The sequence below is a fragment of the Hypomesus transpacificus genome, chromosome 14 (assembly GCF_021917145.1).
Source record: "Hypomesus transpacificus isolate Combined female chromosome 14, fHypTra1, whole genome shotgun sequence".
In the NCBI taxonomy this organism is placed as follows: domain Eukaryota; kingdom Metazoa; phylum Chordata; class Actinopteri; order Osmeriformes; family Osmeridae; genus Hypomesus; species Hypomesus transpacificus.
In genome coordinates this window covers 9,366,962-9,510,057 of record NC_061073.1, presented here as the reverse complement: position 1 = coordinate 9,510,057, position 143,096 = coordinate 9,366,962, and the positions used below count along the sequence as shown (strand labels likewise).

The following is a 143,096-nucleotide window of genomic DNA, read 5'->3' as shown; positions in this document are numbered from 1 at the left end:
CCAGTACAGTCAGAAGACTATGGAAGATAAGTCCCTGGCCATATACTGTAATCCTTCTACTATGGTCCCATCAACACTTCCTGCTTCATGTTGTCTCTTCTAGTTGTCAGAAATGTTTGCAAACACATTCTCAAAAGCATGATTGTATTCAGACAATTTTTGGTTTGCTTACTTTATTACATCTTCTTCTGTCTTCAACAGAGTTAGATGTGTCCTTAATGTGCAGGAAGACAGATTCAGTCTGTGTGGACTCCTGGACGCCCTCTCTAAGACCTGGTTTATGAGCCATGTCAACAAGACAGAACACCGAGCAAAGAGATGAAGCAGGACATGTCCTCCCTGACGCTCAGAGAGATGAAGCAGGACATGTCCTCCCTGGTGCTCAGAGAGATGAAGCAGGACATGTCCTCCCTGACGCTCAGAGAGATGAAGCAGGACATGTCCTCCCTGGTGCTCAGAGAGATGAAGCAGGACATGTCCTCCCTGACGCTCAGAGAGATGAAGCAGGACATGTCCTCCCTGACGCTCAGAGAGATGAAGCAGGACATGTCCTCCCTGGTGCTCAGAGAGATGAAGCAGGACATGTCCTCCCTGACGCTCAGAGAGATGAAGCAGGACATGTCCTCCCTGACGCTCAGAGAGATGAAGCAGGACATGTCCTCCCTGACGCTCAGAGAGATGAAGCAGGACATGTCCTCCCTGACGCTCTAATCCACGTAGCATGAGCAGCATCGCACTGATTACCACAGAAACATAATGGAAACGGATAAATGATCTCCATTGATTGGTGGGCGTTCAGCCCTGTTGGAGAGAATACAACCCAATCAGAGGCGGCATTTCAATAACATATTCATAAAGGTGGGCCGGCGGAGGGTCTGGATGGTTTTAACTGATCGCTTGGGACCAGCCCCTTTCCCTCCCCTCTGATAGGCTACTGAATATATAACAAAGGAGACAAGCAATTGCTCTGCTGGTGAAAGGTCATAAATATGATGAGAGGCGTGCGTGTGTTCAGTTATGGGAAGTTATTCCCGCAGAGCAGGTATAGTAGTGGCTGTCATGACTCTTGCTAGTGCAGTAGGCCTACTATAAAAACACCTGTTTGTAAACTCGCATTAGGAGCATTGCATTAAACCAAAGAATGCAAGAGTCGTGACAGCCACTACTATACCTGTTCTGGTTTAGGCTATTGCCTATATATCAGGGACAACGTTTACATGCATACAACATTCCAGTTTTTGCCAATATTCTGAAAAATACAATATTCCTACTCATCTGTTGACATGCAAATGAATATTACGCTAATAATCCCGTTTCCATCCAGCCGTGCACTGACCGAAAACTGTTGTAAAACCCAAAATTGAGACGCAGTTTCTCAACGCGCCATAGCTAGCCTCGGCTAGCTACATGTGCAAAGAATGCTATAATAATATCTGCATATCCCACATGTCTGAATCTGAAAATGCCACATGCTACTATATACATTTACATGCACACTATTCCACAATGATCCTGATGATATATCCCAAATTGTATACTGTCATTAAAAATGCTTTTTCCAATGTAACATTTTCCAATTAAGAAAACAGGCCAACATGCCTCTATGCATTGTGATGCATTTAAAGATTTGATGATGTCATAATGAGCCATGTAAGACTTGAGTGAAATATTATGTTGATTCTGTTCATTCTCACGATGATGCCATCGAGATGATGTCATCTATTTTACAGTTTATATTAACTTTGGGAAACGTTGCTTTTTCTCCCACCTTCGGAAGCGACTTTTCTCAAAGGAAAAGATGTTCACAAGAACTGGTTCCCTGTTCGGAGACGTTTGTGCTCAACTGGACAGAACGTCTGAGCTACGGTCCAAGGAAAGACATTTACATGTATTCATTTAGCAGACACCTTTATCCAAAGCTACTAACAAGAAAGAGCTTTACAAAAAGTGCATAGGTCAACGATCATAAACAATGAGATAGCCCCAAAAACATTGCGGGCAGCCAAAACATGAAGCATACATTGTGAAAAGCAAATAAGTGCCAATGGGTAGAACCAGAAGAGCATGTAGTTAAACAAATTACAACTAAACAACAGGATCCTCAAGAGTGCCAGAGTGTACCTGGAGAAAAGCAAGCAACAATAATATAATTAACAGCAAGTACAAGTAGTTAAATCAGTTACAACTAACCAACACGTGCAGCATGTCCCTCTATAAGTGTCATTGTGTTCCTAGAGGAAATAAACTAACATCTGATCCAACAAATCAGTACCATGTCAGCATTCCCTGTACAGCCTTGAACACTGCATTTACAACCATGGTCCATTTTCAATATAATTGAAAAACGTTTTTCCTATGGAAGTACACAGAGCAGCGCAGCTAAACTAGTGTTTACGAGAACCCTGAGATTGGGGCGTGACAGATGTACAGACCAGAGCCAAATAGCAGCAGATTAAAATTGTAAGATTTGCATAGGAAAGAGGTGTCCATGGACTTTGAGGTTCACTGTATGTCCATTTTACCCACCGAACTGTTGTTTTTCACTTATGAAAAGGTAAACTTGGTTGTGCAGTCAATGACCCCTTTAATATTTTTATATAAACCTTATCACCTTTGGTTGCAGTTTTCACACCTTCTGTGTGGCTTATGGACACAAGTAACAAGCTGTATCTCTCTCTGGCCTTCCAGGTTCTGTCTGACCTCCTGGTTGGCATCGAAACAACCTCCAATCTCCAGAGAGGTGAGTCCAGAGGATTGTCTAACGACAAAGAGATTGCTGCCTCAACAGACCGAGTCTTTAACGCGAGACACAACGTGAAATGGGTCTGCAGGCTGGCGTGGTGAAACTGCTTGGTCAGCTGGCAGTTCTAACTGCCCAATAAACGTATCTTTAAAGTCCAAAAATCTTTACCTCTCTCTCTTTACCTCTCTCTCTCTTTACCTCTCTCTCTTCTTTACCTCTATCTATCTCTCTTTACATCTCTCTCGTCTTTACCTCTATCTATCTGTCTTCACCTCTCTCTCCCTTTACCTCTCTCTATCTCTTTTTACCTCTCTCTCTCTAACCCTCGTGTCCTCTTTCTCTTTAACTATCTTTTTCTGTCCATCACTCTCTGACTTCTCTTTCTCTCTCAGTTCAGAGAGACCGTGCATCTGGCAAGCATCTGGGGTCATTCTGCCCTCAGGGATGTAAGTGTCGCCCCTCCCCCTACACACACACACACACACACACTTACACACTCACACACACGCGCAAACACACACTCCCCAGCAGGAATGTTGTGAGTGAATCTGTGGAGTTATTTTCTCTCTCTCTTCTGTGAGCATGAGCAGCTGTCCATCAGGAACACCTCTGAGGGGAGGGGTGAAAGGTCACGCAGGGCGCTGGCGTTCTTCAACACTTCAAGGCTATCAGGAAGCAGGTGTGACGCCTGTTTCCCAGGGTCAGGCAGGGGACAGGGCCCCCAGCTCCCAGTGAAGACCCACAGTCAGCCTCCAGGAGGGCACAGGGCCCCTCTGTGTGACATGTGTATGGTGGTGTCCTTTGCTGTGGCTACTGCAGACCTGGTGTGTTGTCTGCATGGTCCAATGGCTGGGCACAGTTGTGCATGACCCACTATTTTGCAGTATTTTCCTTTTTTTCTGTGGATTACCCTTGGATTAGACAGGGACATACATTTACATTTTATTACAGTAACTGAGCAGACACTTTTATCCACAGCTACATCATGTGGCAGCATTTTTCTGTACAACAGAAACATATAATTTCATCATGTCTACTTCCAACAGTCATTTTATAGTTAGAGTAAAAACAGTCAGTATTTTCCAGACACAATACAAAATAACAACATCTCAGATAACAGGCATAGAGCAACAGTAATAGTGTCTCCACAACGCAACCATAACATCTCAACCACAGTACAATATTTCATTATAAAGTGCAGCAAAAATACCTTTGTATCTTATGTGAGTACAAATACTTTCATGAATGCAGTGTGTTACAGAGGTACACCAGGACAGCTGCTGTGCTTAGATCTGCTGTGCTGAGATCTGCTCTGCTGAGATCTGCTCTGCTGAGATCTGCTTTGCTGAGATCTGCTGTGCTGAGATCTGCTCTGCTGAGATCTGCTCTGCTGAGATCTGCTCTGCTGAGATCTGGTCTGCTGAGATCTGCTCTGTTGACAGCTGCTGTGCTGACATCTGCTCTGCTGAGATCTGCTCTGCTGAGATCTGCTCAGCTGACAGCTGCTGTGCTGAGATTTGCTCTGCTGACAGCTGCTGTGCTGAGATCTGCTCTGCTGAGATCTGCTCTGCTGAGATCTGCTGTGCTGAGATCTGCTCTGCTGAGATCTGCTCTGCTGAGATCTGCTCTGCTGACAGCTGCTGTGCTGAGATCTGCTCATGGAGCCGTCAGGATGAGCGGAGAGGAGACGAGAGTCCTGAGAGAAGGTCAGACGGACGCCAGGGTGGAGAGTGTACTTCTGCCTTCAACACTGTTTGATTTCCTGTTTGCTCCAGAGGCTGATGATGAGGTGTGGAGCTGTGTCCTGACGCTGCTGGGAGACAGAGAGACCTACAGGGCTGGTCCTACCAGCCTGGTCAGAGAGATCTACAAGGCTGGTCCCACCAGCCTGGTCAGAGAGATCTACAAGGCTGGTCCCACCAGCCTGGTCAGAGAGATCTACAAGGCTGGTCCCACCAGGCTGGTCAGAGAGACCTACAGGGCTCGTCCCACCAGCCTGGTTAGAGAGACCTACAGGGCTGGTCCCACCAGCCTGGTCAGAGACACCTACAGGGCTGTGTCTGTCTCCAAGAAACAAAGCCATAAGGGCTCAATGTTGTTGTTGATTGTAGAATACCAGCAGAGCCTCATGTCCAGGTGAATCCTTCCCCATCAGGACGTCCGTGTCCCAGCAGCAGAGTAGGAGCTGGCTTGTCTCCTGGATCCGCCCCTGAGGAGCCAGAAGTAGCAGTTGTTCTGCAGTGGAACGGGGCAACTCGAGAGCTTCCGCTGGGCTGACATCACTTGTGTGTGTGTGTTTGCTAGCCTACATAAAATTGTTTGTGTCTGTGTGTGTATATATGTGAGTGTGAGTTGTGTGTGTGCTTGTGTAAGTGTGTGTGTGTGGTGTGTGAGTGTGTGTGCAGCTGGAGTCAGGCTGGGGGTGAGCAGAGGGGACATTTACACCCTCAGATCCGTGATGTGATGGGACAGACATCAAACACAGCTATCGCCTGGGACCCACATCATCCACTTCCTGCTCCTGCCAGAGAGAGAGAGAGAGAGGGAGAGGCAGAGGGAGAGAGAGAGAGAGAGAGAGAGAGAGAGAGAGAGAGAGAGAGAGAGAGAGAGAGAGAGAGAGAGAGAGAGAGAGAGAGAGCAGGAGGATAGAGAGCAGGAGGGAGAGAGAGGGAAAGAGAGGGATTTTACATCTAAAATTTTCTGACAGGTATTGTGTTTCTGTAGTGTAAGCATTCTTATAAATAGACATGAAGAGCACATCCAGCATGATGTATTTACAATCACGTGTATGTTCACCTGCAGATGTGTGTGTGTGTTCACCAGTAGATGTTTGTGTTTGTTCACCAGTAAATGTGTGTGTGTGTGTTACATGCATGTCTGTGACCTGCTCTGAGCGGCTGTGAGGTGGGAAGCGGCTGCAGCAGAGGTATCTTGATGAAAGCAGGAGAGCACATCTCCCCTGTTAACAACTCCCCCACCTACACCCCCAACCACCCAACAGCACCACACAGCACCACACAACAACACCACACAACACCACACAGCACTACAGAGCTGCACAACACGGCCATGAACACAGCAGGGGGAGGAGGGGGAGGAAGGAATGTGAGAGACACATCGTGAGTGAGCTGAGTAAATTGGAAGGAGAGAGGGAGAGAAGATGTGAGAGGATGGAAGAGAGAGAGGGTAAGTGGTGAGTCTGTGTCTGTGTTGAGGCTGCTTCACTGGTTGTTTCACTGGCTGATTTACTGGCTGTTACACTGGCTGTTTCACTGGCTGATTCACTGGCTGTTTCAATGGCTGTTTCACTGGCTGATTCACTGGCTGTTTCACTGGCTGATTCACTGGCTGTTTCACTGGCTGATTCACTGGCTGTTACACTGGCTGTTTCACTGGCTGATTCACTGGCTGTTTCACTGGCTGTTACACTGGCTGTTTCACTGGCTGATTCACTGGCTGATTCACTGGCTGTTACACTGGCTGTTTCACTGGCTGATTCACTGGCTGTTTCACTGGCTGTTTCACTGGCTGATTCACTGGCTGTTACACTGGCTGTTTCACTGGCTGATTCACTGGCTGTTACACTGGCTGTTTCACTGGCTGATTCACTGGCTGTTTCACTGGCTGATTCACTGGCTGTTACACTGGCTGTTTCACTGGCTGATTCACTGGCTGTTTCACTGGCTGTTTCACTGGCTGTTTCATTGGCTGCTTCACTGGCTGCTTGCAGCTCCAGTGTCACGGCCACAGCCGTGCCCCCCTATTGTTTTTGGTTTTGCCCTGCCCTAGTGTTTCCCTGTCATTGTCGTCACCTGTCTCGTTCAGTTGTCGTTAGTTTCATTGTGTTCACCTGTATCTTGTTTGTTTCTGTGTATTTAGGTTCCTGCTTTGTGTCCAGTCTTTGTCTTAGCATTACCCTTTGTCCCTGCGTGTACCCTGTCTGTGTCCTGTTTTGAGAATTAAACCTGTGTTCCTCGCTATGCCTCGGTACTCCCCTGCATTTGGGTCCAACCCCACCTCACGTCGTGACAGAATGCTAAGACCAAGATGGGACCCAGCAGAGAGTTCACCCAACCCTTTCCTAGGGACCCGCCTGGCTTTTGGTGGACCCCGAAGCCTGCAGCTCAAGGCCCACCCCAAGTCCTGGTTCCAGCCCCAGCCGGAACCCCGACTCCAGCCTCGGTCCTGCCCTGGGCCCCTGCCTCGATCCTGCCCTGTGCCCCTGCCTCATCCTGAGGTTGTGCCGCCCTGCGCCCGGACGAAGAAGGTTGCGCCGCCCAGCACCCAGACCACCAAGGCTGTTCCTGCCAGGGAGAGTCGGCCGCCTGCCGCCAGAACCCAGCCCCGTTCCTGCCCTGTACCCCAGCCTCGTTCCTGCCCTGTGCCCCAGCCTCGTTCCTGCCCTGTGCCCCAGCCTCGTTCCTTCCCTGTGCCCCAGCCTCGTTCCTTCCCTGTGCCCCAGCCTCGTTCCTGCCCTGTGCCCCAGCCTCGTTCCTGTCCTGTAGCCCAGCCTCGTTCCTGCCCTGTGCCCCAGCCTCGTTCCTGCCCAGTACCCCAGCCTCGTTCCTGCCCAGTACCCCAGCCTCGTTCCTGCCCTGTACCCCAGCCTCGTTCCTGCCCGGTGCCCCAGCCTCGTTCCTGCCCGGTGCCCCAGCCTCGTTCCTGCCCTGTGCCCCAGCCTCGTTCCTGCCCGGTGCCCCAGCCTCGTTCCTGCCCTGTGCCCCAGCCTCGTTCCTGCCCTGAGCCCCTGCCTCGCCCCGAGGTTGTGCCGCCCAGTGCCAGGCCATCCGAGGACTCCTGGCCGCCCCCTCCTCCGCCCGAGGACTTCTGGCCTCCTCCTCCGCCCGAGGACTTCTGGCTGCTGCCTGCCCCGGTGCCCGCGCTCCCATGCGCCCCGGTGCCCGCGCTCCCATGCGCCCCCTCGTCCGCGCTCCCAGGCGCCTCCTCGTCCACGCTCCCAGGTGCCCCCGTGCCCGTGCTCCGGCGTCTGGGCCGCCCCCCGGACCTGCCTCTACACTCTGCCCTGCCTCCGGGTCGCCCCCCGGACCTGCCTCTACACTCTGCCCTGCCTCCGGGTCGCCCCCCGGATCTGCCCCGACCCTCTGCCCTGCCTCCGGGCCGCCCCCCGCACCTGCCCCGACCCTCTGCCCTGCCTCCAGGTCGTCCCCCGGACCTGCCCTGACCCCCTGCCCTGCCTTGTGGGTCGTCGGGTGACGTCCCTTGAGAGGGGGGTACTGTCAAGGCCACAGCCTTGCCCCCCTATTGTTTTTGGTTTTGCCCTGCCCTAGTGTTTCCCTGTCATTGTCGTCACCTGTCTCGTTCAGTTGTCGTTAGTTTCATTGTGTTCACCTGTGTCTTGTTTGTTTCTGTGTATTTAGGTTCCTGCTTTGTGTCCAGTCTTTGTCTCAGCATTACCCTTTGTCCCTGCGTGTACCCTGTCTGTTTCCCGTTTTGAGAATTAAACCTGTGTTCCTCGGTACTCCCCTGCATTTGGGTCCAACCCCACCTCACGTCGTGACATCCAGACCCGTCTGATGACTGACCCCACGCTCCAGCCAAGATTAGCAGTTTGTCTATTGTGTTCCATGCCAGTGATTTTGAATGTGTGTGTGCCTGGCTGGCTGGCTGGCTAGGTAACATGCCACGGTTATTGAGGGTGGCTACTATGAGAGGCATGCAGGACTAAAATGGCCGTCAGGCCAGGGAGTAGTGCCTAATGCCTGCTGACGACTGTTGCTGTCACGTGTGTGTGTTACGTGTGTTACATGTGTATGTGTGTGTTACGTGTGTGTGTGTGTATGTGTGACCAGGTGCGTGAAAGGACCTGGTTCAACAGTCACACAGACTGTCAAGCAGCATCAGCAGACATCTGACAGTTCTCACTTGCAACGTCCGTGAGACGAAAGATGAAAAGATTGTTGTCCACGAGATGCATGTGCCCACCTTCAAGAAAAGGCTCAAGACGCACTTGTTCCGGGAGTACAGCGGTACTTAGGAATGATTGGCTGGACCTGATGTTTCCTCCAGGATCACAATGACTTTTATTGAGAGAAGTGTTGCTCTTGTTGGTTAGTTGTAACTGACTTCAAACTACTGTACTTGCTGTGTAATATATTTTTGCTGCTGGTTTTTTCCACAAGGACACCCTTGCACTTTTTTGAGGTTCATGTTGTTAAATTGTTTAATGGTAACTTGTTCAACTACATCCTCTTATGGTTCTTCTCTTTGGGACTTATTTAGTTTTCACAGTGTATGCTTCATGTTTTGGCTTCCCGCAATGTTTGGGGCTATCTCGTTATGATCAGTGACCTATGCACTTTTGTAAAGCTCTCTTTTGGAAGTCACTTTAGATAAAAGTGTCTGCTAAATGTATAAATGTAAATGTGCCCAACATTGTCAGAATTCATTCAAGATTTGTTTCTTCTTAGATACCACTGAATGGAAATATTGAGTATGTTCCAACATGCTGCTCCAACCTAAAACAAGCTCTGACCAAACAGAGCTTAATGGGTCGTAGCCTGATCCTAAACCCCCTCCCTTAGGGCCCTCCCTTAGGCAAACACTGTGGTGTTGACTGACAGTTCACACGCTTTCCAGACACTAGGCTCTCACACACACACACTCACACACACACACATTCCACTTTTCTTTGCTCCCTTTCTCACACACCTCACAACTTCTGTCAGCCACTCAGGCGAAACCACCTCAGCTCCAGCCAATCAGAGAGGAGGTGTCTCCCCAGTATGCCATTGCCGACGTCACCACACACACACTCACATACACAAGTTTCACCAACATGGAATAGAGCATCCAAACAGTTGCACGCAGAGTGGTGCAGTAATCATTCATTTCCAAGCAGGAATTTCCTTTGCTAGTTTTCACCAACACCCCAAATCATTACCGTTGTACGTGTGAAGGTTTGACACTTTCCTTATGGTAATGGCTGTGTCGTTGCAGGTCTTTAAGGCAGGCGATTCTTAGGAGGTTCTAAAGCGGTTCTAAGGCAGTTCTAAAGGGAGTTATCTGTTTGTTTAGTGTTCTGGCAGAACAAGACTTTGGCCAAATCCCAATATTCCCCCTTACCCCTTCCCCTTACCCCTTCCCCTTAGTTTTGCGCGTTCCCGTGAGAGCTAGTGGTGTCCCAATACTCTTTTTGAGCTAGAGGTAAGGCTAAGATTAAGGGGTATACACCCCTTAAAACCAAGTAAGATCGTGAGCTTACTTGAAACCTAGGGCTATGCGAATACTGCGCGACCGGCAACAATGGCGGCCAAATCATCCAGAGAGTCCGATAAATGTAATATTTTCTGCATAATTAATTGATTAAAAAAATTATGGCAGTCTTGTTTTGTGGTATACACAGTCCTGTACATTTATATTTGCAACCATTTTCCTAATTGAAACGTTTCTAAAAATCGCTAGTTTGGTACGCTAATGTCACAATGCTGATTTGCACAACAATCCCACACTTCTCTGACTAGCATGTCAACAGTTTTAAGTAAACTCCATTGGCAGCGAATTTCATTTGATATCAGTGCATAACACTACTTGCTTTGGAGATATCGATACGTGCTAGATGACGTACCTGTAACCAAGTGGCGTCCCATTTCTTAGGGATATGTAGCCCTTACCCCTCAGTTTCGAAGGCCAAGGGCTAGGGGTAAATTAAGGGGAAGGGGTAAGTGGAAGGGGTAAGGGGGAGTATTGAGATTCGGCCAAAAAGTGTGACTCAGGCAGCAGGATCCCTCTCCCTGCCTGAGTCACTGAGCCGTCTGAGTCACTGAGTCACTGAGCCGTCTGAGTCACCGAGTCACTGAGCCGTCTGAGTCACTGAATCACCGAGTCACTGAGCCGTCTGAGTCACTGAGTCACTGAGCCACTGAGCCGTCTAAGTCACTGAGTCGTCTTAGGCGTCTGTGTCACTGAGCCGTCTCATTTAGCCATACTGACAAACCCTCCGCTCCACAGACAACCAGTTAGTGGATAAGACACAAGATGGGGGGAGTGCACGCACACACACACACACGGTACTTAAGTACCTACACATTACTGTTCATAGAAAGACAGAACTACACACACACTCTCTGTGTTGAGGAGCAGTCAGGCTCGTGTGTGCACTGGTTCAGGGAGCATAATCTCCTAGACACATCTTGAATTGATTTGGCCCAGCGGAGTCGGAACAGCAGCAAAGCCTTTCATTAAATCTTTTATTTCTCATCGTGGCCGGAGGTAGACGCCACGCCTGATGGCGTGTGTGGGTGTGCATGTGTGTGTGCGTGTGTGTGCGTGCGTGCGTGTGTGACCTGACCATCTTCTTGGCTGCCATCAACCCCTCTCTGCTAATTCGACCTCCAGCCATGCTGAGGTCAACGTCCATTCAGACTCTCTATCGGTCCCTCTCCTCCACCTCCACCCTGCACATTACATTACATTACATTTACATTTAGTCATTTAGCAGACGCTCTTATCCAGAGCGACTTACAGTAAATACAGGGACATTCCCCCCCGAAGCAAGTAGGGTGAAGTGCCTTGCCCAAGGACACAACGTCATTTGGCACGGCGGGGAATCGATCCGGCAACCTTCTGATTACTAGCCCGACTCCCTCACCACTCAGCCATCTGACTCCCTACACAGGCCAGCTGGTGCATGTAAGCCCCACAGGCATGTAACAGCTCTGATATGCAGTGACTCCTCCCTTCCTGTGAATGGCTCCTGGTGAAGGTGACAGTGTTGGGTGGTGTGGTGTTACACTGTACGCAAGCTGCTGTACCCCTCTCAGGGAATGACCTGCTCACACCACATACTGAGGTAGAGGCACAATGGGAATCTCTCTCCCTCCCTCCCTCCCTCCCTCCCTCCCTCACTCTCCTTCTCTCTTTTTCACACACACACACATGGTTCACTGGGATCTGCTGATCAAAAGGGCTATAGCTCTCCTCACTCTATTATCCTGCCACAAGGAGAGCTGCCAACTGCAGCCAGCCAAGATTGATGGTGCCCCGGCCCCCCTCCCTGTAACACATGGACTCAATCCTCCACGAGAGGCCTCCCTGGGACCCCCACCCCCTCTGAGCCACCCCACCCTTTGGCCCCCCTCTGGGCCATCCCGCCCCCCATATCCAGGACACTGCAGGATGGGGCTGGTGGAGAACGAGGATGTGATTGAAATGTTTTGGTGAAGAAGTGAACGTCAGCCAGAGACAGGTTAGGTTCCTCTAGTTGGAAACAAGATGGAAGCTGAAATGAGATACGCATGGGAAGGACCTCCCAATCACCCCTCCTCTCCCCCCTCCCCACGCCTCTTCCCCCTCCCCACCCCTCCCCCACGCCTCTACCCCCTCCTCCATACCAAGAGGCTTAAGAGCAACAAAACCATAAAGCAAGCCACTCATTCTGCCTCCCAGCAGTCCCCGCCCCTCACACCAACCACTTGTGTGATAAGCACAGAAATAAACAACACAATTCACAACAACATAAAACACACGTTTACACTGGATTTTACAGTTTTCTACTTGTTGACTACTCACCAGTGAGTCCATCCACCTAGGGAACAGTTGAATAAACAATTAATGAGAAACAAAGATCCATTTTAAACAGTTGAAAGAGACCCAGCCAGGGGTGGAGCAGAGCGCTCCTCTCTGGGGAGGATGTGGCTGTGACACAAGAGATGATCCTGTCTGTCATTTACCTGCCAACAACTACTACCCATACATGGTACATGATACCTAAGTCAACATTAGAGTTAGCCAACAGCCTAGTGGGATATGTCACGCAAAGTGTTTGAGTGTTTGAGTGTTTGAGTGTTTGAGTGTTTGAGTGTTTGTAGTTTGTTGTTATTGAAGGCTGTGGGACAGTTCAGCTCACAGTAAACACCCTTCTGTGTTGTGTGTCACCCTGTATGTATATTACTGTTCAACAGAAAAAACATCTTCAAATGTCAACACAAAAGCCAACCACAAGGAGTAAATGTGAGTGTTGGTTTAATGATTTCTGGCTGAGCAAGGAGAAGTGGAGCCAGAGGGGAGGAGGGGAGGGGGGAGGGGAGGAGAGACCGCTTTCCCCGGAGATACGTCCAGGAAGACGAGCATCCAGGAAGACGAACCCCATGGATGTTTTCACAGAAACGCTAGAGGCTTGAATACTATTCTGATCAAACATCAGAGCTGGTAGAGGGAGCTATCATTGTGTGTGTGTGTGTGTGTGTGTGTGTGTGTGTGTGTGTGTGTGTGTGTGTGTGTGTGTGTGTGTGTGTGTGTGTGTGTGTGTGTGTGTGTGTGTGTGTGTGTGAATCAGACACTGGGCTGTGCCACTCCACAGATTTCACTTTTAAAGTAAAATGCTACATTTAAAAAGTCTGTGAAGGGATGTACATTGGGTTAGAAAACCCTCCCTCACACACATCCCTCCCCTGAGGTCTAGAGACCCCCTCTTCTCTTCTCCCCTCCCATCAGCGTCCCTCCTCTCCTTTGCTTGCTTGCCCATCCCCCACACTGTGCCTCATGCTGGAAAATAAGAAGGAGGGAGAAACCAAAAGAGGCCTCTTTTCCTTTTTCAAGACAGTGTCGCTTTCCAGGGCGCATATGGTGATGTCAACCATACCAGCCATTTCACACGAAGTGTCCTATACACAGGGATTGGGGTTGAGTGGGAGAGAAGAGGAAAATAATAATCCCAAAAGAGCCTCCCATGACGTGGGCAGTAAAGTCCTGGAAATGAAGCTCAGGAAGAGAAGCAGAAGCTGGGGCATTCTTCACATTTTCAGTATTTTTTTCTTCAGTTTTTACGTGTGTGTAACTTATATCACTGCAACCACATGGAAACACTGGAGCTGTTTGATGTGTTAATATCTGATTATTCAAAGAATAAGCCTCCCTCTCTCTCTCTCTCTCTCTCTCTCTCTCTCTCTCTCTCTCTCTCTCTCTCTCCTCTTCTCGTCTCCATGGTATTTTCCTCGGAGACCGTGGATAGCCAGTGATGTGCTCCATTCTGAGGCTGTATGAATATGTGGCACATTGTCAGGATTCCTATTTCTCTTTCGCTCCTGTGTCCATGTCAGATTGATATATCTGTCTCTGAATAGTTTTCCCCATTCCACATGCTGCTGTCAGAATTGTGAGTGAAAAATAGGACAAGCTCAGGTCTTTGACTGGAAAACACATTGGGTTGAGCTCAGGACTCTGTCTCTGGAGTGATACCTTAGATCAAAAACACAAGTTGGAGACTGACAGACCAAAACACATGTGTGGAGGACTTAACCTTTCTGAGATTTTACGAGAGTGAAACAAAAACAAAATGGCCTCCTCAGAATTCCCCTTACAACCTAATTTTTAGAGAGAGAGAGACAAAAACGATTGCATGAAAGAAGACATAATGTGCTCTTTGAGATTCACTAGCACCCAGTAGAGGTGGTCTAGGTTGAACACATCATGGTTGAGACAACCTCATGACAACGTGGAAGTTCAGATCTCATGGGACCAGCAACAGAACCCTGAATTAGCTTTATTTAACTAAGACAATATATGAAGGATCATAAAACCAAGTTATCACACAATTCATTCATTTAATGTCTTTAATCTAGTGAAATTATACATTGTAACAACCAACAATGTAGATGTAAATCCACTTAGAGGCCAAATGACAATGTCATTAACTGAATTGAACCGGAAACCTTCTGATTAATGGCCCGATTCCCTAACCGCTCAGCCATCTGACCCCTCGGAACTACCATTCCTCCTTCTCTTTCTCTTTTTCTCTCAGTCTGTCTCTCTCTACCTCTACCTCTCTCTCTCTCCCTTTGTGTGTTGGTACACATGTTCAGACATGTTAGTTTTGCATGGGCCTCTGCTGTGTGAAGATGAGAGATAGAACCATTAGCCACCTGGACTGCTGACATACCTGAACACCCTGCCGACAGCCCTCAGAGAGCTGACTAAACAACTCTGAGGGCCCTATCTTGCACCCAGCGCAATTGACTTAGTCAACGACGCAAGTGTCATTCCTAGTTTGCACTCGACGCAAAGCCGACTTTTCCCTCCACAGACGCACTCGAAATGACTTTGCGCTCCCGTGGGCGGTTCAGCGAAAAGGAGGCGTGTTCTGACGCAAACGTTCCCTGGTGCTATCTTGCAGTTTCCGAAAAACAATTCCGCTACTGACCAGGAAAAACGTGGTCTAAAGTAAATGGCGCGTTATTCAGATGCTATTTAAAGGGCGCAAGCTTGGTCTGTGCCCACTGCTGGCGAGGCCAGGGTCTTCTATCTGCGAAGCTACATTACATTGTTTTGATTTATGGCGTGTTATATTTCTTCAATGATTATAAAAAGATTTTCATAAGAAATGTCTATGTATGTGAACTTGATTTGTAACAACTGTGGCAATTTCCTCCCATGACTGTTTAACCAAAGCTAATTTGGTTAGGTTTCTTCTCCCATGCCCATCAGAATCAGAATTCGGTTTATTCGCCATGTAGCCTACAAAAATACGCAATTTACTGTGGCAGGAAGGTGCAAACAATAAACATATTCGGGTATAAATTAAGTACCAAATTACAATAGTTAAACTAATTCTAAGAACTAAACAATTTAAAATATAACAATTAAAAAAATTAAGTATATATAAATATAAGAATAATTATTTGAATGAGCAGCATGAGTGGGCAACTTAGTGCAATGAGAAAACTGCTCTTTCTTTCCCATACAATGTCACTTCTCTATCTTTTACGGCCCTGACGAAAATGACGGTCTCCTCGGCTGTGAACCGCTGTGCGCCTGGCAAATCCGCCGTTATAATAGCAATCCGCCATGGAACAAGCGCTGCTCTTAAAGGGAATGCGAGATGATGCTCTGATTGGTTTATTGCACGTTACGTCCAAACCACACCCATTAGTAATGTAGCTACTTCAGACCAACCCTTTTTAGATTTGCGCCAGGCGCAAAGTCATTTATCCCGCCGGCAAAATAACAACCAAGCTGAAGTCCCGCCCACAAAGTTACTTGCGCTTTGCGTTTTGATACTTGAGTTTCAAGTCGACAAAATAGGGGGTTGAGTGTGTGTGCACGTGCGAATGTGCATTCTAAGACATACATGAAGAATGTGTTTACTACAGAGGCTCTGAGCGTCCTCTGAGAGAGGCGCTCGTCACGCCGCTCAGCCCTCAGGTGACAATCCTGGCATTGCCATTGGTCATATGGGCAGGATGTGTAAACATGCCACAGGAAGCAGGAGACAGTGCAGCCGCCTGCAGGCACCAGGAACACTTCCACTTAGACCTCCCTCCTGAGCTGGACACACTGGCCCTCATGTACGAGCATTTGCAGACGTAGCGTCATCAGCGCCATGGCCAACCTGCAGACAGCGCACGCTGTGATACTTCAGCTGACATCGTATTTACCAACCCTGCAGTTCATCGGGTAAACAGCGCCTTTCTCCGCCCACTGTACTGTACATTGCGAGCATTTAAATGTGCAATTGAATGGGCCTCCCTCTCTCCTTCTATCATGGATCAGCCACCAAAGTCAAAACAGTGAAAATGAAGATTTAGTGATAACAAAGTTGTTGTGCTTTTTAATGAGGTAATAGTTAATTGAAATAATATACAAGGCTGGAATTCAACACGGACACAAAAACTGTAATATTGCATGGCTGCTTAATTTGTACTGCCTAATGATTTTGTGTTCACTCAACTGAAAAAGTGTGATCCTTGTGGTAAAAATCCTTTCAGCTTGTGTCCTTGGCCTATCTCTTTATCTTGCTCAGATTACTGCTGCCATTTAACCAGGAGGCATATGTGAGGAACCCCGCATCCTGGTTTACGCCTGCTTTTAAGAGGCGCAGAATTTTCACCGCAAAATGAGTTGCGCTTTCACAGGAGGTTTTTGTACATACTGCGGAATACATAATTAGGCGCACTTTACGCATCCCCTCCCATCTCTTTATGGGAAACTCTCACTTTCTCCTTGACCCTCCCGTGAAGGCATATGCATGACACGGAAAAGCTCAATTTGCCATTTTCAGTTCTCACGACAGGCAGTCATTTTACTTCAATGCGGCATGTTTGTACATACCTCGCCATGCTTTAACGTGCACGTTACGATTCAAATACACCTAAAATGGGCGTAAAAGCGTTAGTACATGAGGCCCTGTGTGTCTCCAGCTCCACCACCTCCACTACATGAGGCCCACAGTTTCTCCGGGGCCCAAGCACTCCTCTGTGAGGGGAGATCCCATGGTCAAGTGAATTAATCAATTTTGTGTATTGCCTGTAGTGGTGGTGTACTCACTCCACCACATCCCCTCAGTCCTGTTCTCTCTCCTGCCCCAGGACTGAAACATACCACCTCACCACCCCACCACCCCCCTCCACCTAATTCCCCCTCACCCCAAATCTTCCCGCGCTTTCTCTCCTCAGACACTTGGGCGTGCTGTGTAGAAGTCGGAGCGGGTGATCTAATCGCTTAAGTGGGTTCCCTGCAGGTTCCTGTGGATGTTTATTACAGTGGGATTACTCAAAGTATGATGAATGAGGTGCAAGGTAGAGAGCTGGCCCCTGGCTGCTCTCCTCTCTCTTCACTGCCTGAATGACCTGAATGCAGCCCAGAGGGACTGTGCATCATGGTGTCAGGGTGGTGGTGTGTGCAGGGCAGGTGTAGCTGTGTGCAGGGGGTGTGTAGCAGTGTTGGGTTGTTGCTGAACTGCTTGTGGATTACGTAAAAGTAAAAAAAAAAAAATCCAGTAATAAATTATATTAAAGAGCTTGTGTTTGTAGGTGTTAATATGGTCATGCCAGTATGCAGATGTGTATGGTAGTGTGTTTCCTCCTGCATGGTGTCCTCCTGCATGGTGTCCTCCTGCATGGTGGTGTCCTCCTGCATGGTGGTGTCCTCCTGCATGGTGGTGTCCTCCTGCATGGTGTCCTCCTGCATGGTGGTGTCCTCCTGCATGGTGGTGTCCTCCTGCATGGTGTCCTCCTGCATGGTGTTCTCCTGCATGGTGTTCTCCTGCATGGTGGTTTCCTCCTGCATGGTGGTGTCCTCCTGCATGGTGGTGTCCTCCTGCATGGTGTTCTCCTGCATGGTGGTGTCCTCCTGCATGGTGTCCTCCTGCATGGTGGTGTCCTCCTGCATGGTGGTGTCCTCCTGCATGGTGGTGTCCTCCTGCATGGTGTTCTCCTGCATGGTGGTGTCCTCCTGCATGGTGTCCTCCTGCATGGTGTCCTCCTGCATGGTGTCCTCCTGCATGGTGGTGTCCTCCTGCATGGTGTCCTCCTGCATGGTGGTGTCCTCCTGCATGGTGGTGTCCTCCTGCATGGTGTCCTCCTGCATGGTGTCCTCCTGCATGGTGGTGTCCTCCTGCATGGTGGTGTCCTCCTGCATGGTGTCCTCCTGCATGGTGTCCTCCTGCATGGTGGTGTCCTCCTGCATGGTGTCCTCCTGCATGGTGTCCTCCTGCATGGTGTCCTCCTGCATGGTGGTGTCCTCCTGCATGGTGTCCTCCTGCATGGTGTCCTCCTGCATGGTGGTGTCCTCCTGCATGGTGGTGTCCTCCTGCATGGTGGTGTCCTCCTGCATGGTGTCCTCCTGCATGGTGGTGTCCTCCTGCATGGTGTCCTCCTGCATGGTGGTGTCCTCCTGCATGGTGGTGTCCTCCTGCATGGTGTCCTCCTGCATGGTGTCCTCCTGCATGGTGGTGTCCTACTGCATGGTGTCCTCCTGCATGGTGGTGTCCTCCTGCATGGTGTCCTCCTGCATGGTGTCCTCCTGCATGGTGGTGTCCTCCTGCATGGTGTCCTCCTGCATGGTGTCCTCCTGCATGGTGGTGTCCTCCTGCATGGTGTCCTCCTGCATGGTGGTGTCCTCCTGCATGGTGTCCTCCTGCATGGCGGTGTATATAAGATAGAGGAACAGCTGGCTCAGTGAATCGCTGCTCCTGTATGGAGCCTCAGTGGAGCCCTGCTCCTGTATAGAGCTTGCTGTTTACCATGATATTGCAGCGCAGACGCCACAGAGGCCGGGGAGCAGGACGAACCTGTCTCCTTCATCCCTCCTCATCACTCTAACAGCTCATTAGAACCACTGATTAATTAGCCTAGCGAGCACCAGCCAGACCAGACAGAGGAATCAAATGAAAATGTTAATTCTGCTTCACTCACAATGAGAGCGCAAGGCTTTGATTCACAATAGAATATGAAAGAAGAAGAAAAAAAGATGCACACATTGATTTTCTGTGTTTCACATGGCTCCCGCTTCAGCTACACACACACACACACGCAAACACACACACACACACACGCAAACACACACAGACGCACATGCAAACACAGACACAGACACACACACAGGTGTGTCTGGTGTCTTTTCTTTAAACGTGTGATTTATCTGATCCTGTTCCCCCTCAAGGCACAATGTGACACGTTTGTGCATCGTCACTGGCTTGAATGAAGCTCATACATCTGTCATCCATAATGAGTGCTTTACTACATTAAGCAGGGAAAATGTATGTTTCTACTGACACAGCCTGTTCATTTAGGCTGCAGCCCTTTGTGGCTGACAGATAGCACAGTTTAGGCTGCAGCCCTGTGTGGCTGACAGATAGCACAGTTTAGGCTGCAGCCCTGTGTGGCTGACAGATAGCCCAATTTAGGCTGCAGCCCTGTGTGGCACTTTGAACTGCTTGCCTGGAAGAGCAAATCAACAGTGATCCATGATCCCTCAGTGCTATATGCTGTTTGGCACTGGAAGGGAGATAGACATTTACACACACACAGAGAGAGAGAGAGAGAGAGAGAGAGAGAGAGAGAGAGAGAGAGAGAGAGAGAGAGGGAGAGGGGGATAGGGGGAGGGGGAGAGAGGGAGAGGGAGAGAGAGGGAGAAAAGGAGGGAGGAAGAGATGAACAGCAAGAACGAGAGACTAAAACCAATCCTGCCTGCTTCAAAATGGAAGCCGTGTTCTGAGTGGATGAAAGCAGGAGCCGGCGTGAGAACACGAAGGCTGAGAAGATGGAGTGCTGGCCCTGACTGCCCGCCCTCGCTGTGTGAAAATGATCCCATTAATTCAGTTTCCCCTGGCCTCCCTGCACCTCGGAGAGAAAGAGAAGGAAGAGGGAGGGGGGTAGGGAGGGAGGGAAAGACAGGGAGGGAGGAGAGAGAGAGAGAGAGAGAGAGAGAGAGAGAGAGAGAGAGAGAGAGAGAGAGAGAGAGAGAGAGAGAGAGAGAGAGGCAGAGCACCGCTGAGATGATTCCCTCTGTCACGTCAAAGGCAACATTATCATATCCTTGTTGCCTGGGTAACCAGCTTTGAATGCCTCTGTGCAAAGCTCGCCCCCCTCCCCTTCTTATCCTCCATCCATCTCTCTATCCCCCCTCTCCCCCTCTCCTCCTCTCCCCCTCTCCTCCTCCCATCCCTCCATTCTCTTTTTCCCATCCCTCCCTCCTTCTGAGTAAACACAAGGGGTTATCTCTGTTTGCTGCGCGACAAACAGCATGACATGTTTTGCCTGTCAGAAGTGCTGGTTCTTCTCTTGCCAGTCCTCCTCTACTGCTGGCTGTTAACCACAGAGGAACAGCCCCATCATTATCCTGGAGGCCATCAGAGTCCCACTCATCAGGGGGCCTGCTGGCTCCACAGCACCAACATCTGCCCTCAGTTCAACTGCTCTCTCAAACATAGACACGAACGTTAGAACTTGGTTCCTGGCATCTTTCCAACCAGCTGAAGTTCTTCTGAGAGACCCATCCCACCTGAGAGACAAGCAATTCTCCAAACACACTGAATGTAATTTTGTGGAGGCTGCTGTTCATCTCAGTTTGAAGATCTGCACTCAAATGCTAGAATGCTAATTGAGGCCTAAAGCGGCACTAATTGTTTGTGACCAAAAACACCAGCAGCCAACTTACTCAGAAATGTCTTCATGTTTCTTGGTGGGAGGATTGTTTTTATTGTGAAGTTAAATCAAGCTGGGCTTGAACAGAAACGCTTGAGAGTTTCAGTCTGAGGCTGAAACTGATGAATGAATCACGTACAGCTTCCCCCAATTATAAACTGAGGTGTTATTCAGATATACTGATGTTCAGATATACTGTTATTGAGATATACTGATATTAAGATACTGTTATTCAGATATACCAATATTCAGATATACTGGTGTTCAGATATACTGATATTCAGATATACTGATATTCAGATATACTGATATTCAGGGTTGTTCAAATAGTAAGACAGGATGCCTCTGATGAGAAACATCCAAAAGTGTGAACCTGAAATCTGTGATTTTGTCAAATATCCTTCATCTTAAAGCAGGTATAGTAATACTAATAGTGTCAAATATCCTGCATCTTAAAGCAGGTTTAGTAATACTAATAGTGTCAAATATCCTGCATCTTAAAGCAGGTATAGTAATACTAATAGTGTCAAATATCCTGCATCTTAAAGCAGGTATAGTCATACTAATAGTGTCAAATATCCTGCATCTTAAAGCAGGTATAGTCATACTAATAGTGTCAAATATCCTGCATCTTAAAGCAGGTATAGTAATACTAATAGTGTCAAATATCCTGCATCTTAAAGCAGGTATAGTAATACTAATAATGTCAAATATCCTGCATCTTAAAGCAGGTATTCCTGCATCTTAAAGGAGGTATAGTAATACTAATAGTGTCAAAGTGAAGTGATCTGTGTCTCTTCTGGATTTCCTCATTCAAGCAAGAGAGGATGTAAAGAATCAAGAAATGTTTCATGGCTTTAATCCCAAATAACAGGGACCTGGAAACATAACTATTTCAATTGCAGAGTGAAAAACCGAGTTTAACAGAATGGCCTCCTGCCAACCCGTCCAAAATTCAGTTCCGTGTTTTCTCACTCGGCCGACGTCTTCCAGAGGCCCCCGTCCAGTTGGATTTTGCCCCTGAATTTGCAAGTGGCTCGTTCTGCTTGTTGGTTACATTGTATCGCACCCTCAGCATTGAGAGATACAAACAGCCATTAAGATATATTAGAGATTCAGCGGAATCGAGTCCAGGAATTATACTGTTGTGGAGACATGCGGAATATTGGACTTTTCTTCTTGGACTATTGAAGGATGTGATTTATATCCAACCAGGCTTGAAACTGAATCTCAATTTGCTATCGTAACCGGTATTTTTCAATTTTTGACGGGATCTCAACGTGTGGAGACTGCACTAGTCCACTGAATTGGTTTTCCCTTTCCAGTGCTGTTGGATTTCTTGGGAGCACGTTGATTGATTTGTCTGTCAAATTTACCACATTTTTGGGGTTACTGAAGTATTTTACCTTTCATCTCAGGATCTATGGAGTGTACATAGAATATTCGTTGGACTGGGGTTTTCAAACAGGGTAAGTTTATCATGTTAAGTTTACACGACCAGCTAGCTAGCAAAGCTTGTATTTTGCGACACTTTAGAAACGCGGGATTGCTAGCCTGCTCTTTGCTGTGTGCTCGCTAGCCTGTAGCTAGCCGCTGCTGCGGTGTTAGCAGTAGCATGCTAGATAACTGACTCGCTTTAAGCCCAAATGATGGGAACCTAGCCGGCTAGCTAACGCTAGCTAGCTTAACCTAGCCAGCTAAGTATCGTTTCCCTTTTGGATTGTCCTCGCTAGCTACTCATGTCTTGCCATGGAGAAGCCCCTTTGTCTGAAGATCTAGAATATATATTTATGTGCACTAACAACACATTAGATGTTGTGTCTTTCATTGTTAGCTCTGCAATGCTATTAGCTTTTTATTTACTTTAATTACAGTTAAATAGCAATCGTGTTGCACTGCAAGGTGTTCATTTATGTTGCTAGGTAGAGACATTTTTCAACATAGACTTCGACGAGGACGTAAGACTTGAGTCGAAAGTGTCCGTCAAACAGCGTTTATGAAGTGATCTAGCTTGTCTGCTGACAAGACGTTTGAGAACGGGAAATATTGTTCTTCTCTTTTCAATGACTGTCACACTATCTGATGGATATTACCAGTAGCTTATGCTTCCACTTTACTTCACGTAAACTGGCCTGGCTAGGCAGTAGTGTGGCAGCGTCTCTCCGTCGTTCATGATCAGGACATTTCTTGTTATTGTTGTACATCAAGGGGCATGGTTATAGTTCACGAGAGGCCTAATGATGCTCAAGGTTCAATAGCTAGCTAGTTGCAACTATTCAACTTTTTGACTGTCTGACACATTTGTAGAATGTTTCAATAATTCATGACGCAAGATGCACGTATGCAAGTAATAACAGATTTTCATGGATTATTAGATATTATTTTCCATTCTCAGTGGGCAGTTACCCCTTAACCCCCCTGAAAACAGTGTTCTGCAGTTTGAGCCTGTCTTCAGTATCGAGAAAGGCTGTGTTTGTATAAAACAGCATGGGGCAGAGCCTATTAAGAGCTATCTCAGGCAGTTGATTTTCTGACAGCTATAAAATCCTGCATATTACGGCTAATGTATAAGGATGAGCATGATGCTCATGCCAGGTTGCAAACCGAGGTGCTGTGTTTTGTATTGGCCAAGACAAAATGATGTAGTTCGGGGCCACTGCCTTCAAACTTCCGGCCAGAAGTCTGTACAGTGAATATCGCTGTGTACTCACACAGGTCTTCTAATGAGTGTTTTGATTGTAAGTCTCATATATCTCAGTTTAGACCTGTGATTTTATGAAACCACTCAGTCGCTGTGACACCAGTCTCCTGGTGGCCTCAGGTGATGCAAGCGTGAAGCCCTGTTGAGTCTGTGTGACATGCTGCCTCTTGGCAGAGTTCCAGGAAGCCCCTGGAAACAGGGTGCTTGTCAGAGGAACTAGGAAACTCAAATTGCCCAATCTCACTGCACATCTGCTTGCCCCCATTCAGCAGGAGAGACTGATAGAAGTGTCACTAGTGTTCTGGAGTGACAAGAGTTCAGGAGAGGCCTCCCTTTGTCTTTGTTATCTGAAAGCTGCCTGTCCTATCAGGGTTTAGTGACGGTCACAGGGAGCTCTTCTGCTGTAAAACCCAGTGATAAGCCCTCTGGTGTTCTTAACCAAAATCCTCTGTTCAAAAGAATAAGTCTAATTCCCTCAATAGTTGGCTCTGAATAAGGCAAAGATTGTTCTAGATATCGGCTCCCATGTGGGTTACCTGAGGTAGAAAAGTGTTCAGAAAATAGCACCCCAGGACTCCTGTATCTTTGAGCCATTAGTCACAGCAGATTGAATTTGGGATGAGGATGATAAATGGAACGGCAATAAAAAATGATTTCTGTTGTGTTGGCCTCAATGGCTTGGAAAGGTCCTTGTGGGCAAAGTGTTTTCACTGCCGAACCAAGGAAGGGTTGAGTGGGCTGTGCTCTGCCACTTGTTTTCTTTGACGTCGGAATTGAAATCAGTTTAAATATAATGGAGGTGAATGAGAAGCTTCACAAACACCTTGTCATGTCTTTTAAAGGAGGAAAACCCCTTTCATGACAACAGCATTAATGTTCTCAGCTCTGTGAGTGCAGCAGAACCCATGGTGGTCTTGGGGCCTGTGACTCTTGGTCTGACTCTTGGTCTGTATTTAGCCTGGATTGAAACTTGTTACTTCATTAGTCCGTCATTCAGTCTATTGTTTTTTGATTGTTTAAACAGAGAAACTGGCTAACTAACCCTAACCCTAACTGGCTGAACGACTAGTGTGTGTGTGCTCACATGACTTATGTGTGTGCTCACTCCACTTGTTGATTTTTTTGATGTAGAAGTTTTTAAATCAACCAGGTTATGTAACTTATAGTTTTATTTTTATTTTTTTAAACTTGTCTCATTCTGTGTTCTTCTGTCTGTGACTGTGTTTTTATGTTGCTGCCTGTCTTGGCCAGGTATCCCTTGAAAAATAGATTTTTAATCTCAATGGGACCTTTCCTGGTTAAATAAAGGTTAAATAAAAAATTGATCAGATGTTAGTTTATTTCCTCCAGGAACACAATGACACTTATTGAGGGACTTGTTGCCCACTTGTTGGTTAGTTGTAACTGATTTAACTACTTGTAGGAATATAATATTGTTGCTTGCTTTTCTCCACGTACAGTCTAGCACTTTTGAGGATCATGTTGTTTAATTGTAATTTGTTTAACTACATGCTCTCCTGGTTCTACCCATTGGCACTTATTTGTTTTTCACAATGTCTGCTTCATGTTTTGGCTACCCGCAATGTTTTTCGGGCTATCTCGCCGTTTATGATCATTGACCTATGCACTTTTTGTAAAGCTTTCTCTTGGAAGTCGCTTTGGATAAAAGCATTTGCTAAAAATGAATACATGTAAATGACTACTCTGTGTGTGCTCACATGAAATCTGCAAGAGTCAATTACAAGGTACACAGGAGGAATCAAGGACAAAAGTTAAATGTTCATATAATTATCATAATAATAAACAAGCTTTTTGGGTGTTGACATCATAATGCCTTATGAAGTCAACAGTAAGCTGTTCAGGTCTGTTCATAGACATCTGACATCTGTAATTGTGGACTGAGATGTTGAGAGGTCGAGCCTTGGTCTGCTATGGCTGTAGCTTCTACTCAGAACATACTGGAACTCCTGAACATGTGACAGATGTGAAGAGATCCAGGTTCCTTGCTGGTTGGGCTTCTTGACTGCCCTTAAAACCCAGGCTGCTGTAAAGGTCTACCCTGTGTCCACTGCTGGTAGCTTGAGCTCAGAGCTGGTGTGAGCTACTACAATGGTAACTACCTGTGTCGTAGCTTTAGCAAAATGTGTCTTGTCAACGAGCAGTAATTGGGTCAGATATGATCATGTTGCTAAAGAGTCGGGATGCCTCAGACTTCTGGCATGGCAGGAACAGGAGAAACATGGATTAGAACAAACAGGATCTCTGTATATCATTGATGTTAAAGAGCAGACCGCACCACTGATAGGATTCCTTCCCAGAAGATCAGTTGCGCTGGAATGATCCAGATAGGATGTGCTCCAGGGGACTGCTGTAGGATGTGCTCCAGGGGACTGCTGTAGGATGTGCTCCAGGGGACTGCTGTAGGATGTGCTCCAGGGGACTGCTGTAGGATGTGCTCCAGGGGACTGCTGTAGGATGTGCTCCAGGGGACTGCTGTAGGATGTGCTCCAGGGGACTGCTGTAGGATGTGCTCCAGGGGAATGCTGTAGGATGTGCTCCAGGGGACTGCTGTAGATTTATGAAAGGCTGGAAGCTGCAGTAGCCCACTGCTGTAGTGGAACACCCCTGACCTTAACCACAGTTAAACCACTGAACGCTCCATCCCTGTTCTCTGACCTGCAGCTCAGGGGCAGCTGCAGAACAGGGATCTGACTGCTCGTGTTTCTCAAGGCCTGGTCTTATCGGCTGACTGAATGGGAGCTTTTCTATGTCGTTGCTCAGTTCAGTGAAAAGCATCGACACCTCAGAAGCCTGGCCTCTAATGACTTCTCAGTTGCTACCACCAAGATAGTGGTGACACAAGTGAAAAGAGATTTCAGGATTTCAGAGTTAACAGCTTCTCTCATCTGTGCTGTTTAGTCAACACAACAGCCATGCTTGGATATTAGGGGTGGAACGGTACGTGTATTCGTACCGAACCGTACGGTACGGGCGTCACGGTTCGGCTCGTGAAATTGCACGGAGAATACACGGTATAAAAATTAATAAAATTCGCGTCCAAATTAATGAATGTAATGCGGAACTACTGTAAGATATTCGTGTTCTTTAGGGACAATCTGTAGCCCCGCCTTAGCTCTGAAACTGATTGGCGCCACCACCTGTGTAGCCGAGCTGTGCCTGAGTGAGTCAGAGATAGCTAGCAGCAGCAGCAGCAGCCCTAAAGACGTAGCCTATGCAACGCTAGTGCTAAATATGAATGTTCGTAGTGTAAGTATAGCGAAAAATAGCCTAAACTTTCCTAGACCTTTAGCTGCGGTACTAATGCTGAGGGCTCGCTGATATTGCTGTCTTACTAGAACGTGCATTTAGTCTGGCAGACGCTTTTATCCAGAGCGTAGTATCTATGAGTTGTTGCTAACGTGTGCTGATATTGTACACACCCAATAAATGACAAATTTCCAGGCCTCTCTAGTTTCTACTCTGCCACGACCTTCTGTAGCTTCTCAGCTAGGTGAGTGCTTGTGTGCTGCTCATACAGGGGCCGTGTCTGTAGAACTGACGCTTTCATTTCCCACTCAGTCAATAAAATGAGCAGTCACCGCGAGGTAGCTTTCGGTAGCACGAGAAGTTAGTGAAACGGAGGGTGCGGCTGACAACTCGCGCTCCATCAACGTCCGTGTTTTGTTGTATATGTAAGGGACCAGGGCCGGCGTTGCTGCTACTGTATCCCTGCCTGTGTTTGCGCTGTTGCTCAGCTAGTAGCCTATCGTGGTGTAGAAGGACTGATCGACAAGCGCATCATACATTTAGCTAAGACTTGCTTGTACAGTAGTTAGTCTGGAGCCCTGCTTCTGCATTTTTGTTTTGCTTTCCCCCCCATTGTACCAAACTCGTACCGAACCGTGATGTCTGAACCGCGGTACGAACCGAACCGTGACTTCAGTGTACCGTTACACCCATATTGGATATTAATGATTCCTTGGTAGAACATTGGCAACATGGCATTTACCAGAGTTGAGGTTTAGCCCACTTTATAAATACACTCTGTGAAATTTGGATCCCCAGGAGAACGAACCAGTACTGTCTCATGTTCCAGTTCTGCTGAGGTGAAACTGCAGGCCGTGCTTTCCTCAGCTCCGGTGTGAACAGGCCTGGTGTCAAGTCTGGTTTGGTCGTGGCTCTGCCCAGTCTGGTTTGGTCGTGGCTAGGGATGGGCATTCGATTAAATTGTCCTAATCGATCGTCGGTAGAATTAATAATCGATTTTCGATTAATCATTAAAAATGTTCTATTAAAATTGACTATTTATAGGCTATACTAAAATGCAGTGAAAATAGAAAAAACACAGCGTGTTTCCGCATTGAGATCTGTAGCTATTACACACTACGCAACAGAACACGCATTAGTTTTATCGATGAACAAAAAATGTCTAGGGCTGTCCCCACTTGGTCGACTAGTCAATTTTCTGGTCGATATGCTCTTGGTCGACTTAGATTGTTTTAGTCGAGCTGCCTTATGGCAGTGTGAGATATGATTCCCGCTTGTGTCATCATTGCTGAATTAACAAAATGTTCAACAAAAATTGTAGATTATACTATTTAAGACACATAAACCAACTCTAAAAATATATAATTTAAAAGAAAAGGTGTTACTGTTTTCCCTTTCGTTGATCTGCGCTTTGTTTTGGTTTGGTATTTTGCACACAACACGAGCACAATTGGCTGCAGAACTACAAACTCTGCCATAGCCACTTTGCCATTTTGACTAATAACACAGACAAAGACATCTGTGGTATGGCGGCATTTCATTAAAGTACATTTACAATGTACCGGGTGACTCGAAAAACTTTGAATGCATACTCTGCCAACAACGGTTTATTTTTCATAGTTCTACGTCGAAAATGATGTAGCGTACCACCTGCAAAACTGAAGTTGGTCTAGCCCTACTTCACTCATGCTAATGCGCTGGGTTGAAAAAGGAATATGCCTATTATAAGAATCACATCCAAATCGAATGACTATCTTCTCCGGCCAAGGCAAAATCTTTCTCTGTTGCAACGTTCCCCACTCAGCTTCTACGTAAGTTCGCATGCTGCAAGTTTTCAGGCAGTGATAAGCGCGCTCTGATGATTTGCATGTTAAACAAACAATATTTTCATTTGTCGTACATTGTAAGAGATACTAAATACCATCGGCATTCAGTTACAACAGGACTGGTGATACGAGTCTTATTATTAGTAGGCTATTAGCGGCTGAATCTGCAATGTCCAGCAGCCATTTAGTCAGATTGCAAAAATGTTTGTACGTGTTTTTAATATTTTTCTTCAAGCGTTTCAAAGTTCGATTAGTCGATTTTCAGATGTTTTAGTCGAGTTTTGGTCGACCAAAGAAAATCTTAGTCGGGGACAGCCCTAATAATGTCATCGACAAAATTCTTAATGATCGATAAGCGATCGTCAATTAATTATGCCCATCCCTAGTCGTGGCTCTGCCCAGTCTGGTTTGGTCGTGGATCTGCCCAGTCTGGTTTGGTCGTGGCTCTGCCCAGTCTGGTTTGGTCGTGGCTCTGCCCAGTCATTTGCCAAGTGGTCCTGAGCTCCTGAAGGAACTACATAATGATCTTATTTCTCCTCCTCGAGGGACCGGTGACGACCTGATTTAACCGGCCTCGGCCTCCTCTAGGGTCCTTGAAGGGCTTGCAGGGTCCTGCTGTAGAGATGCATCATGATCCAGCTTCTCTGGAGGGAAACACTAGCTCTGATACCAGGCTGGGGACTGTTGGGCCTGAATATGTGTTAGGTTTCTGTTTTTAGATGGAATCTGATAAGCTGTTCAGGAATGGCAACCTTACTGGAAATGCGATAACACTCACCAGGGACTTGTCAGCCCAGGTCGACCTGTCTGCTTGGTGCAAGCAGCCGACGACTCAGGAACGAAACTAGGATCTCCTCCACCCCCTCACATCTCTGGTTCAAGTCGTTAGAAGTGAGTTGCTTCTGCAGGCTGGCTGTGCTCTCCATCTCTCAGGGAGTTAAATAGGAAGTGTCTATCTGCTCCTGACCGCTCTCTGAACCTGTCTGTCTGACAGGAGCATGACGGCAGGCGATCAGACAGCGTCTGGGAGACTACACCAGATGAGTGGGGAGGATGTGCTGTTTCTTGTTAAGGCAGACCTGTGGCTACACCTGTCAGGTCTGCAGTGTTTCCTGGAATATTTCTGCCCAGTGGTCCCACCAGGGGACTGGTACAAGCCCTGGTACTGCTGCATAGTTCTTCCCACCTCTGGAGGAAAGTTTCTGAAGTGGTGTCAGTTGTGTGAGCTGGGCTGTCTTGGTCTGGAGGAGCTTCCCGTGGGAGGAATGGCCTCTCGGTTCTGATTGACAGAACTCTTAAGGAGGCCACACTAATCCAGGGCGCCTCCAGAGTGTTTGTGTGGAGAAAATGTGACGAAAAACCTTTTCTATCGGTGGAGGGATACGGAACTACTTAAGTGGGATTTTCTGATTTCACAGATCAACTCGGTAGCTAAATTATATAACTCACATTTCACCTACTTATTTCACCCAGAACATAAGAAGCACAAAAAACGATCTGCTTGGCATGAAATGCTTTGGACTGACCCATTTTAAAGGGATTCAGGAAAAAGCCTTTTTCTGGTTTTAGTTCTTTATGTCTAATTGTCTGAATGGACAATGAAACTGATTATATAAAAAAAATGATCCATAATCAATACTCAGGGAAACGATGTGTTCTAGTCTTCACAGGAGAAGAGATCATCAAGGGATCAACTGTTTACAACCTCCCTGTGATGAGAGAATACAGTCATCATCCTGGGCTGAGTACTATTTAACACTCCAAATGAAAGGTGCCAGCCGAAAAAAACTATGAATTTACAGTCCTGTATCCTCTTGATACGTCCTATTCATTACTAGATGTTATGACTGAGAACACGAGTAAGCATTAGAGCTTTTATAGTAAGAAAATATGAAGTTTTTTTCTGCAGAACACCCAGATGAGATTTCTACAGAGCGTACTGACATGCAGAAGGATCAATATGATTGAGTGCTATCTTGGATGTGAAGGGGCTTGTTTACGGTTTAATGCAGAGAGGAGCATGGAAGGCTATCGTTCTGGTAATGTCCCTAGCTAGGATGACTTGGGTCGATGAAACAGATTTATTTTGTGCTCAGCTAAATTGGTGAAGGATTGCTTAGCACTGGCTACAAGAAGTGATTAGTGCCCTGGGTTTCCATGGGGTACAAAATGTAAACGGGATTGTGGAAACCAGGGGCCTCATGTATAAAGGATTGCGCAGCTTTTTTTTTTACTTTCACTTAATTTAAGATTCCTATATGTTTAGTGTTTTGCACCTCCCTGCCACAATAAATTATGTGTTTGTACAACATACATGGCGAATAAACCAAATTCTGATTATTATAGGGCCATAAATGCTGTGGGTTCAGAGAACCGGACCATGGCAGAAATGAAGAAGAAATGGTCCGATGTAAAACTTTGAATGAAGAAACGAGTGGTGGCGCATCGTAACAGCATAGCAGCTATTGGGTTAGCGTGACATGCATTTCCTGAGTGATGTTGTAGTTTGTTTGACACCCTCAAGTTTAACAGAAGTTATTAAGTGGTGGCGGATTAAACAGAAGGCTACATAGCATTTCCCGTTTTGGGTTTTGGCATTTTGATGTGATCATCCACATTAATGATCAAACTTTTATTTTAATGTTTTTTGAATGGTCAACGTCATAAACGTAGTAGTGTAAACATTATTTTGTAATGTTTGGTAAGTTTCTACACTTTTCAGTTATAATTCGCCATGTTACAGAACCAGACAAGACTTGGCGGACGGTCCGCACATTCTCACGTCAAGTAAATCTTAATACATCACAAAGTGTGCGTGAAAACCAGCATACGCAAGCTTTTTGTGCGTACACAACGTTTCTACATGAGGCCCCAGATGTGTGTTAGAGCAGATGTGAGTGTGATGGATACACCACATGAGGCTGCTGTAGCAGAGCAAGCATTGGCATACAACCACAATCTGAAACTCATTCAAATAACTTCTGGTTATTTTAAATTACTACATGATCTTATCATGTTGGTTGGCAGTGTTAGTTAAGGTGGTAGGGTGGGGTTAAGGTGGTAGGGTGGGGTTAAGGTGGAAGGGTGGGGTGCTGCCGTCAGACGTCAGATGGGGGGGGCGGTAGTTTGTGCAATAGCTTAATGAGGGGAGACTGGCGTTTTGGAATGGAAGGGAGAAAACAGGACAGAGTAACATGGTGGATATCGCTATTATTTATTTTTTTCGTTTTTCTTTACAATGTAGTTAAGGCGGCAGGCGTGTGTTGCTTAGGCGGCCGCCTTAACTATAAAGTGCTGCGGGAAACCCTGAGAAAAAGTAGTAAAACATAAAAAGAATTTTCGGCCGAAGTTGTATTTAAGCCTGGTTGATTGCAACATGATAGTAGTGTGTAGTATGCTGTAGTGTCTGACATCTTGTTTTCTTGGCCCTCGAAAGGCTAGGCAACCTAACAGGAACAGGACGTCATCAGACAAGACTCACTATTGGATCCATCGTTAGCTTAATCCGTCTGAAACAGCACATTGTGACCGGTCTGCATCGTACATCTTCTATTAGGCCTGTGTCCTGGACTAAGGTTCAGATTTATATCAGAAATGAGTGCGTTTTACTGAGTGTGTTTTACTGAGTGTTTGCTTGACTGAACAGCAGCCCTACTCCAGGATAATCCTCGGTCGGCAGAAGGGAGGGCTGCCAGACAAACAACACAGTTCAGCCTGTCCCCTCGCCCAACTCCTGCTCCTCCTCCCTCCCCCCCATCTGCTCCTCCTCCGTCCCCCAGGGCTGGGAGCAGGCTGGTTCTGTGGACAGGCCCAGCACAGCCAGGCTTGGGTGGTCAGGGCTAATGTAGCAGGACATGCTAGCAGGCTGGCCTGGCTGTAGACAGCAGAGCTAACACCTTGGAGACAGTTGTTGTTTTGACTGGTGGGAGTTGTCATGACTCATGTCGGACCAAACAAAGCCCTGTAAAAACCAGCTGTCTGGCACTGTCTCACATCTGAGGTCGATGTTGTGGTTTGACATGGGTCGACCACTGAATACTGATTCAGATCAGATTCAATTGTGTTTAACCTACAAGTCTGAGCCAGCCTCTGCCCAGTGCAGGAGACCTAAATAAAACCTCTCAAGGTTCCAGTGGACTGTGTGTTCTATAAATGATGTATGGCCTGGTAGTTCTAGCTTCAGAAGCTGAACAGTGATGTCTCTACTCTCCTGGTTAGAGGACATAGGCTGCTTAGATTCTCCACAATGTATGACTAGAACTCTTATTTCATAACAGGCCATTTAGCCTGTTCATTGATAGAAACCGCTGTTATTCTGATGTTAATGAGACGCAGTTTGTCTTCTGTTGTGTGTGAGGTGTTTTTTCCTCCGAGCGTTGTGACAGAGAGCTGGGAGTTCAGCTCACTGCTAGGATTCGGCATCCTCGTCTTTCACCCGTTTTGCAACGTAAGCATACCAAGCATACCAAGCATACCAAGCATACCAAGCATACCAAGCATACCAAGCATACCAAGCATACCATGCTCCGTTACCTAGACCGTGCCACCAAGGATTTCCCCTAATCACTCTTCTGGGATTCTCTTGTGATTTACACCTGCTTAGGTTGACTCACAGACAGACTTAATGCACCTAGACAGCTGTCAGTTTAGAGCAGTAGGTTGATCAGCTTATCTGGTTGGCCCATGTGTTTTATAAGGCAGTCTTTATCCTCATATAATTAAGCACTGACTTGATGGGTGTAAACTTTTATTCGTGTCAAGGGCTTAAATGAAAGATTAGTGCTGGATATTTTTAGGATTTCTACCTCACCAGAATTGTTCCCGACATCTCAACTTTTTTACTTTTCAAAGTGAGGTTTTGGAAAATTATTTTCTGCTAAATAAATGTGCCAGTGAGAGACTGGCTGGACTGGCTCGTTCATAGAGGCAGCTCCCTGCAGGGGCCAGTTACAAACTCCTTCTGAACTGGGTCACGATGTGTGGAGGCAGGAGAGGCTGGAGCAGTGCACGCTGGGAGGACGTCAGCTTCCTGTTTGTGTTGTTGTGGATCACTCTCGGTCTACCCTTTCAGCAGTGATCGTCTCACTGATGCCTCCCTCATCTTCCAGTCTGCGGAAAGTCAATTTCGCAATTTGACATTTTACATGTTTTGCCACCCATTGAATGTTATTTGCAGCAAATTGGTCAGGCGAGGCAAATCAATCCGTGGGCTGGATTGCTTTTGCGAGGGTTGCGGTAGTGAAATTAGACTGCAGATGACATCCTAACGACCACCATCAGGTCTGACAGGGTTGCAGTCAGGAAGACAGTTTGACATAGGAGCTTCTATGGCCATCATTATCCAAGCTAGGTGTTACATCATGGAATATTCTTAGTTCAGTTTTTAATTCTCTCTGCTGGCACCTTTCATTTGGAGTGTTAAATAGTACTCAGCCCAGGATGATGACTGTATTCTCTCATCACAGGGAAGTTGTAAACAGTTGATCCCTTGATGATCTCTTCTCCTGTGAAGACTACAACACATCGTTTCCCTGAGTATTGATTATGGATCAGTTTTTTGTATAATCAGTTTCATAATCCATTCAGACTATTGGACGTAAAGTACTAAAACCGGAGAAAGGCTTTTTCCTTAATCCCTTTTTCTAAATTTGACAGGATTTCCTTTAGTTTAGCTGATCAAAGTGAATCTCTGGTGAATTAAATGGTACAATAAGCTCAGTCCTCTTAAGCAGGAAAGCAACACTTGCTGGCTTCTAAACATTCATCAGAGACATCAGTAATCACTTGAGTCTAATCAGAACATGCAGAGTGCTGGAATCGCCCCACAACAGCCTGGTCTCTGGACTCTGTTATGACCTCTCTGTGACCTCTCTGTCCGGCTCCTCCACCCACGGTAAGGTCAGCTTCCTTCCTGCTTCACCAGCTGGTGTGAGGAAGAAAGTCCTAGTTAGTGAAGGTGATTTATTGAATTACGGTCATTTGGAAATCAGTAGAGGCCTGTTCCTTTAGGACCGAGGCTGAGTTCATTTAAGGGTTTAATTGATCAATAATGTGTGCCAAGGAAACAGCCCTGTGATTTAGTGCCTGACTGCAGCGTGTTCTGCTGTGTTATGGACCTGTGATTTGAGAGGGACTGACTGCAGCCAGGAATACTGGTGTAGGAGAGGGACTGACTGCAGCCAGGAGTACTGGTGTAGGAGAGGACATTGTCCTTTGGACAAGTACATTTACATTTCACTTTTCCATGCACAAAAGTCACTTGTCTGGGTAAAGATTTTTGTGCCTTTGACCAACGAAGAGGAGCTGTAATATTATACAAATGATAAAAATGTTAATAACACCTCAATTGTTATTTGTTACATTAAACATTTACACAATTTCTGCAGAATGAAACACTTTCTGTTATGTACTGTATTGCAGCTTGTCCCAAGATCTCTACAGACTGTGCAGTTTATTTAATGCTCAACTCTTGAACGGGGGATTATCCCTTGAAAGACTGGAACTCTCTGAAGGTGTGGTGTGAAGTGTGTAATATCTGTTACTGGGCTGGGTCTCTAGTTGTGACAGGGGTTTATTACCTGTGGAGGGCTGGTGAACATTAACCTTAGCCCCAGTATAACTACTGTGTTGTTGGAAGGGCATTGAACTCCTCTTGCAACGTCCACTTGACCATGAAGATTTCATGCAGTTGGTTCATGTTCAGTTGTTTGTTGTGCAACAGTGGGTCCATCTGTTTTACATGTGCTCTCAACATCTTAATCAGATTTCTTGTTGAATCTGTAAATGATTTCAAATTCTCAGCACAGGCTTGGGATGGGACTCTGGGACTATGAGACAAGGGCTCATGTTGTTTATGTCTGACATCACACCATTTTGATTGTCGTGGTTCTCTTATAGAAATACTCTATTTTCTGTTCTCATCAAGGGATTTGGCCTGTTATGAAGAGTTTCACAACTAGGTTAAATACATTTTATTAAAGGAACAAAAAACTTAAATTGATTTACTTATCTAACAATGATCAAATATAGGCCCTTTGCATTCCTGGCATGTTTTACAGTCCTGTGTGGTAACTCTACATGATGGTCATGGGAGTTCTGCCTGTTTCACACCACTTTAGAAGCCAACAGTTAGAGACATGCCTAGCTCTTAAAGTTGTAGTTGAGTTATGACAAGTTGCAAGTCTCATATCTTAGACTTGCGGAATTCCAGTGACTGTTCACTCAACTCTCCAGCATTCAACTTGAAACATTCCTGGAAGCAGTTTTATGAAGCCTAATTAGAGCACTTGTCTGTGAATAGGATCTTTAATCCACTGCTTTTAAAACATGGGCTTATATTTTGAGCCTGAGTTACCTTTCAGTAGGAAAACCTTGAAAGAACAAGCTTTCACCTAACGAGCCAAAGTGCAGGCAAGCACAGAGCCACCCCAGGCTTCCCCTGAACAGTGGAATGGACTGCATTTAGATTTACATTTATGCATTTAGCAGACGCTTTTATCCAAAGCGACTTCCAAGAGAGAGCTTTACAAAAGAGCATAGGTCACTGATCATAACAACGAGGTAGTCCCAAACATCGCAATCAGCAATCAAGACCCGTAAGAGCATGCAGTTATACAAGTTACAAAATAAAACAACATGAACCACAAGAAGTGCAAGACTGTACCTGTAGAAGAACAATCAACTGTAAAATATTTCACAGCGAGTACAAGAGTTAACTTTGTTATAACTAACCTACAAGAGCAACAAGTCTCTCAAAAAGGGTCATTGTGATCCTGGAGGAAACTAACATCAGGTCCAGGCAAGCATTCCTAAGTGCCGTTGAACTCCCGGAACAAGTGCGTCTTGAGCCTTTTCTTGAAGGTGAGGAGACAGTCAGTGTCCCTGATGGAGGTGGGGAGCTGGTTCCATACCATTTGGGGGTTGTGTTGGGACCGGGCGGTCTTAAGCGGTGGGACCACCAGGCGGTTGTCTGAAGAAAACCGTAGCTGACGGGTGGGGGTGTAAGGTTGCAAGGTTGCAGGAGACACTTGATGTAGTTGGGTGCAGTTCCGTTCACTGCTCGGAAGGTCAGTAGCCAGTGGAGAGAGATGAGGAGGGGGGTAACATGGGAGCGTCTGGGTAGATTGTAGACCAGGCGGGCCGCTGCATTCTGAATCCTCTGAAGAGGGCGGGTTGTACATGCTGGGAGACCAGCGAGCAGCGAGTTGCAGTAGTCCAACTTGGAGAGGACCAGTACTTGGACTAGCGGCTGGGTGCATATGGGTTATATAGTGCTTTTCTACCTTAGTGGCACTAAAAGAGCTTTACAAAGTTTGCCTCTCATTCACCCATTCATACTCACTCATTCATAGTCAAACCGGTGGTGGTAAGCTACAACTGTAGCCACAGCTGCCCTGGGGCAGACTGACTGTAGCCACAGCTGCCATGGGGCAGACTGACTGTAGCCACAGCTGCCATGGGGCAGACTGACTGTAGCCACAGCTGCCCTGGGGCAGACTGACTGTAGCCACAGCTGCCATGGGGCAGACTGACAGAAGCGTGGCTGCCAATCAGCGCCTACGGCCCCTCCGACCACCACCAACATTCATTACCAACATTCATTCACACAATGCATGTCTTTATGATGGTGGGGGAAACCAGAGTACCTGAAGGAAACCCACGCAGGCATGTACATGAGAACATGTAAACTCCACAGAGAAAGGGAGCGACCGGGGTTCGAACCAGGGACCTTCTTGCTGTGAGGCGACAGTGCTAACAACTGAGCCACTGTGCTGATGGAAGGACTGTTCAGAGAGACTGTCCTGCTAGACTGTGTTGAACAGTGGAAGGACTGTTCAGAGAGACACTGTCCTGCTAGACTGTGTTGAACAGTGGAAGGACTGTTCAGAGAGACACTGTCCTGCTAGACTGTGTTGAACAGTGGAAGGACTGTTCAGAGAGACACTGTCCTGCTAGACTGTGTTGAACAGTGTTCATGGGAAATGTAGCTTATGCTTGTAAAAAGTCTGTTTGTAACACCTGCTTGCTGGATCACTGGCTAATCACATCCTAATCACATCCTAGACTACACTGGAACATTCAAAACATTTCACATGTGCCCACTTATCTAATGTTAATACAGGGACTGCAGAGTCAATACTGTCTCATGAACAGTTAAGTTGCTATAGTCGTGTGTGCTGATCACACGGATGACCGAAGGGAAATGTCTTTCAGGTTGGATGCAGCGACGTTTAAGTGGCCTGGGCTCAGCTGAGATCAGCGCTCTGGTGGAGTCTCCTGTAAATTCTCCATAGCTGCGCTTAACACTTCCGGGAAAATCAATCTGGCAACTTGTCAGGTTTGTGGAGGCAGGCTTGTCCGGGGGCCCAGAGCCCTGCTGCAGTGTGTAAACGACCTGGAAATGATCTGTGACATGGCGGCCGGGACTGCACGCTCCCTCTCTGAGAACCTATTACCCAGGGGGGCTCTCATTCTGCCTGCCAAATCGCTTTTTTCCCCTTTTTCTCTCCCAGACTCATCCACTGATCATGATGGAGTGAACTCCGATGTGTTCAGACTGCCCTGCTTTATATGCGCCATGGGAATCGAGATGAAAGCAGTAGGAAATGTTTTATTTCTTTCTCTGCTGCTTATCTGGCAGCACAAGGGGTGATATGAAAGTGTTTCTCTGTAGAGGTCTGCACAGTGTGTGGCTTAGACCTGAGTCCCTGCTGACCCAAACAGCACCAGTCTGCTGCGACCAGATAGAGCAGGGAGGGACTGGCTGGGTCTGAGGCTGGGTGCGTGGCTGGGTCTGAGGCTGGGTGCGTGGCTGGGTCTAAGGCTGGGTGCGTGGCTGGGTCTGAGGCTGGGTCTGAGGTAGGGGTGGGCGGTATACCGGTATGAACACGAATACCGGTATGGCGTTGTGCCATGATATGGATTAAGCCATATCATGGATATCACAATATATTATTAAATGTATTAAGTAAAGTGTTTCTGTTTGGTATAAAATATAAGTCAAGTGATACAGCCTAGTGGGCTAGTTCACAAATTAGTATATTTTACTAAAAAAACATTCAAGCATGGACGCTGCACGCATTGTGCCAGCCAATGAAAGTCAACAAACAAGCTAGTGCAACTCCAGAGGAAGCAAACATTCATCGGAGTAAATTGCTTTTGTTGGCAAGTGTAAGTGTAAGCAAGCGTTAATGATGTCCGAAAATAACGCCAGTGGGGTTGATTTGATGAAGAAGAATTGGTTAAAAAATAAGGGGGCTTCTTCTGTCGTTTGGAAATGGTTTGGTTTCAAGTTAGCCGACCTTGACCAACAAACAGTACTCTAAGTTGTGTTGTCAAATTTTTGCTAGCCAAAGATGGAAACACTAGCAATCTTTTTCACCACCTGAAAGCCATGCATGTGCGCAAATATGAACAATCTACCAGAATGCGTTTTTTTGTTAGAATTGTGAATAAAATGTTGTAGGCCAACAGAGTGGAGTATTCAGCCATGAACGTTAAAACTACAGCATAGCTAACCCAAACTAAGTACATAACATAAGCCATTGTAACACTAGTGCCCACCATGTCCAACATCCTGTACAGTAACGTGTATGACAGATTAAAAAACAGAAAAAGTGCATTCTTTGGATGTATTCAAAACTTCGCCGCGACCACAACGAACATTGATTTATTTTGTATGATGCCAGATGTTAGCGTCGGTGCTGCTCTTCTGGTATGGCTCACCTTGAATTCTTTAAACAAATCCGGATGACGATCTTTCAGTTGCTTAGCTAAATTGGAAGTATTACCTCCCTTGATCTGAAGAACAAGGTAGCATCTTCTGCATAGTGGCTTCTGCAGATTAATTATAGCGCCACGGTCATCTGCCTGAAACGCAAAGTAGGCTATTTCCAAACACGACTTTTTGTGCCTTTGTTGTAAACAAGTCGAGGTGGGGCGATTGCTGCGGCTGCAGTTGCCTTCTTGGTTTTCTGAATGTAAACGTCGACTGGAACACTCATGAATACTGCCCCCATCTGTTCCAGAAGAGGCCCAGCACCGATGCTAACATCTGGCATCGGCGCTCACGGTGCTTACGGTAATTCAAAAAAATGGGCATTGTCGGTGTTTTGTTATTTTAGCATCGAAAGGTATCGTAAGTATCGGTTCTCGTGACATCCCTACACACATACTCTTATCTCCCAAATAAACGTACCGGTACGTTTATTTTTTTTTGCCGAAAAATCCACCCGGCAAGTTCTTATTTTGGATGGTACGTTTATTTTTTTGGGGAAAATCGAGACATAATTGTAGAAAATTCCATGCATTTTTTTCGGAAGGGAAAAAGGGAATGTCACAAAGTTCAACATTTTATAGTTCGGTTAATCCTACAACAAAAGTTTTACACCAAAAAGGTCAAGCAGGGTATTTAAAGAGATATGGGAATTCCGCTTTCAGCCAGCTGGTCCGATGCGAAGACCAAACCTCATGGACAAGGACAACCTGTGGAAGTATACCAGACATTGTTAAGATACTCTGGAGTCTGTTTGAGGTTTTATATCCCAAAAATATTATAACATTTTTCAAAATGGTATGGTTTGTTTTCACCCGGTCCCTAACGCAATGCTCCAAAGTAGCGTCTTCCGAATGTGAGACGAATGTCGAATATGAAACTAACTTCACCTCGGTCAATTAACACACTGTTTCGATGTATTTAGTGTGAAATGCTCCCACACCTTGGATGACTTGGGTCGTACTGATTTCTCTGCCTCCGCTATGTGTTTCAGAACAACGTTACTCAACAATGTCTCTCCGTTGGTCTTTCCTCCACCTCTGCACTCAACTAAACTTTTTTTTTTTATACTCTTAAGTCTGTGACATATTGAGTGGCGTAATAATCGCGCGACACAACAAATCGATAATTAAATTAGCTGCCAACGCTTTTAATAATCGATTTTAATCGATTAGTTGTTGCAGCCCTAGAGTGGTTACCTGCATGGCTGGAGAATATCTATTATGGAGTGGGTATTTGCATGGCTGGAGGATATCCAGTGTTTCCCACACATAGACTAATTTGTGGCGGTGCGCCACACAATCAACACCGGCCGCCACATATTGCGTTTGGTAAAACATTTTTTTTTATCGCTATTTAGGTTAAAACACGCAGCGTATTCGTTCAGCTGCATTTCCTTTCCCCTACTCTCCATCCGTCTCTGTCACTCATGCATCTTTCTCACATATGCACACAGTCACAACGTCAGCACACGTTAGCAACAATGCATACATATGCCGTTCTACTAGTAAGACCGACAGCTATATCAGCGAGCCTTCAGCATTAGTGCCGTAGCTAAAAGTCGAGGAAAGTTGAGGCTACTTTTCGATAGGTACCTTACTCACATTTACATTTAGCAGACGCTCTTATCCAGAGTGACTTAAAGTACTCGAAGTTTCCCCTTCGTTCTTTTGGTGAGAAGTCTCAAGAGCTAGCTAGCTACTTACCCGGCGTCAAGTCCAGAGCCGACCAGTTAAATAGTTGTTTAGCACTAGCGTTGCTACATGCATAATGCAGAAATGATATGTTAGTTGTTGTTAATTTTGTGAAGGTGTGAATCATTTTGGATTAATATTTAATGTAACAAATTATTAACAAATTAACTGTGTAACGAATTATTAACGAAGGAATTATTACGACCTCCCCCCCGGTCTGACAACCCCCACCCCCTCCCCGCCACAATTAGATTTCTAATCTGTGGGAAACACTGATATCTCTTGTGGAGTGGTTATCTGCATGGCTGAAGGATATCCTCTATGGAGTGGTTATCTGGATGGCTTGAGGATATCTCTTATGGAGTGGTTATCTGCATGGCTGGAGGAAATCTTTTATGGAGTGGTTATCTACATGGCTGGAGGATATCCTTTATGGAGTGGTTATCTGCATGGCTGGAGGATATCCTTTATGGAGTGGTTATCTGCATGGCTGGAGGATATGTCTTATGGAGTGGTTATCTGCATGGCTGGAGGATATCTTTTATGGAGTGGTTATCTGCATGGCTGGAGGATATGTCTTATGGAGTGGTTATCTGCATGGCTGGAGGATATCTTTTATGGAGTGGTTATCTGCATGGCTGGAGGATATCTCTCTTTGCCCTAAAGGTGTCAATCACAGAGCCCATGCAGTGTCTGATCCCCAGGCTATGTTATCAAGACTAGGGACATTTTTGTCCATCTTCTATTGTACAGGCTTTGATCACGACTGGCATGATGCGAAATTGGGATCAAAATGGAATTTCTTATTCCGCGAGTCTGTTGCCATGGATACTCGTGTGGAAACAGTTCTCTTTTGGCCCGGCGTTATTGAAATGACAAATTACTGCTGGAATTCACTCCCTTTCCAGAGGGAAAAGCTTTGCAGCTTTCTTGTACATGAAATATTGATTCAGTGAGAGAGAGGTGTGAATGCTGAAGAATAGAGTGCTGTGGATGAATTGGGAAATCATTTACTAGAACATCACCTTTTCAAATTTCCCTACAGTCCGTCAGCTGCTCACGTGGGCATTCGGCGAAGCGAACACCACACTCCAGACCAGAGAAGGTTAATCCTTCATTAAAATGTTAAAAACAATATCCATGAACTAATTGTAGCGTAGGCAAAATGCCAGTTCCCCCTGGCAGGTTAACTGTGCTATTGTGAGCCAACCCCAGGACAGGATTTGATGAATGATGCTGATCCAAACATACACATAAGCGCATCAAAGCTTTTACCCTGGCATGGGCTGTGAACCCTCTTACTGTGCTCTTCCTGTTCAGTACAGGTAGTGTTACTGTTTTGTCTGATTCTTCTGAAGTGACTACCAGGGCAACACGGCCTCCCCAGACAGTACAGCTGCCCCCCCAGCCCTGGCCAGGCCACAGAGAGGTTCACCTGCAGCTGCTAGGTTGGCAGCTGGAGGTGGCAGCTCCAATGGGCTGAGGGTGAAACCTGGTGACTTACTAGCCTGGCAGGCGTCCTGGGGGCTGCATGGGAGCTGCCTGTCTCCCCTAATGAGAGCTGAAGAATGCCGGCGGGCGAAGCTACCTGTTTGGGTTCAGTGAGTGTTTGCTAGCAGGCTTGCTGGCAGCCTCAGTCAATAGCAGAGCAGTCAGAGCCGGAAGTCGGAGCACTGCCTGGATCACTCAGGGTGACATCATCTCCAAACACAAGTTGGATCACCCCTCTCTCGGGCCACAGGGCTGCTTCTGCCTTCTGAGGTCTCCACACGCTCTCTCAGGAGGAGGGGGAAAAGACCCAGAAGGGAAGATAAAAACAGCTGCAGTGCTTTCATCTAATGTAACACCTAATCTAACCAAGAGGAAGTGCTGCCCCCCCCCCCCCCCCCCCCCCCCCCCCCCCCCCCCCCCCCCCCCCCCCCCCAGGCCTCTTCACAGAGCTCTCTTTGATTCACACAGAGCCTGTCACTTTCTCTCTCTCAGCCAACAGGCTTTGAAACCCATTCTTTATTTGAGATCCTCAATTACTTTGCAGTGACGGGGGAATTAAAACTAAAAGACAGCGCAGCAGACAAGCAGAGAGACTCCCCTCAATGGGGTCAGAGTTCTGTGTGTAATCTCTTGTTTTCTCCTGCTGCTCATCATGTTGCCTGTTTTCTCGCTGGTTTCTGCAAGCACCAAAGAGAGGCTGTCAGAACTGCAGTAGGAATCGATCTGACCCCCCGTCTGTCATCTCCCTCCTTCGCTGCTTCATTTTCCTTCCACGTTTCTCATCAGATGGAGGCAACCGCTGTGAATGCCTGTGTTAATTAGGCCCTTCGTGTGGAGGGAGGGGCTGGGGGCCTGCCTGCCCAGGCTCTCTGCTGCCTCCCCTCCCTGTTCACTCCTACGGCTCACTGGCATGTGGCAGGGAAAGCTAAATTAGTTTAGAGACGTTATTTACAGAGCAGCAGCAGCCCAGCCAGCCACCAGGGTTTCTGTGACTGACTGATGTGGCGAGGCCAGGCTGTGCTCCAGCCCTGCTTGCTGCTGAGCCCTGCTCGCTGCAGAGCCCTGCTCTCTGCTGAGCCCTGCTAGCTGCTGAGCCCTGCTAGCTGCTGAGCCCTGCTCACTGCAGAGCCCTGCTCTCTGCTGAGCCCTGCTCGCTGCTAAGCCCTGCTCGCTGCTGAGCCCTGCTCTCTGCTGAGCCCTGCTCGCTGCTGAGCCCTGCTCACTGCTGAGCCCTGCTCTCTGCTGAGCGCTGCTCGCTGCTGAGCCCTGCTCACTGCTGAGCCCTGCTCTCTGCAGAGCCCTGCTCACTGCTGAGCCCTGCTCACTGCTGAGCCCTGCTCACTGCTGAGCGCTGCTCGCTGCTGAGCCCTGCTTGCTGCTGAGCCCTGCTCACTGCTGAGCGCTGCTCGCTGCTGAGCCCTGCTCACTGCTGAGCCCTGCTCACTGCTGAGCCCTGCTCACTGCTGAGCCCTGCTCTCTGCAGAGCCCTGCTCACTGCTGAGCCCTGCTATCTGCTGAGCCCTGCTATCTGCTGAGCCCAGCTTACTGCTGAGCCCTGCTAGCTGCTGAGCCCTGCTCGCAGCCAGGCACACAGCCCTCCTGGATTAAATAGATGCCAGGCTTTTGCTGCATCATGGTATTCTAGCGGGAATCTTTTTCCATAGAGGTACGGTGGATAAAAAGGAATGATCTGCCGGAATGGGATGTATTAAAAGGAAAATGTTTGATGTGGAGAGATCAGTGGAACGAAACGTGTGCCATATGCTTGTGAAAGCTCTTGAGCGTACCCCAATTACTGTTCACACAAGCACACACGAACACAGACTTTGTTGTAAAGTGAAGGTGGCATGCTCAGTGAGCAAAAACAGGCAACCTTCTCACCACGGCTGTTGTCAAAACTATCTCCAAGCGGCCTCCACATCAATGACAGTTGAGTGAGGCATTTTACTTTTGTGCCAAGGACAACATCTGTCTGTGAGATCTTTCATATCCTACTTTTTTTGGGGGGGTGGGAGGCTGAACCATGAGCAGAGTCTAGTTGCTAAGGTAACACTACACTGCTGTTATTTTCAATACTCGTCTCCATCCAAAGCCCTTTTCTAGTTGTGGAAATCCTATGTCAGATGAGTACTAAAGTACACAGGTATTTGTGTTGATTTGTGCTGATTGTTCCAGGGAGAGTTGAGGGGAACCCTGCAGATCTAATAAGGGCTAAAGAAAGTGTCAGTCACTCTTCTCCTGTAGTCATGCAGGGCTTCATGTCAGCTCTTTAGACTCTTCTCTTGTAGTCATGCAGGGCTTCATGTCAGCTCTTTAGACTCTTCTCCTGTAGTCATGCAGGGCTTCATGTCAGCTCTTTAGACTCTTCTCCTGTAGTCATGCAGGGCTTCATGTCAGCTCTTTAGACTCTTCTCCTGTAGTCATGCAGGGCTTCATGTCAGCTCTTTAGAAAACTAAAGCAGTGCCTGTGTATATGTACTTCTCGTGAGATCATTGGCTCTGTCAGGCCAAATAGTGTCCTAGGGCCAAATAGTGTCCTACCTGACATCACAATGCCATTCCGAAGCAAGGATGCGTTCGTCGCTATGCAAACCTTAAATTCCTGAGATAGTTACGCGTGCTAGCAGGAAACTGTCATGGTTGCTATACTGGTTACTAGGTAGGAAGTTTTGTATTTAGGCTTATTTAAACCAGTTTATTCTACTCTACAATTTAAAGTTTTCACTCCTTCGATAGCTAGTGCTAGCTAGTTGTTTTTCGTGGAAAAAAATACAGATTTAGCATAAATTTTTACAAACCGGGAAGGCAACACGTATAGTATTCTACCTGTGCGCGTTGCTGTCTAGGGAATGTTGAACGAGTAAAAACTTTAAATCTTAGAGTAGAATAAACTGGTTTAAATAAGCCTAAATACAAAACTTCCTACCTAGTAACCAGTATATCAACCATGACAGTTTACCTGCTAGCACGCGTAGATATCTCAGGAATTTAAGGTCGCCATAGCGACGGACGCGTCCTTGCTTCAGAACGGCATTGTGACGTCAGGTAGGACAGTATTTGGCCTGACGGCTCCATTGCCTGGTGCTGCTCGACGTGTTCATATTTATTTCTCACACGCTCGGTGCAAGACGCCCACCGCATCTCAACCAACATGCAGCAGCCGCTTCTGGAGGTGGTGGAGCTGCAGACGCACAGGGCCTCATGTACTAACGCTTTTGCGCCCACTTCAGGCATATTTGTTACGCAGCATGCACGTTAAATGCATGGCGAGGTATGTACAAACATGCCGCACTGAGGTAAAAGCGCAGACTGTCTGTCGCGGGAACTGAAAATGGCAAATTGTGCTTTTCCATGTCATGCATATGCATTTACGGGAGAGTCAAGGGGAAACTGGGAGTTTCCCATAAAGAGATGGGAGGGGATGCGTAAAGTGCGCCCAATTATGTATTCCGCAGTATGTACAAAAACCTCCTGTGAAAGCGCAACTCTATTTTGCGGTGAAAAATGATCCGCCTGTTAAAAGCAGGCGTAAAACAGGATGCGCATATGCCTCCTGGTTAAATGGCAGCAGTAACTTGAGCAAGACGAAGACATCATAGTAAAGATAATAATGCAACTGAGTTTTGCAAATATATGTGCAATTTTTTCCCCCCGAAAATTTTCAAAATATTGGTGGGGACAATTGTATCTTTCCCAAACTTTGGTCGTGACTAGTCCCTATGGGCCCTACGCAAACCTACGCTCTTCGCCTGTAAAGGTAACGTGTCTGATTTTCGTTACCAGTCAAAGCTTGAGCAGAGCGCCAGTGTCGTTGTTTTGTTAAAAGCCTGCGTCTAGAGTGACATTGAAATGTATGAAGTGGGCTTCGCCGCATTTCGCCCATCAACTGAACATTTATTGGTTTTATAAAATAATTATATCAAAAAATAATACAGATTTTATTTTGTGGGCGGTCTGGAAAATCTAGTGCGCGGGTCCTTCAACTGGTCTGGGCGGCCGCGCAGGCGCGCAGCTTAGAAGGAACATTGATATTGACTTATTCCAGGAAGCAAACCAAAATGTAGTGCATTGTGGGTTGAAAAAAGAATTTAAACTTGGCGGAGACAGCAGTGCCACTCATTAGCAGCGAAATTAGTTGAGGGAAAGCGTGGGGGAATGATGAAGTGAAGGCTCTTCAGCAAATATGGGTTGATGATCATATTGCAGAGATACTTGTGGAGACACATAAGAGTAGCGAGTTGTTTAAATTATTAAGTGATATACTGAAATAAAGCGTCATTATTGTTGGGATGTCCCTGACTAAGATTTTCTTTGGTCGACCAAGACTAGCACTTCTGAAAATTGACTAATCAAAATTTGAAACGTTTCTTTTTCTATAAATGTCACAATTAGGGCTGCAACTAACGATTATTTTAGTAATTGATTAATCTGTTGATTCTTTATTCGATTAATTGATTAATCGGATCAAAAAACAAAAAAGCATTAATTTCCAACCCTTTATTCAAAAACAGAACTGACAGTGAAAATTCACAGTGCAAAATATTTTCTGAATGTGCACAAACAGGCACACAATTTTGGAAAAGTTATTAGTATTAGCGTGGATTTAATGCTATTTTCAGAAATTAGCAATTTATTTCAGTTTTGTCTAAAACACTTTTGAAAATTGAAAGGTTGTGGAAGTAGGCCAGACTTTATTAGGATAATCTGGTGTATATGTGTGATTTTTTTGAGAGACAGAAGGACAGCAGGGAAAGAAAATGCAGCTGATCGAATATGCTGCGTGTTTTAAAAAGCAAAAAATAAATAAATAACGAAACACAATATGTGGCATCCGGTGTTGATTGTGTGGCGCACCGCCACAAATTTGTCTATGTGTTGGAAACACTGGTAGAAAGTTGGGTCATGAGGCTGCTTCTGGAAAGATGATGAAACAAACTGACATTTTGTAATCATGTTGTAATCATGTGCGGCGATCCCGCTGAAATCCTCAGACTACGGTTTGTTTAATTAAATCTGGAATTAGTGGCCGTTCACTAGAAAGGCAGTTCTCAGATTAGCTCTGGCGTTCTGTTTTAAGGCTTCAGAATAAACAGGGTCATTTAGAGTCTGAACTTCAGCTGGCCAGTTGTTAATGTGAAGGTGTCTGGCAGCTCATGTCTTTGTGTCCTCATAAATCTTTGTGCTTGTGGTTGTGTTTGGCGGGAACTGAAGCAGATCTGTTGGCCCGAGCTGTGTGACTAACTGAAGGATTAGACCAGACTACCGGAGTTATTCTCCCCTGTCTGACCATCTGGCTTCTCAGCCAATCAAGCTTCGCCAGGGCATTTCGCTGTCCAGCGAGCGCCTACAGAAGGGCTGAGTGGCGACACTCAGAAGCACACACACACACACCTCAGGCTCATCCAGCCCAGTCTTCAAACACTTCCTATCTTCATCCTGTTATTTGTGTCATGACATGTACACCACAATAAAAAAATATTTGGGGACCAAAGTATTATGTCAAATTTGTGTCTGTCTAGTTGATGGACCAGAAGGCCATGTCCTTGCTTTGTTTAAGCTCATATGTGAATCAGACGGGATCATGTGTCAAACAGCCTTACCCTCCTCATTGTTAGAAATGAATGGAATCATTGAATTGTAGTTTAGAGTTTAGCTTCTCACACATTGCCAAGGGTTTAATTAGCATGTGTGATAAGTCAATAATGCCATGACAGCCTGTTCTACAGCTTACACCCGAAACTGTGTCAGGTAGGGGAACCTACCCCCTCCTTTTCCACCTCTCTCTCTGTGTGCTGTCTGAAAGGCCTGTCATTGTGTACAGGGGCAGGGAGGTTGAAGAGAGGAGTGTGAAAGAGATGCTGCTTTTCTGACACACAAGTAGTTACCAACCCAGTGTTGTGGAAAGGCTTGAGAGGCGCCCTTGTGCCGATGACTTGATCATTTAGAAAGTTTCAAAAATTCCCACAAAATCACACAAGAACAGTTTTTTATTTTAGCAGCTCCTAAAAAACGAAATAAGGTAGTATGTTTATTCCATTCCATTCCATTTAGTCATTTAGCAGACACTCTTATTCTGAGCCACTTACAGTAAGTACAGGGACATTCCCCGAGACAAGTAGGGTGAAGTGCCTTGCCCAAGGACACATATTTTAAGTGTCAGTATTGTCAAAAGTGCATCATGGGAGGTAATTAGTTTTGTGGCACATGGTGCCTCTCTGCTCTCTCTGACCCTGGTTTCTAGACGAGTCTGTTCATCACACGTGGTGTGGCCACGTGGCTGGTCTGTTCTCCAACTGGACCCTAGTCATCACTACCGTATCAGACAGAAAAGAATGGGTTCCGTTAAATTACCATTAGCTACCATCACACTACATACAAGGCCCAAGGAAAATCTGTTTCAAGCTAACGATAACCCCATTTTCTCATGTTTAGCTCACATACCAGTTATGTTGCTATGCTAAACGCATCATCAGTGTGACCGTGGCAGCATTCTCTAACCATGTGTTGTCTGGTTTACAGGCCAAGATGTGGGTGAGCGGGCAGGGGGAGAGACAGCCCTGAGTGCGAGCGTGTCCTCTGAGGAGGCCAACCCCCGGGGCACAGCTGGGCCGCTGGCACTAAGATGTCCCTAAGCAGTGTCACTGCAGGAGGGAAAGGTGTGGACTCAAACGCAGTGGACACTTACGACAGTGGTGATGAGTGGGACATCGGTGTTGGAAATCTGATCATTGACCTTGACGCTGACTTGGAGAAAGACAAACTAGAGATGTCGGTCAGTAAGGATGGCGGGGGGCTGGCGGGCCCTGCTGCTGCGGTGGCCGGGCTCCCCGAGAACATTACCTTTGTTACCCCCGTACCCTCCGCCCAGGGGAAGGATGGCAAACCCAGATCTAAGCGCAGTAAGAACTGTAAGGACAGTGGCAAGGCCTCAGCCTCAGACGGGGCCAAGAAGGACCCCCAGGTGCGCCCCCACGCCGACCCTCCCGCCCCCACTGCCCCCCCCGCGGCTCTGGGGCCGCCAGCAGCCGCCAGCACCGGGAAGGGACCCGAGAAGAGCAGCAAGGCCTCGCGCACGCAGCCCTGCGGGAGGAAGGAGAGGGACGGGGCTGCTGGGAAAACTAAGAAGGAGAAAGGGGATGTAGTTGCCGCTGGGGTGGCTAACGCTGAGAAGGAGTCTGGGGCCCCCGTCCTCCCCTTCGAGGGCTCGCTGAACACAGACTTGGTTGCGGCCGAGCAGGTTGGGAATATGACCGTAGATGCCACAGGGGTTGTGGCGCCGGTGGCCATTAAGAGTGAGCCTGAAGACATGGACAGCGGGGAGTGCAGGGACGTGAAGAAAGTAAAGAGTGAAAAGGTAAGAGTTCTTGTTCTGGTGCTTTGTTGATCCGCTGGAACGAGCTTGTTTTGATAATGGAGGACAGTGTTTCCCACAGATTAGAAAGCTATATGTGGCGGGGGGGGGGGGGGGGGGGGGGGGGGGGTGTTGTTTCATGTCAGACCGGGGGGGGGTCGAAATAATTCACAAAATCAATCAACAACAACAAACAAATAATTTCTGCATATGCAGGTAGCGACGCTGCATACAGGGTGCTAAATAACTATTTAACTGGTCGGCTCCATGACGCCGGGTAAGTAGCTAGCTCTTGAAACTTCTCACCAAAACAACGAAGGGGAACCTTCGATTAAGACATGTCCGTCGGTACCTAGCGAAAAGTAGCCTCAACTTTCCTAGACCTTTAGCTACGGCACTAATGCTGAAGGCTCGCTGATGTAGCTGTCGGTCTCACTAGAACGGCGTATGCATCGTTGCTAACGTGTGCTGACGTAGTGACTGTGTGTGTATGTGAGAAAGACGCGTGCGTGAAAGAGACGGAGGGAGAGCAGGGAAAGGAAATGCAGCTGAACGAATACGCTGCGTGTTTTTACCTAAATAGCGATAAAAAAAAATGTTTACGAAACGCAATGTGTGGCGGCCGGTGTTGATTCTGTGGCGCACCGCCACAAATTAGTCTATGTGTGGAAAACACTGGAGGATGTCTTTAGTTTACACAGCGATGGAAATGACACATGCATGTCTATCTCATCACAAGGACCTGTTCCTTGGAATAAATCTCTTACGGCGGTATTGATACATGCAACAACTTCAATACTGACCAGCTCTACATTTACATTGAGTCATTTAGCAGAGGCTGTGTGGGCGAGAGGGTTCCCAGCTAGAGGCCGTATCTGGACCGTCGCTAGCATCTGAACCCTCCTCACAGCTCTCCTGCTGGTCACAACCTTGCATGCCTCTGCCCTGTTTACACATCTGGGTGCTGTACCAAGGCATCCAGCCCTGAGATGGGGTTGTCTCTCCACCATGTCAGCGGGTGATTGCATGGGTTGATGAGAGCCACTCTCGGTCATAAATTCCCTGAAATCCGCTTCTGGTCATTATTTTAATGTCTCTATGTTGTTCTACAGCAGCCTGTAATCTTTTGAACAATATGAGTTTTTTCTACAAACACCAGTTTTCTTCTTACCCTCTCAACGGCTCCTAGAACAGGTGTCACTGGTCGCCTGTTTGAACAGGTGTCACTGGTCGCCTGTTTGAACAGGTGTCACTGGTCGCTTGTTTGAACAGGTGTCACTGGTCGCCTGTTTGAACAGGTGTCACTGGTCGCTTGTTTGAACAGGTGTTACTGGTTGCCTGTTTGAACAGGTGTTACTGGTCGCTTGTTTGAACAGGTGTTACTGGTTGCCTGTTTGAACAGGTGTTACTGGTTGCCTGTTTGAACAGGTGTCACTGGTCGCTTGTTTGAACAGGTGTCACTGGTCGCCTGTTTGAACAGGTGTTACTGGTCGCCTGTTTGAACAGGTGTCACTGGTCGCTTGTTTGAACAGGTGTTACTGGTTGCCTGTTTGAACAGGTGTTACTGGTTGCCTGTTTGAACAGGTGTTACTGGTCGCTTGTTTGAACAGGTGTTACTGGTCGCCTGTTTGAACAGGTGTTACTGGTTGCCTGTTTGAACAGGTGTTACTGGTCGCCTGTTTGAACAGGTGTTACTGGTTGCCTGTTTGAACAGGTGTTACTGGTTGCCTGTTTGAACAGGTGTCACTGGTCGCTTGTTTGAACAGGTGTCACTGGTCGCCTGTTTGAACAGGTGTTACTGGTCGCCTGTTTGAACAGGTGTCACTGGTCGCTTGTTTGAACAGGTGTTACTGGTTGCCTGTTTGAACAGGTGTTACTGGTTGCCTGTTTGAACAGGTGTTACTGGTCGCTTGTTTGAACAGGTGTTACTGGTTGCCTGTTTGAACAGGTGTTACTGGTTGCCTGTTTGAACAGGTGTTACTGGTCGCTTGTTTGAACAGGTGTTACTGGTTGCCTGTTTGAACAGGTGTTACTGGTTGCCTGTTTGAACAGGTGTTACTGGTCGCTTGTTTGAACAGGTGTTACTGGTTGCCTGTTTGAACAGGTGTCACTGGTCGCTTGTTTGAACAGGTGTCACTGGTCGCCTGTTTGAACAGGTGTTACTGGTTGCCTGTTTGAACAGGTGTTACTGGTCGCCTGTTTGAACAGGTGTCACTGGTCGCTTGTTTGAACAGGTGTCACTGGTCGCCTGTTTGAACAGGTGTTACTGGTCGCCTGTTTGAACAGGTGTCACTGGTCGCTTGTTTGAACAGGTGTTACTGGTTGCCTGTTTGAACAGGTGTTACTGGTCGCTTGTTTGAACAGGTGTTACTGGTTGCCTGTTTGAACAGGTGTTACTGGTTGCCTGTTTGAACAGGTGTCACTGGTCGCTTGTTTGAACAGGTGTCACTGGTCGCCTGTTTGAACAGGTGTTACTGGTTGCCTGTTTGAACAGGTGTTACTGGTTGCCTGTTTGAACAGGTGTTACTGGTCGCTTGTTTGAACAGGTGTCACTGGTCGCCTGTTTGAACAGGTGTTACTGGTTGCCTGTTTGAACAGGTGTCACTGGTCGCTTGTTTGAACAGGTGTTACTGGTTGCCTGTTTGCACAGGTGTATCTGGTCGCTTGTTTGCACAGGTGTCACTGGTCGCCTGTTTGCCTGTTTGTCTGCTTCAGTACTGAGGCGGCTCAGTACTTCTAACATGTGCTGGTTTAGCATTAGTCATTTTTTGTTTAATTTAGTTTCTAAATGTCAGAAACCCTGGGTTACCTGAACAGAAGGTGTAAAGATGTTCCAGTGAGGAGCTGCTTCTGCAAGTCTCTCCACACCTGTCTCTGTAAATGTCATGTTCTCTAAACATGACCCTTCATTCCAGACGAGCAGGCCGCTCTCTGCTTTAGCACTCAATCATGCCTCTGCAGTGGATTCAGATGAGATTATCTTTTTTTTACTGAAAAAGTATTTTCTTTCATGTGACTCAGAGTGATAGTGAGTCTCATCCCGGCCCTTATTACCCAGATATCCTGTAACCTGCTCCTGCAGCCACTTTAATGAGGAGGTATTTTTGGATCTGCTGTCTCTGCGGAGGAGGAGAGGGGCTGTGGGGGAGGGTGTCTGGGAGGGTGTGCTGCCTGTGAAACAGCCGACTGCAGTGCTCTCACAGTCCTGGAGCTGGTGGGACGACAGCACTCAAATCCTGCTCTTACCAGCGTGACGGACCTCGCTCTCTCATCAGACCTCGCTCTCTCATCAGACCTCGCTCTCTCTCCTCAGACCTCGGTCTCTCTCTTCTCAGACCTCGCTCTCTCTCCTCTCAGACCTCGCTCTCCTCTCCTCAGACTTCGCTCTCTCTCTTCTCAGACCTCGCTGTCTCTCTCCTCAGACCTCGCTCTCTCTCCCCTCAGACCTCGCTCTCTCCTCAGTCCTCGCTCTCTCTCCTCAGACCTCGCTCTCTCCTCAGACCTCGCTCTCTCCTCAGACCTCGCTCTCTCCTCAGACCTCGCTCTCTCTCTCCTCAGACCTCGCTCTCTCTCTCCTCAGACCTCGCTCTCTCTCCTCAGACCTCGCTCTCTCTCTTCTCAGACCTCGCTCTCTCTCTCCTCAGACCTCGCTCTCTCTCTTCTCAGACCTCGCTCTCTCTCTCCTCAGACCTCGCTCTCTCTCTCCTCAGACCTCGCTCTCTCTCTCCTCACACCTCGCTCTCTCTCTTCTCAGACCTCGCTCTCTCTCTCCTCAGACCTCGCTCTCTCCTCAGACCTCGCTCTCTCTCTTCTCAGACCTCGCTCTCTCTCTCCTCAGACCTCGCTCTCCTCTCAGACCTCACCCTCTCCTCTCAGACCTCGCTTGCTCTCTCTTCAGACCTCGCTCGCTCTCTTCTCAGACCTCGCTCTCTTCTCAGAACTCGCCCTCACCTCTCAGACCTCGCTCTCTCTCTCCTCAGACCTCGCTCGCTCTCTTCTCAGACCTCGCTCTCTTCTCAGACCTTGCCCTCTCTCCTCAGACCTCGCTCTCTCTCTTGTCAGACCTCGCTCTCTTGTCAGACCTCGCTCTCTCCTCACTTCCTCTCCTCCCCCTGCTGTGTGCCCAGTGTGACTGCTGCTATTGTTGCAGCACATTCCTTAACCAGGCGGCCCATGGTTATCCAGGCCTGCTGGAGGGGGGGAGGGGAGGGAGTGACTCAGAGGGGGAGGTAGGGAGTGACTCAGAGGGGGAGGTAGGGAGTGACTCAGGTGGGGAGGTAGGGAGTGACTCAGAGGGGGAGGTAGGGAGTGACTCAGGGGGGGAGGTAGGGAGTGACTCAGAGGGGGAGGTAGGGAGTGACTCAGGGGGGGAGGTAGGGAGTGACTCAGAGGGGGAGGTAGGGAGTGACTCAGAGGGGGAGGTAGGGAGTGACTCAGGGGGGGAGGTAGGGAGTGACTCAGAGGGGGAGGTAGGGAGTGACTCAGAGGGGGAGGTAGGGAGTGACTCAGGGGGGGAGGTAGGGAGTGACTCAGAGGGGGAGGTAGGGAGTGACTCAGGGGGGGAGGTAGGGAGTGACTCAGGGGGGGAGGCAGACAAAACACACTCTTCCCACTCGCTCTCTTCACTCTTCCTCTCATTGAGGTTGGTGTGTGTGTATCTTAGAGGGAAACTGCAGAAGAGGTGGGGCGGTGCAGACCTAGTCCCCCCCCCCCCCCCCAGAGGAATGTCATCTTGATGTGTCCTGCTGCCCTCAGACACCAGACACACACACACTGCCAGAACATAAAAACATTCACACTAGCTCACAACACACCCTCAGAGAAAGAAGCTTTTTGATCTGTAATATTCCCTGTGATCTGGTCCGGCCCTCTGTCTACTCTCACATCAGAACAACCTCTCCACTTCTGTTTTCCCCAGTTCAGCTTTGCACTGCCTCTCCCCCTCCCTTCTCTCTCCTCCCTCCTCTGTCTCTCTCTGCCCCCTCTGTCTCTCTCTCCCCCTCTGTCTCTCTCTCCCCCTCTGTCTCTCTCTGCCCCCTCTGTCTCTCTCTCCCCCTCCTCTCTCTGAGACAGAGAAGGGGGTGTTTAGAGGTCAGCAGCTCCATCCTGACACATTCTGATTACTGCAGCAAAGCGGCCAGTGAAAGGTCAGACAAAGCTTGCCTCTTAAGTTCCAATCTCGTTTAGCTCACAAATGGCCCCTGTGTCTAATGGGACCCCCCTCCTCCCTCCTCCCCCCCCCTCCCCACCGCTTGCTGGGGACCAGGAAATCCTGATCAGCAGAACCATGCCTCCACTAGCCTGCCTCCACTAGCCTGGCTCCATAACCCTGCTTCCACTAGCCTGGCTCCACTAGCCTGCCTCCATAACCCTGCTTCCACTAACCTGCCTCCACTAGCCTGGCTCCATAACCCTGCTTCCACTAGCCTGCCTCCACTAGCCTGCCTCCACTAGCCTGCCTCCACTAGCCTGCCTCCATAACCCTGCTTCCACTAACCTGCCTCCACTAGCCTGGCTCCATAACCCTGCTTCCACTAGCCTGCCTCCACTAGCCTGCCTCCACTAGCCTGCCTCCACTAGCCTGCCTCCATAACCCTGCTTCCACTAACCTGCCTCCACTAGCCTGGCTCCATAACCCTGCTTCCACTAGCCTGCCCCCACTGTCCTGGCTCCAGAACGCTGCTTCCACTAGCCTGGCTCCACTAGCCTGCCTCCAGAACCCTGCTTCCACTAGCCTGCCTCCAGAACCCTGCTTCCACTAGCCTGCCTCCACTAGCCTGTCTCCAGAAGCCTCCTGGAACGTTGTCAGTTCTGCAGTCCAAATCATGTATCAGACAGCCAGTCTGCTTCTCTCAGTCTTTTACTGGTCTCTTAATCTCTCAGCTTTATACAGTTTTTTAAAACCTCTAATCGCCCTTGATTTGGTTAGTAAATTATTACTGCTCAGAAGCAGTTTGTACCCAGAAAAAAATTATAACACTTTTTAAATGGTCCGATTAGATCTAAGTCGGCTAAGTCATGCTGCCCAAGAATCTGTCAGTCACAGTCAGCCTCTGTGAGTTCACGCTGTTATCTCAGCATCTCTGCATTATGCTTGACCAAGACTTTAGCCAGAATGTGTAGGTACAGAGGCGTGTAGGTAGATGAGTTTAGGTGAAGAAAGCAACTGTGTTTCTTGCTCTGTAGTCTGCTGTGGTGTGTCTGGACCTAGCAGGTGTTTCTGGACCTAGCAGGTGTTTCTGGACCTAGCAGGTGTTTCTGGCCCTAGCAGGTGTTTCTGGCCCACATCGCTGCACTGTAGAGTCTCCTGCAGCTCAGAGCACCAGTTGCCCCCACATCGCTGCACTGTAGAGTCTCCTTCAGCTCAGAGCACCAGTTGCCCCCACACCGCTGCACTGTAGAGTCTCCTGCAGCTCAGAGCACCAGTTGCCCCCACATCGCTGCACTGTAGAGTCTCCTGCAGCTCAGAGCACCAGTTGCCCCCACATCGCTGCACTGTAGAGTCTCCTGCAGCTCAGAGCACCAGTTGCCCCCACATCGCTGCACTGTAGAGTCTCCTGCAGCTCAGAGCACCAGTTGCCCCCACATCGCTGCACTGTAGAGTCTCCTGCAGCTCAGAGCACCAGTTGCCCCCACATCGCTGCACTGTAGAGTCTCCTGCAGCTCAGAGCACCAGTTGCCCCCACATCGCTGCACTGTAGAGTCTCCTGCAGCTCAGAGCACCAGTTGCCCCCACATCGCTGCACTGTAGAGTCTCCTGCAGCTCAGAGCACCAGTTGCCCCCACATCGCTGGACTGTAGAGTCTCCTGCAGCTCAGAGCACCAGTTGCCCCCACATCGCTGCACTGTAGAGTCTCCTGCAGCTCAGAGCACCAGTTGCCCCCACATTGCTGCACTGTAGAGTCTCCTGCAGACGTCTGGCTGGGAGGACTGTATTCATTCCCCCACAACATTGCATCAGGGTTGCATATGCTCCCGAAAGTGTCTGTGCCACCTCAAAATATATTTGGGAGCATTTGTACGAGTGAAAATTCTTGTTATGGTGCAACCTGTTTTCATTTCTTTACAAAACGCTCACTCATTAACCTACTACCAGTGTTGGGTGTAACGCGTTACATGTTATTGTAATTAAATTACTTATCCACTGAAAAAGTAAAGTAAGGGATTACTGTAAATTTGTAGGTAATTTAATTACAGTTACTTGAATTACATACTGTAAATTGTATCGTTTTAGGGTAAATGTGAACGCTGCTTCTTTAAAATTGTTAGATGTAGTGCAGTTGCACGGAAGACGTGAGTTTTTGCTGCATAAGCGCGGGCTCTAGCGGTTTGAAGTGGAAGATTTTGGACTTGGCTGAAACAAGTAGCTCTACCTGTTTTACCAAATGGAAATATTCCTATTAGTACTTAACCTTTTTGTCACAGGTTGACAAGAACATTAATGTGAAGTGCAAGCTATGTCCTGGGGAGAAAAAACGATATGCGGCTATGGCTAGCACAAGTACCCTACTGAAGCACCTCACAAGGCAGCATCGACGAACACTTTGATTGATCCATGTTCATCAGAATCAGAAAGGGTTTTAATCGCCATGAAAGTTTGCACAGACAAGGAATTTACTTTGGCATGACAGATAACACCTCAGCAACACCTGTTAAGCAGGCAAAACTTGATTTGACATCGCCAGTGCAGAAAGTGTCTGAAGGTGAGCAAAAAAATAATATTGTAAACTAGATTGCAGGAAGAGATGCTACCGCTGCGTACTGTAGAATTCTGTGATGCAAGGCCGTAATCATAATACATGTTGGGGGGACACAATACACACATCCCCCCCAATATTCAAATCTGGTCAAAATGTCACCCCCAATATATTGATATAAACATATAAATGTGTTACGCTACGACAGGCAACCACGCATGCTGTCCGAAATTATCATTAAAAAAAAAAGTAACTTACCCAACACTGCCTACTTACAATGACCGGTCCACTGTTCTATCCAACGTTACATAACCAATTACATTTCATCCACATTCTCAACTTTAATGCAGATCAGTGTGTCCCCTAGAATTAATTTCAAGCCCTGCAATGCCTTCTGCCTCCTCACTGATGGCTCTTTGGAGTACAATAAATCAAGATGGCCGGCTCCAAAAACAGAAAAAGCGGTTTATTTTTAATTTCTGACAGCCGTCCCCTAGGTGTTGGTGTGAAGGTGGAATTCTGCACAGCGTTTAAGATGATGTTGGCCCAATGCCAGGAGACAAGGCCCTTTTTAATGAGGAGGTCCCCCTGTCTGTCCACCATCCTCCTGGCCCTGGTGTGGAACCTCTGAGCTCTGCTGTGCGGGACCAGGTGTGGGACCAGGGAGGTTCACAGGCTAGTGAGTCTCAGTGTGTGGAGCTGCAGGCTTTGCAGTGCTGCTGGCTGCTGGGCACTCTGCTGTTCCTCCTGGAGGTCACACTGGGTCCTCAGGGACACCTGTCTCCTGTCCTGCGCCTGGGAGAGCTGGCTCTAGGAGGAGGCCTGGGAATGGTGGAGAGGTTGCCCTCTTAGCCCCCGCCCCCCAGCCCCCGACCCCCCAGCCCCCACTCCCCCAGTCCCTGGCCTCCCAGCCCCCACACTGGAAACAGGACTGTGGAGGTGCTAAAGGCCTTTTATAGTGTGGAAGCCAGGATCTCAGACCCCAGAGGTTAGCTGCTATGTTGAGATGTGAGGAATCCCTTCTGAACAGACAGTGTTTTTACCACCCTACCCTACACACACACACACACACACACACACACACCTCTCCCTCCTTGCACACACACACACACTCTCTTCCTTCTCCTTCCCCTCTCCTTCTCTTTTCCTTCCCCCTCCTCTCTGGTAAACAGCTGCACTACCATGTTATGTCTTTCATAACACTTAATTATTTGAACACATTCCTCCCCGAGGTAATCTCTCACATCTCAGTCTGAGTGTTGCCATGGCTGTAAACCCTCCAGCGTGGCATAATCCTGGCCTGCCACGTTGAACCAGGATTATCTGGAGCTCCCTGGTCAGGGCTGTGTGTGTGGGGGGGGGACACTTCACACACTCCCCTCAGTCCTCCTTGTGCGTACAGAACTGTTACCTCACAGTCCTCGTGCGTACAGGACTGTTACCTCAGTCCTCCTCGTGCGTACAGGACTGTTAGCTATCCAAATGAACCGAGTGTTACCAGTGTAATCTGTCTGGTAATCTGCTTCAGGTTCATCTCACAGAAGAGCTTCATGTTTCACTAACCTCATCAGGAAGTCTATTTTTAATCATACATATTTCACAGTCTTAAGAAGTAAGCTCTTGCTGTAATAGAACAAGAATGTTGTTAGCGAGTGTTCAGAAAGCTTTTCAGGCCTGTGGGGTCGTTGCCGGAGAGCTGGATGGATCCTGCGGCAGGCGGCCAGGCCTGGGGAAACAATCTCAGAGCTGGATGAATTAGAGCTCTTTCAGGGCCTGCCCCCCCTTCTCTCCCCCTCCGCTCTCCCTCCCTGTCTCCCAGCACTGCGAGTAGCATGTCTGGAATGACTGTGCAGCGAGGCGTGGGGGAGGGGCCAGCTGAGGGGGAGAGGGGAAACGAGATGGGGGAGAGAGGAGAGGATCTAGAGAGAGAGGGTAGGAGCTAGAGAGAGAGAGGGGGTAGGAGCTAGAGAGAGAGGGTAGGATCTAGAGAGAGAGGGTAGGAGCTAGAGAGAGAGAGAGGGTAGGAGCTAGAGAGAGAGAGGGGGTAGGAGCTAGAGAGAGAGAGAGAGAGAGAGAGAGAGTAGGAGCTAGAGAGAGAGAGAGGGTAGGAGCTAGAGAGAGAGAGAGGGTAGGAGCTAGAGAGAGAGAGAGGGTAGGAGCTAGAGAGAGAGAGGGGGTAGGAGCTAGAGAGAGAGAGAGGGTAGGAGCTAGAGAGAGAGAGAGGGTAGGCGCTAGAGAGAGAGAGAGGGTAGGCGCTAGAGAGAGAGAGAGGGTAGGAGCTAGAGAGAGAGAGTGGGTAGGAGCTAGAGAGACTCGCTCGCCCTGCTAATTCAGCCCCTGAAAGCCCTTGTTCAGTCACAGCAGCTGTCCTCCATTGTCAGCGCAGCAGATTTCCAGCGCGCCTCATTTCTCCTCTGCGTGAGCAGCAAGAGAGGGGAGGAGAGGGGGGAGGACTGGAGAGACTTGAAGCCGGCAGAGGAAAGCTGTAATGGTTGGCTGACTGACTGAGAGAGAGATATGCTCTTCTTATCTACTGTGTGTGGTGGAGGGGGGAGAGAGGCTTTAGCTTGGTGGTATAAATGTCTGAGACGTTTGAACATGCTTGTGAGAGAGATGGTGTGTGTGTTTGTAGAGGTGTGTGTGTGTGCGTGCGTGTGTGTGCGTGGAGGCTGAGGGAGTTGATTTGTGGACCTCTTGTGTCCCTCTGTTCCTGAGTGTAATCTTGGACAAGCCTAAACTACTGTCAGGCAGGTTTACACACACACGCACACACACGGGCTAGGGAGGGTCAGGGGAAGACTCCCTCATGCAGGTGCTTGTTGTCAGACCTCTGGTATCTGACCTGAGATCAGCTCTCTGACAACACGTAGGAGTGGCTGGTGGGAGAGTTAGTGACCTACCGCTCCCTGCTGCTCCTTACTGCTCCATACCGCTCCCTGCTGCTCCCCACCGCTCCCTGCTGCTCCATACTGCTCCCTACTGCTCCCCACCGCTCCCTGCTGCTCCCCACCGCTCCCTACTGCTCCCTACTGCTCCCTACTGCTCCTTACTGCTCCATACTGCTCCTTACTGCTCCATACTGCTCCCTGCTGCTCCCCACCGCTCCCTACTGCTCCATACTGCTCCCTGCTGCTCCCTGCTGCTCCCCTCTGCTCCCTACTGCTCCCCACCGCTCCCTGCTGCTCCATACTGCTCCCCACCACTCCCTGCTGCTCCCCACCGCTCCCTACTGCTCCCTACTGCTCCCTGCTGCTCCCTACTGCTCCTTACTGCTCCCCTCTGCTCCCTACTGCTCCCTACTGCTCCCTACTGCTCCCTGCTGCTCCTTACTACTCCCTACTGCTCCCTACTGCTCCTTACTGCTCCCTGCTGCTCCCTACTGCTCCCTACTGCTCCCTGCTGCTCCCTACTACTCCCTACTGCTCTCTACTGCTCCTTACTGCTCCCTACTGCTCCCTGCTGCTCCCTACTGCTCCCTGCTGCTCCCTACTGCTCCTTACTGCTCCCTACTGCTCCCTGCTGCTCCCTACTGCTCCCTGCTGCTCCCTACTGCTCCCTGCTGCTCCCTACTGCTCCTTACTGCTCCCTGCTGCTCCCTACTGCTCCCTGCTGCTGCAGGCTGCCAGGAGACATTTACATTTAGTCATTCGGCAGACGCTCTTATCCAGAGCGACTTACAGTAAGTACAGGGACAATCCCCAAGGCAAGTAGGGTGAAGTGCCTCGCCCAAGGACACATCATAATTTTGCACGGCCGGAATCGAACCAGCAACCCTCAGAATACTAGCCCAATTCCCTAACCGCTCAGCCACCTGACTCCCTGAGACCCTCCTCTCTCAGTTTAACTGAGTAGAAAGACAGGAAGAAAGTGTCCCCAGCCTTCGCTGTTAGCCAACGGCTGTTCGGACCACTTAAGCAGGAAACAAACTGGGATTTGACGGCTGTGTGGTGTGTGTTCAGTTTTATTGCCCTTTCCTGAGCTCTTTTGAGGTTTGAGAAAGAGTCTTGAGTAAGATGTGGTATTACAGGATGTCATGTTGGGAGGGAACAGCAGCAGGCAGATTGATGATGACTGTCTGCATGGCAGCCCTCAGCGCCTCACAGCAGTCTGCATGGCAGCCCTCAGCGCCTCACAGCAGTCTGCATGGCAGCCCTCAGCGCCTCACAGCAGTCTGCATGGCAGCCCTCAGCACCTCACAGCAGTCTGCATGGTGGCCTCAGCACCTCACAGCAGTCTGCATGGCAGCCCTCAGCGCCTCACAGCAGTCTGCATGTCAGCCCTCAGCGCCTCACAGCAGTCTGCATGTAGGGTAGGTCATGTTGTTGAGAAGCACTTTTTGTCATTTTTGCTGAAATAAACTTCACATCCTGACAGCAACCAATACATCTAAAGATCTGACAGTAAAATGAAATCAGTCCAATATCTGTGGGGGAAAAACACGACCAATCATCAAGGTCAGACCAGCACTAATGATTGGATGGCATTCGGACCGAAAGCAATGATTGGACGGGCTACTTGTCTGTCTAATTACAGGCATCCCTGCAGTTGTCAGGTGTTCATTTGTAAATTTTGGAGGAGTGGTTTTGAAGGGAGGGGTGGGATATTTTGGTTTGAATCCTTTCAAACTCAAGTTAACATCGCTAGGTTCATCGGACCTCCCCTGCCTTTAACAGCTGATGTCACGAGTCAGCAGCAGCTGGTCAGAGAAGGTACGTCACCTTCCAGAAGATTCCTTCCTCATGATGCTGACGGTTGCTAGCTTAGCTGCTCTGCTCTCGTGTCTTCCCTGAGCGCATGATGTCCTGCTCCCACACACTGACCTCATAACTCACCAAGTGTGTGTTTCTGTGCTGCTCAAACACAGTCAACAACCACGGCAGATAGAACTGGACACGGAAAGAGGTACGAGGGGAGGAGAGACGGACAAGAAGAAAGTTAAACCTTCTTTTGTGTTGAGAGCTGACAGGCTTTCATGTTCCTCTCCTAATCTAATTTGACTCCAACTGAGAACGTCCTGTCCTAGGTGTTTACTGTGCACCCCTGTTCAGAGAGGAGGGGGGGGGAAGGGGGGGGAACAGGGAGAGAGGGAAAACAAGTGAGTCATCTCTATTTTATATCAGCAGTTAAAAATGCACAAGCTATAAATGATTCAAGAGCGTGCCATTTTGGTGAGGTTTTCCAAGGGGCCCTACATGTAGCTCACCTGTCTGACATGACTGCAGGGTTCAGCCATCTCATACTGCTGCATAGTGTTGACATCACCTGTCCTCTGTACCCTGTAGTAGCAAGCTCAGCTCACTCACTTGGAGGAGCTCTGATACAAGGTTTGATGATGCTGCATTCCAGAGGCTAGTCCAGGCTCTGGTGTAAGATCTGGGGCCAGTTAATGCAACTTGAAGTCTGACTCACCATAGACACTTCGATTTACCTGTTGCATTGCATAAAGCTTTACTATCAGTGACTAACGTAAAACTGACTTACATTGCCTGTTTGAAGATGCATTTTAACCTGATGAAAACCTATATCTGTTGGAGGAATACAATATTGAAAAAGTTGTCTTATTAACAAATAGTGTTTGCGTTTTCTTAGCTTCTTAATTTAACCCCAATGCTACTTCCATTTATGAACAACTCCAACGCAGATGGCTGGCGCTAGTGTCAATAAAGTGAGTTATGTTGTCATCTACTCTCGTTAAATAAAATGACATTTAGCGGAAAAGCAGAACCCAGTCAACATTTTCTGCAGTGACAATTAACAAACTTAATTCATTTCGTAATATATGATGCTAAGATAATGACGTAGCCTACTAACAGATCGTTGGCATAGTAACTCAGCCCTTACCGCAAGGTTTAGCCAGGGGGAGAGGTGGATAACTTTTCTACCTCAAATTAAGTCAGTCTTACTATTTCTGCAACAGACAGGCTTAATTAGTCTTACCTGACAATTTAAGACAGTCTAAGGTTAAGACTAGTCTTAAACTAAGTTCATGCAACTTGCCCCTGGCTAGTCCAGGGTCTTGTGTAAAATCTGGCTAGTCCAGGGTCTGGTGTAAGATCTGGCCAGTCCAGGGTCTGGTGTAAGATCTGGTGTAAGGCTGGCTGGTTCCAGAAGCAAGATATATTCCCAGTGTGTCTGTGCCAGCTCCCTCCCTCCCTCCCAGAAGGTGTTGGTTAACATGACTCCTTCATTCATCTTCTCTGCAGACATGGGGACAGATGTCTACTCTGCCTCTTGTTTGCTATCAGCAGTAAGTGTCTGCATGGTAAATAGCAGCTACTTGTCATGTTAACTACGCCGGCTTGTGAAGGAGCCTTCTGATACCAGATGTGTGTGTGTGTGACTGTGAACATGTGTCAGAAGGTGTGGAATTGAAATGGGAGCCCTCAGTTTCAGGTAAGAAGTGTTGGAGCCGTTCCTCACATCACATCCCCTCCCAGCCAGGATGTTCCTCCAGGACTCCTGGCTGTCAGCGGGGTTCCACAGGCTGGGGAGGGGTGTGGGGGCTGCAGAGGGGGTGGGCAGGGGCGTCGTTATGAGAGCAGGATGGCTCACTGCTTCCTCCCCTTTCTCTGGTTTTCTGTTTGCTGCCCTCCTCCTCCTCCTCTCGCTCTTCTCTCTCTCCCCGCCCCCCCCCCCCTCCTCCTCCCATCAGGGTGAGTCATCCTAGAGGCCTGTGTACGGGTTGTGTCTGGTCAGGGGAGCCTGGTCGGGGCAGGCCCAGGTGCTGCTGTGCTCCACACCTCCACAGGCTTGACCTCTGTGTTGGTGAACGTCCAGCACAGTCATGTTGACTTGATCCTGTGGTCAGGCTGAAGCTGCAGGCTGAAGCTGCTCTCCTGGCGTCTCTGTTCTTCCCAGACAGCTCCGACACCCTCGCCCCTTAGCTCACACATGTGCTGGGCTGCCTTTGGGGGTCTCCCCTCCCCCGTCACATGCTCGTCACACTCCCCTGCATGTTCCAGAACATTCTCACCCACCACGGGGGGAAGGGGGGGGTCAGCTGTGTTCAACCTGAGGAATGAGGCCCGTTAGCTAGCCAGCTCTCCTCTAACCTCTCTGTCTCTCTTCACGCCTGCTTGGGGACTGAGCACACACCTGCTACCCAGAGAGCAAGTCACGTAGAAGGCTTTACAGGGCTTTGTAAGGGTATGGAGGGTATACAAGGGTATGTAGTGAGTCTGTAAGAGAGTCCCTAATATGGAGCAAGTCTAGCCTCCTGTAACTTGGACCTATGTTTGCTCCCACACTGTGAAGGACCCTGACCAGACGTGACCCTGAGCTACCACACGCTGCTGCTGACACGCTGCTGCTGCAGGGCATCTCTCCCCCAGCTACGCCCCCAGCCACGCCCCCTCTCCCTGGCCACGCCCCCTCTCCCCAGCCACGCCCCCTCCCCCAGCCACGCCCTCTCTCCCACTGCCACGCCCTCTAAAAGATGTAACCTTTTATCATGTATAAGAATAAAACTGTGTTCAGTATTCTTTGTGTGCAAAGAGAGGCCTACCCCCAAATGTGAACTCTGGGTAACACTAGGCTAATGTAAACAAGGAAACCTAGGCTGGACCACTATCTTACTGGAGGGGCCATAAAATATGTTAATCACATGCGCACAAGGTCTATGCAAGGGAGCCAATGAAAGGATAGCCAGGTGACAGTTGGATGAACCAATGTCTGTGAAAAGTGGTTCTGTCTAAATAGGTAGCTAGCGCAACATGCTCTCGGACAAACTTTGTATCACCATGGAGTGAGATGCTTTTATCTCCTTGTGGGCCGGCCGCAAGCAATAAAGCTTTCATAACTTCACCTACTGACGGTGCAATGCTTGATAGGTTAATCTGTCTGACAGGAGACCCTCAGGAGGGAGACCTCTGCAACATGTTCCTCCTATGTTCCCTGCTTCAAGCCCCTGACAGACCTGAGGAATCCTGTTTCCTGGAAGCAGAGAGGCAGTGTGGGAGAGGGAGGGGGAGGGAGGGAGGGGGAGAGAGAGAGGGAAGGAGGGAGAGGGAGGGAGATGGAGGGGGAAGGAAATGGAGGGAGATGAAGGGAGGGGGGGAGGGCCCAGACTGTGGAGCCCATCATCACATGTTCTGATCCGTCCGCAAGGACACTATCAGGGATTGTGAAAAAGCAGCCATGATTAAATGCACCTTGGAGAGAGGGGGAAACGAGATGGAGGGATGGAGAGAGCAAGAGAACACGGGGAGGGGGAGAGCTGAGTGTTCCATGCATGAACTGTTCATTAGCCAAAGTAAGCGGTTTCATAATTGACTTTTTTGTATGTAGAGCTCCGTGAGTTTTGTCTCTTCTGCAATTGGTGTATGTTGAAACAGCCTCCCCTAGGAGAGGAATCTGCCCCCCCTCACTGGAAGAGCTCTGTTGAAAGGTTGTAGCTATGGTTACCACCGCGGCCGGTAACGGGAGGGAAGGGAGAATGTTCTTACTTGCTGCTCAAGAAAGAATGAACGAGAGGGAGAAAAACAGAGGTTGTCCTAGTTCCAGGGAGAGGGAGGAGAAGAGAAGGGAGGAGGAAGAGGAGAGAGAGACCCTCCAGAGCCAAGCATGTTCATATTATACTGTGTTTCTGTGTGTGTGTGTTCATGTTATACTGTGTTAGTGTGTGTGTGTTGTTAGAAGGCAGAGAAGAGCAGTGGGGGACCCCACTGTGTCCTGGAGAGAGCTGGGCAGGGGGACCCCACTGTGTCCTGGAGAGAGCTGGGCAGGGGGACCCCACTGTGTCCTGGAGAGAGCTGGGCAGGGGGACCCCACTGTGTCCTGGATGGAGCTGGGCAGGGGGACCCCACTGTGTCCTGGATGGAGCTGGGGGCTGTTCTCTAGTCCTGCTACAGTGGAGAGGCATTCTTGGGCCTAATACACACTCATAATCACTAATAACACACACTCTCTCACACACATCTCCCTCCCCATCACCCAGCTGGTCATGTGGTATCTGGTTATTTGGGCTTTTGAAGGTTAAGTGCTTCAACTAACAAGGTCATCAGTGTGACACTACTCACTCATACAGAGCAGGGAGGCAGGGAGGCTGGGCAGTGAGAGGACAGTTTAGGACTCTTACCCCTCTGTCTCCATGGTGACCGTCCCCCACTGCTGAACAACATGCAGAGGGGCTTTGTGGGGTTTAGGGAGGGGGGGCTTTCTGTATCTGTCATTTCTGTGGTCTGATCAGACAGTTACCATAGACAATCCTCGCTCCCCCCCCCCCCCATGTGTCTGTCTGTCAGAGAGAGGGCCTGTCCTGTAAAGCCTGATGGACAGGGAGGATTTGCAAAGTTAGAGTGAGCAGTCAGCTTGTCACCACCTATGCCAGGGATTAGAGAGAGGGGGGAGAGTGGATCACCCTCCCCTCCCCCAGGTGGGTCTCCTTAGCAGGCTACAGGAGCTCCAGATCTCAGAGGGGGGAGAGGGGATCACCCTGTGTGTGTCTCAGTGGGCTGGGTGTGTGTGTGTGTGTGTCTCAGTGGGCTGGGGGTGTGTGTGTGTGTGTGTGTGTGTCTCAGTGGGCTGTGTGTGTGTGTGTGTGTGTGTGTCTCAGTGGGCTGGGTGTGTGTGTGTGTGTGTCTCAGTGGGCTGGGTGTGTGTGTGTGTGTGTCTCAGTGGGCTGGGTGTGTGTGTGTGTGTGTCTCAGTGGGCTGGGTGTGCCTTCCTCCAGAGGCTCTGCAGCAGAACAGGAAACAGGAAGATGGATCCAGAGTTCTAAATAGCTGAAGCTCCCTGTCCCCTGGGAGCTGGCACAGACATGACAGCCAGCACGTTCCCCTTTCTCCTTCGGAAATGGTCCAAAGTAAAACTCAAAATTAAGAAACAAGTGGTGGCGCATCGTAACAGTATGGCAACTATAGGGTTAGCGTGACATGCATTTCCTGAGTGATTTTGTCGTTCGTTCGACACCCTCAAGTTTAACAGAAGTTACTAAATGGTGGCAGATTAAACTGTAGCCTAGCATTTCCCGTTTGGGTTTTGGCATTTTGATGTGAACATCCACATTAATGATCAAACTTTTATTTTTATGGTTTTTGAATCGTTAACGTCATAGACTTATGACATTAACTATAGTGGAAACCTTATTTTGTAATGTTTGGTGAGTTTCGGCACTTTTCAGTTAGAATTTGCCATGTTAGAGACAGACAAGACTTTGCGGACGGTCCGCACATTCTCACGTCAAGTAAATCTTTATACATCACAAAGTGTGCGTGAAAACCAGCGTATGCAAACTTTTTGTGCGTACGCAACGTTTATACATGAGACCCCAGGTGTCTGGGGCCCTCTCTCCCTCCATCTCCTCCTCCTTATTCTTCCTCCTCTCTCTCCCTCCCTCCCTACTCTCTCCACTTCCCTATTCGTCTCTCTCCTCCCCTCCTCCTCTCTTAACTTCTCGTCCTCCTACTCCCACCTCTCCTCTCCTCCTCCCTCTCCTCCTCCCTCACCCCCTCTCCCTCACCTCCCTCTCCTCTCACTCACCCCCTCTCCTCCTCCCTTACCCCCTTTTCCCCTCCCTCACCCCCTCTCCTCCTCCCTCACCTCCCTCACCCCTCTCCTCCTCCCTCACCTCCTCCCTCACCACCTCTCCTCTCCTTCACCCCCTCTCCTCTCCTTCACCCCCTTTCCTCTCCTCCTCCCTCACCCCCTCTCCCTCACCTCCCTGTCATCTCCCTCACCCCCTCTCTTCCTCCCTCACCCCCCTCTCCTGTCCTAACCCTTTCAGGGTTTCACCCTTAAATACACTGTTGTCTTATTCATGACCTTGCTGGAGTAGGTTACCTTGGGTACTACAGTGCAGCTTATTTCCATGGAACCCTCTTGACCAGGGGTGGCAAACTCATTTTCACCGAGGGCCACATCAGCATTATGGTTGCCCTCAAAGGGCCAGATGTAACGTCAGTAACAATGTAAAAACAGAGTTTTAGTGTAGTAGCTTTTGTGAACATAGGGCATACCCTGCTGCAATTGCAGTCTGCCTTTTAATACTTGGACAATCTGCTATTTTTCTTGGAGGATACATTTTTATCCATATTTATCTAGGGGTTTGGTGTCAAAATACCGACGGAGATTGTACTCTTTAACCACCGACATCGCCTTATAACACAAAATACATACCGTTTTTTCTCCTTGAAGCACAAACATATCGTAGCTTTCCCATCTTTATTGAAACTGCCTTCCATCCAGGGCTGGATGCAGCCTGCTTTGACTGGGGGTGCAGTGAACATGTTTTGGTGGTCTCATGACTACGGAAGGGGATCGTATTGTTTTTATATTGATAGGCCTACCATTTTTGAGACTGCTTATCGATCCGAGGGTTATCAGGCGTGGAGCCAGGCGTTATAAACATTCGGGGATTAGCCCAGACCTAGGACGTATTCTGGGTTTGTTGTGATGCTAGATAGGGACTTTCACACTTAATGTAAGCGCGGGAGAGCGAAATTTGTTGCCCTTCATTTGAGCGCAGAATAGCTTTTTGAGCTTTATGTAAAATAAACATTGCCGTTTTCCAATTGGTAAAACCTTGTCTAGTGAAGGTAATGTCTATCATTTTCTGGCTCCAAATTGTCGACAGGGGAAGCAGAAACATGCTAGCTTGGCTGAGTACTCTAACCAAGTTCGAGAGCGATACCAACTTGGGTTGAATGCCCGAGGACCTTGGCTGAAAATGCGCATGCGGTACGTTTGTAGAACCGGCTGCATTGGAATGCTGTTATTCAAACCATGCTCGCCTTCACCCAGTTAAACTTTGCGTTTAACACTGATGTGCAAACACTGCTTTCTAGAGGCGGGATGTCGTCACTTTGCCGTAACATAATCGGAATGCATGGTGAGAGATGTCGTTTATGGTCAATGCATGCTGTAAAGCAGCGTAGGCTTATTTCAATACACCATTAAGCGGGCCTTGAGTTTGACACGTGCTCTTGACCCTTGTGAGTGTGTGTCTGTGTTTGTGTGTGTGTGTGTGTGTGTTTGTGAAGTCTTAGAAGAGTTCCGGGGCCTTGTTTGTTGCATGTTCTCTCCAGACTGACATAAAGACAAGAAGTTGTTTGTCCAGGACGAGAGAGGAGGGGGGGAACAGAGAAGGGAGAGAGAGTTGCTTATCATGTTCTGCTTCTGCCCCTCCCCCCAACTGAGATCTGGGGGGTGACCTTGACAAGAATGTGGAGTATTATTGTAATAAATACCTCTCTGCTGAGATGACTGGGGGTCAGGAAGGGAGGAGATGAGGGAGGAGAGTAGAGAGAGGGGAGAGGGTGTGGGAGGGGAGAGCAGAGAGAGGGTGTGGGAGGGGAGAGCAGAGAGAGGGGAGAGCAGAGAGAGGGTGTGGGAGGGGAGAGCAGAGAGAGGGTGTGGGAGGGGAGAGCAGAGAGAGGGTGTGGGAGGGGAGAGCAGAGAGAGGGTGTGGGAGGGGAGAGCAGAGAGAGGGTGTGGGAGGGGAGAGCAGAGAGAGGGTGTGGGAGGGGAGAGCAGAGAGAGGGGAGAGGGTGTGGGAGGGGAGAGCAGAGAGAGGGGGAGAGCAGAGAGAGGGTGTGGGAGGGGAGAGCAGAGAGAGGGTGTGGGAGGGGAGAGCAGAGAGAGGGGAGAGGGTGTGGGAGGGGAGAGCAGAGAGAGGGGAGAGGGTGTGGGAGGGGGAGAGCAGAGAGAGGGTGTGGGAGGGGGAGAGCAGAGAGAGGGGAGAGGGTGTGGGAGGGGAGAGCAGAGAGAGGGGAGAGGGTGTGGGAGGGGAGAGCAGAGAGAGGGTGTGGGAGGGGAGAGCAGAGAGAGGGGAGAGGGTGTGGGAGGGGAGAGCAGAGAGAGGGTGTGGGAGGGGAGAGCAGAGAGAGGGTGTGGGAGGGGAGAGCAGAGAGAGGGGAGAGGGTGTGGGAGGGGAGAGCAGAGAGAGGGTGTGGGAGGGGAGAGCAGAGAGAGGGTGTGGGAGGGGAGAGCAGAGAGAGGGGAGAGGGTGTGGGAGGGGAGAGCAGAGAGAGGGTGTGGGAGGGGAGAGTAGAGAGAGGGTGTGGGAGGGGAGAGCAGAGAGAGGGGAGAGGGTGTGGGAGGGGAGAGAGGGGAGGGGAGAGGAGAGAGGGGAGGGGAGAGAGTGAGGGGAGAGGGGGGGATTTCCGGTGTTTTCCACAAGCACAGATGGAACTGTGTTGGAGCATGTTGCAGGGAGACCTGACGAGGGAGAGAGCACAGTTTGGGTTTCTTGGTTTCAGAGTCCCGGAGCTGTTCACTTTACCAGAGCGTCAGCAGCCATGTTTTTGTCAGGACGGTGTCGTGTGTGGATTAGTCTGAGGCGACCGCTGGGACAAGGCTGGTGTGCAGCTCTGTGTCTGGGCTCACCAGCAGCCTCCTCTCTGCTCATCTAATCAACACAGCTGCCGCTCTGTGGAAGTGTGAGTACTGTTTGGTTCAGACGGAAGAAGGGGTGTTGAGGGTATAACAAACAGGAGATGAAACTTGAGTTTGGTGAAAGTTCATCTTTGTGAAAAATGAGGGTTAAGTGCGGGTCTTTCCCTGTCGGCTGAAGAAGTGGATCCAAGTGCCCCTGCTGCTGGGGTGAGGTGGCTGGAAGACAGCCTGCTGCTGGGGTAAGGTGGCTGGAAGACAGCCTGCTGCTGGGGTGAGGTGGCTGGAAGACAGCCTGCTGCTGGGGTGAGGTGGCTGGAAGACAGTACAGTTTAGTGCCCTCCCCATTCACCAGCACACAATACCAGGCACAAACCCCCAGCCCTACAGCCAGGGCACAAACCCCCAGCCCTACAGCCAGGGCACAAACCCCCAGCCCTACAGCCAGGGCAGGAGAGGGAGAGAGGGGGAGGGGGAGGACAGGATCAAAGGAGGAGGCTGTGAAGTTCAGGGCAGGAGAGACAAGCTTGTGTTACAACTAAGAGAATACAGCAGCCAGTCAGCTAGCCAGCCAGCTAGCCAGCCAGGCAACCAACCAGTCAGCCAGTTAACCCAGACAGTCATCCAGCCAGTCCCTAGACAGGAAGTCTATTGCTAGTCAACCGTGTGTGCCCCTGTAGACTTCAGCATAGGAGATGATCCTCCGGGGAGGGGAGGTTTCCATGTGTCCCCTTCCCTGCTGTTCTCAGGGTGGCTGAGGAGGCAGGCGTGGGTGTATTCCCGTGTGGACTGAACAGAGGGCAAGCCACCTGTGAAGCTCTGCTGAAGTGATCAGATGGGAGGTGTTGTCAGCCCTCTTAGTGGACCTGCTGCTTGTTCTGCCGGCACCAGGACCTGGGGGCACACATGCCTGAGGGCTCTCTCTGCTTTTCCCAGCTCACACCCTCCTTCTCTCCCTCTCCTTCTCTGTCCCTCCCTCTGTGTCTGGATGAAACCCTATCTTGATGGTGATGTGGTCTGGTGAGGCTTGTTCTCTGGGCTGTCTCTGGTGTCGAGCTCAGATTACACCCTGTAGTCAGGACTCGTTCTCAGAGAACACAAACAGAGCGTGTGTTTGTCCTGCTCTCACTCTCTCCTCCTCCTCTCCTCTCCCGTCATCTCTGTGTCCCCGTATGTGTGTTGGGGTCGGGGCTGTGGAAGCAGCAGGTCTGTGCCTGGGTGTGGCAGAGATCCACAGAGTGAAAGTAGGCCAAGCAGATAGACATGTCCCTAACACCGGGGCCCAGCCTGGAGCACACACACACACACACACTCACACACACACACACACACACACACACTCTCACACACACACACACACACACACACACACACACACACACAGTCACACACACACACACTCACACATACACTCACTCACTCACACACAAATTCACACACACACACACCTCTATGTTTATTTTTAAACAGGCACAACAGTTGGTGTCAGTGTCATGTTTAAACAAAACATAAGTTAGTCCTCCATTCCTGTGCCCAGGGACGCTGTGTGTGATCTGGTTAGGGGATCTTTATGTGTAAGGTCAAAGCTTCAACTGATTACCTTATTTATTTATATATCTCTCCCTCCCCTCTCCTCCCTCCCCTTTCCTCCCTCCCCACCCCCTCCTCTCCTCCCTCCCCACCCCCTCCTCTCCTCCCTCCCCTCCCCCTCTCTCCTCCTCCCTCCCCTCCCCCTCCTCTCCTCCTCCCTCCCTCCCCTCCCCCTCCTCTCCTCCTCCCTCCCCTCTCCTCCTCCCCCCCCCTCTCCTCCCTCCTCCCTCCTCCTCCCTCCCCTCTCCTCCTCCCTCCCCTCTCCTCCTCCCTCCCCCCTCCCTCTCGTCCTCCCTCCCCTCATCAGCAGCTGCAGGGAACACCCAGAGCTTGATCACGAGGTGCCAGCTCTGCTCTGCTGCCTGGGCTTTCAGCCTTAACAGAGCCCATTGTTGTCTGATGTCTGTGTTAGGGCCTCTTGTCTCCATTCATCAACCCTCTCACTAGCCCTGCCTCAGCCCTCTCACTAGCCCTGCCTCAGTCCTCTCACTAGCCCTGCCTCAGCCCTCTCACTAGCCCTGCCTCAGCCCTCTCACTAGCCCTGCCTCAGCCCTCTCACTAGCCCTGCCTCAGCCCTCTCACTAGCCCTGCCTCAGCCCTTTCACTAGCCCTGCCTCAGCCCTCTCACTAGCCCTGCCTCAGCCCTCTCAATAGCCCTGCCTCAGCCCTCTCACTAGCCCTGCCTCAGCCCTCTCACTAGCCCTGCCTCAGCCCTCTCACTAGCCCTGCCTCAGCCCTCTCACTAGCCCTGCCCTGCCTCAGCCCTCTCACTAGCCCTGCCCTGCCTCAGCCCTCTCACTAGCCCTGCCCTGCCTCAGCCCTCTCACTGGCCCTGCCTCAGCCCTCTCACTGGCCCTGCCTCAGGCCTCTCACTGGCCCTGCCTCAGCCCTCTCACTAGCCCTGACTCAGCCCTCTCACTAGCGCTGCCTCAGCCCTCTCACTAGCGCTGCCTCAACCCTCTCACTAGCCCTGCCTCAGCCCTCTCACTAGCCCTGACTCAGCCCTCTCACTAGCGCTGCCTCAGCCCTCTCACTAGCGCTGCCTCAGCCCTCTCACTAGCGCTGCCTCAACCCTCTCACTAGCCCTGCCTCAGCCCTCTCACTAGCCCTGCCTCAGCCCTCTCACTAGCCCTGCCTCAGCCCTCTCACTGGCCCTGCCTCAGCCCTCTCACTGGCCCTGCCCTGCCTCAGCCCCCAGCTCAGGGCTCCTGCAGTAGGCTGGTGACCCAGGCTGTCCACAGCTTCAGAGAATCACAACAGAAGGAGAGATGCTCAATCCAATAGCTTCTGCCGTCTTAGCATTGTAGGCTGATTGCCTAACATCTGCTATTATCTCACTAACAAGACACTGGGTCTTACTTGGTTGAACGAGTAATTGGCAGTGTGACCTCTAATTGTCAGTGTTTTTCTTCTCCTGCCGTTGTTTAAAGCTCAGCAGTTAACAAAGCTTCCTTCTTCCGGGGTGAGCTGTCAGGAGCCAGGCAAGGCCCCTGCTGAATAGGAGACTTCAGGCCATTGGCTGCCAAGTACAGATGTTGTCGAGGTTACCACCTCTCCTTGCTTCCTCTTACAGGCTTGCTCGTTTTCTCTCTCTCCCTCTCTCTCTCCTATCTCTCTCTCTCTCCTATCTCTCTCCCTCTCCCTCTCTCTCTCTCTCTATCTCACTGTTGCCTATTCGTCAGCTCCTCAGACAGTAGAGAAGAAGAGCTCTTTGTTCACCAGCTTCTTTCTGTTGTGAGGATCTGGATGGCCACAGGTAAGGCCTGTCATCTCTCCTACAGCACAGCTGCTTTCACTTAGCATGGGATCCAATACAGGTCGGGTCTCTTATAAAAACATTTGAGTTCTTATCTGAAACTGTCCCTCCCACCACTTAGAAAAGGAGGAGCGCTTGATGGACAGGTTTGAAAACCTGAATTGTTTGATTGTAATTGTAGTTTTCTTTGTGTAGTTCTATTTCTGCTTCAGTTCCTTGTTGATGTTGCTAGGATGTGAGAGGGCTTGGCAGAGAGTATCTCCCTCTTAGCAACAGGTGAATAGCTGTCTAAGGCTGTTGCTAAGGGCCTGGAGATGGAGGGGGTGTGGGGGGGGTCCGAGCTGTGTCCAGGCACCTCCTCATCCTGTCTCTCTGGAGGTTAGAGCCAGCCCCCTCCCTCCTGGGGAGTCCCCCTCCCTCCTGGGGAGATGGGCTTGTAGAGGTTGGTAGTTCTGGTTAGAGGGTCATGTTCGTGGAACAGAAGTAATCACAGCCTTTTTACGGCATATAAACCCTGTCCTGAGACATACATTATGAGGATCAGTTTGGCTCACACCTGACTGCAAATCAAGACATTGCAGGTTCAGATCCTTTTTAACGCTCTTCAACTGTGTGTGCCAGGAGGGTGTTCAGTCTCTTAAGGGTAACAATACACCAACCCTAACCCTTTCGCTCTCGTTCTTTCTGTCTCTCTCCGGTGCTGGAGCCTGACAGGATATGTGTAAACTGTACGACGGGTTTCTGTGGTGAACTTGGACGGCGCTTCCGTCAGCGATTTCTGCCCACAACTCTCGCTCGTACCTGTGACTTTCAGCGGTCTGATCTCCCCCACATGCTGCTTTCTCACGCTCTGCCCCGCAGCACTGTCTGAGCTTCCTCCTCCTGCTGGCCCCACACGTCATGTCTGGCTGGGTTAGTACGGCTGAGACACTCTCGCAGTGTCTCCCCAGCTCTGTACCTCCCCCAGTGTCTCCCCAGCTCTGTCCCTCCCCCAGTGTCTCCCCAGCTCTGTCCCTCCCCCAGTGTCTCCCCAGCTCTGTCCCTCCCCCAGTGTCTCCCCTGCTCTGTCCCTCCCCAGTGTCTCCCCAGCTCTGTCCCTCCCCAGTGTCTCCCCAGCTCTGTCCCTCCCCCAGTGTTCAGCCGTGACCCTCCTGCTCCCTGAGGTCCGGAGATCAGACCACACAGCATCTTGTGGACCGGCCTGGGTTAACCCTGTGAGGTCTGCTGGGTAGATGGAAAGCCCTCAGGAGTCTCCAGGCTGGGGGTGAGATCATGGAGGACTGCCCCCTCCCCCAGACTGTCTCCCCCAGCCCCGTGGCCTCGCCCTGCCCCTGCAGAGCTCCATTGTGGTACTCCCGGAGAGGCTTCCAGGCCAGGGGAAACTAAAATTACAGGCAGCTTTCGGTTTCCATGAATCATATTTTCAATCAATCCTTGTCTCTAATTATAGGCAAGGGTAGTTAGTGCTCCATGTGTTTTACTGCCCCTCTGGACCAGGGTAGTTAGTGCTCCATGTGTTTTACTGCACCTCTGGACCAGGGTAGTTAGTGCTCCATGTGTTTTACTGCCCCTCTGGACCAGGGTAGTTAGTGCTCCATGTGTTTTACTGCCCCTCTGGACCAGGGTAGTTAGTGCTCCATGTGTTTTACTGCCCCTCTGGACCAGGGTAGTTAGTGCTCCATGTGTTTTACTGCCCCTCTGGACCAGGGTAGTTAGTGCTCCATGTGTTTTACTGCCCCTCTGGACCAGGGTAGTTAGTGCTCCATGTGTTTTACTGCCCCTCTGGACCAGGGTAGTTAGTGCTCCATGTGTTTTACTGCCCCTCTGGACCAGGGTAGTTAGTGCTCCATGTGTTTTACTGCCCCTCTGGACCAGGGTAGTTAGTGCTCCATGTGTTTTACTGCACCTCTGGACCAGGGTAGTTAGTGCTCCATGTGTTTTACTGCCCCTCTGGACCAGGGTAGTTAGTGCTCCATGTGTTTTACTGCACCTCTGGATTGGCCCCCGCTAGAATGTTCTGGTCTGGGTCTGGTCACAGCTCTGCACAAACTGTTGAACCGCAGATAGCGTTAGGGGTTCAGGTCAACAGTTCACCTTACTCTGTTGGTTCATTTGAACCTGTTCCGGTTGTCAGAAGGTGTTATTTTACAGGTGTGTCTGTCCATTCAAGACATGACTGTACCAGGATCAGACCTAACCAGACTGTACCAGGATCAGATCTAACAGACTGTACCAGGATCAGACCTAACAGACTGTACCAGGATCAGACCTAACCAGACTGTACCAGGATCAGATCTAACCAGACTGTACCAGGATCAGATCTAACAGACTGTACCAGGATCATACCTAACCAGACTGTACCAGGATCAGACCTAACAGACTGTACCAGGATCAGATCTAACCAGACTGTACCAGGATCAGATCTAACAGACTATACCAGGATCAGATCTAACCAGACTGTACCAGGATCAGATCTAACAGACTGTACCAGGATCAGATCTAACCAGACTGTACCAGGATCAGATCTAACAGACTGTACCAGGATCAGATCTAACCAGACTGTACCAGGATCAGATCTAACAGACTGTACCAGGATCAGATCTAACAGACTGTACCAGGATCAGATCTAACAGACTGTACCAGGATCAGATCGGACAGACTGTACCAGGATCAGATCTAACAGGCTGTACCAGGATCAGATCTAACAGACTGTACCAGGATCAGATCTAACAGGCTGTACCAGGATCAGATCTAACAGGCTGTACCAGGATCAGATCTAACAGACTGTACCAGGATCAGATCTAACAGACTGTACCAGGATGGGTTTCTAGACGCAGCAGGATCTCCTGCATCACGCCAGCTGGTTCAAGATGGCCGCCCTCCCAGAGTCAGGCTGCACATGTTGCAGAGGATTATCTGTGGTCACCTGATCTGGAGACAGGCTTGTTCAAAAGCTGTAACCCACATGACTAACGTGTGACGTGAACTCCCCCCCCTCTGGATCTGAGATCAGGACCTCCAGCTGAGCTGCTGGCACACCCAGGCACCAGGACGTGAGGCTTGTTAACAAACCTCCCAGGAAGGGCATGAGGACCACAGCTGCTCTGACTAGTGCTGTCTAATTGTTTGGGTTACAGATGTCAGCCCAGCCCAAGCCATGTAGTTGTGTTGTTTTAGCCGTATCCTTTTTAGGATCCGGTTAACAAAGTTGTGGAGCAACCTTACGGAACCTTTTTCTATGCACCTCATTTCAGCCTTGTCTAGATGACAAGTGGATGTTTTGCATCATCTTCTTTGAATTGCCATCTTTTTAATCCTTAATGCCGGTTTGTTGACATAGCTGGGATTAGAGCTATCTAACCTGAAAGGCTGCTTAGAGAGGTCCTTCTAAACATAGAGAGACGTGTGTTAGGCCGTGTCAACACCAGCAGGGTTCAGTTGAAAGGTCACTGGTGATTGATGGGAAATGCTCTTTGCTCCATGCGGCTTACTGCCTTTCTATTTTCTGCCCCTGTGGAGAGATTGAAGAAGGTGTCTGTTTAGTCACGCACGTTGCTAGGCGTGTGTGCTGCTCGTTGCTAGGCGTGTCAGCTGTCAACATTCAAGCAGCAGACTAAAGCTCCTGGGCATGCTTCTATCTATGTGTATGTCTGTAGAGTTTTGCCCCCTTCTCAGCAACCTGCCAGGCCGGAGAGAGGGAGGGGGTGAGGAGATGGCAGATGTGTTTCCATGGCGTTGGGGGCCTCTCCTGTGGTTACCGGAGACTCTTGACATGGCCTGACCTCTGACCCCTGACCTGTGCCTGACCCCGGCCTCCCAGCAGGGAGTGGTCAGCTTACCCAGCCCCTCCCCCCCTGAGCCGGGGCGTGATGTCAGCCGGCCGGGGGGCCTCTGGGACGACCCTAACCCCCCCACACCCTCCGCTGTCTGAAGGAGGCCTGGAGCAGCCAGGAATGTTCCAGACATGCGGCTGTAACACCACTCGCCTGCCAAAACCTAATTTCATGTTCCGAGGGGAGATTCCTTTCCTATTATATCCTTTGTCGTTCAGCTTTTCCAGACCCCTCCTCACCTCTCCCCCTCGTCACCCTTCCCCCTCCTCACCTCTTCCCCTCCTCACCCTTCCCCCTCCTCACCTCTTCCCCTCCTCACCCTTCCCCCTCCTCACCTCTTCCCCCCCTCACCCTCCTCACCCCTCCCCCTCCTCACCTCTCCCCCTCCTCACCCTTCCCCCTCCTCACCCCTCCCCCTCCTCACCCCTCCCCCTCCTCACCTCTCCCCCTCCTCACCCTTCCCCCTCCTCACCCCTCCCCCTCCTCACCCCTCCCCCTCCTCACCTCTCCCCCTCCTCACCCTTCCCCCTCCTCACCCCTCCCCCTCCTCACCTCTTCCCCCTCCTCACCTCTTCCCCTCCTCACCCTTCCCCCTCCCCCTCCTCACCCCTCCCCCTCCTCACCTCTTCCCCCTCCTCACCCCTCCCCCTCCTCACCTCTCCCCCTCCTCACCTCTCCCCCTCCTCACCCTTCCCCCTCCTCACCCCTCCCCCTCCTCACCTCTTCCCCCTCCTCACCTCTTCCCCTCCTCACCCTTCCCCCTCCTCACCCCTCCCCCTCCTCACCTCTTCCCCCTCCTCACCTCTTCCCCTCCTCACCCTTCCCGCTCCCCCTCCTCACCCCTCCCCCTCCTCACCTCTTCCCCTCCTCACCCCTCCCCCTCCTCAGTCCTTTCTGAGTGATGGTTTTCTGCCTCTGAGAAGCTGTCTAATCGAGCTCTGATTCTCTCCGTTCCTCCAGATGGAAAATGTTTGTTGATGCTTTCCAGACCCGAGTTTTTGGGGGTTAGGGTTAGCCATAAGTTACCTGGAAGTGAAGTCCATGAGTTTAGCTGAACTGCTTGGTCTTTTGCATTCAGTAGAGAAACATTAAGGTTACATGTGGTATCATTAGGGTGCCATGTGGTACCATGTAAACAGTCATTCATTCAGCAGCAATTGTTTGGTTTCTAAAACAGCTTGGATAAGTTCCTGAATTGTTGAGGTTTTCAGGAATATCCCTCCCAATTTTCAGAAGGAGTAATCGGCCATGAAATGATTGGAGGGAAAAAAACATGAATTGTGTTCCACACAGAATCATGGATAAGATTTCCAGAGAAAAGCTTTCCCTGACATAGCACTCTGCCACAATGTTTGATTTGCGACACTTAAATCATATTGTGAACAGGAAAAAAGCCATTAAACTGTTTAGATTTGGGATTAGACTGTCAGTCGACAGATAGACCCAGTCCCCTTTCTTGGCCTCAGAGAGTTCAAGTTGCAGGGTGTGGACTAAGTGTGTGTGTGTGTGGGTGTGTGTGCGTGTGTGTGTGTGTGCGTGTGCACACGCATGTGGAGGCTTGACGATGTGAAAACGTTGCAAAAGAAAACCAACCTCTAACCCAGTAATAGTGCTCTGGAGCCCACAGAAGGAGAGAGGCAGCCAGGAATAGTGGATGTTTTTGTTGTGAGGCTGGGCTGGTGCTTCCACTACGGTTATGTCTCCGTTCAGACTCCAGAACCTTCCCTCTCCAGCCTGCCCCCGTTTTCCTCCACCCAGCTATGGAACCAGACGCTGTGGGGAACTGATTGCGGTATTTTCCTTGTGACTCCACTTACGTGCTTGGTCTCTGTATAGCAGTCTCTCGCTCCAGTTGTAAGCAGCTTTGTGTTGGAAGGCTCTGACGTTGGGGTATGTAAGCATGCTTTTGGTCGGCGGGTGAAATCATTCTTCCCAGCCCCAGGCTTGTCTCAGGTCTGCTGTTTGCACGGCCTCATGGTGCATGAATACTCTCTCTGTAACATTCATCCTCTTCAGAACGAGGCAGGCTGCACGTTTTACAAGCGTGAAACAAACAGCCTGGTCTTGTCTTCCTCCAGGCCCTTGAGAATCGGAGGGTGTGTGGAGGAGCAGCACTGGGAGGACAGGGGGTCTGGAGGGTGTGTGTAGGGGCAGCACTGGGGGAGGACAGGGGATCTGGAGGGTGTGTGTAGGGGCAGCACTGGGAGGACAGGGGGTCTGGAGGGTGTGTGTAGGGGCAGCACTGGGAGGACAGGGGGTCTGGAGGGTGTGTGTAGGGGCAGCACTGGGAGGACAGGGGGTCTGGAGGGTGTGTGTAGGGGCAGCATTGGGGGAGGACAGGGGATCTGGAGGGTGTGTGTAGGGGCAGCACAGGGAGGACAGGGGGTCTGGAGGGTGTGTGTAGGGGCAGCACAGGGAGGACAGGGGGTCTGGAGGGGCACCCTGGCTGTAATCCTCCAGTAATCCTGTCTGGGCCTCAGGACTCCTGACTAGCCACTATGCTGCTCCAGCCAGCCAGAGGGGGTTTAGGCTGATGACCTCCCTGCAGGGTTGGGGGCTGGGACATTAGGCTGATCACCTCCCTGCAGGGTCGGGGGCTGGGACATGTGCAAAACCAGCCCAGGCCCCAGGTGTAGACCGGGGACTCTGCACTGGGCTGGGTGAAGAGGGGAGGGAGCTCTTGTTGCACGCCAGAGCACAGAGAGAAAACCCTTCATCTTGGGCAGACTAAACTCTCCTGCAGGTTGATGAGTCACTCACACACAGCACTGCTTCCACAGGCCCTGGAACAGGAGTGCGTGACTTCACAGAGCCCCTGCTAACAGCGCGCTCGGCAGGATGTTTAGTAGCTAGACAGTCAATATGGGAGGCAGTAGCTCAACTGCGTGTGGATGAAGAGAGAGAGAGACGTTGAATTTAGCATCGGAGGACCACTGAATGAGTGATCGCACAACCACAGGAGTTTCCCAGACTTGAGGTTCTGGCTTTGACTGATGCAGCGCTGCTCATTGGGATGCTAATCATAGACCCACTGCTCTGTATGTCAGCCAGCCAGCCAGACAGACAGGCCCCTGACAACACTGGCTACAACCACAGCAGAGACACTCCGTAGCAACTATCTATGTCCATCCTATACCCTCTCAACATGCTTTTCTCCTTGTTATGTTCCTCTCCTGTGAGTGGTGTGTTTGGGACTCGGGGTATGCTTCATGGTGTCAGTGTGCTTCATGGTGTCAGTGTGCTTCATGGTGTCAGTGTGCTTCATGGTGTCAGTGTGCTTCATGGTGTCAGTGTGCTTCATGGTGTCAGTGTGCTTCATGGTGTCAGTGTGCTTCATGGTGTCAGTATGCTTCATGGTCTGAGTGCTTCATGGTCTGAGTGCTTCATGGTGTCAGTGTGCTTCATGGTGTCAGTGTGCTTCATGGTCTGAGTGCTTCATGGTGTCAGTGTGCTTCATGGTCTGAGTGCTTCATGGTGTCAGTGTGCTTCATGGTCTGAGTGCTTCATGGTCTCAGTGTGCTTCATGGTGTCAGTGTGCTTCATGGTGTCAGTGTGCTTCATGGTGTCAGTGTGCTTCATGGTGTCAGTGTGCTTCATGGTGTCAGTGTGCTTCATGGTGTCAGTGTGCTTCATGGTCTGAGTGCTTCATGGTGTCAGTGTGCTTCATGGTGTCAGTGTGCTTCATGGTGTCAGTGTGCTTCATGGTGTCAGTGTGCTTCATGGTGTCAGTATGCTTCATGGTCTGAGTGCTTCATGGTCTGAGTGCTTCATGGTGTCAGTGTGCTTCATGGTGTCAGTGTGCTTCATGGTCTGAGTGCTTCATGGTCTGAGTGCTTCATGGTGTCAGTGTGCTTCATGGTGTCAGTGTGCTTCATGGTCTGAGTGCTTCATGGTCTCAGTGTGCTTCATGGTGTCAGTGTGCTTCATGGTGTCAGTGTGCTTCATGGTGTCAGTGTGCTTCATGGTGTCAGTGTGCTTCATGGTGTCAGTGTGCTTCATGGTGTCAGTGTGCTTCATGGTCTGAGTGTGCTTCATGGTCTCAGTGTGCTTCATGGTGTCAGTATGCTTCATGGTGTCAGTATGCTTCATGGTGTCAGTATGCTTCTTGGTGTCAGTGTGCTTCATGGTCTCAGTGCTTCATGGTGTCAGTATGCTTCATGGTGTCAGTGTGCTTCATGGTCTGAGTGCTTCATGGTGTCAGTGTGCTTCATGGTCTGAGTGCTTCATGGTGTCAGTGTGCTTCATGGTGTCAGTGTGCTTCATGGTGTCAGTGTGCTTCATGGTGTCAGTGTGCTTCATGGTGTCAGTGTGCTTCATGGTCTGAGTGCTTCATGGTGTCAGTGTGCTTCATGGTGTCAGTGTGCTTCATGGTGTCAGTGTGCTTCATGGTGTCAGTGTGCTTCTTCTCCTCTGCATGAGGCTCCTGCTCTCGTCCCCAGGATCACGTCTGACACTCAGCCAGGTCTCCATGGTGTCCTTGACGATGAGAGCCTTAAACAGGCCGTCCCTGGGGCCTGACGGCTCCAGCTGCTCCTCTCTAACAGGCCAATGCTACAGGCTGTTACACCTCCCCTCCCCCTCCTCTCTCACATGCTCTCCATCAATAGAGCTGTTCACCAGTGAGACAGAGTAGGGCTTCTGGAAATGCTTTGTGTTTTTCACCACCAAGGTGTGAAGGTCATTAGTGATGGGTATTGTTGATGCTCGCACACGCAGACACTAGCATACAGTAACAGTCATGAGTGCCTCTGCTTAAACACGTCAACATAGCGTGTTCCCTGCCAGGATCCCATGGTTTAAAAACGGTCATAACATTATGTTGTGTACATTAGGTGTACCGGTTGTAATCCTACTGTACTGTGTGCTATGTTACAGCACGTGTCTTCGACAGGTCCTCAAACTACAGTGTGAACCTAGACATGTGACACGTGCTGTGATGTGTTGACAGTAAACCTCCCAGGGCTCCAGCCAGACGAGGGCTGCTCTTCTTGAGAAACGACGGCTTCAGGATTCTCATGGTGGACGTCTTTCTGTTTTGACTTGTTCGCCCAGCATGTCTGAGGTGTCTCTGTTTTGACTTGTTTACCCAGCATGTCTGAGGTGTTTCTGTTTTGACTCGTCTACCCAGCATGTCTGAGGTGTTTCTGTTTTGACTCTTTTACATTTACATTTAGTCATTTGGCAGACGCTCTTATCCAGAGCGACTTACGGTAAGTAATTTAGCCAGCATGTCTGAGGTGTTTCTGTTTTGTATCACTGCTCCAACAGTCTGGGGGCTCCAACAGCCTGGGGGCTCCAACTGTCTGGGGGCTCCAACTGTCTGGGGTCTCCAACTGTCTGGGGGCTCCAACTGTCTGGGGGCTCCAACAGTCTGGGGGCTCCAACTGTCTGGGGTCTCCAACTGTCTGGGGGCTCCAACTGTCTGGGGGCTCCAACAGTCTGGGGGCTCCAACAGTCTGGGGGCTCCAACAGTCTGGGGGCTCCAGCAGGGTGCACCTGGGACCCCTCACAGCCTGACCCCCTTCTGCTCTCTACACCCACGACCACTCCACCTTCTGCTCTCTACACCCACGACCACTCCACCTTCTGCTCTCTACACCCACGACCACTCCACCTTCTGCTCTCTACACCCACGACCACTCCACCTTCCTCCAACCACACCCCCCCTTCGCTATAGGCAGTTAATGGAAAACAGATGGACTCATAATGTATCGTCTCGACTAAGTAGACACCTCTGTCGTGTCCCCTCCCTCAGAACTGCAAGCTAACACAGAGCCATTTCTGTGTCACAAACTCTGGACTGGGAAGTGCTGCTCCTGTTTTTGTTGCAGTGGCCTCTGAGTCTGGTGTACAGATCAGGAAACATGAGGCCTCTTCTTGCGGTCCTTAGATACACCGTGCCATTATTGCTAACAAAATTGCTTGCAGTTTCAGTGTTTCCCGCAGAAAATGTGCTAGTCAAAAGGTGGCAGGGTGAGATTTGCTGATGGACGGGGGGGGGTTGCTGGTTTTCCTCCAAAAACGAAGTTCTCTAGAGAAGGGAGACTGCCGTTGGAATGAAAGGGAGAAAACTGGCGGAGAAAACTGGCGGAAACACAGCGAATATCGCTAATACACATTTTAAAACAACCTAGACAAGGCGGCAGGCGTGTGTTTTTAAGGCGGACGCCTTAACTGCAAAGTGCTGCGGGAAACCCTGAGTTTGGTCCTGGTGTTTTTGGTAACAGACAGGAACAGTTCTTGTTCCTCTTAATGCTTGGTTTGGTTTTGTATAAAAATATCTTGCTTAGCGGCACACGTTAATGAACACAACTAATTGGATTCAGAGTAGATTGTGAAATCGGCATTCACTAGCTGATCATAAACAAGAAGTAGGAACATTTGGCATGTTGTGTTGGCCGGTTGGTAGTGATGGTGGGGGGGCTGGGTGCCTTAGAACTGCCCTGAGGCTGAGGTTGTAATGACATGCTACAATCTGGCCATCAGCCATGAATAATAATAACCATGCCGTTCAGAAAGGAAGCCGATATGGTCATGGTTAAGTAAGCTAGAAGACGCTAGCCCATACTTAGTGAGCACCGCTCAAGTTTCACACCGCAGGGTTCAACCTCCAAGTCCAGTACTTTAGATGGACAGAGCTGCATCTGGGGAAGGTCCAGCCCTCCTCAGCGGGGGCCTCATACAGATCCCAGGAATAACGCCAGCCAGGCCTCCACAGAACCCACCTCCTCCGCTAGCTGGGACCCGGACGTGCTGCCTAGGTCTTCATCTGAGTCCCTCTCACCTTCTCCCTGTTTAACCTGTCTCCTCTCCACCCTGCAGATGGAGTCTCCAGTTTCCACGCCTGCCCCTCCACCCCTCCTCCTGCTGGCGGGCAGCAGTGACATTGCCTCCCCCTGTGAGCAGATTATGGTCCGCACGCGCTCCATAGCGGTCAACACCACGGACGTGGCCCTGGCCACCGAGCCTGAGAGCCTAGGGCCCTGCGAGCCGGGGACCAGCGTCAACCTGGAGGGCATCGTCTGGCAGGAGACAGAGGACGGTAAGAGCCCTCCTGCTCCCTCTGACCTCTGCTGTCTGACCTCTGCTGTCTGACCTCTGATCTCTGACCTCTGCTGTCTGACCTCTGCTGTCTGACCTGAGATTGGGGTGTGTGTGTGAGTGTGAGGGGTGGGAGTAGCTCTCAGAGAGCTGCACTCTTCTGGGACCTTCTAACAACATGTCAGACAATGAGGAGAGGCAAGATGTTGGCTTTTATTTCATCCTTTTCCGTTAGCTCAACTGGCGTAAATGGAAAAGGCTTGCCGCTGATGAATAATTCATTCTTTAATGCAAAAGAGACATACTTCAAAGAGCAGCATTAGGCGGTGGTTCTGTTCCAAACCTGCTGCTCACAACAGAGGCAGCTCATCAGCATGCTGGGAGCCAGGGAGCTGATCACGCTGGATCTAGCTTTTGTTGTTGGTTACATCTTTATCAGCCCTCTGGAGGAGGACAGGGAACTGCCTCGCCCCTCTCATAGCCAGCCTCTGGAGGAGGACAGGGAACTGCCTCGGGCCTCTCACAGCCAGCCTCTGGAGGAGGACAGGGAACTGCCTCGCCCCTCTCACAGCCAGCCTCTGGAGGAGGATAGGGAACTGCCTCGCCCCTCTCACAGCCAGCCTCTGGTGGAGGACAGGGAACTGCCTCGGGCCTCTCACAGCCAGCCTCAAGCCCTCCAGGGCTTAGTCATTAGCTCCTGCTGCAACACCAGCCATCACCAAGCTAAAACCTCTGTCAATTCTCAGAAGCGCCCACCTTGAGTTGGGAAGCTCTTGCCAATGCTTGGCTTTCAGACACATTTTCAGTCCACTAATAGTATTAAATTGAAAGAGTGAACCCTTTTCCAGCTAACTGGTGTTAACGACTCCTTGCAGGGAAGTAGAGAAGAGAACAGAGAGGTTACTGTTACTTGCTGGCCATGTACGGAGCATGAAGAAGTGCTTGATGTGAAGTGTGAGAGTACGTGTGTGTCATGGCCCTCCCCACCAGTGAACCAGGCAGGTTTTCAGTGGGGCGCAGTGCTGGTAATTATGCACCGTTTACTTCAATATTGTGTGCCTGCAAAGCCGGAGAACTGCAGTTCCAGGACCGCAGTTTAGGACCGCAGTTCTAGGACCCTAGATTTATCTGACAGCGCCACCTAGCAAATTGGATGACAAAATATACTATTGAGTGTCACTAGATCGCTAATTGAATGGAATGAGAGAGGCTAGAAACAAGGAAAACTCTATACACTATACCACCCCTCCACCAACTACACCTGCATCGCTCCATCCAACTCTTCATCATTCCCTCCACCCCATCAACCACTCTTGAGAGCAACATTTTGAAGCTGCCGTTTCAGCACAGGGTTTCTAGGATTTCCAGATTTTCGCAACCACCAAAAGACCAAATAGTGCGACCAAAGCAATATTCCCCACAAATAGTACTTTCTGTCTTCAACTTGGTTGTTAAGTTACGTTTGGCAATCATAGCTCATAGGTAAACGTACAGTAGCTAATGTGAATCACGTGTGGTTATGTATAAAACCACTCCGGCGTTGTGAAATGATTTCGACAACAAAGTTGAAGTTAGCATGCTAATGTTAACTTAATTGTCCAATTCAAGACCCAGAATTGTTTTCCACATAACCAGACGCGATTCACAGCTACTTACACTCTGATACGCGTCCATCTTGTTGTGAAACAAGCTCCATTCACTTGTTATAATTCAATGTTGAGCCGTAACCTACATTCGCGACTGCAGGAAAATATTGATGATCTTGTTCCGGTCCATGGTTATCCAATTCGCTAGGTGGCGCTGTCAGATAAAACTAGGGTCCTAAAACTGCTGTCCTGAAACTGCTGCTCTCCAGCTCTGCAGACACATGCTACTCATTGACTTAGCGGCGCTGCATTCAAATGGCTGTGATTCACGGCTAGCCATGGTCAGAACAGTAGAGGGGGAGTTACTATGGTAATGCTGGGGGGGTTGGTATGGTAATGCAGGGGGAGTTACTATGGTAATGCAGGGTGAGTTACTATGCTAATGTTGCAAGAGTTAGTATGCTAATGCAGGAGCAGTTATTATGCTAATGTGGGTGGAGTTAGTATACTAATCTTGCAGGAGTTAGTATGGTAATGCGGGGGGAGTTAGTATGGTAATGCAGGGGGAGTTAGTACGGTAATGCAGGGGGAGGTAGTATGGTAATGCAGGGGGAGGTAGTATGATATGCGGGGGGAGGTAGTATGGTAATGCGGGGGGAGGTAGTATGATAATGCGGGGGGAGGTAGTATTGTAATGCGGGGGGAGGTAGTATGGTAATGCGGGGGGAGGTAGTATGGTAATGCGGGGGGAGTTAGTATGGTAATGCAGGGGGATTGTGTGCGTGCGAGTATGTGAGCGCGTGTGTGTGCGTGCATCCGGATATTGAGCAGAGGATCTTCTATGATTGCCTGTGTTGCCTTGGCAAAAACAAAGTGGTTTGGACCACAGCAAGTGTGCCATTTGAGGATGTCATTACTGGATGTAAATCAGATACAGTTTACACCCCCACAGCCACCACGGAGGTAGCAAGAGAATGTTAGTAAATACAGTCCACTTCTCTTTAGTGCAACTTCACATTACTCAAACTGGGGCTCCAAGCTTTAGAATTAAAGCGTTGTTGATTCTCCCCTAGAGGGACCAACCTTTGCAGGACTATTTGACTACCAAATGCTGACCTTCTCCTTGGTAGTATTTCTACAGAGCTGCTGATCAGTGATCCACCCCGTGCTGCTGTCAAGGTGAAGCCCTGACCCCCTGGGTCTGACACACACACACACAGTAAACACACACACACACAGTCAACACACACACACACAGTAAACACACACACACACACAGTAAACACACACACACACACAGTAAACACACACAAACAGTAGCACACAGTTACTGTAACTAAACACACGCACGGCACTCACCTTCCTCAGCAGGCAGAAGAACAGGGAGGCCAATCTTTCTGAGGGTGGTGTCTGTGATGCAGGGAAAGGGCAGTGGTGTCTGTGATGCAGGGAGAGGGCAGTGGTGTCTGTGATGCAGGGAGAGAGCAGTGGTGTCTGTGATGCAGGGAGAGGGCAGTGGTATCTGTGATGCAGGGAGAGGGCAGTGGTGTCTGTGATGCAGGGAGAGGGCAGTGGTGTCTGTGATGCAGGGAGACCCTCTCCACCTCTCTCTCTCTCTCTCTCTCTCTCTCTCTCTCTCTCTCTCTCTCTCTGCTGTCACCCCTCTCTATCTCTCTCTCTCTCTCTGCTGTCACCCCTCTCCACCTCTCCCTCTCTCTCTCTCTCTCTCTCTCTCTCTCTGCTGTCACCCCTCTCCACCTCTCCCTCTCTCTCTCTCTCTCTCTCTCTCTCTCTCTCTCTCTCTCTGCTGTCACCCCTCTCCACCTCTCCCTCTCTCTCTCTCTCTCTCTCTGCTGTCTCCCCTCTCCACCTCTCCCTCTCTCTCTCTCTCTCTCTGCTGTCACCTCTCTCCACCTCTCCCTCTCTCTCTCTCTCTCTCTCTCTGCTGTCACCCCTCTCCACCTCTCCCTCACACAACCTCGCCCTCCTTTCTCTTCTTCTCTCCGTTTCTCCTCCTCTGAGAGGAGTGCTTAACTCTGAACCCTCTGCATTCGCACGTCTGGGAGGAAGTCTGACACTGGCCAGAGGCTAGCCCACAACGTTTCCCCTCCATTGTTGACAACTTCATTATTTTCATACGCAAACTTAGTGTTGAAGCCTGCAGAGGATTTCAACAGAGGCCTGTGTGTTATGTGGAGGAAGGTGTTGAGTGTTCGATGGTTCACGTAGCAGCATGTGTGGGCAGCGAGTAAACAACAGCCTCCACCAAGAAGAAAAAGGAACAATAACAGCGATCCCAGACAGGGGTCAGGTTGTTACTTAGCAGCAGGCTGGTCTGGGAACACTCGGATCACTTAACACACAGGAGGGTTGAATGGGGTTGTTTTCCAGGCCCAGGGAAACACAAACAGCAACCCTCCTGCCCCCAGGGTGACTGAGAGGAGACAACAGGGGGAGGGCGAAGAGGAGGGAGAAGAGGAGGGGAGGTCGTTGTTCTGTCTTACTCCCTGCCTATTGAAGGGGTGTTTCTCATCCCCCCCTCCTCTCCAGGGCTTAGCCTCACCCCCGTCATGTAACATGACTATCACAGCACCGTAGATATTAGGGGTGGGGGGAAAAATTGATTCAGTCTTCTACCGATTCACATTGATTCACAAATGTAAAAACATTTTCGTCTTTTTTTAAAATTATTATTATAATTAAAAATCGCAAAAAATCGTGAATAGATTTTCAATCAATTCGTGACCCCCAAGAATCAAATGGAATCATGAGGTACCTAAAGATTCCCACCCCTAGTAGAGATGCCTTGTCTGACTACTTCTAGTTTCACCTCCACATTTCGCACAGTGACCCCTTTTTGCTCAACACATATTTCTTATTTCTGTGGGGAAGACCTTAAATGCCCAGTAAGTGAAACTGGTAAATACGTAAATGAAATCTTAAGAACTACTTGGAAAAAAGGGTTTTTATTTAAGAAAGCAGTTTGTGGCAACCTGCTTGCTCTGTCTGACTTTGAATTAGCAACAGCAAGTTCAAGTTCCTCTTAAAGATGCACCCCAGGCTGTATAGAAATAACAAAGTCAGACCGTTTGAACTGTGTGTTCAGAGGGCAGGGATTACCCAAGGAGTCACCGTTCGGTTTATCAGTTTAACATTTAACAGGAAAATGGGTTTTAGTCCTTTATCCCTGCAAACAATCTACTTTTCTCCTCTCTCTCCTCTTCTCTCTTTCATCTCCTCTTCTTTCCTCTCTCCTCTCTCTCCTCTTCTCTCTTTCATCTCCTCTTCTTTCCTCTCTCCTCTCTCTCCTCACTCGAGAATTCAGAGATTAAGGCCTCATCATACACTCATAATCCTGTTTTCTCTTATCAGTACGCTTGAATATGTGGAATAATCCAACACCACTCTGTCAACACACAATGCTTTTTGAACTGCTGTTAAGAGCACAGACTGTGTCCCTCCCTGGTGGGACACAGCAGGGCTGCCGGCTGAGTGTCTCCAGCCTGCCCTCCTCCAGGCAGGTACAGGGGCTTCTGTCCTCCTGGTCTGTTTGACCCCTGGCCAGGGGAGGGGACACCATAATAGGAGGAGTTCAATCAGAATGGCCCCGGGGAGCAGGGGTCATAGCCTGGAGGGGCCCAGGGCCTACAGACTTGACCCCAGGTAGGGGTGGGGGGGAGGGCCTGCAGACTTGACCCCAGGTAGGGGTGGGGGGGAGGGATTACAGAGATGGTGCCCGACGAGTCATGAAAAGCTCCTCGCAGGGGAGGATAAAGCCAGTGAACTGGACTGCAGAGCCCCCTGCTCCTCTTGTCCTCCAGCCCCCTCCTGCTCCTCTTGTCCTCCAGCCCCCCCTGCTCCTCTTGTCCTCCTGCTCCTCTTGTCCTCCAGCCCCCCCTGCTCCTCTTGTCCTCCTGCTCCTCTTGTCCTCCTGCTCCTCTTGTCCTCCAGCCCCCCCTGCTCCTCTTGTCCTCCTGCTCCTCTTGTCCTCCTGCTCCTCTTGTCCTCCAGCCCCCCCTGCTCCTCTTGTCCTCCTGCTCCTCTTGTCCTCCAGCCCCCCCTGCTCCTCTTGTCCTCCTGCTCCTCTTGTCCTCCTGCTCCTCTTGTCCTCCAGCCCCCCCAGCTCCTCTTGTCCTCCTGCCCCCCCTGCTCCTCTTGGCAGGGTACAGCTCCATGCGAGTTGCAGCAGCCTGGAGAGTCCTCTCACACTGCTCTCTCCACAATGAGCCCTTCTCCTCAAGGACGCTGTCTCTCCCTCCCCCCTCCCTCTCCCTCTCTCCCTCCCTCTCCCCCTCTCTCTCTCTGCCTCTGAGCTCTCCTCGACCCGGCTGGGAGGCAGAGAGCACAGCTGTGTGTGGCTAGTGGAGAGGCAGAGAGCACAGCTGTGTGTGGCTAGTGGAGAGGCAGAGAGCACAGCTGTGTGTGGCTAGTGGAGAGGCAGAGAGCACAGCTGTGTGTGGCTAGTGGAGAGGCAGAGAGCACAGCTGTGTGTGGCTAGTGGAGAGGCAGAGAGCACAGCTGTGTGTGGCTAGTGGAGAGGCAGAGAGCACAGCTGTGTGTGGCTAGTGGAGAGGCAGAGAGCACAGCTGTGTGTGGCTAGTGGAGAGGCAGAGAGCACAGCTGTGTGTGGCTAGTGGAGAGGCAGAGAGCACAGCTGTGTGTGGCTAGTGGAGAGGCAGAGAGCACAGCTGTGTGTGGCTAGTGGAGAGGCTGAGAGCACAGCTGTGTGTGGCTAGTGGAGAGGCAGAGAGCACAGCTGTGTGTGGCTAGTGGAGAGGCTGAGAGCACAGCTGTGTGTGGCTAGTGGAGAGGCAGATAGCACAGCTGTGTGTGGCTAGTGGAGAGGCAGAGAGCACAACTGTGTGTGGCTAGTGGAGAGGCAGAGAGCACAGCTGTGTGTGGCTAGTGGAGAGGCAGAGAGCACAGCTGTGTGTGGCTAGTGGAGAGGCAGAGAGCACAGCTGTGTGTGGCTAGTGCAGAGGCAGAGAGCACAGCTGTGTGTGGCTAGTGGAGAGGCAGAGAGCACAGCTGTGTGTGGCTAGTGGAGAGGCAGAGAGCACAGCTGTGTGTGGCTAGTGGAGAGGCAGAGAGCACAGCTGTGTGTGGCTAGTGGAGAGGCAGAGAGCACAGCTGTGTGTGGCTAGTCGAGACGCAGAGAGCACAGCTGTGTGTGGCTAGTGGAGAGGCAGAGAGCACAGCTGTGTGTGGCTAGTGGAGAGGCAGAGAGCACAGCTGTGTGTGGCTAGTGGAGAGGCAGAGAGCACAGCTGTGTGTGGCTAGTGGAGAGGCTGAATGACACACTATTGTTTGCTGGCAGTTGACTTCATGTTTCATAGCACCTCCTCTCGCTCTCGCTCTCGCTCCCGTCCCTCCCTCCTCCCAGCCCAGGCTCTGTGCTGGGAGCTGGAACCCTGATGTCATGTGTTGTGGGCATGTGAGAGAGACTATATTTCTCTTTGTAAACTGGGCATATGTGTGGGTCACCTGCTCATAAACCTAGGCTAACGCCAGATTAACACTAGGCTAACGCTAGCCTATTACACACAGATGGAGACCAGTTTCCCGCCCTGCATGTTTTTTAATGTTAACCTAACCCTAGGAGTCAGTTGGCTGAGCGGTAAGGGAGTCGGGCTAGTAATCAGAAGGTTGCCGGATCGATTTCCTGCCGTGCCAAATGACGTTGTGTCCTTGGGTAAGGCACTTCACCCTACTTGCCTCGGGGGGACTGTCCCTGTACTTTACTGTAAGTCGCTCTGGATAAGAGCGTCTGCTAAATGACTAAAAAAATTAAAATAAACCCTACCCTACCTGCCCCCTTCCTGACTGACCCTGCCTTACCCCCCCCTGTCCCCCCCACCTTGTCCCCTCTCGGTAATCTCTCCAGTGAAGAGGAATAAACTCATTATCTGTCTGAAACTAAATCCCTTACGCCCCTCCAGCACCTTTAGAAGTATGGATCTCATGTTGTTGACGTGGGTTGTTTTGGGTTTGTCTGATGACACCCTCCTTGGTCTGGTGTGGAGATGACTTCCTCCTTGGTCTGGTGTGGAGATGACTTCCTCCTTGGTCTGGTGTGGAGATGACATCCTCCTTGGTCTGGTGTGGAGATGACTTCCTCCTTGGTCTGGTGTGGAGATGACTTCCTCCTTGGTCTGGTGTGGAGATGACTTCCTCCTTGGTCTGGTGTGGAGATGACTTCCTCCTCCAGCCTGGTGTGGAGATGACTTCCTCCTTGGTCTGGTGTGGAGATGACTTCCTCAGTGTTTCCCACACATAGACTAATTTGTGGCGGTGCGCCACAGAATCAACACCGGCCGCCACACATTGCGTTTCGTAAAACATTTTTTTTTATCGCTATTTAGGTTAAAACACGCAGCGTATTCGCTCAGCTGCATTTCCTTTCCCCTGCTCTCCCTCCGTCTCTCTGTCACTCATGCGTCTTTCTCACATATGCACACAGTCACAACGTCAGCACACGTTAGCAACAATGCATACATATGCCGTTCTAGTAAGACCGACAGCTATATCAGCGAGCCTTCAGCATTAGTGCCGTACCTAAAAGTCGAGGAAAGTTGAGGCTACTTTTCGCTTGGTACCTTACTCACATTTACATTTTGTCATTTAGCAGACGCTCTTATCCAGAGCGACTTACAGTACTCAAAGTTTCCCCTTCGTTCTTTTGGTGAGAAGTCTCAAGAGCTAGCTACTTACCAGGCGTCATGGAGCCGACCAGTTAAATAGTTGTTTAGCACTAGCGTTGCAACATGCATAATGCAGAAATGATATGTTAGTTGTTGTTAATTTTGTGAAGGTGTGAATCATTTCGGATTAATATTTAATGTAAGAAATTATTAACAAATTAACTGTGTAACGAATTATTAACGAAGGAATTATTACGCCCCCCCCCCCCCGGTCTGACAACCCCCACCCCTCCCCGCCACAATTAGATTTCTAATCTATGAAAAACACTGCTTCCTCCTTGGTCTGGTGTGGAAATGACTTCCTCCTTGGTCTGGTGTGGAGATGACTTCCTCCTCGGTCTGAGCTCATATCGACCGGCTAGCTCTTGACATTGACACCCGTCAGGAATTTCACCAAAATGTGGATGTTGAGCTAATACAAATAGAAAACATTGTCACATCATTGTACTTTAACATGTACACCTATATCAAAACATTTTGGCCTTAAAATACAATAGTAATATGTAAAAATGACTAAATGTTAGGCTTTTTTCTTTTTCTCTTTTTGGCAGTTACATTAGCCCTGTGTTTCCCATGATCGGACATTCAGCCACTTTCAGTAGAGTCATGTCAAGTTTGATGATGATGTGCAACACATGGAGCTATTACACACCAGGGCTGTCTCCGACTTAGTCTTTGGTCGACTAAGACTCGACTAAACACTTCTGAAAATCAACTAATCTAAAAACCTTTTCCTCAAAACATTTTGTGTGATAGTTTACCTCACTGTTTAAAGGTATAATTTGAAAGAAATACATATGTAGAAAGGGTGATTGACAACTAGACAAACATAAAGGTACAAAGATTTTCCCCGATCTGACTCAATGTAGAGCTAGCTGCTGGACAATCCATATTCAGACGCTATAAAATTAGCTATTACTAATAATATGCCTCATGTCACCAGTCCTGTTGGTACTGAATGCCGATATAATAAAACATGCCTGAGTGTTTGCATGCATTAGAGAAGTAGGCAACTTACAGTTTTCAAGTGGTACATCACCATGAGTCCAATGGTAGAGTTCACCATGAGGGGTTTGTAATGGGCTCTGGAATGGTAGAGTCCACCATGAGGGGTTTGTAATGGGCTCTGGAATGGTAGAGTCCGCCATGAGGGGTTTGTAATGGGCTCTGGAATGGTAGAGTCCACCATGAGGGGTTTGTAATGGGCTCTGGAATGGTAGAGTCCACCATGAGGGGTTTATATTGGGCTCTGGAATGGTAGAGTCCACCATGAGGGTTTGTAATGGGCTCTGGAATGGTAGAGTCCACCATGAGGGTTTGTAATGGGCTCTGGAATGGTAGAGTCCACCATGAGGGGTTTGTAATGGGCTCTGGAATGGTAGAGTCCACCATGAGGGGTTTGTAATGGGCTCTGGAATGGTAGAGTCCACCATGAGGGTTTGTAATGGGCTCTGGAATGGTAGAGTCCACCATGAGGGGTTTGTAATGGGCTCTGGAATGGTAGAGTCCACCATGAGGGGTTTGTATTGGGCTCTGGAATGGTAGAGTCCACCATGAGGGGTTTGTAATGGGCTCTGGAATGGTAGAGTCCACCATGAGGGGTTTGTAATGGGCTCTGGAATGTCCAAAGATTGTAGAGATGTGGTAAAAATATGGTAGAGATGATCTAGTGAAGCCTGCTGCCCCCTAGTGTCCACAACACCAAACAAGAGCCTGCAGCGTCCTCCCTCCTCCTGTGTGCGTGTCAGAGATGTTCACAAGTCAATTTTTGGAAGTCAAGTCTCAAGTCTTTGAGCTCGAGTTCAAGTCAAGTCTCAAGTCTTTAACCAGGAGGTCAAGTCTCTGGCCATCTGATCTGTCCCTAATGCTGGGGCCACACCGCAGGATAATCGGGCCGATTTCGGCCCTTCCGACAATCCTAGGTAACATATATCCCGATTATCTTGATGGTTCCGCAGATTATTTTATCAGATGTTCCCTTGGTGTGAGGTGTGTTAAGAGTGACCACACACTGTAGGAGCAAAACAGCTAAATCCTCATGTTTGAGGCCCCTCGCAGTTTGAAAATCTTATAAGATTAAAACAATCGTTTAGTGTGTCCCCAGCATAACACTGTATTGTTCAATCTTATGAATTCAAAGCATGTCCTGTCAGTTGTAGGATAACTGTATGGGGCCTGCTGCAATGCAATCTGAAGAAACACAAATTAAAAACTGTTTCAATTTCATAACTGTATTTTTCAACATTTTGGTATCTGCACCAAGTAATACATGTTTGTCTGTGTTACTAACTGGCTGTAAAGCCCAACCGCATCATGCAACTTTTTCACATGTTTGAGAGAAACATCTGTATTGAAAGTTAATACACCAACTATTTCTGAAATAAAATGTGGGCACTGCAGCTAACATACAACTATAAAGATAAAATTTGCCTGTTCCCAGCATTAGCACAACACTTTGCGATGGTTAGCTTGTTACATGTGATGATATATGCTAAATTTAACGTCTCTTTCACATTAGCAAGTGACTAACCCTGACCCCTGACCTATCTGGGTGGATAGGGTTGACCCTGACCCCTGACCTATCTGTGTGCATTTTGAGATGCCTGATGAAGTTTGACGTTGTTGATCCGGTATCATTTATCTTGGTGCCACACACCTTGCATGTAGCTGTTTGCTTACTGCCACTGTTTACCAAGTTATTGAAAGAAAAACTACTGACCGGCCCTATTCCGGGAGGCCTGGTGTCACCATCTTCAATGCATGTTGTGATATGTGAGTGCGCGCACATGATCGCATAGCGCATGCAGTAGCACATGTAGGCATAGCGTATGCAGTACCACATGATGACATAGTGCATGCAGTAGCACATGATGACATAGCGCATGCAGTACCACATGATGACATAGCGCATGCAGTAGCACATGATGACATAGAGCATGCAGTAGCACATGATGACATAGAGCATGCAGTACCACATGATGACATAGCGCCTGCAGTAGCACATGATGACATAGCGCATGCAGTAGCACATGATGACATAGAGCATGCAGTAGCACATGATGACATAGAGCATGCAGTAGCACATGATGACATAGCGCATGCAGTACCACATGATGACATAGAGCATGCAGTACCACATGATGACATAGAGCATGCAGTAGCACATGATGACATAGAGCATGCAGTAGCACATGATGGTATAGCGCATGCAGTAGCACATGATGACATAGAGCATGCAGTAGCACATGATGGCATAGAGCATGCAGTAGCACATGATGACATAGAGCATGCAGTAGCACATGATGGCATAGCGCATGCAGTACCACATGATGACATAGCGCATGCAGTAGCACATGATGACATAGAGCATGCAGTACCACATGATGGCATAGCGCATGCAGTAGCACATGATGACATAGCGCATGCAGTACCACATGATGGCATAGAGCATGCAGTAGCACATGATGGCATAGAGCATGCAGTACCACATGATGGTATAGCGCATGCAGTAGCACATGATGACATAGAGCATGCAGTAGCACATGATGACATAGCGCATGCAGTACCACATGATGGCATAGAGCATGCAGTAGCACATGATGACATAGCGCATGCAGTACCACATGATGGCATAGAGCATGCAGTAGCACATGATGACATAGAGCATGCAGTAGCACATGATGGTATAGAGCATGCAGTAGCACATGATGACATAGCGCATGCAGTAGCCCCTGATGGCAAAGGGCAGGGGACATGCAGTTCGTCATACGTTTCCCCAACGGATATGCGCCAATAAAGGAAAATAGTGCGTACGTGTGCGCGTGTGCGTGTATCAGCCTTAGTGTGGGAAGGAAAGCCAGAACTCTGACGGCTGAGATGCCATCTAATTTCAGATTGACACACATTTGTACCCTGTTATTTCAGGGGTGTTAAAGATCAGGCCAATTAATGTATTGCCATGACTTCACTTTAAAATGCAATATGCTCTCTTGTGCAAATGACATGAAAGAAAACAGCGTATTCCGTACATTAGGTTTGGTGTATATGCCAAGCTGTTTACAGGGTTATGAAGATGTTATGGTTACTGTAGTCATGTGTTAGTAGTTACTGATCAGTGTCTCTCGCCCCCCTCCCTCCCTCAGGCATGCTGGTGGTGAATGTGACCTGGAGGAATAAGACGTATGTGGGAACTCTCCTGGACTGCACACGACACGACTGGGCGCCCCCAAGGTAAACACTCTAATACAGGCACACACACACTAACACAGGCACACACACTAACACAGGCGCACACACACTAACACAGGCACACACACACACACTAACACAGGCGCGCACACACACACACACTAACACACACACTGAGGGACCTATTTTAACGATCTGAAATGCAAGTATCAAAAAGCAAAGCGCAAGAAACTTTGTGGGCGGGACTCCGGCGCTGTTGCTATTTTGCCGGTGGGATAAATGACTTTGCGCCTGGCGTAAATCTAAAATGGGTTGGTCCGAAGTAGTTAAATTACTCATGGGTGTGGTTTGGGCGTAACGTGCAGGAAACCAATCAGAGCGTCATCTCACATTCCCTTTAAGAGCACCGCTTGTTCCATGGCGGATTGCTATTATAACGGCGGATTGGCCAGGCGCACGCCAGGAGCGGTTCACAGCCGAGGAGACCGACGTTCTCGTCAGGGCCGTAAAAGATAAAGTGACATTGTATGGGAAAGGCAGAGCAGTTTTCTCATTGCACTAAGTTGCCCACTCATGCTGCTCATTCAAATTCTTATTTTTATATATATATTTTATATTTTGAATTGTTGTATTTTTTTATTACTTTAACTATTGTACTGTTTTTTAACTTAATTTAAGACCCGTATATGTTTATTGTTTGCACCTTCCTGCCACAGTAAATTCTGTGTGTAACATAGGTTACATGTAGCCTGACGTTGTCATACTCATAATTCTAGTCAGAATCTGAGAGTCTGAGAACTCTCCGTTGGGCTTTGACTACAGGGCGTGTTTCAAACGAGCCTGGAAAACAAATGCCTCTTCGCTCAATTGGATAGACCTACAACCAATCAGAGCAACAGAGTATGTGACGTATGTTAAGCACCGCATAGTTGTTGTCAACAGAACTAAACTACAAGCAGACTTGAAGTATGCTTGAAGAATGAATACAAACGATTTTTGCCGGTGTTGTAAAATTAATTTAAGGGTAGGGAGAGTACTTGTTCACACGGTCAACCTTTTTGAGCGAAACAATAAAGGGCAATGCATATACGAAGTTCTCCGTTTAGGATTACAACTCCATCGGGGCCAGCTGATAAATTAAACTTTTACCGAATCCCGTAGGAAGGACGGCAAAAACATATTTTCCATCGACAAATGCCTTGATTGCGTCTCTCTGTTCCTCTTTCAAAATTAATGCGCTGTCGATGTCTTCTAAAACAGACTCGATGGCAGTATCATAACATCCCAGATCTCCAGCGGTAGCCATGTTTGTTCAAAACGATTTCAACTTAAGCGCTCTTTTGTGACGTGGGTGATCACGTTACTGTTGATCATCTGTCCATCATCGTATAAAGCCCGCCCTGGCAATTTAATTGGTTCGCCCAGGTTCTGGTTTTCTGTAGTTGGTCCCCAATACGAGTAGCCTGACGTTGTCATACTCATAATTCTAGTCAGAATATGAGTCTGAGAACTCTCCGTTGGGCTTTGACTACAGGGCGTGTTTCAAACGAGGCTGGAAAACAAATGCCTCTTCGCTCAATTGGATAGATCTACAACCAATCACAGCAACAGAGTATGTTACGTATGTTAAGCACCGCATAGTTGTTGTCAACAGAACTAAACTACAAGCAGACTTGAAGTATGCTTGAAGAATGAATACAAACGATTTTTGCCGGTGTTGTAAAATTAATTTAAGGGTAGGGAGAGTACTTGTTCACACGGTCAACCTTTTTGAGCGAAACAATAAAGGGCAATGCATATACGAAGTTCTCCGTTTAGGATTACAACTCCATCGGGGCCAGCTGATAAATTAAACTTTTACCAAATCCCGTAGGAAGGACGGCAAAAACATATTTACCATCGACAAATGCCTTGATTGCGTCTCTCTGTTCCTCTTTCAAAATGAATGCGCTGTCGATGTCTTCTAAAACAGACTCGATGGCAGTATCATAACATCCCAGATCTCCAGCGGTAGCCATGTTTGTTCAAAATGAATTCAACTTAAGCGGTCTTTTGTGACGTGGGTGATTACGTTACTGTTGATCATCTGTCCATCATCGTATAAAGCCCGCCCTGGCAATTTAATTGGTTCGCCCAGATTCTGGTTTTCTGTAGTTGGTCCCCAATACGAGACCCTCCAGACCCAACTTCCCGACCAAATTTTTTTGGGGCGGGGAGAAGTTGGGCTGGCAGCCAGGCTACAATACGAGACCCTCCAGACCCAACTTCCCGATAAAATTTTTTTGGGGGCGGGGAGAAGTTGGGCTGGCAGCCAGGCTAGGTTACATGGCCAATAAACCGAATTCTGATTCTGATGGAATCTTCGGTTCCGTTAAACAGGCGTGGGAGGAAATTGCCACAATTGTTACAAATCAAGTTCACATACATTGAGATTTATCATGAAAATCTTTTTATAATCATTGAAGAAATGTAACACTCCATAAATCAAAACAATGTAACGTAGTGTATCGTGGTTTGCTCGTTTAAGATTAGCAATACTTAATTTATAATAAAGTATAGTAGTTCTTGGGGGCACCACCTCTGATTCGTGAAAGGGACAGAGGAAACCTTGTTTAATAATATTGAATAATAGCACTCGTAATAATCAGTCTAATCTTAAGTAGGGAATTCTATGAAAGTAGAGCAGATCATATAACGTGAGAGATAAGCGAGTATTATACACAATGATTTATTTAAGAGAATGTAATTATAGTGAACACATACCAGACAAGTTATGGGTTAGTTGGGCTACAGCAGTACAGTAGGCTTAAATTCTAATGAGAGCGCACTACACAATGGCTGCGTAGAGCGCGTGTGGAGGGGGAGGGGAGAGAGAGAGTGAGAAAGAGGTACAGAGGAAGAGGCTTCTATAGTAACAATGGACGATCAATAGCAACTGACCTAACGATGGTCAAGTTAAATCATTTGTAAAATACAATCAAACATCAACAATTCAATCACAACATGCCAATATGTTACAAGTAAGAAATATTGCAAATCGCAGTTACTTTTGTCGGTTTGAAGAACGGAGTCAATGGTTCGTTATGTCCAACGAATAGGAAACGGAATCTCTCGTCAAAGTTCCGGGCACAAAGTGAATATGCAGGTTATGAGGTAAAGGTTAGAGAGTGACGCGTTCACCCCAAGTTAATCCTACGAACAAGCGGGGGTGATTGTACCTTTGTGGTTTTATACTCCAAAGAACAGGGGGTCATCCGTGTGAAGGTGACCTCTCTCATTGGTCAGTTACTTCCACCTGGGCGTCGTCTTGAGATCTGCCAGAGGTGTGAAGTGGCTGATAGTTTAAGTTCCATTATCTTAAATGTCCATGAAATGCTTAAACTTCAGAATAGAACAATACAACGTTCATAACTGGTTTTGTTAGTATGATACAATTATTTTGATATCAAGATTGACTGATTTAACTATATCTGAAGGGGAGTTATAATCAAACATCAATTAAACACGTTCTAGGTAAATGAGAAAAACACACATTATAACACATCGACTACTGTCATTGAATTATTGTCCATGAGCCATGTAGTCCTTGAGAAAAATGTTTGTAAATCCACTAAAGAAAGTTCTCCCTTATACTCCTTTGTCTGATACTGTGTGACCATGTGGTCTCTGTTCCTGACCCCATGCTGGGTCAGGGCTTTGAAGCGTCTACTTCTGGGAGATAAGGACAAAGAGGGAAGGACCCTTCCCCCTTTTCGGGGGTAGGAGAAAGGTGTGGATGGTACCAAGCTTTGTCTGTTGACTCTCTGCTACAGTAGCTTCGCAGAAAGAAGACCCTGGCCTGGCCAGCAGTGTGCACGGACCAAGCTTGCACCTTTAAAATAGCATCTGAATAACGCACCACTGACTTTAGACTACGTTTTTCCTGGTCAGTGGCGGAATTGTTTTTCTGAAACTGCAAAATAGCACCAGGGAACGTTTGTGCCGGAACACGCCTCCTTTTTTCGCTGAACCGCCCCGAAAGCGCAAAGTCATTCCCTAATTTACAGACGTGCGCCTGTGGAGGGAAAAGTCCGCTTTGCGTCGAGTGCAAACTGGGAATGATACTTGCGTCGTTGACAGTCAATTGCGCTGGGTGCACGATAGGGCCCTACAGAGAGACACACTAACACAGGCACACACACGCTAACACAGAGAGACACAGTCCAGAGATGATAGCATGCACAGACACAGCCAGACAGGGTGGTCTCGTGTCCCGATGGCCCTCGCAGCATGCTGGGCTTGGTACAGAGGAGGAGCACAGCTAGCTTCCTGCTGGCTGCTTATCCCCCTGACGCTGGGCTTTTGTGATGCTACATAGATGAGGAATTGATTTCTCCTCTCGTTCTCTCCTTCGCCATCGATCCCACAGAGATCCCCTTCAGTCACAGAGATCCCCTTCAGTCACAGAGATCCCCTTCAGTCACAGAGATCCCCTTCAGTCACAGAGATCCCCTACAGTCACAGAGATCCCCTACAATCACAGAGATCCTCTACAGTCACAGAGATCCCCTACAGTCACAGAGATCCCCTACAGTCACAGAGATCCCCTACAGTTCAACACTTTCACAAAGACGTGGCTGGCTGACTAGGTGACTGACTAGGTGGCTGACTAGGTGGCTGACTAGGTGGCTGACTAGGTGGCTGACTAGGTGGCTGACTAGGTGACTGACTAAGTGGCTGACAAGGTGACTGACTAGGTAGCTGACTAGGTGGCTGGCTAGGTGGCTGGCTGGCTAGGTGGCTGACTAGGTGGCTGACTAGGTGGCTGACTAGGTGGCTGACTAGGTGGTTGACTAGGTGACTGACTAGGTGGCTGACTAGGTGGCTGACTAGGTGACTGACTAGGTGGCTGACTAGGGGGCTGACTAGGTGGCTGACTAGGTGGCTGACTAGGTGACTGACTAGGTGGTTGACTAGGTGACTGACTAGGTGACTGACTAGGTGGCTGACTAGGTGGCTGACTAGGTGGCTGACTAGGTGGCTGGCTAGGTGGCTGGCTGGCTAGGTGGCTGGCTGACTAGGTGGCTGGTTGGCTAGGTGACTGGCTGATTAGGTGGCTGGCTGACTAGGTGTTGAGTGTTGTGGATGATCCACCAGAGAGAGGGGGAGCTGGGGAGGGACCAGGACTGTTCCTAGCGGCGTGTCTCTGCTAGCAGCCTCTCCACAGACACACCACTCATTCAGAGAGCTTTCAACTTGACCTCCCTTTTTTTCAACCCCCTTAGCAGTTAATACTTGGTGTTTACAAAGAGGCTACGCTTCCCTGCCAGGGCACCAGCTGTTGTGGAGAACAGTACAGTGAGGACAGTGTTCATGTTGTTTCATGGTCTCCCTCCAGGTTCTGTGAATCTCCTACCAGTGATCTGGAGATGAGGAGCGTCCGAGGTCGGGGGAAGAGGATGCGTCCAAACAGCAACACCCCCGTCAACGACAACAGCAACTCGTCTGACAACAAGGGCAGCAGCAGCAGCAAAACCCGCGCTGCCTCCAACAGCAAGGGCCGACGGGGGAGCCAGAACTCATGTGAGCGGCGCACGCCACCCAACAGCAACACGGAGGACGTGAAGGCCAGCCCCTCGTCGGCCAACAAGCGCAAGAACAAGCCTGCGTCCGACATGGAGCCCAACTCCAGCTCGGAGGACACCAAGGGCAGCAAGCGCATGCGCACCAACTCCAACAGCGGAGGAGTCCCGCTGCCCCCCCACGCCACCCTGCCTGTCCCCTCCATCAAGACAGAGCCCCCGCCCCCACCCCTGCTGGATCGCAACTGCCCCTCGCCGGTCCTCATCGACTGCCCCCACCCCAACTGCAACAAGAAGTACAAGCACATCAACGGCCTTAAGTACCACCAGGCCCGCGCCCACAACCACGACGACATCAAGCTGGACCTGGATGGGGACAGCGAGTACGGAGAGGACTCCACCCTCCACCCCGATCCCACAAACTGCAATGGAGCTTCAATCTCCCAGAAGGCCTGCCTGTCCCCCGCCCGCTCAGTCACGCCTAAGGGGCGGGGCTTTGAGGCCCAGAGCCCCTCCCCCGGGAAGTTGGGTCCCAAGCAGAGCAAGAAGAAGCCTGGCGAGGCCGAGGTGGACGCGGGGGGGGTGGCCATGGAGGGGTGTGAGGAGGGGCCATGCTTGACGGACGAGGCCAGTAACGATGATGTCGACGACAAGAAAGATAGGTCCAAGAAGGCGAGCAGTGGCTCCAAGGCTGACAAGCTGGCCCAGAAAGCTTTGAAGGCTCGGCCCATCGCCCCGGCCATACCTCCCCAGCAGCTGTACTCCCTACAGACCGCAGGCTTCCCCCCAACCGGCCCCGGGCACCCCCCCGCCATGGGCTCAGTGGTTCAGTCCATTCCCAAGAGCCCGCAACTGAAAGCCATCCAACCCAAGCCCTCCATACTAGGGGAGCCCTTGTCTGTGAACCCCACCCTGAGCGCGTCCAAGGACAAGAAGAAGAAAGAGAAGAAGAAGAAGGAAGGGGGGAAGGAGGGGGACAGCCCCAAGGGGCCGGTGAGAGGAGGGAAGCCGGAGGAGGGGAAGAGTCCGTACTCTGAGTCGTCTGACCCGGGCAGCAGGAGTGACGGGCTTCTGAATGGCTCGTCGGACCCACACCAGAGCAGGCTGGCCAGCATCAAGGCAGAGGCCGACAAGATCTACAGCTTCTCGGACAATGCCCCCAGTCCCTCCATCGGCGTGGCCAGCCGCATCGAGAGCGGTGGCCTGGCCACGCCCATCAACGTGGTCACGCAGAACGGAGCCGACAGCTCCTCCGTGAAGACCAACAGCCCCGCCTACTCTGACATCTCGGACGCCGGCGAAGACGGCGAGGGTCGGGTGGAGGGCGTCAAGGGCATCAAGTCTGAGGAGCACTCTGTCCGGGATGGAGCCAAGAAGGCCCTGTTCACCTCCCAGGCCCCCAGCAAGGACTCCCCCTACTACCCCGGCTACGATGCCTACTACTCCCCCAACTACACCAACCCCAGCCCGGGCGTGTCTGCCTCGGCACCCCTCCAGGAGGGGGCCCCGGTGAAGGTGAAGAAAGAGGAGGACCAGGAGCCGGCGGAGGAGAAGGTGAAGGTGGAGCACCAGGAGGATCGCAAGCCTGAGCTGGGTCCTCTGGGGCAGCAGCAGACCTCTGTCATTCAGCAGCGCTCCAACATGTACATGCAGCCTCTCTACTACAACCAGTACGCCTATGTACCTCCGTACACCTACCACCCTGCAGACCAGGCCTACCACAACCATCTGATGAACACCAACCCGGCCTACCGGCAGCAGTATGAGGAGCGCCACCGCCAGGCAGCCGAGCAGCACCGCAGCGCCGCCGAGAAGAAGGCGGAAGGCTCTGGGAAGGAGCGTGACGGCTCTGGGAAGGGGGAGGACTGGAAGCACAAAGCCTCGGTTCCCCCCACGCTCTCCAAAGCCCCCAGTCTCACGGACCTGGGGAAGGGGGGGCCGCCGCAGGGCAAGCCCAAGGAGCCCAGCTCCTCGTCCTCAGAGCAGGCCCAGTCGGTGATCATGCCCAAGGGGGAGGACGCCAAGACGCCCGGTCAGCAGGCGGAGGGGCTGAAGATGAAGCTGAACGAAGGAGGGCATCATGGGAAGGATGAGCCCAAGGCTGGCATGGAGTCAGGGAGGCCGTCCGCTATGGAGCAGGCCATGTGGTACCGACAGGTAGGTAGAACTTCACCCGACACCAGATACTATCACAAGATCTTGACTGTGTTGATTGAATGTGTAGAAGTGTTCCTGTGTAAATGAATAATAATAATGTTATATTGGCTGTAACTAATGTTGGCTGGGTCTTGCTCCTCTGTCCAGGAGCCTGACTCTCGGCTGTGGCCCTATGTCTACCCTAACAAGTACCCTACCGAGGCGCAGAAAGCTCAGGAGGAGGAGAGGTGGAAGGAGGAACGCGAGCGGGACCGAGAGAGGGACCGGGACCGGGAGAGGGACAGGAAGGGCAAAGAGGACCGGGCGCGGCCCAAAGACGGCACCCATAAAGAGGAGAGCAAGGAGGGGGCGGAGCCCCGGCCCTCGGCCCCTGAGGAGCACCGGCCTCTGGGGAAGGAGCAGCGCGGCGCCACCCACATGCAGTTCTCCTCGCCGCTGGCCCAGCACCAGTCCTACGTGCCCTACCTGCATGGGGCCTACGCCTACAGCCAGGGCTACGACCCCGGACACCCAGGCTACCGGGGCATGCCCTCGGTCATGATGCAGAACTACCCCGGTAAGAGACGTCAACCTAGCCTACCTGGAATCCATATGTTATCCTATAAGTGTTTTGGAGTGACAGCATGTTGTAGGTTTCCCAGTGTTGTTGTCAGGTGTGACGAACGAGGCCTTGTTGTAACCCTCCTGTCCCCCCCAGGGTCGTACCTGGCGGCTGGCTACTCCTTCTCCCCCTACGGCAGCAAGATGGGTCCTGGGGAGGAGGGCGGGGAGAAGGCGGCCCGCGCCAGTCCCACCGTCAGCAAGGCCTCCTCAGAGTCCAAGGCCCTGGACATCCTACACCAGCACGCCAGCCAGTACAAGAGCAAGTCCCCCACCGTCAGCGAGAAGACGGGCCACGAGCGTGAGCGGGGGAATGGGGAACGAGAGATGGACCGGCCGCGCTCTTCTCCCTCGCAGCGCATCATGCCGTCCCATCACCACCTGGGCTACCCCCTGCTGCCTGGACAGTACGACCTGTCCTACGCTACAGGTCAGTCTGCTCACACACACACCTAACACACACACACCCTGACACACACTTACACACTCCCAGAAACACACTTACACACACTTACTTTTCCTACCAATACAGATAATCCCTTCAGCTCTGACCACCTAAATCTGCTGTGTTTATTCTGATCCTTGATCATCTGCTGTAATTTCTATATGCTGTATTTGTGCATCGCTTTGGATAAAAGCTGAATAAAGTTTCAGATGTAATGTCTCGTCCCTCACACCTGCCGTGACGGACGGTGACGTCCCCACTGTCTCCTCCCCCAGGTCTGTCCTCGTCGGCCATCGTGGCTAGCCAGCAGGCCTCCGCCCCCTCCATGTACCCTCCTCCTAGGAGGTGAGGACGGTAAGACAACCTCTTCAGCAGCAGCCTCAGTGTGTCCAGTCACGTCCCTCAGCATGTTAACACAGCCTGAGTAACACACACACTCTCAACCTGTCAGCAGTCGTACTGCATATGAACCAGCTGCATCATGTGATGCCACCCTCTTAACCCTGCAGTCGCCTGCCCTCTAGTGGTCACTGTGATGATTGTGTTTAATGGGAGGTTTGATAAAGCAGCACTGATTGTATAGTGTTCTTTGTCATCACTGGGTGGCCTAATGATGCCTCTCTGTCCCTGCAGGGAGCCGGCCTCGTCCCTGGCCTTGCCTGGAACCATGTGACTGGATCACATGATCAAGTGTGCGGAGCTGTGATCGTTGGACATCAGTTGACGGTGTTTGTTTGTGTTTAGTTTCCTCTGCCTGAATGTTCTTGCGGCGGGTTCTCCCAGCCCCCCAGTTGGCCGCTCCCTCCCCGGCCCTGCTGAGGCTCCTGGACCAGGGGGTCAGGCAGGGAGGCTGGGACTGAGGCTCCTGGACCAGGGGGTCAGGCAGGGAGGCTGGGACTGAGGCTCCTGGACCAGGGGGTCAGGCAGGGAGGCTGGGACTGAGGCTCCTGGACCAGGAGGCCAGGCATGGAGGCTGGGACTGAGGCTCCTGGACCAGGGGGTCAGGCAGGGAAGGAGGTCAGACAGACTGGGTAGCCCTGAAACCACACACTTTTCAGATGACCCTTTTTGTTTGGTTTTGTGTTTAGTTGTTGTTGTCTGAGCCAGACTTAGAGGAGAGAGGAGCAGGTTGTGGTGTGGCCGTCCTCCTGCCTCTCCTCTCCTCTCTGGGCTCTCTATGCAAGCAGACGCTGCTCATCACGTACCCACACACCGGCCGCATCAACCTCACCCAGGAGAGGACCCTTCCACTTCCTGTTTCATCTGTTTTTGTATTGTTGTTGTGAGATGTTATTATCCACCTACTTGAGTTCCGAGACGATATCCACATTTGGGGTTTTGTACATGGCTTTAGTTGTAGTTGTTGCTTAGCAACAGCCTTCACGCTTTCTGTTTTATGTTGTTTATTTTGTATTCTTCCTCTTTTACCAACCTGGCCACGGGCCCACCCTGCTTCGACGATGACTCTCCCTCACGCCCTCCAATACTACACCCCCTCCTGCAGCCCCAGCCGCAGCCAGGGAACGATGCTGCTCCTTCCCCAGTACGGGGCAGTACAGAGTAGCAGGGCTCAGCCGGGGCCTGGCTGGGTGAGGATCTCTACCTGGAGGTACTAGGCTCAGACAGGAGGAGAAGATTACCCATGCGCCCTGCAACAAGCCGGGCTCTAGGACCGTGGGGGGCAGGACGCTCAGGGGTCGCCTCTGGAGTTGCTGACTGCAGAAGCGGACAGGGGGGGCGTGTGGTCGGCGGTGTGGTGAGACTCTGGGGCCCTGAGGGCCAGGGGCAGGGACAGTGTACACCCAGGACTGCAGCTGTGTGTCTGGGGCCTGCTGGGAGACACGCAGGGACATGGGGAGGCTGTTCTGGGAGGATTGGCCGCCTGCCGTCCCCCGAGGGAGAGACTCAGCCATGCTTTTATATTTATTCTGACTCTGCTGTCACAGAGTTTTGATTTTTGGCAGGACAGTCTGCAGTCAAGCCTCGTTAGATAGCCTGCCAGTGTCTGCTATACGCTCTCCTCCCTCCTGTCTCACTCCTCCCTCCTGTCTCACTCCTCCCTCCCTCTCTCCTCTCTCCTCCTCCTCCCTCTCTCCTTCCTCCTCCCTCTCTCCTCCCTCTCTCCTCCTCCCTCCCTCCTTCCTCTCTTCTCTCTCCTCCCTCCTCCCTCTCTCCTCCTCCCTCCCTCCTTCCTCTCTTCTCTCTCCTCCCTCTCTCCTCCCTCTCTCCTCCCTCTCTCCTCCCTCTCTCCTCCCTCTCTCTTCCCTCCTCCCTCTCTCTTCCCTCCCTCCTCCCTCTCTCCTCCTCCCTCCTTCCTCTCTTCTCTCTCCTCCCTCTCTCTTCCCTCCCTCCTCCCTCTCTCCTCCCTCTCTCCTCCCTCTCTCCTCCCTCTCTTCCCTCTCTCCTCCCTCTCTCTTCCCTCCTCCCTCTCTCCTCCCTCCTCCCTCTCTCCTCCCTCCCTCCTCCCTCTCTCCTCCCTCTCTCCTCCCTCTCTCTTCCCTCCTCCCTCTCTCTTCTCTCTCCTCCCTCTCTCCTCCCTCTCTCTTCCTCCCTCCCTCCTCCCTCTGGTTGGGGAGTGTCTACATGGTGGAGGAGAGCATTAGAGTGGCCCAGGCAGCATCCTGTTCACACAGTAGAGCAAGCCGGACTCTGGACAACCCTCCTTTCAGCCCCCTCTCTCCCCGCCTCTCTCCCCACCTCTACCCCGCCTCCCCGCCTCTCTAACACACACTCACTATGTGGTTTCTGTATATATTGTACAGAGGAATTATTTTAAAAAAGGTTGATGGATGCTATTGGAAATTTTCCTACTCTTTCTTTTCTTCTGTGTCTGTTAGCTTTCTCTTCTTTTCTACCATTGTTGATATAATATGAAAACCTGTAGCTGGTTGTAACGGCTTTATAATTGAATTGTTGTGATTCTTCCCCTCCTGCTCCCTCTTCACCCCTCGACGTACGCTCCAACGCTCCCTGCGCCTCTTAGCAACCTGCCAACACACCTGCTCACTCCATCCCAACAGAGATCACTCATTTTCTTTACTTAATGGTTTTTATTCCCAAGAGATGCAAGACGTTGTCTTGGGTTAGACGAGAGTGGGATCTGGTTAGAGTGGTAGGATCTGGTTAGAGTGGTTTGGCCGATGGTGCACCAAATGGGTGATTCTAACCACAAGCCTCCCTAAGGAACATAAGCAGGTCAGTTAACATTTTGAACATTTCTAAGGAACCCAGATCTGTCCAGGAAGTCCAGAGACTGTTGGGGTCTCTGCTTACTCAGTCTGTCCCCTCTGATAGACAGGTTCTTACTCAGTCTGTCCCCTCTGATAGACAGGTTCTTACTCAGTCTGTCCCCTCTGATAGACAGGTTCTTACTCAGTCTGTCCCCTCTGATAGACAGGTTCTTACTCAGTCTGTCCCGTCTGTGGGCAGGTGTCTTAATCAGACAAGGTTAGTTTGTATTATCTGCTTGACCCAGTTCAACTCACCCTGTGTCTCACCTGTTTCTCCTCTGTAATTATGTCAGTTCATGTTCCTGGTGTGTGAATGTTGTTAAAGGTGGGCTGGTTCATTTCTCACCTCTGCTGTTGACGCTCTGCAGAGTTCCAGAGCTGTTCAAATTATTTCCGTGAAGTTGGGGAAAACACAAAGTTTGATAACAAGACAATAATATTAATAATGTCATTTATATCTGTTCTGTTCATCGTCTCATAGTTTAAAACCAGTTGCCCTGTGCTGATGGCAAGTTCTTCAACGTGAGGGAAGCGCTTGATTTTATTTTATTTTGGTAAAAGATTTTAGTTGTGTTTAGTCCACACAGCCAACAGGACGTCAGCTCTCAGGCTGTCCTCACCAGGAGCGGATGATGTCATGTAGGGTTTCCTGTTCCTGTTATTCCCTCCTGACCCCTCCCCATCCTGACCCCTCCCCTTCCTGCCCCCTCCCCTTCCTGACCCCTCCCCTTCCTGACCCCTCCCCATCCTGACCCCTCCCCATCCTGACCCCTCCCCATCCTGACCCCTGCCCTCCCGGATGCCTCCCCATCCTGACCCCTGCCCTCCTGACCCCTCCCCATCCTGACCCCTCCCCTTCCTGACCCCTTCCTGACCCCTCCCCATCCTGACCCCTTCCTGACCCCTCCCCATCCTGACCCCTCCCCATCCTGACCCCTGCCCTCCCGGACCCCTCCCTATCCTGACCCCTGCCCTCCTGACCCCTCCCCTTCCTGACCCCTCCCCATCCTAACCTTTTCCTGACCCCTCCCTCTTCCTGACCCCTTCCTCTTCCTGACCCTGCCCTCTTCCTGACCCCTCCTTCTTCCTGACCACGCCCTCTTCCTGACCCTGCCCTCTCCCTGACCCCTTCCTCTTCCTGACCCCTCCTTCTTCCTGACCCCTCCTTCTTCCTGACCACGCCCTCTTCCTGACCCTGCCCTCTTCCTGACCCCTCCCTCTTCCTGACCCTGCCCTCTTCCTGACCCCTCCCTCTTCCTGACCCCTCCTTCTTCCTGACCCCTTCCTCTTCCTGACCCCTCCTTCTTCCTGACCCCGCCCTCTTCCTGACCACGCCCTCTTCCTGACCCCTCCCTCTTCCTGACCACGCCCTCTTCCTGACCCCTCCCTCCTCTTGACCCCTCCCTCTTCCTGACCACGCCCTCTTCCTGACCACGCCCTCTTCCTGACCACGCCCTCTTCCTGACCACGCCCTCTTCCTGATTCCTGACCACGCCCTCTTCCTGACCACGCCCTCTTCCTGACCACGCCCTCTTCCTGACCCCTCCTTCTTCCTGACCACGCCCTCTTCCTGACCCCTCCCTCCTCTTGACCCCTCCCTCTTCCTGACCACGCCCTCTTCCTGACCACGCCCTCTTCCTGACCACGCCCTCTTCCTGACCACGCCCTCTTCCTGACCACGCCTTCTTCCTGACCACGCCCTCTTCCTGACCTCTCCTTCTTCCTGACCCCTTCCTCTTCCTGACCCCTCCTTCTTCCTGACCCCGCCCTCTTCCTGACCCCTTCCTCTTCCTGACCCCTCCTTCTTCCTGACCCCGCCCTCTTCCTGACCACGCCCTCTTCCTGACCCCTCCCTCTTCCTGACCACGCCCTCTTCCTGACCACGCCCTCTTCCTGACCACGCCCTCCTCTTGACCCCTCCACCCCCACAACATCTCTCTCGGCACTAGTGCCATAGTCAGTATCAGTCATCGGTACTTGAAATAAAAATGTTTACAGCTTTTGTTTTTTGTTTTTATTGCTATGTTTTCTTTGGACCCCAACCCTCATGTTTGGACTCCCCCCCCCCCAGGGTTTCTCTTATGTAAAGTGTACATTGCCACATTTCTTTTTTTATACAATACTGTAACTTGCCTTTGTACATTTAGGCAAAAAATAAATCTTTTTATGAGACAATCAATCAGTTTTCCTGTCATCTCGTTTTCATATTGTACTAAAATGTTGAAAGTCAATATAGGCAATTACTACCAAGACACTTTATTACTATTTGCAGTCTTACATATCGTATTTATTGTAGATTATGACAATATATTACGTTTTTTAACTTTTTACTGTTAAAGTCCATTTTTTTGTTTACGAATTAAATTGTAATATCTATAATTGACCACACGGGGGCTATGTCTTACAGCAGAGTGGTTCAACCTAACCTTCTCCCTCACAAACACGGATGTGTTTTGCGGCGCCTGAAATGGACAGTGTTAGTGAGTAGAATAATTGGTAAATCATTGATGCAATTGAACTATTCAGAACATTAATCTGTTATTTAAGTAACCCAATCGAGCCCTGTAAACGTTTCAAAAGGACTTTGCCGTTTACAGTCGTGTGTACCCTTATGAGGTATGTGGGTCACAATGTGTTTATTTTATTTTGTCCAGTAAAGAGGATTTGCCAATACTCTACTGGGCACCTTGACAGCTTTTAGAGAACTCGGGTAAGCAGCCTGGCTGGAAATAAAAGCGCCATACAAACCTGCCTCTCCGAAATGGTTGCTATGGAAACACCGCGTGAAATGAGGGGATAAAAGGGGAGTCTTGTCTGGGCCTGATTGACAATCCTGCAGCAGGGACGCGCAGGCGCGGTGCTGGGATGAGTACTACTGTACAGGTCCTTCTCAAAAAATTAGCATATTGTGATAAAGTTCATTATTTTCCATAATGTAATGATAAAAATTAAACTTTCATATATTTTAGATTCATTGCACACCAACTGAAATATTTCAGGTCTTTTATTGTTTTAATACTGATGATTTTGGCATACAGCTCATGAAAACCCCAAATTCCTATCTCAAAAAATTAGCATATCATGAAAAGGGTCTCTAAACGAGCTATTAACCTAATCATCTGAATCAACTAATTAACTCTAAACACCTGCAAAAGATTCCTGAGGCTTTTAAAAACTCCCAGCCTGTTTCATTACTCAAAACCGCAATCATGGGTAAGACTGCCGACCTGACTGCTGTCCAGAAGGCCATCATTGACACCCTCAAGCAAGAGGGTAAGACACAGAAAGAAATTTCTGAACAAATAGGCTGTTCCCAGAGTGCTGTATCAAGGCACCTCAGTGGGAAGTCTGTGGGAAGGAAAAAGTGTGGCAAAAAACGCTGCACAACGAGAAGAGGTGACCGGACCCTGAGGAAGATTGTGGAGAAGGACCGATTCCAGTCCTTGGGGGACCTGCGGAAGCAGTGGACTGAGTCTGGAGTAGAAACATCCAGAGCCACCGTGCACAGGCGTGTGCAGGAAATGGGCTACAGGTGCCGCATTCCCCAGGTCAAGCCACTTTTGAACCAGAAACAGCGGCAGAAGCGCCTGACCTGGGCTACAGAGAAGCAGCACTGGACTGTTGCTCAGTGGTCCAAAGTACTTTTTTCGGATGAAAGCAAATGCATATCATTCGGAAATCAAGGTGCCAGAGTCTGGAGGAAGACTGGGGAGAAGGAAATGCCAAAATGCCTGAAGTCCAGTGTCAAGTACCCACAGTCAGTGATGGTCTGGGGTGCCATGTCAGCTGCTGGTGTTGGTCCACTGTGTTTTATCAAGGGCAGGGTCAATGCAGCTAGCTATCAGGAGATTTTGGAGCACTTCATGCTTCCATCTGCTGAAAAGCTTTATGGAGATGAAGATTTCATTTTTCAGCACGACCTGTCACCTGCTCACAGTGCCAAAACCACTGGTAAATGGTTTACTGACCATGGTATTACTGTGCTCAATTGGCCTGCCAACTCTCCTGACCTGAACCCCATAGAGAATCTGTGGGATATTGTGAAGAGAAAGTTGAGAGACGCAAGACCCAACACTCTGGCTGAGCTTAAGGCCGCTATCGAAGCATCCTGGGCCTCCATAACACCTCAGCAGTGCCACAGGCTGATTGCCTCCATGCCACGCCGCATTGAAGCAGTCATTTCTGCAAAAGGATTCCCGACCAAGTATTGAGTACATAACTGAACATAATTATTTGAAGGTTGACTTTTTTTGTATTAAAAACACTTCTTTTATTGGTCGGATGAAATATGCTAATTTTTTTAGATGGAATTTGGGGTTTTCATGAGCTGTATGCCAAAATCATCAGTATTAAAACAATAAAAGACCTGAAATATTTCAGTTGGTGTGCAATGAATCTAAAATATATGAAAGTTTAATTTTTATCATTACATTATGGAAAATAATGAACTTTATCACAATATGCTAATTTTTTGAGAAGGACCTGTATACTAGCAAAAGTGCAACAACCTGGTCTAGGTTTGATCAGATGATGTGGTGAGACACTTGGGCGTGGAGAAAGAACGTAGAAGAGGCTCTCCAGGAACGGTGCTATTCTACACCGAAGAGCAGACATGTAAGACTACTGGTGCTTTCGTAAGACATGAGCGATTGGAAAAGAGAAATCCACAAAGGCCTATATATTTCTCTTTCAAAATGATTCGAGTTACCGTGCCTGGCCCTTAACATATTTATCGCAGTTGCACAAAAATAATCAGAGCATACTTCCATGCATGATACTGCATGTCTCTGATCAGACGCGCGTGTGTGGAAGGGTTGGGAGATGACACGTGCCTAATTAGAATTCAGGACTGCTCCTCGCGCTGCCGCACGTGGACCAGAACAGCATCCACCACACAATGCGCCGCTTTCATGTGAGATTCTGCTACCAAGTCCTGTAGGCTACTCTCCTTCAAATACCTCCATCACCTCCTGTCCTCTTCTTCCAATACCTCAATCAGCTTCATCATAAAGGAATCCTTTGTTTGTTTATAGTCTTTAAATCACGTGTTTCTGCTGCTGGGGAAATTAAGACGTGTTTCTTTCCATTTCCCACGATTCCTACGAATGACTTATGAGCATCGATTAAGGCCACGACGCAGTTTCATTATCATTGTCAACATCATTTTACATCATTACACGACACGTCTTTAACAATGATCATAATCATGGGTTTGTATTATTATTCTCCTATTAATTTGGCCAGTATCAGAATGTGTGTCATTCTTGGTGTTCGCTGTCCACATCGTCGTACGTAGGTGTAACCTAATGTAGATCAGTCCGACAATAGCGAGGGTAAAAAAATGAAAAAATACAGGGAGGCGGTATCTGTAAATACGCCACTGCCCACTGCTCCTGTGTTAACGCAACAAGTTAGAGGAAATTTGATCTGCTTGTGCTTGTTCACTGCGGTGACAACTCACCTACTCCAAATACAGCTTTCTCTCTCAGACTACCTTAAACCACGGACCGCTGCTTGTTGAAGATGTGGACGTTGGCCCGAATTTCAGTGTGTTAAATCTATGGAAGTGGCATTTACTCTAGTACCTATAGCCTCTACCCGTAGCGTCTCAGGTAAGATACGTTTATGCACGTCGAATCCACAACGTTGTGACAAAGCGCTGGATTCCAAGTCCAAACTGTTATCTTTTTAGTTGCCTGTAATGCTTTGTTGTCCTCGATCATTTTACGCTTTGGCGTTACAGTATGTTCCTATATTCTGAAAACACCTGATTATAATCTGGTTTTTACCACAATGTAACTATGGGGATGTCAAAAGTTATAAGCTCCACAGAATAGTTTGAAGATTTGGGTACAAAATGAAACGGCAAGCTGTACGATTTGTCTCATATATGGGGCTGTGCTTCACCGTTAAGACATAATTGTCGGATATCTGTTGTGCGTTAACTGGCATTTCAGTGATGCAAAGAATCTCGAAAATAAAAATCCCATTACAATATCAGTCACGTGGTCGTAGGTACGCGGCGGCTGATTTCTTTTTCAGGAACGGAAACTGTCACCTTGCTTGCACATGGTTTTCCATGTCTAAGTCTCTCACATTTGAGGCATGCCTTTGTGATATGATTGATCGTTTTTCCAACAACTCCCAAGAGCCCATTTTAGAACCGGAGAAGTCATCATCGTCAGAAACTCTGTATAGTCACCATCAAGCGGGTTGCCTGGTTCTTGTGTTAATAATTACACACGGCATTAAGTACATGCTGAGGTTGTATGTAAGAGGAAAGTATAACTGATAAGTTACTTGTCCAGTAGTCCTACGTTGTTGATCAATAACAACAATTAATATTAGTTTACTGGAATTATTGGATAGCATTTTGAATAAGCTCTAGTGGTGACACATTTCCATATTGATCTATGATGGGTAAGAGCAAAGTAGTGGAAATTAAAGTGTGTCTTACCGAGATTGATCTACAGTAATATACTGTACTTAAGGATTTCAAAAACCTGGGTGCAGAGTGACACAGCTCTTTGAAGTTAGGGACACTGGGTGCAGGGTGACACAGCTCTCTGAAGTTATGGACCCTGGGTGCAGACACAGCTCTCTGAAGTTATGGACCCTGGGTGCAGACACAGCTCTCTGAAGTTAGGGACCCTGGGTGCAGACACAGCTCTCTGAAGTTATGGACCCTGGGTGCAGACACAGCTCTCTGAAGTTATGGACCCTGGGTGCAGACACAGCTCTCTGAAGTTATGGACCCTGGGTGCAGACACATCTCTCTGAAGTTAGGGACCCTGGGTGCAGACACAGCTCTCTGAAGTTAGGGACCCTGGGTGCAGACACAGCTCTCTGAAGTTATGGACCCTTGGTGCAGACACAGCTCTCTGAAGTTAGGGACCCTGGGTGCAGACACAGCTCTCTGAAGTTATGGACCCTGGGTGCAGACACAGCTCTCTGAAGTTATGGACCCTTGGTGCAGACACAGCTCTCTGAAGTTAGGGACCCTGGGTGCAGACACAGCTCTCTGAAGTTATGGACCCTGGGTGCAGACACAGCTCTCTGAAGTTATGGACCCTGGGTGCAGACACAGCTCTCTGAAGTCTAGCCTTGCAGAAGGCTGAGGTAGTGTTGTCTTTTCGCCACGTAAAGAATAGGAACGATGAAAGGCCCCCACAGTCTGGGGGATGAGAGACAGAGGCCTGGAGCTTCCACAGTCTGGGGGATGAGAGACAGAGCCCTGGAGCTTCCACAGTCTGGGGGATGAGAGACAGAGGCCTGGAGCTTCCACAGCAAGGATCGTGGATGGAGGTTTTGGAAAGCCCAACATCTCCATTTAAAGACTAAACAAGTAAACATGGGAGCTTTTATTTTGACTGATTGAAAGACAAACCTGACATGACAACCATGCTGTTGTCATGTATACAGTTACAGCCTATTCATATTGGAAGTAGGATTACTGACCCATTGGTTGTAAATTGCAGTCATATAACATCCTATAATCACATTGCATCTGAAGGATATTAGCCTTATTACTCTGAGTGGGGCACATCATTCCTCTTTACAACTCTAGGAAGCTGAGATGTGAGGGTTATAGATATGTTTGTCACTAATGTGCATAGCCCAAAAATGCTAAACCTTATCATAAGAGGTCATGACAGCAGAGTATACACAGTATAAAAGATCTATTCATAATGAATCATCCACCTTTAACCGGACCCAACTGACCACTGCCCCCTCAGGGGTTTGGTATGCAAAGCCGCGGTGTGGGTTAGGCCGCCGTAATGGTGTTTACAAGTTTACGACCCAGTAAGTCTGAATGGTCTGTAAGCGAAGGCTTCTTCCTGCTCCGATGGACAATGTGTGTTCTGCTCTGTGTGTGTTTTCTGCTGTGTGTGTGTGTTCTGCTTTGTGTGTGTGTGTTTTCTGCTGTGTGTGTGTGTTCTGCTTTGTGTGTGTGTGTTTTCTGCTGTGTGTGTTTTCTGCTGTGTGTGTGTGTTCTGCTTTGTGTGTGTGTTCTGGTCTGTTTGGGCTGCTGCTCTAACGAGCTGCTCTCATCACTCAAGGACAAACACACAAGGGACCCATTGAAGAGGTTCTGGAACCGTTTCAGTTCCTCTTGGGACTTGACCAAGCACAGCCTCAACAGGGGACACGGCAGTTTCATCCTCCAAGTTCACCTCTTCATCTTGTTTCTGTCTCAAGTTCTAAAGTCTGTTCTGGGGGACAGACTTTATGATCAGTATGTACTGTAACAACATTCTACCTTTTATCTGCATATGTTTGAGCACATATGAACCTCACTGATGCAGGGCTGCTATGACGCTAGTCTGTGTTGCTCTCCAGGGAGGGGGGACTGTATTTTCCTACCATTTGCATGAGTCAGACACGTGAGTTGTTGGGGATTAGGAGGAGGCAGGAGGGCTTGGAGAGACAACATAAGCAGGGGTGGGTCGGGGGGCAGCAGGGGGGCGTGTCGGTGAGGGGGCAGCAGGGATGGGTGAGGGGAGGAGATACCTGGGGAACATTGAGATCCCTCGCCCCTCACCTTTTCTCCTCTGTTCTGATTGGCTACAGAGGGGCCTAGACAGGGAGGGGAGAGAGGCACGCTCCTGGAAGTGGTCAGTCAGTGCTGCATGTGTTTACCAGGATAGAGCTGCATGTGTTTACCAGGATAGCGCTGCATGTGTTTACCAGGATAGGGCTGCATGTGTTTACCAGGAGAGCGCTGCATGTGTTTACCAGGAGAGCGCTGCATGTGTTCACCAGGATAGCGCTGCATGTGTTTACCAGGAGAGCACTGCATGTGTTTACCAGGATAACGCTGCATGTGTTTACCAGGATAGGGCTGCATGTGTTTACCAGGAGAGCGCTGCATGTGTTTACCAGGAGAGCGCTGCATGTGTTCACCAGGATAGCGCTGCATGTGTTTACCAGGAGAGCACTGCATGTGTTTACCAGGATAACGCTGCATGTGTTTACCAGGAAAGCGCTGCATGTGTTTACCAGGAGAGCGCTGCATGTGTTTACCAGGATAGCGCTGCATGTGTTTAACAGGATAACGCTGCATGTGTTTACCAGAATAGCGCTGCATGTTTTACCAGGAGAGCGCTGCATGTGTTTACCAGGATAGCGCTGCATGTGTTTACCAGGATAGCGCTGCATGTGTTTACCAGGATAACGCGGCATGTGTTTACCAGGAGAGCGCTGCATGTGTTTACCAGGAGAGCGCTGCATGTGTTTACCAGGATAGCGCTGCATGTGTTTACCAGGATAACGCTGCATGTGTTTACCAGGAGAGCGCTGCATGTGTTTACCAGGATAGCGCTGCATGTGTTTACCAGGATAACGCTGCATGTGTTTACCAGGAGAGCGCTGCATGTGTTTACCAGGAGAGCGCTGCATGTGTTTACCAGGATAGCGCTGCATGTGTTTACCAGGATAACGCTGCATGTGTTTACCAGGATAGCGCTGCATGTGTTTACCAGGACAAACGGAACGCAGGGGAGAGATAATAATAGTTGACGTCATGTATTCCCCCGGCAGATCTATTAATAATGTCATCCCCTAGAGTAAACAGGCTTTTTATAAATCCGGTCTCCCATGGTAACAGGCGTGTGTTTTGTTTGGAGCCTTTCCCACAGCGCAAGGGCAGCAGGGGGTCCAGCGGGGGGGGCGTGTAGGTATGAGAGCTGTAGGGTTGCATGTGGGGCCTGCAGGGGGGCGTGTGGGGGCTGCAGGGGGGCAGCAGGGGTGGGTAAGGGGGCAGCAGGGGTGGGTGAGGGAGCAGCAGGGGTGGGGGAGGGGCAGCAGGGGTGAGTGAGGGGGCAGCAGGGGGGTAGTAGGGGTGGGTGAGGGGGCAGCAGGGGGGTAGTAGGGGTGCGGGAGGGTGTGAGGGGGCAGACAGGAAATTAGAAGAGCCTGCTCGTATTCAGGTAGAACGCAGGTGAACTGATTTCCCTGTGTTGGTCTCGAGGGCTGAGGGATGATTTCCATGATTCAGTCGTTTGCTGTGTGGACTTGGAAGACCTGGAGACCAGAAGACCAGGAGACCTGAAGACCTGAAGACCTGAAGACCAGAAGACCTGAAGACCTGAGGACCTCAAGACCAGGAGACCTGTGGACCAGGAGACCTGAAGACCAGGAGACCTGAGGACCTGAAGACCAGGAGACCTGTGGACCAGGAGACCTGAAGACCTGGAGACCTGAAGACCAGGAGACCTGAAGACCTGGAGACCTGAAGACCTGGAGACCTGAAGACCTGAAGACCAGGAGACCTGTGGACCAGGATACTTGAAGACCTGAAGACCAGGAGACCTGTGGACCAGGAGACCTGTGGACCAGGAGACCTGAAGACCAGGAGACCTGAAGACCTGAGGACCTGAAGACCAGGAGACCTGTGGACCAGGATACTTGAAGACCTGAAGACCAGGAGCTGAGAGCTGAGAACTTCATCATCACACAGGATGTTCTGCGACGCTCCCAAGCTGCTGTGTGTTTCAGCATTCTGACCTCGTGAGTGAACGACCTGTGGTATTCATGTAGGCCGGTGTTTGCATGAGACTGTTGACCATTACACAAGCCTGGTGAACTCTGACCTGGGAGCGCTGCCAGAACACCTTTTTTTCTTTCTATTTTTTTCTTCTTTCTTTCTTCAGGCTGTTGCCATGGTAACAAGAAGAAGAAAAGAAAAAAGAAACCTAGTGGCATTTGAGAGAGAGGTTTTCCAAGCCAGGGGCTTGAAGCCTACTGATCCCACTCACAACAAAGCTTCCAGTAAGTTATGGCAACACAGTCCTGTCTGGAAGATCTGTTTTCTTGTAAACAGCCTTTTTTCAGTGGTTTATTTTCATTTCCTTCTTCATTCTAAACCCTGGAGCCAGATTAAGCCTGGGTCTTGGATAAAGACCTGCATTCAGGAGTCTATCTGTGTTTGGGACACTCCCCTTTCTGTCCCGACCATGTGAACGCAAACACACAAGTGTTGCAGTGTTCTGAGCAGAGCTGGAATCACATAGCAGAGCTCACTGGCGTCACTCACCCTTCACGTCCACCGCTTTACAAAGGATTGGTTAGTATTTCTAGTTGAGAATATAGAGAATATTTCCTTGTTCTGACACGGCTTAGCCACTCCTCCAGAGAGCAGAGGAGAATGAGGCAGGTGTTGGCTTGAGGAGATCCCTCTGGTGTAAACCCTGACTGCTGCTCTGCGCTGGTGGAAGAGATGCTGCAACCAGGGTGTATGTTCTGTTCCAGCCAAACCCATCATCTGTCAGGAGAACTTAACACATGCTGTCTTTAGAAGATACTCGTTCTTGTCTGAAGGTGTGATCATGGGTTGTGTGTGTGTATGAGAAAGAGAGTGAGTGTGTGTGTGTGTGTGAGAGAGAGAGTGTGAGTGTGTGTGTGTGTGAGAGAGAGTGTGAGTCTGTGTGTGTGTGTGTGTGTGTGTATTTCCTCACCTTCATATTTCGACGCTGTCAAACCCTCTGGTGTCTCTCTCTCTGTCCCTCTCTCTATGACCACAGAGCTGAGGTGAAGAGACAGTCACACAGCAGTCTATCTCTGTCAGGTTCGAAATCCATCTGTCCCAGTTGATCATGCTGGTGCTGTGAGTCATCAGCGTTAGGAAAAAGGTTTTCAGCGTGTGAGATAAGGAAGGACCTTGGTCTCAGTGCGTCAGACCTGAAGAGGGACAGGGAGTGTTGGGACATGCTGAGTGGTGGTCTTATCTCCCAGCCCCCTATGTGTTATCAGTCTCACTCATCTGTTTTAGCACAAAGTATCAATGGCACCTTGAGCTTTTTTTAACTTGCAGATTCCTAAGCAACCAGGAAGTTTTTTTTTTTTCTACCTGGACAGCTGGAGAAGATAATGAGGATGTTCTATGTAAGATAGTGAGGATGTACCATGTAAGATAGTGAGGATGTGTTTATGTGCTGTCTTTAGCATACTGCCTCTCGCTTAGACGAGCTGGAAAACATTCTCTTTTCTCTGATGTGCTAATCAGCCGTTCTAAATGTGTTCTTTTGGGAGTAACAGAAAGGATAGCAAACACCCAAACAGACAGTTTGTTCCTGCAACACTCACACCTCTGTTTAACGGTGTCTGATGTATTCCTCTCTCCCTTCCTGTCCTCCTCATCTCTCTTGTGGCCTCCATTTCTACAGAGCAAACTGATGCTGTATGTTGTAGTGACAGCTACATTTTCACTTCTTAATCTTTTCTATCTTCTACAGCATCAATAATGTTGTCTTCCTTTCTTACTCTCTCTGATTCTTTTTCTTTCATTATTCTCCCTCTCTTTCTTTCTCTTAGCTGTTCGGATCTTACTCTGTCATACGACCTAGGATGCTGTCCTTGTCGACCTAGCATCCTGTCCATGGTATAAGTGCCTCACAGTGGTGTCAGATCAATGGTATTATGATGAATCGTAGAAATATTTAGTTGTTGTGACAGGGACCTGTGCTCAGGTCAGGAGAACTGAAAGAATCCTTGGCTTTTTGATACTGTTGTCATGGTTCTAACCTTGACCCTCGACCAGAGCTAATGACCACTCAGACCTCTTCTCAGACCAAATTTCCTGGTCAAAACCGCTTTGCTCCTGCGCTTCTGATCAATGTAGCCTTACGTCCACACGGCCTTCTGGGTAGTCTGTTCCAGAACGTTCTCAGGCCGCCAGAAACCCTGGAATCCTTTCCTCCTCTCAGTGTGTGACCAGCTGTTGTTCCCTCCCCAGGCTGGAGAAGATGACGGAGCACCAGGAGCCGGGCGATGACATCAGCATCCTGCCCCCCCACCAGCTGCCAGACCCCCCCAGGGACGAGGAGGCACACTGCCCCCCACAGTTCAGGTACGGTACTGCAGCGACCTGCTGGCGGAGCATAGTCACACTCCAGGACTGAGGCGGGGAGTTCCCATCCAGATGCTCATGTGGCTGTGGTTTCTCTCACATAACTGAGAGGCCCAGCAGATAGGCTGGTCACCTGGTATCACATCAGATACCAGGTGACATGAGGAGTCGTCCTCTGACTGTGTCGTACGTACGGCTGAACTCCCAACTAGCTCAGCCTCAGAGGAGCTGCTGTGGTCAAACCAAGGAGAGGCCTAACAACAATACTGGTGTATTTAATACCTTACTCGCCTACGTTTCCCAGCATCCTCTTCTCTAGCTCAAGTCTACACATGCACACAGCCTTACCCAGACACAGGAACAAGAGCACAGTAGGGCTGTGTACATCCACTCATTAAATGTGTCAAGTCAGTGGATTATCTTCTTTTCCATTGCAGTGTTTTGTAAACACATATGGTATTATGCAGTCACACAATCAAGGGTCCACCCCCTTTCACCCCCTTTTTTCCAGAGCTTTTTTCTGGAGGCTTCCTTACTTCGTAGACACCCAACAAAAAATGGCCAGGCTGGTGTGTGGAGGTGTGTGTGGCCAGGCTGGTGTGTGTGGCCAGGCTGGTGTGTGGAGGTGTGTGTGTGTGGCCAGGCTGGTGTGTGTGGCCAGGCTGGTGTGTGGAGGTGTGTGTGGCCAGGCTGGTGTGTGTGGCCAGGCTGGTGTGTGGAGGTGTGTGTGTGTGGCCAGGCTGGTGTGTGTGGCCAGGCTGGTGTGTGGAGGTGTGTGTGGCCAGGCTGGTGTGTGTGGCCAGGCTGGTGTGTGGAGACGAGCCCTCTTGCCTGCAGAGCTGCAGCCTGCAGGCGGTGGTGCCCAGCCTGGGTCCTCAGGGAGCCCTCTTCCAACACACAGGATTTTAATGAACGGTTTGTTAGCAGGCTTCTGCTGAGCTTCATAACGACCTGTCCGTGTGAATCAGGTGTGTTGGAGCAGGGAAACATCTTTGTAGAACATGCAGGACAGGAACCAGGGGCTCAGGAGACTGATGATAGCAGCATGTTAGTACAGCACAGGTGAAGGCTGGCTGGAGACACGCCCTCGCTCTGGATACAGCAGACAGCAGCTGTGCTCCCCACACATGGCTGGTTTCTTAGTGACGGAAGCTTGAGGGGGGAGTCTGTCACGTCACCGTGTGATGTTCCAGTCACACAGTCGGGGCTCTGCTGCTTGTCTGTGTGTGTGTGAGTGTGTGTGTGAGTGTGTGTGTGAGTGTGAGTGTGAGTGTGAGTGTGAGTGTGAGTGTGAGTGTGTGTGTGAGTGAGAGTGAGTGAGTGAGTGAGTGAGTGAGTGAGTGAGTGAGTGAGTGAGTGAGTGAGAGTGAGTGAGTGAGTGAGTGAGTGAGTGAGTGAGTGAGTGAGTGAGTGAGTGAGTGAGTGAGTGAGTGAGTGAGTGAGTGAGTGAGTGAGTGAGTGAGTGAGTGAGTGAGTGAGTGAGTGAGTGAGTGAGTGAGTGAGTGAGTGAGTGAGTGAGTGAGAGTGAGTGAGTGAGTGAGTGAGTGAGTGAGTGAGTGAGTGAGTGAGTGAGTGAGTGAGTGAGTGAGTGAGTGAGTGAGTGAGTGAGTGAGTGAGTGAGAGAGAGAGAGTCTGGCAGCAGATGAAAGCGCAGCAGTACTGTGTGTGGAAGGGAACGATACAGGGAGGGGGGTGTGGAAAACCCCCTTTGGTGGAAGCACACACACACACACATACATACATACATACATACATACATACATACAGTGCCCTCCAAAAGTATTGGAACAGTGAGGCGAATTCCTTTATTTTTGCTGTAGACTGAAAACATTTGGGCTTGACATCAAATAATGAACGTGAGACCAGAGATCAACGTTTCAGCTTTTATTTCCAGGTATTTACATCAGGATCTGATGCACAACTAAGAAAATATCACATTTTGTTTGAATCCACCCATTTGTCTTGTGATCAAAAGTATTGGAACAGATATACTTAAAACATATTTAAGTGAATAAGACTTAATATTTAGTTGCAAATCCTTTGCTTTCAATAACTGCAGCAAGTCTGTGACCCATTGACGTCACCAAACTTTTGCATTCTTCCTTTTTGATGCTTTCCCAGGCTTTCACTGCAGCCTCTTTCAGTTGTTGTTTGTTTTGTGGGGTTCCTCCCTTCAGTCTCCTCTTAAGCAGGTAAAATGCATGCTCTATAGGGTTTAAGTCTGGAGATTGACTTGGCCAGTCTAATACCTTCCATTTCTTGCCCCTGATGAACTCCTTTGTTGTTTTGGCAGTGTGTTTTGGGTCGTTATCTTGCTGCATGATGAAGGCTCTGCCAATCAGTTTGGTTGCATCTTTCCTTAAATTGGCAGACAAAATGTTTCTGTAGACTTCCGAGTTCATTTTGCTGCTGCCATCATGTGTTACATCCTCAATGAAGATTAATGAGCCCGTCCCAGAAGAAGCCATGCAAGCCCAAGCCATGACATTACCTCCACCGTGTTTCACAGATGAGCTTGTGTGTTTGGGATCATGAGCAGTTCCTTTCTTTCTCCAAACTTTAGCCTTTCCATCACTTTGGTAAAAGTTAATCTTTGTCTCATCAGTCCATAAAACTTTGTCCCAGAATTTTTGAGGTTCATCTCTGTACTTTTTGGCAAATTCCAGCCTGGCCTTCCTATTCTTCTTGCTAATGAGTGGTTTGCATCTTCTGGTGTAGCCCTTGTACTTTTGTTCATGAAGTCTTCTGCGAACAGTAGATAGTGATACCTTCACTCCTGCCATCTGGAGGTTGTTGCTGATCTCACTAACAGTTGTTTTAGGGTCTTTCTTTACAGCTCTCACAATGTTTCTGTCATCAACTGCTGATGTTTTCCTTGGTCTACCTGTTTGACGTCTGTTACTTAGTACACCAGTAGTTTTCTTCTTCTTCAGGACATTCCAAATGGTTGTACTGGCTATGGCCAATGTTTCTGCAATGGCTCTGATTGATTTTCCATCTTCTCTAAGACTCACAATTGCTTGTTTTTCACCCAAAGACAGCGCTCTGGTTTTCATGTTGTTTTCACCTCTGAATACAGTCTGCATAGACAAAACCTATCTTACCCAATCTGAACCTGAGTGTAGACATTCAGTGGTATTTATTGATTGAATAATGTATGTAATAGGACACACCTGGGCAACAAAACACACCTGTCAGTCACATGTTCCAATACTTTTGCTCACGTGACAAATGGGTGGGTTCGAACAAAAAGGTGATATTTTCTAATTTGTGCATCAGATCCTGATGTAAATACCTGGAAATAAAAGCTGAAACGTTGATCTCTGGTTTCACATTCATCGTTTGATGTCAAGCCCAAATGTTTTCAGTCTACAGCAAAAATAAAGGAATTGGCCTCACTGTTCCAATACTTTTGGAGGGCACTGTACATACATATACAAACACGTATACATACACAAACACACACACACTGTGCAAGCACAAGCGCATGCACACACCCATTCGCTCAGCCATACATATGAACAGACACACATGCATTAGCACAAGCATAAACATTTGACAGACCTGCTCACACACACACACACACGCAACTGTTTCTGGAGCTCCTATCTGCTCGCTGCATTGAGCCAGAGAGGGGGGGGATAGAGAGGGGGGGGGAGATAGAGAGACAGAGGGGGAGAGAGAGAGAGAGAGGGGGGGAGAGTGAGGGAGAGAAAGAGGGACTACCAGTGCGAGTCCTGGAGATGAGTGTCCAACAGGATGAATAGATAAACAGAAGCCTTCAGAGGTGTCTCTGATGGTGGGTTGCTGGATGTGCAGCTCCTGAGGCAGCTTGGAGGTGATGTAAGCTGAGCATGTGTGAGAGAGGAGCTAAGACACAGATAGAACCTTCTGGATTCCACAGACCATCCCCTCCTGTGGGCTCACATACTGTCACACACACAGGAGAAATGCTTCAGGAGGGAGGGAGGGAGGGAGGGAGGAGCCTTCTCACGTTTACAAGACTGGGATGCAGACTGTGTTATGTAACCAATATCGGACGAGGGGAGGGAAAAGGAAAAAGTAGATCGAAGGCGCAGAGTGAGAGGTAGAGAGAGAGAGAAGAGATGAGGAGAGGAAGAGAGTGTCACACACACAGATACACCCACACAGATACACAAACACAGATATACACACACACAGATACACACACACACACACACAGATACACACACACAGATATACACACACACAGATACACACTCACACACAATTACACACACACAGTTATACACACACACAGATACACACTCACACACAGATACACACACACACACACACTCTGCCACCAAGCCGTCACATGGTAGTTATGTCCCAGAGAGAGCCACAATCCATGTGTAGGGGGTTAAATATTGGCCAAGCAACCAAAACGAATTCCCCTATGGTTTAAAGGAAGATGGGAAACTGAACAGTGTATTAGCATGAACCAATAATGCCAAAACCAATTCCAGGTATTTGACAATATGGGTTAAAGCAGAGCAAGAATGGTCAAGGAAGGTTAAATGAAATACACATTTAATAACATTGCAAATGAATGAAATCAATTACAAGGCAAACATGTTACAAAATGAAGGCTTTAATTCTTACCCACTCTACCGTGATCATTGTAAATCAGAGAGAAAGCAAGAGGTGAGCAAGGAGTAGGACAGTAGGACAAGGGAGAACTGAGGAGAAAGTCTCAGGAGATGTAGAATCCAAAGAACAATGCATTGCAATTCCCTTTATACACAAGAACAACCAATCAGACCACATCTTGAATGGGGTGTGAGAGCCATCAAGTTGAGACCGTCCAGAAACTCCAGACTTTAGCATATGAGAGGTGGGGGCAGGTTTGACACCCAGCCTTACACATGCGTCTGGAAATAATGACAATGCTGTCATGTTCCGTTTGGGGATTAGACAGCACACACACCTGCCTGCCTCCCACACACACACACACACACACCTGCCTACCTGCCTCACACACACACACACACACACTTGCTACCTCCCTTCCCCTTAACTGCTAGCCTTCAGCTGAGCTTGTCCATGCTTTAAACAGTCCTGTAGCTAGAGTTACACTACATTCAACATAATGCTTGTACATGCTTTAAAAAGGAAGGATTTAGCATGGCACAGCCTCAGATAGACATTCACCTCAGCTGCAGTGCATCAGGTGCAGAACATCAGCTGCAGAACATCAGCTCAGAACATCAGCTCAGAACATCAGCGCAGAACATCAGCTCAGAACATCAGCGCAGAACATCAGCTCAGAACATCAGCTCAGAACATCAGCTCGGAACATCAGCTCAGAACATCAGCGCAGAACATCAGCTCAGAACATCAGCTCAGAACATCAGCTGCAGAACATCAGCTGCAGAACATCAGCTCCAGAACATCAGCTCAGAACATCAGCTCAGAACATCAGCTCAGAACATCAGCTGCACAACATCCGCTGCAGAACATCAGCTCCAGAACATCAGCTCAGAACATCAGCTCAGAACATCAGCTGCAGAACATCAGCTGCAGAACATCAGCTCAGAACATCAGCTCAGAACATCAGCTCAGAACATCAGCGCAGAACATCAGCTCAGAACATCAGCTCAGAACATCAGCTGCAGAACATCAGCTGCAGAACATCAGCTCCAGAACATCAGCTCAGAACATCAGCTCAGAACATCAGCTGCACAACATCCGCTGCAGAACATCAGCTCCAGAACATCAGCTCAGAACATCAGCTGCAGAACATCAGCTGCAGAACATCAGCTCAGAACATCAACTGCTGAACATCAGCTCAGAACATCAGCTGCAGAACATCGGCCTTGTGTAGCGGCTACTGTCGTGTTGGCCGCAGCCTGTCTGAAGATTGACTTGTGAGGTGAATATGTTATGGTTATTTATTGAAGACAGGGGTGCACATAACTGGTACGCAGGTACTTATGCGCTACAAAAATCAGGAATGCGTGATGCCACTTGTATTACTATTCACGTTTGCGTACTCCATCTTGATCTTCTCAACTAACCTTGCACATGACATATTGCTCATCAACTACTGTCAGAGATGTCTAAAAAGCAACAGACATTAAGCAGCTTCTTTTGCGTTTCGCCACCTACAAAGAAACGCCAACTGGAGCCTGAGCCGAATATTTTTTTTTTTTTTTTTTAAGTGGCTCCAAGATGTGCAGTGGCTTGATGCTAACGATGAGCGCACTGAACTGTGGTGCAAGATTTGCTGCTCAAATCCACAACTAGCAGACAAAACAGGTGCGTTTTATTAAGGCTCAAAGAATTTCAACCATCCTTTATTTGAAAATCATGAAAAGAGTGTGGCGCAAGCCATTACTAATAAACAAGCTACCCGACAAGAAATGTCCAGTCGCCCACTTGCCAGATGGCAAGACAAGCTGAATGAAAACCAGCAGCAAGCTCTGTCTAATGATTTTCTCCTCGCCTTCCATAAAGCTAAACACGCACGCCCCATGTCTTCCTATTCTGAAGATATTCCTTTACTGAAGCGGCTAGGAGTAAATCTGTACTCTGTAGAGACTGCGGTCACTCTGTTTTTATGAATATATAATAATCTGGGTCTAACCAGGTTAGAGGTTAGATCCTTCTTTTACATTAAAACTATTATTAAACTATTAGTGTATACTCACACAAAAAATGCCACAGCCACCAAAACAAGAACACTCATGAATCAACAACCAACATGTTAAAGTGAGGCTTAATCGGGGAAAACAACTTTTGTGTAGGCTTACATGTGTGGCCTACAAACACAGGCTAAACTTGGCATGTGACTGACTGACTAGTATGCTCTGACCTGGTGCCTGTAGCCTCAGCGAGGGAGCTGCTCTGAGGGCTTGGGGTGGTGCAAGGACTGGGTTTAGCACCTGTTCTTTCTGTTATGTCTGGGTTTCACAAGAGACGGTCACGTTTTGTGGGCTACATTTCTTTTATTTAGCGTAGCCTTGGGCTAAACAGCTGTTTGGTTTACTAGTAGCCTGTGTACCATGGTTAATAAACCTCAATTCAGGAACTTCATCTTATGCCTGGACGATTGTTCTTAGTCAGGTCATTACAATAGATTTTATCTTCATCATCTACCATGCAGGTAGCTGAAGTAGAGGACAGTGGGGGTGACACTGAGGAAGACAGTGGGGGTGACACTGAGGGGGACAGTGGGGGTGACACTGAGGAGGACAGTGGGGGTGACACTGAGGAAGACAGTGGGGGTGACACTGAGGAGGACTGTGGGGGTGACACTGAGGGGGACAGTGGGGGTGACACTGAGGAGGACAGTGGGGGTGACACTGAGGAGGACAGTGGAGGTGACACTGAGGAGGACTGTGGGGGTGACACTGAGGGGGACAGTGGGGGTGACACTGAGGGGGACAGTGGGGGTGACACTGAGGGGGACAGTGGGGGTGACACTGAGGGGGACAGTGGGGGTGACACTGAGGAGGACAGTGGGGGTGACACTGAGGGGGACAGTGGGGGTGACACTGAGGAGGATAGTGGGGGTGACACTGAGGGGGACAGTGGGGGTGACACTGAGGGGGACAGTGGGGGTGACACTGAGGGGGACAGTGGGGGTGACACTGAGGAGGATAGTGGGGGTGACACTGAGGAGGACAGTGAGGAAGACTGCACTTCTTAAGACCACCCTACATATGGGGTGAGTACCAAACATCTCCTGGTACTTACCTGAGTAACTCACTGAAAAGGTTATGTGCACCCCTGCTCAAATACTATGTAGCCAGCGCAATAATTTAGAACGGTAAACAGACAGTTTTGCTGCAACTACATAGTAGGTGTCCGTATATCACCGGACATTGGACACCCCTGCAGCCAATCAGAATCGAGTATTCACCCAGACCATGGTATCACTTCAAATAACTGGAGGATAACAAGAGGAAATTGTGAGGGAGTTTTATTCACTCACACAGGCTGTACAGTATTGAACATACACATTGTTATATATTTAGGAAATGTAATCTCTAATTTAACATTGTCGAGTGTTGCTTTATATTACCGGAGCGTACGCTGTTGCTGCTAACGCTGCTGCTAGCTGTGTGCTTTGCGGGCATGTGATGTTTTAGGCTGGAAGTACTCCGGTGATAACTAAACTCAGCCTGACAATCAGTATGGCCTCTCTCTCTCTCTCTCTCTCTATCGCCTCCTGCTCTCTCCTTCTCTCTTCTCTCTCTCCTTCTTTCCTCTCTCTTTCTCCTGCTCTCTCCTGCTCTCTCCTCTCTCTTTATCTCCTCCTGCTCTCTCCTTCTCTCCTCTCTCTCCTTCTCTCCTCTCTACCCTCTCCTTCTCTCCTCTCTCTCCAGTGTGAGTGTATGTACAGGAGATTAGTGTGTGTGAAGGCCACACTGAATGGACCTGGACTGAGGAGCCTTCAGGCCTGACTGAATAGACAGAGCTGAGGCTGTGTGTGTGTATACTGTGTGTGTGTGCACGAGTGTTTGTGTGTGTGTGCGCACAAGTGTGTTCTGTGGGAAAGGGCCACCTGAGGAGAGTATTCATCTCCACAGAGGCCTTACTCACTGTGAGCTCTCTCTCACACACACACACACACACCTACTCACTGTAAGCTCTCTCACACACACACACACACACACACACACCTACTCACTGTGAGCTCTCTCTCTCACACACACACACACACACCTACTCACTGTGAGCTCTCTCACACACACACACACACACACACACCTACTCACTCTGAGCTCTCTCTCTCACACACACACACACACACTTAAACCCATCTATATAAACACAGAAACCTTCCTGTGTATTGCCTACAGACACGTTTCATACAGTGGTGTAGGGGTAAAAATTGAGGTGAGTAAACTATGAATTTTATTATTTATTTATTTACAGGGTCGTCAAGCCCCCCCCCCCCCTCCTCCGTAGGCTACGGTTGCCGAAAAACTACATGCATTGACATTTCAGCCCCTTCACAGAGGCTTGAGAACCCTGTTTATTTATTCATCATTAAGTTTCATTAGGCTTACTTGGATGGAACCAGTAAAGTTGGCTTGTATCTGCATCATCGTATTTAAAAGAACGTTAATAATAGTAGGCTATAGCCGTTTGTCCCATGTCTTAATGCTATGTCGTGCAAACCAAAACGTTTACAAACGTGAATTGATCTTACTTGAGGCCTTTAGCGGGCATCTGTGGGAGTGGGAGCACTCGATGGTCTCTTCAAAAAAAGCCTGATATCCAGGGCTAATTAATCCATTCCGAACAGGTAGACTAATCCACAACGTGTATGTGTGTGGACATACTTCGTGGATCCTGATTGGTGTCGCCGCCGCAACGCATTGATTGGAGGGTCACAGACCATACAGCGCAGATGAATTGATTCAGACTACAGCGTTGATATGTTAAACAATATGACAATATGACAACGACAGAATACGAGGCGCAGGGAACTTAGATGCCCCCACTACATCCCTGGTTTCATATAAATAAGTTATCTTGTACAAATTCTGTGAAGGATAGAATACCTTCTAACTGCCTGCAGCCTACTGCCTGCTAGATCAGTTTTGCTTTAGCTGGAATGTCATCTATCTGGGCTCTCATAAAAGACACACACCTCCCTGATGTGTCCTGAAGTCTGTGTTTGCAGGAGGACATAAACTGGTGTGGTACTGTCCTCATCAAAGACATGAGGACTCAGAACAGCAGGCCAGCTTTACAGCGTGTATATATAGTCATTGTGTCAACACACACTCACTCAAACACAGACACAGACACAGACACAGACTCCACACTACAACTCTCATAAAACGGATTGATGTTTACAAGAAGTTGTCTGCCTGAGCTTCTGCTGCGGTCTTGTCATGGAGACTGGTTCCATGGTCAACTTATCTCACTGTGGCTTCTTTAAGCCACCTGACTGCAGAGGTATTTGAATAGCCAGAAGAGAAAGTGACAGAGTAGCCTGTCTGCGAGGCCAACTGGCCTCAAGCAGCCTGATTCAGCTCACTGATTAAATCCCTACATCCTAAAACAGTCTCAAACTGTGAGTGTACAGCAGGGTGACAGACCACCCGGACAGGAGGCTGCCTGGATGCCTGGCTGTGTGCCTGCTCCTGGGTGGAGGGTCTTGCTAGGTGAGTGAGTCAGGATACTGACGTTATAGTCAGTGAGTCCTTTACTTGACTTTTTCAACTTTGCATATACGTCACTTTACATGTTCTACAAAACATTTACATCCAGCCCTTCCGAAGTATAGGGTTAGGCCTCCTCTGGTTTAAACCTCATTGGACTGTTTGCATCGATGTTTGCATCGATGTTTGCATGGCTGCTGTTGATTAATAAGATGGTGTGTGTCTGTCTGGGTGGGCTGTCTGTCTAGGAATTTGTGAGTGTGTGTGTGTGTATGTCTGGTTTCAACTTCTTGTGTGTGTGTGGGGGAGAGTGTGTGTGTGTGTGGGAGAGTGTGCGTGTGTCCGGTTTCAACTTTGTTTGTCTCCTCTCTAGACTGCAGCTTATCGATGACCTGTCTTATGAAGACGTGAAGAAATGTTACCGGGGCTCAGTGAGTACTGCTTTATCTTCTCTCTCTTCTCTGTGTGTGTGTGCGAGAGAGAGAGAGAGAGAGAGAGAGAGAGAGAGAGAGAGAGAGAGAGAGAGAGAGACAGAGAGAGAGAGAGACAGAGAGAGAGAGAGAGAGAGAGAGAGAGAGAGAGAGAGAGAGAGAGAGAGAGAGAGAGGGAGAGATTGTGTTTGTTTAGGTGTCTGTGTGTGTAGATTCATGTAGATTTGTGTGTCGTGTGGGGGGGTTTTCATATGTAAGATTTGATCAAAGTAGTACAAACAATGTGCATTTATCCATGAATCAGATCAAATTAGATTAAACAATCTATTCAACACTCTTGGTCTGAACGCACGGAAATACGCTCAAACACACATTCAAACATGCACACAAAGATACAGCCACTTCCAGTCTGAGACGCTGAGAGGAGAACATAAATCTCACAGGTCTTTTCGTTGTGTAAATCCCTCTGGATGTTTCCTCTGTGGTCACATGACCGTCACCTCCAGAGTCTGTTCTAACACACGTCCAGTCAGACGGGGAAGGGGCACCTGGCTCCCTGTGCAGGAGGAGGAAACAAGGCAAGCTGCTGTCTGGAGAGAGAGTAGACCACACAGGAAGGGGAGGGGCTAGGACAGGAAGGGGTGGTGTGTATCACACATACAGGAAGACTATGTGTGATAGCCGATGGAGGTTAGGGCCACCTTTAGCAGTATGTGTGTGTGTGTGTGTGTGTGAGAGAGAGAGACTGGACTGGACATGACCACAAGATCAGAATCAAGACCAAGTTAAAAATGGATTTACACCGCGTCTCCTCTCCTCCTCCTCTCATCCCCCTCTCTTCTCCTCTTCTCACCTCCCCCTCACCTCTCTCCTCCTCTCCTCCCCCTCTCCTCTCCTCCTCTCCTCCCCCTCTCCTCTCCTCCTCCTCTCCTCCCCCTCTCCTCTTCTCACCTCTCCTCCCCCTCACCTCTCTCCTCCTCTCCTCCCCCTCACCTCTCTCCTCCTCTCCTCCCCCTCTCCTCTTCTCACCTCTCCTCCCCCTCATCTCTCTCCTCCTCTCCTCCCCCTCTCCTCTCCTCCTCCTCTCCTCCCCCTCTCCTCTTCTCACCTCTCCTCCCCCTCACCTCTCTTCTCCTCTCCTCCCCCTCACCTCTCTCCTCCTCTCCTCCCCCTCTCCTCTCCTCCTCCTCTCTTCTCCTCTCCTCCCCCTCTCCTCTCCTCCTCCTCTCTCCTCCTCTCCTCTCCTCCTCCTCTCTTCTCCTCTCCTCCCCCTCTCCTCTCCTCCTCACCTCTCTCCTCCTCTCCTCCCCCTCTCCTCTCCTCCTCCTCTCTCCTCCTCTCCTCTCCTCCTCCTCTCTTCTCCTCTCCTCCCCCTCTCCTCTCCTCCTCACCTCTCTCCTCTCTTTCTCTCCTCCCCCTCACCTCTCTCCTCCCCCTCACCTCTCTCCTCCCCCTCACCTCTCTCCTCTTCTCCTCTCCTCCTCACCTCTCTCCTCTTCTCCTCTCCTCCTCACCTCTCTCCTCTTCTCCTCTCCTCCTCACCTCTCTCCTCTTCTCCTCTCCTCCTCACCTCTCTCCTTTTCTCCTCTCTTCCTCACCTCTCTCCTCTCCTTCTCTCCTCCTCTTCCTCCCCCCTCCCGACAGACGGTGAGCAAGTACAACTCCCAGTATCACAAGCTCTTCCAGACTGTTCCCAAGGAGGAGATCCTCATGAAAGGTGAGACACAGACCAGCTCTCCTACGAATCACCCCTAGCTTAACACAAGCGTGTGTGCGTGTGTGCATATATGTGTGTCATGTATATGTGTGTGTGTGCTCCAGGTCTCACCTGTCCTGTCTCTCCCCAGTGTACTGTGTGTGTGTGCTCCAGGTCTCACCTGTCCTGTCTCTCCCCAGTCTACTCCTGTGCTCTCCTGCGGGACATCCTGCTGCAGGGGCGTCTCTACATCTCACGCAATTGGCTGTGTTTCTATGCCAACCTGTTTGGGAAGGACATCAAGGTACCAGTCTGACCTCCTGCTCCTCTAGCTTCCCTCACTTCCCTGTGTGTGTGTGTGTGTGTGTGTGTGTGTGTGTGTATGTGTACATTCCAGCTGGTCCAGAGATTAGTTTGTTGTTCGTCCCGCCACCCCCCACCCCCCACTGTTTGTTTTGGAGCCACCAGGTTCCTCCTCCTCTTCCTCCTCCTCTTTGCATCTGCTAAATGAATACATGATTACATTCTTTTAATATTAGACTTGTAAACGTAGGTCACATGACATTCTTACAGTGTAAGCAGTGTGTGTGCTGCTCCTACAGGTGGCCATACCGGTGGTGTCTGTCCGGCTGGTGAAGAAACATCGAACCGCCGGCCTGGTGCCCAACGGCCTGGCCACCACCATCGACACCAGCCAGAAGGTAGGACATGTCTGGGTTCCCCATGGTTCCCCCCTGCCTGCCTGTCTTCCTGCTTGTCTGTCTGTCTGTCTTCCTGCCTGTCTGTCTTCCTGCCTGCCTGTCTTCCTGCCTGTCTGTCTTCCTGCCTGTCTGTCTTCCTGCTTGTCTGTCTGTCTGTCTTCCTGTATGTCTGTCTTCCTGCCTGTCTGTCTTCCTTGAATAATTTGATTCCAGTTTCCTGCTGTAGTGCTCTCAGCTGTCAGCCAGACCAGATCAGGTGAAACGTCACGTAGTCATCATGCCCTGTGGTCCAGGGGATCAGGACAGGGGGTACATTCGTCACAGCTCCTCATGGAGCAATCCAGACAACCTGCAGGATTCCTGCGTCGCTAGTCTGTCCAAAGTTTAATAGAGCACAGTGTTCAGTAGATCAGCCTGCTGGATAAGGCTGGATGTACACAGGCCACAGAGCACAGAGCTGTCTTCAGGGAGAGTTGTCTCTGTACACAGGCCACAGAGCACAGAGCTGTCTTCAGGGAGAGTTGTCTCTGTACACAGGCCACAGAGCACAGAGCTGTCTTCAGGGAGAGTTGTCTCTGTACACAGGCCACAGAGCACAGAGCTGTCTTCAGGGAGAGTTGTCTCTGTACACAGGCCACAGAGCACAGAGCTGTCTTCAGGGAGAGTTGTCTCTGTACACAGGCCACAGAGCACAGAGCTGTCTTCAGGGAGAGTTGTCTCTGTACACAGGCCACAGAGCACAGAGCTGTCTTCAGGGAGAGTTGTCTCTGTACACAGGCCACAGAGCACAGAGCTGTCTTCAGGGAGAGTTGTCTCTGTACACAGGCCACAGAGCACAGAGCTGTCTTCAGGGAGAGTTGTCTCTGTACACAAGGCCCAAATAGAACATCCACAAAGCTAACATTGCCTGGCAAGCAAATAATAAAGACAAATCTGTCATACAAAGAATCTGATTTAAAAGTGAGTAGTGCCTCCATTGACATTTAAACATGTTTTCAGTTAGAAGGTGCCTTTAAAGCACAATCCTGTTGAATATTTGGTCATTTCCTGTGGGGTCAGATAGGGGTGATTTATCAGTGCAGTTCAAATAACCAGGCTGTTTATGGACCTTATGGTTGTTAGTGAAGACAGTTCAAACTTCTAGCTGAGATCAGTCTTGTCCTTGATTATGTGTAGAGGCTACTGTAACTGGGTGATACACTGGAATATCTTTAAAGATTATAATCAAGTGTGTTGATAGATTACAATCATTAATATCCAACATGTCAGACTCTCATGCTTCACTGGACCATTTCAGAGCAGCTTCAGCTGACGTGTTGTTTCTGTTGTGATCGTCCTGCAGTACGTGTTTGTGTCCCTGCTGTCCAGGGACAGCGTCTACGATGTCCTCCGGAGGATCTGTACACACCTGCAGGTGAGCTGATCCTGCAAGTGACCCCCTAGAATGATGCTGCAAGTGACCCCCTAGAATGATGCTGCAAGTGACACTCTAGAATGATTGTGCAGGTATACTGCAGGTGTACCTGAGGTTCCCTAGACCTGAACCTGTGAGAACCATGTTGACCTGACCCTGTCTGCTGTGTGAACCCTGACCCTGTCTGCTGTGTGAACTCTGTACCCATTTTAAAACTAGAGGGGATCGATCATTCCGAGCAGTGGCCCTTAGGTTACATTTACATTTATTCATGTAGCAGATGCTTGTCTGCTAAATGAATTTTGGTTGTTGAATGCCTTGCCTCCCTTTATACAGTGTGCAACTTCTGTCGAAACTTTTAAAAAGCAACTCAAGACTTTGCCATTCAAGCAGGCTTTTAGTTTTGGTCGAGGGGGTTTTTATGGTTGTTTGTCATGTTTTCTATTTAAAATGTTCCTGTATTCTAAATTTGTAGTGTTATATTTCATTTTGTTGTGAAGCACTTACTGGTTTTTAGCTGCGAGAGGTGCTATACAAATAAACTTGACTTACTTACTTACTCTGAACCTGTCTGCTCTCCTCGTGCAGGTGAACGGTAAGAAGAGCCTGAGTCTGAAGCTATACCTGGAGGAACCCAGCTCCCTGTCTATGGTACACACACACTATCACACACTCACTCAAACATGCACATGCACAGACACACTTACACTCACACATACACTCACACATACACTCTCCATCTCCACATCTCTCTCTATCTCTCTATTTAAACATCACTGTTGACACTGTCTAGAGTCTGCTGCTACTGTTTGTTGACTAGCTGCCATGCTACGATAGCATCTTTTTCCTGATGGAGGTGTACCTAGGCTGTGGGTGAAGGCTCTACAACATTCTAATATGACAGTGTATGAGATTCTGGAGGCTTTACAAGGTTAGCGTCTCCTTTCACGTCAACTTGTGTTTATCGTTCATCCCCGAACATATTCCTCTTGTTCCTTCATGAACAGCAGGGGTTTTGGAGCCAGCAGAGACATGGGAATGTGAGGAACACAAATATACGTCTGCATACAAACCTCACAGTGTACATTCCTGTGTGCCACTAAACTCTTTCAAAAAAGGATGCCAATTGAATATGCTCTGTGGTTTCTTATGTGTTTCACGCCTTACCTGGTTGATGTGCTTTACAGGAAACTTAGAACACACACATTCCTGATTCACTGATGTTATTTGGCTCATTTATTTTTGCCTCTCCTCCTCCTCTTCCTCCTCTTCATTCTCCTCTATCTCTTCCTCTCCTCCTTTATCTCTTCCACTATCTCTCTTCCCCCCCAGGATGAGTTCCCTGTGGTGGCCGACTTCCCCCCGGTGTTGAAGTGGAGGAGGCAGCCATCTGTGCCCTCGGTGTCCTCCTCCCTCCCAGACCTGCTGGGAAACTCCACCAGTAGCCTGAGCACTGTGGACACCCCCTACCCCGCAGAGGCTCCGCTCACCGGTAGGCTGCCTCACCTGTCAATCATCTGCACCCTCCAATCCAGGGTCTCCCAGCTTATCTTCAATTGTCTTGAAATAACAATAAAATAGGAAAAACATCAGTTGAGACAATTTCGCAGCAGCATACCTTTAGCTGTCTCCACAGTTAACACTTCCTGTCCACAATGAACACTTCCTGTCTACACAGTAGACACTTCCTGTCCACACAGTTAACATTTCCCGTCTACACAGTTTACATTTCCTGTTAACTCTTCCTATTCACACAGTTTACACTTCCTGTTAACACAGAGGTTGGAGGCATGCTATATTATAGCTATTTCTTGTTGAAGGGCCAGGGTGTTTAAGCTGAGTTGGTCACTGTGAGACATGTATGCTTTCTCTGGGCTCAGTTTTATCTGTCTGTGTTTGGACGACTGGTCGATACTGTATCCCTCCTGATACCTCAAGTTGAGGTGTTGGCCAGGTACTGCTAATATCCTGTGAACGCTGCCACCCTCCAAAACAAGACTGTTGACTCTCACTCTGATAACTAGGGTCACGACCAGCCTGGTTAATTAGTAATAGCCCTTGTCTAGCATTGAGCCTGGTCCTCACCTCACTAACCCTAAGCATGCTTATACAGCCACTTAATTGCCTGACCTTAGATGGTCTCGGTTAGCTTGTGTAAGCTAGATATGGTCTGTGTTAGCTTGTGTTAGCTAGAAAATTGTCTGTGTTAGTTTGAGATGATCTTGGTTAGCTTGAGATGGTCTTGGTTAGCTAGAGTTTGTCTGGATTAGCTTGTACTAGCTAGAGATGGTCTGGGTTAGCTAGAGCTTGTCTGGATTAGCTTGTACTAGCTAGAGATGGTCTGGGTTAGCTAGAGATGGTCTGTGTTAGTTTATGATGGTCTGTGTTATCTTGTGATGGTTTGGGATAGCTAGAAATGGTTTGGGTTAGCTAGAGATGGTGTGGGTTAGCTAGAGATGGTTTGGGTTAGCTAGAGATGGTCTGGGTTAGCTAGAGATGGTTTGGGTTAGCTAGAGATGGTCTGGGTTAGCTTCTGATGGTCTGTGTTAGCTAAAGATGGTCTGTGTTAGCTTGTGTTAGCTAGAGATGGTCTGGGTTAGCTAGTGATTAGCCTTAATCTCAGATGTCTGTTGTCTATTCTTTGCTACTCTCTCTTCCCCAGTTTTCTCCTTCAACAGCTCGGTGGATTATGCCGGAAGGTGTGTGTTTGTAGTTGTGAAGCTGTGTGAAGGAGTGCTGCTTTGAGGCTGTGGGGAGAGATCTGGATCTGGTATCAAGCTTCTGGTGTAGCGCTGAGAGACCAAGCCAGACAAGGTCTGAGGAAAACAGCCAAAGCAGAAGACACATTACCACACAGAACAAGCTAACCAATGCTAACGTTTGTGTATGTACAGTGTAGCGTGATGCTAAGGCTGTCGGTGAATCTCTCTAGTCTCTCCTCCTAGTCTTCCTTGACAGAATACCAGGGATGAGAACTGGTTAGCATTTAGCCACCCCTATTGACCTCAATTCAATGTAATGCTATGCTAACTGGATCTGTGTTGTAATGACATGTCTAGACCGCAGTCTGGAGACAGAGAAGATTCTGCTGACCGAAGCAGCCCCAGAGCTGGGACCCCTGGAGTACCAGCTGCTCAAGTTCTTCATCCTGCTGTGAGTCATGTTCCCACCTCTACATACAGATACAGCTGTACAAGCAGTTACATTTCATTCATTTCATTTGTATCCAAAGCGACGTACAAGTAGAAACAAGTAGACATACACAGAAGTTCATGGATCAGAAGCGCTTTTTTTTTTTTTGACGGCCAGAGTGAAGGAATGGCCTGTATTGACAAGGCACAGTGCACAGTAACCACATCTCAGCTACCAGACACAGTGCACAGGAACCACATCTCAGCTACCAGACACAGTGCACAGTAACCACATCTCAGCTACCAGACACAGTGCACAGTAACCACATCTCAGCTACCAGGCACAATGCACAGTAACCACATCTCAGCTACCAGGCAGAGTGAACAGCATTAATATCTGCACCAGGCAAAGTGAACAGCAGTAATATCTCAGCTACCAGGCACAGTGAACAGCAGTAATATCTGCACCAGGCACAGTGAACAGCAGTAATATCTGCACCACGGAGCAGCAGTAACGTAACTGCTTATGACACACAGACTCATGGAGGTACGAGCCATTCGGCTGCAGTTACACCAGGCCTTCCTGCCCTTACAGCAAGAACAAGCTCATTATTGTATACTCTACACACCCATGACAACATCTGACTCCTGCACACATGCAAACACACACAATGAACACACACAAACACTTACACACATTATAGACAATACCTCCTCTCCATTTAGGTACTAATAGCTACACCTGTATAGCATTTTACATAGCCTACATGTTTTGTATAGCCTGCACACACAGATCTCTTGTCATGTTACTGGAAAAACTGTTTCTTGTACTACTTGACTCTGTTATTGTTTTAACCACAAAACCACTGCCACCTGCTGGTAACAAGTGGGATTGCTACTGTGTTCATGCAACAGTATAACTGTTGATTTTAGCCAATACTGCACCTGCTGTCCTCTGGTCAAGGAACATGCCCATGTTGAAGTCAGTGTGTGTATAATTGTATAGCTATAAACCATAGTTTATAGTTAGAGCACTGCAAGAGGTCGCAGGTTCAATCCCTTCATTTGTACTTTGGAGACAATAATACATACAGCGCTGGAACCAATTAAGAGACCATTGCACCTTTTCCTTTCCTTTCGAAAAACGTTGATAAGGACATGTTTGAGTGAGGAGCAGAAGGGTTCAAGAGGCAACTGCAAGTTGAACTCTCACACAAATGTTTCCTTCTCAACATTTTTGGAAAAAGAAAAAGGTGCAGTGTTCTTTGCAGAGCTATATGTATGTGTATCGTTTTATATTCTTATTATAATAAATATGTGTTTATGATGTGAGGGTGAAGGGTGTGTTTATGATGTGAGGGTGAAGGTTGTGTTTATGATGTGAGGGTGAAGGGTGTGTTTATGATGTGAGGGTGAAGGGTGTGTTTATGATGTGAGGGTGAAGGGTGTGTTTATGATGTGAGGGTGAAGGGTGTGTTTATGATGTGAGGGTGAAGGGTGTGTTTATGATGTGAGGGTGAAGGGTGTGTTTATGATGTGAGGGTGAAGGTGTGTTTATGATGTGAGGGTGAAGTTGTGTTTATGATGTGAGGGTGAAGGGTGTGTTTATGATGTGTGTGTGAAGGTGTGTTTATGATGTGAGGGTGAAGGTGTGTTTATGATGTGTGGGTGAAGGTGTGTTTATGATGTGAGGGTGAAGGTGTGTTTATGATGTGAGGGTGAAGGTGTGTTTATGATGTGAGGGTGAAGGGTGTGTTTATGATGTGTGGGTGAAGGTGTGTTTATGATGTGAGGGTGAAGGTGTGTTTGTCTCCTCAGCATCGTGCTCCTCATCCTGTCCTCCTGCTACCTGGCCTTCAGAGTCTGCAGCCTGGAGCAACAGCTGGCCTTCCTTAACACACACTCCACCCTGCCCCTGAGAGAGAGGTAACACACACACACTCCACCCTACCCCTGAGAGAGAGGTAACACACACACACACTCCTCCCTGCCCCTGAGACACAGGTATCACACTCACTGTTCAGAGGTCAGACAAACACAACTATTATAAATAAAGACATACACATAAATATATAATAACACACACATCAAGTGCTGTCCCTTTAATAATGCATTAACTGTTTCATAAGTGTCGTTGTCATACCGATGTGCACTTTTGTCCCCTCCCAGGTAACCCTCATCCGTCCCCATTGGACGGACAGCCTGTCAGTCACAGAGTTCACCTGCCGATTGGGCCAACAGTCTTGGTTCTGTCACCTGTTCCCTCCGTCGCCCCCTGCTGGCCATCCCCTAAAAAGACTCAAGACCAACCAAGACTGAACAGAAACACGGCACCTACACTGGCAGCCCTTTAGGAGTGCTAGCGAGGCAATAACTCCTTTCTCCCATCCCAAGAGACACTGGCTGTTTATCAATCTGAAGAATGCTAAGAACTTACTTGCGTTCTTGAGAAGAACTTTCTTGCCAAGCGTCTTGCGAGAACGGTCTTGCAGGACGGGGAGCGATTTGAGAAGCGTGTGTTCATGCAATGATTTCTGGGAAATCCGATGCATTCTCTCTGACCAAGTCACCATCCGATGCATCCTCGATAAAAGGGGCGGATCAAGAACACTTCCGGGTATTTTGGGCGTTCTTGGTGACTTGTGTTCTCTGGATTGGAACTGTACTTGGGCAATGAAAGATGACGTCTAACGAGTTCCCAGGAACACAAGAACGGAGAAAAATGTGGATTGATAAAAAAACGCTAACATCCACAGACAAGAACACCAGGCAGGAAGAAGTAAGACAGCATCCAAAAAGAGGGTTGAACATGCCAAGTGTCAATGGGACTGTACCAAAATACTTGGATGCTCATTTTAAAAGCCGTGATTATTCCAGGGCTTTTACCATCCTCTTTATGATTCAGCTGACTGTTCGCTACTTGACATTCCAACTAGGAAGTTAACCTGACCATTTCAAACATTTCACTCGCAAGTCATGTAGCTCAGTCAAGCAACATGTTTACTGAGCACAGGCTGTGAGTCTTGTGTGTTCCTGAAACACACATGAAGAATAAGAAACAGTGCAGTAGATTGTTATCAAAGGTCTGTTTGTGAGAATTGTGAGGTGTTGTTTTATCAAGCAAATGTAGAGTAATGGTACTGTTTGTTGTGTGTGTGTGTGTGTATTTATGTGTGTGTATTCAACATATCTTGCATCATGGTTAAGACTATTCTGGTAAGCAGTCTCCTCTGTGTAGAAGACAATATTGCATGTAGTCATACTGCCAGGTCCCTGTAGTTGTCTGTGACA

General features: G+C 49.2%; 2 protein-coding genes across 11 annotated transcripts; both read left to right on the top strand.

Moving 5' to 3' along the window:
* Positions 1 to 21,657: 21,657 nt before the first annotated feature.
* znf609a (zinc finger protein 609a) lies at positions 21,658 to 108,300 on the top strand. Of its 7 annotated transcripts, none has more exons than XM_047033186.1 (10): positions 21,658 to 22,091; positions 37,929 to 38,014; positions 48,895 to 49,729; positions 84,754 to 84,973; positions 97,402 to 97,489; positions 102,825 to 105,165; positions 105,355 to 105,721; positions 105,863 to 106,195; positions 106,486 to 106,564; positions 106,844 to 108,300. In XM_047033186.1, exons 3-9 carry the CDS (start codon positions 48,998 to 49,000, stop codon positions 106,557 to 106,559), a joined length of 4,155 nt encoding a protein of 1,384 aa, XP_046889142.1. In that variant the 5' UTR covers positions 21,658 to 22,091; positions 37,929 to 38,014; positions 48,895 to 48,997; the 3' UTR covers positions 106,560 to 106,564; positions 106,844 to 108,300. The 7 variants fall into 7 exon arrangements, with proteins under 7 accessions (XP_046889142.1, XP_046889140.1, XP_046889141.1 ...); XM_047033184.1 differs by having other exon boundaries at positions 105,313 to 105,721; XM_047033185.1 differs by lacking the exon at positions 37,929 to 38,014 and having other exon boundaries at positions 105,313 to 105,721.
* Positions 108,301 to 114,843: 6,543 nt separating this feature from the next.
* Positions 114,844 to 142,442, top strand: LOC124476921 (GRAM domain-containing protein 2A). Of its 4 annotated transcripts, XM_047034369.1 has the most exons (13): positions 119,696 to 119,949; positions 120,093 to 120,210; positions 122,174 to 122,287; positions 132,806 to 132,863; positions 134,508 to 134,580; positions 134,760 to 134,863; positions 135,162 to 135,260; positions 136,603 to 136,674; positions 137,263 to 137,325; positions 138,007 to 138,166; positions 139,734 to 139,827; positions 141,624 to 141,731; positions 141,975 to 142,442. In XM_047034369.1, the coding sequence occupies exons 3-13, from the start codon at positions 122,184 to 122,186 to the stop codon at positions 141,976 to 141,978; spliced, it is 939 nt and encodes a 312-aa protein (XP_046890325.1). In that variant the 5' UTR covers positions 119,696 to 119,949; positions 120,093 to 120,210; positions 122,174 to 122,183; the 3' UTR covers positions 141,979 to 142,442. The 4 variants fall into 4 exon arrangements, with proteins under 4 accessions (XP_046890324.1, XP_046890325.1, XP_046890326.1 ...); XM_047034368.1 differs by lacking the exons at positions 119,696 to 119,949; positions 120,093 to 120,210 and adding an exon at positions 114,844 to 115,052; XM_047034370.1 differs by lacking the exons at positions 119,696 to 119,949; positions 120,093 to 120,210 and having other exon boundaries at positions 122,200 to 122,287; positions 135,142 to 135,260.
* Positions 142,443 to 143,096: the final 654 nt, after the last annotated feature.

Coding starts and splice junctions, on each gene's coding strand:
- znf609a (XM_047033185.1), top strand. CDS start 48,998: ATGTCCCTAAGCAGTGTCACTGCAGGAGGGAAAGGTGTGGACTCAAAC. Junction 49,730..84,753: donor AGAAAGTAAAGAGTGAAAAG/GTAAGAGTTCTT, acceptor TCCACCCTGCAG/ATGGAGTCTCCAGTTTCCAC. Junction 106,196..106,485: donor CGACCTGTCCTACGCTACAG/GTCAGTCTGCTC, acceptor CTCCTCCCCCAG/GTCTGTCCTCGTCGGCCATC.
- LOC124476921 (XM_047034368.1), top strand. CDS start 122,184: ATGACGGAGCACCAGGAGCCGGGCGATGACATCAGCATCCTGCCCCCC. Junction 122,288..132,805: donor CACTGCCCCCCACAGTTCAG/GTACGGTACTGC, acceptor TCTCCTCTCTAG/ACTGCAGCTTATCGATGACC. Junction 139,828..141,623: donor CTCAAGTTCTTCATCCTGCT/GTGAGTCATGTT, acceptor TTGTCTCCTCAG/CATCGTGCTCCTCATCCTGT.